The sequence below is a fragment of the Cucurbita maxima genome, unplaced genomic scaffold (genome assembly GCF_002738345.1).
Source record: "Cucurbita maxima cultivar Rimu unplaced genomic scaffold, Cmax_1.0 Cma_Scf00002, whole genome shotgun sequence".
In the NCBI taxonomy this organism is placed as follows: Eukaryota; Viridiplantae; Streptophyta; class Magnoliopsida; order Cucurbitales; family Cucurbitaceae; genus Cucurbita; species Cucurbita maxima.
This window is the reverse complement of record NW_019272018.1, coordinates 298577-402956: the sequence shown is the minus strand read 5'-3', so window position 1 is coordinate 402956 and position 104380 is coordinate 298577. Positions and strand designations below refer to the sequence as shown.

Genomic DNA, 104380 nt, shown 5'->3' with positions numbered 1-104380 from the left:
CTAGTGTTGGCCATACATACCCCATTACATAAGTCAAAGAGATCAAAATGTAGTCGGGTTTTAGGTTTAGAGAATTAGTTCATCTATATGAAGGTTGACTTAGGTTTCATTTCCCTTCTTCCGAATTGGTTTAGGAAATGGTTGAACCAACCATTTTTCGAGATTCATTAGTTCGTGGGTGTGTGAGGTTTTTGGCCACATGTGCTCGACATGTCTTGTCTTGACTCACTCGACTCAACTAGGCTCGAGGTGGCTTTTAGGCTTTTAGCTCTGTAATTTTTATTCAGGCTCAACTTTATCACGAATCATGTTTAACCTCATTTGCCCCTCGTAGTTCTCTGCCAGTTGAGTTTAATTCTACTGTCAAAATTTATACACAACACCGTTAAACTTTTTTAAGATTAAGGCAATCAATTGTTAAGGCTCTAAAGGGCATAGCCTTCCTATATGAAAAGACTTATCGATAGATTCATTCTTAGACTCCTCTGCTATTCGACAGGGACATTCTGATAAAATGAAAAACGAGGGAGTTCCTCTCTTTGGTCCAAATCTAAAACATATTATATCGTGGCTTAAGTTGCATGTTTCTTAGAAATATTTAAGTTAGATTGGTCATCAAACTCGTGGAGTATTTCAACTTTGGATTGAAAACGAGTTTTTTCATCTAAAGGTTTGACTATCAAGATTAATTCTTTGACGTTTCATGGATAGTCCTCATATAATACGCATGAGCATAAATCCCATCTCTTTCGAGCCACACGAGCTGGCTCCATAAACTAATAATCTCCTGTCAAATGCACATTTTTACTGCATAATCACTCAAAATTTTCACCCAAAACTTCCCCCAATTTCACTGGATGGAACAATTTCAATACATTAGACAAAATGAATGGTATTATTGATTTCTTTTTGGTATATCACTATTGATGAAACAACATGGCGAGTATATTAGCACTTATATTATAGAATATCGAAGAAATTAATAAAGCCACATGAACCAGCTGATGAAAAACTTACAACTCCATCAATAATGGTTACACAGTTGAAGCAGACACTGTTGTTGAAGCTCGAAGTACTTGCTGCAGCAACCGTGCAGCAAGACGCTGCGTAATCCCGCTGAAAATGCGGCCTCCAAGGCTGCGAGCCTCGGGCTGTTGTAGGACCTGTTTGTGCAACATATATAGCAAATTTAGGGAAGTTTCCTATGATTTAATTGAACTTCATCTCACATGACATTCTCACAACATAATGCGAGCCTAGTTTCAGTAAAAGCACTAAAAGAAAAACATGCTAATCCGTACCTGCACTATGGGTTGCAAAAGGGCAGGATCAAAATTTTCAGAAGATTGAAGTAGTCTCCATATCCTCAGTACCTGATCTCGAAGCTCTATCATGCTTCCTTGTTCTTCATTGCTCATCCCGAGAGTTCGAGAAGTGCTATCCCTAAATATTATAAGTCTCATAAAATCAGGCATAGAATTATACGTATCGTTTACTGTCCCCAAAACAAAAGCTTCAGTCACACGAATAGCTTCCTTAACAGCTAAGGCTCGGAGACCCTCGCCATCCGGACCCAATAAAAGCTTCAGAACAGGCTGTAGAGCTTCTTTTACAGAGAAGTCTCTGTCTTTTCTTCCCTGAAGCAACAGGTTTTCAAGTCTACTCCATCTGTAATGAGCAGGCGAAGGGACAAAAAATGTCAAGTGAGCAATCAATAGGATAAATACATAATCAACATGTTAATGAAAAAGGCATCGGGTCTTGTGTAGATTGTGAAATGAAATGAGGTATAAATTGTGAAGTGGTACATGCCTAAACTTCCCATCCTTGAAAAGCAACTCGATAAGAGCATCTCTCAGATAAGGATTTGGATCTGTCAGAAGCCTTTTAGCAAAATATGGATATGAAGCAGCCAGAACTTTGAAATTTGGATCCGCATACAGTGCTAACCCTTCCAATACAGTAAGCGATCTCAAAATTAACGCGTAGTACGCTGGCACTGGATGATAATTAAGAAAGCAAACAATCAAGTTTAGTAATAGGATAGCGTTTCTATCAGGAAAACATGCAGACAATCTACAGCTTCCAATTGAAAATAAAGAATAAACTACCCATAGTTAGATATAGATTTTTTTTAATAGCAAAAAGACAACAATAAGAAATAAAAACTACATGATCAAGTCGATTTTGTGCGTTTCTAACTATTATACATCTGATAATTGTAAAAGAGAAATGTATGATGAACAATAGCACTTCAATTAATAAAAACTCTAATGACTTTGCCTAATTAAGATACTAGATTTCAGAAAATTGAAATATGTAGGAGGTGGACTAACTCACCATTGAATGGATATTGATAAAATACTGCACCCAAACCATCTACTATTGTTTTGAAGTTAAGTTCACTCACAGTTGCATTAAGAGTGTCGTCAAAGAAATTCCTAAGAACTGGCACAATTGGAGAAACATCAGTCTCAGGTGACAAGAAGTCTAAAGCGTAATAATCACGAGCCATAGCTTCATAATCTCGATTAACCATGTGAACAACATGCCCAATAATTGCGCATCTTGCTTCTTCTGGAGTCTCACTCATCATTCCAAAATCAAGAAAGGCAAGTTTTCCCTCTGGTGTCGCCAACAGATTACCGGGATGAGGATCTGCATGAAAGTATCCATATTCGAGTAGCTGTCTGAGGCTGCACTGTATGCCGGTATTCACCAGATCCAAAACCTTCAGCCCCTGTCTCTCAATAGCTTCCTGCTCATTTAATTTCACACCATCAACCCACTCCATCGTCAAAACCTTACTACTTGTATAATCCCAAAATATGTCTGGGACAAGGACATCTTCCTTGTCAGCATATAATTTCTTAAACCTCCTAGCATTCTGTCCTTCCTGCATGGCTCCAGAAAATTAAAGTCAAGAACCTCAAAAGATATCAACATACTAATGATAGACTATCAGAAATAAAAACATGTATCATAAGAAAACCTAACCTGTACATAGTTAAGCTCTTGATAAACTCTGCGAGCAAATTCATCTATAAGAGCAACGACATCACTTGAGATGAAGTCGACATACTTATTAATGAGAAAGCCTAAGCTCCTTATCAGGTAGAAATCTAGTCCTATAGCTTCTTCAATGTTCGGGCGTTGGACCTTTACGGCAACCACTTTGCCAGATTGCTTGAGTCTGGCTTTGTAAACTTGACCCAAGCTGGCAGCTGCAATGGGAGATGGGGATATTGACGAGAAAATGGAATCAAGCGATAGTCCCAGCTCCTTCTCAATGCACAAAAATGCTTCTGCATCTGGGAAGGTTGGTAGACCATCCTGTTCAGAGACAGTAGTAGCAGTTAAAGATGACATAACCATCTAAGCTCCATATATAGTTGGATAATACATAAAAACATCCAGTGAATTATATGCCTTGTCAAGAATGGGCTTGAACCACTTAAGTAACCTCAATTGTGCTTTTGGAAGTTTTCATCAGGATCAAAGTTCAAACTAATATCTTAGGCCAAGTTCCTAGAATTACGATTGAGCACTTTTCCCAGAATAGAGTTCTGAGATAAAAATGATCAAAGGTTGGTAAGGACATGTATGATTCTTGACAAGAAAAATTGTAAGTTACAACAAAATTTAACAATATTATGTTCCTTGTTTGGAGATTAGAAAAAGATCTATAGACATGAGTAATGAGATAAAGCTACCTAAAATAATTCATCCGAGTTCTCAGGCTAGAAGAAAAAAGATATTTGATCAATTAAGTAGGAATGCGATGGTGAAATGGAAGGAGAAAAAAAATGGGGATAACACACTTGGAGTTCAGAAAGCTCCTCAAGGTACTCGGGAGGGCAGATGTCTGGCCTGGTGGACAATCCCTGGCCTAATTTCACGAAAGTAGGACCTAATCGAGTAAAAATTCGTCGCAGCTCAGCAGCTCGCCGCCTTTTATTTTGATCGAGTTGGCCACTGTTTTTGTCCAACCACAATTTGATGCCAAAAGAACTAAGCGCAACCAAAATTTGCAGAGACCTCCGCAAAATCTGGAAATTTTGGTCAAGACATTCGATTAAACTCTTAAGGAGATAGAGGTAGAGGTAGAGCAATTTGGGCGAAGAAAACCTCAATTGGGCGAGAACCGTACGTATTGGCAAGAAGCTCCGGACTGTAGAAAGGAGCGTTAGCAGCACGCGCCATCGCCCTGGCCTCCGCCTGCAAATCATCAGTCCGATCGACAGTCAAAACCAGTTGAGTCGGCAGGGAGGTATCACCGTTAACCGCAGGCACAGCCCTAGGTCTGGCCTCAACTAGAGCCGCACGAGGGTGTTTTGAGCGAAGAAACTTGGGAATAACAAGTGAAGTTCCATGAGGAGAAGCGTTTAACCTTGAAATGGCGTCGCCGGAGCGCCATAACGAATATGGAGGAACAACGGTACTCATAGTGCGGAACCAAATGGATGGTTGATTGTAGAAGAAGATTTGCAGAAATTTTGGTTGGCTTCGTCTCCTCTCCTCTCTTTTCCCTCATGATTATTTCGTCCACGGAACAGCAATAAGTAGCAGCCACAACCACCGTCCTATGGCGTGTTTGCAAACTGCACTTGAGAAAATGGAAATTTGTCGTTTTCCTTTTTTTTTTTAATTTATTTATAACATATTTCCCTTCCGGATAAATTTCGGATTGGTTGGATTGATAACTCAGCTACTCGAAATTGCTTTATAACCTAACTCAACTCAACACGTTTGTAATCCAGCTACTCCGAGTTGTTTTACAACTCAACTCAACCCAAGTTTGTGTTGGGTTGTTCATATATGTTTTTTTTTTTAATTTTTTTTTAAAAAAACTTATGTTTATCCTCAATGCAACGTTCAAACTAGTCCAAATGTATGCATAAATTATAGACATTGAACCTAATATGATTCAAAATGGTCAAAATACATATACGATACAATCAACATAATTTAAATAAACCGTATTCACAAGAAATTTTTTTAAAGGAAGGTTTAGACATGTTACTCTGTTTGATTGGTTGATTGGTTGAGTGTGTGATAGAGAGTAGAAGGGAAAGTGTGTGATTCTGAGCGACGTCTAGTATCAAGCGACAAATGGAGTGAGCGAGCGATGAATGGCGTGCCGGAAAATAGTTTAAATTTTTAGTATTATTTCCATAAAATTTTATAAGTGGGAAATGATTCTATATTCAATAAAAAAAAAATAGAAAATATTATGATACAAATAATTGAAAGTTCTTGAAGAAGTTCAAGGACGTTATTATGCAATTTTTAACTTATCTAAGAACTTTGAATTTGCCAAAATCCAAAATTCATATCAAAATTTAAAAATATGTTTGAATTTAAAATTCTTTTCAGTAAATCAAATTTGTTCGGGATTAAAAACACCATGTTCCTTCACAGCCGAGTCAATAGCACATTACCATTTTTGGAGTAGACAATGACCCAACAATTCTAAGTTAATTTGCTTTCGTAGGAATTTATTGTTCATTCAAACCCTCCACTTATTGACAAATCTACCCTACGTTTCTTTCCCGTTCTAGAGAACATTAGAGTTGCTTGAACATACTTATTCTTCGTAATATCACGATACGCCTTCAGTGAACATGCTATGGACTTAAATAAGCATAAATATTTCGAACATAAATGAAGTAGTATTATACCATCATTTCAATGAAAACATAACCAAAATGAAGAAAAACTATCTATGACTTCGTTCTATGTCCTCTTCAACACACACCATTATTTGTACACCCTTTACCTTTCACTTGAAAAATGGTTAATAATAGGATGAGAATTTAAAAACGAACTCAATAAGTAATCTCATTGCTAGAGTCGGAAAATGAAGTAAATGAAACTATAGTTTCCTGCTAAATACGACTTAAATCGTGTCTATAGCCTCGAGAACTAATTTCATTTGTGAGTGGATTTAGATGCATAGTACTTTCCCACACTAGTCTATGCACGTGCACATAGACCCACTAGAGGAATACCAATTTTTTGTAAATGCTAAACTTGCATATGGCTTGTGTACTCTCACGAAACTGAACCACAAAAAGAAATAGAACTTAAAACCATATATAGGTATGGGCATGTACAATCATGCTTGGAGAAGTAGTCCATATTCCATGTACACTGCAACATGCATAAGTTTTCACATATAAATTCATGTTAATATATAATGAGGCATATAATACTTCTAAAAATCATGACATACATATTTTACGAGGCACCTATTCATATCATTTCAATCAATATTTATAATACATTTTCATTCATGGTGCCTCGTAAGTCATATACATGGCCACATGAGTCATGAGTGATCATATGTAGAAGAACATGCGTCACATAATACATAAATAATCATATCGACAATAATAACACGTAAATAAGGCATAGATGCATATCATTCCTACAACTTTAACTTTCATCCGATTAGCCATATGCATTCCAGTAGAAAAATCACTTGAACTTTGGTGCTCCTAAGTTATTTTCAGCTAATTGTGTCTAAGATTAGCTTAAACATGATCCAATTCTACTTGAGGTATTTCATCCATTATTAGCTTAGAGCTTATTCATATAGCTAAAATAATTGATTATCTAATTAAACCTTAAACAGTCCCAAGTAATCTTAATTGGCCGAAAAGTAGCTATACTAACCTTTACTCGACTCAATTTGGTCAAAAACGCTTCTAGAATGGTCTAAAACGATCAAAACAAGCCAACACTTCTTCACCTGACTTTCACACATCCTTAATGTGTTGGATGGCGCACCCGCCCTCCTTGATCGCATTATATAAAAAGTCTATCTTCGTAAGAAAGATCTAGATGAACCTCTCCATATATTTTCAATAATTGTTTTAGAATCTCATGTGATTGATGAATCTTTTATTAATACAGATCATCAACCATGTAGCTACCCATTCATCATTGAGAATGTTTATTTGAGCAAAGGAATATGCTTTATTTGAGCTCTTTGCAACCTGTTTCTCTATCATCTATAGCATCTCCTTGGGATAGAGCACTCTATACTTGAGCCGAAGAATGGAAAGGAAGTGCACGATACTACGTTTACAAATAGTAGTATATGTGACATTTAGTTTGTGGGCGAATGATCCTAACTCCTGTAAGCCCAATTTTCGAATACATCCAACTTTCCATTGTTGCAGTCTCCACCCTTCAGAACCATCATCAGAATACCATTTTACTTGAGGATTGATGGTCATCTGCAATCAACAGTTTTAACCTGAGCGTCCACTATGCAACCATAGGAAAATCTACAGTCACAGATTCATAGCAGCAGTGGTACACATTAATAAACATAGTTAAAATAAAATTTCAGAATGTGAAAGAAGCCAGCAGATGTCAACTTACAACTTCGTTTGTGGAACAGAGGGCCTTTTAGCTATATGTTATTTTGTGACATCTGTAAATTTTCGATAATGAACCTTCTCGAAAGCTACATTGTTATGAACTAAAAAATAGACAATATCCAGAGCAAGTCAAAGAAAGCAAAGACGAGATAGTCATACAAGGCCTACGGTTATAATTGAGGCAACAGGGGGGGGGGGGGGGGGGGGGGGGGGGGGGGGGGGGGGGGGGGGGGGGGGGGGGGGGGGGGGGGGGGGGGGGGGGGGGGGGGGGGGGGGGGGGGGGGGGGGGGGGGGGGGGGGGGGGGGGGGGGGGGGGGGGTCTACTGCTATCAGAGAAATGTCTGGGAATATCAACTATTTTCACCATGGCTACAACTCCTTGCATAGCATTCTTAGCCGAACAACCTTCTAATTAAGAATACATCAACATAATTTCGTTATGTATATAAATAATAAACACAACGGCTACATATCTTAATGTGGGGATGTTTGTACACAGTCAGACTATCAGTTCAAGTCATGTAGATGGCCCTGCAGAAAAAAAAAAAAGAAAAAAAAAAGATTAATCACATGTATAATCATACAGATCAGCAAAGGGCATTAACCTGGTACAGATATAATTCATGCAGCTAGTAATTATGATAAGATCTACTACATGCAGCTTGTACTTATGATAGCTATCAGTTGTAGTGTTAATCATATTTTCTCCAGGAAAAGGATTGACCAGAAATGAATCATTCATCTTCAAATGACACTGTTCAATCATCACAAGAAGCAAAAACGGTTGAGTACAACTTAAACCAAGCACCACATGAACCTTTGATGGCTTCGCTTGACTACAAATTTTATGCGAGAAAAAGAAAATATCCTTTATCAGAAACAACTTGTTCGATCCTTTCTACCATACAAGAATGTACACGGCAAGAGTGTTGTTGCATGAATTCATGCTACAATGATATATTTAAACGATAGATACTTCCAATATTTGTGTCAGGTGCCGTGAAAATAAAAATTTGTATGCAGAGGTGTAGTTTTTTTTAATAATATAATAAAATCAACCCGAGGATCCCACATCAAATGTCTCTAGGTGCTGAGCTAAGGCTCAATTCTTAACACTATAGAGTTGCTTGAAAACTATAATTTATGTAACTACTTTGAATTTCCAATACAACAAATGGACCCGTTAACTAAAATTCGGGAAGCAGACATGTTACCTTGTAGCTTTTCCCGTTGCAGTCCTGTTTCTTTCATCTCTTGAAATTCTCAGGGACCTTAATTTGGAGGATGACCTAATTGAATGGATGAGGGGCGCTTCTTCATCATCTTCCTCATCTCGCTTCTCTTCGTCATGAACATCTTCTTGGTCAGATGCACTAATTGATTCCTCTTCTTCACTTGTACTTTGTTCATCAAAAAGTCTTTTTCCCTGTATGGTATGTTTTTTACGTGGTCGACCCCTGCGTCTGGTAGAATTTCCTTCTTTCTCCTCTACAATTGCACAACAAACAAGCACAATTTAGAAAACTAAACCAAATATAAGCTAAACATAAAAATTAATTTTACATTTGAAAAAAGATATAGCGACCAGCTAAGGACTGTAAAGAAGTCATTGGAATCAATGCAACATAGACCCTTAAGCGCCATTTATTAAATAAAAATAGGAATGCCCCAGAAAAAACTGGCAGAACCAGACTGAAGTTGTCTGTTTATTCATCTTCTCTGAACTTCCTCTAAAATCTCAAATTCCAGAAGTTGGCGGAGTTGTCCCATAATATGGAGGTAGCCACAGGCATCTCATGTCATGAGAGATCCGATCGAGATTTGGAAAAGTGTTGCTAAAAGAAGATGGAATTTTGTTCACTATACTTCGAATTTTATTCCATTTAGTCTCTTGTACTTTCAAATAGTCAAGTATACCTTGTACTCTCAAATCATAAAATTAAGCTCTACAATAAGTTTATCGTTAAATTTTCTAAAAAATATTTTACCTCTATTAGTCTTTTGCCCAAGAATGAATTTGGACATGGAACACGGAAAAGAACTCTAGAACTTTTAAAGATAAGACCCTACACTTCAACTTTTTTTTTGTAACAATGTACAAAATACGACTTCTTTAGTGGATATCTCTACACACAAAGTGGGCATTAGCTATAAAATAAAAAACAGAGAAACCAAGAACCAGAAAAACCAAGAACCAAAACAGAAATCAAACAGGGCATTAGCTATATTTAGCAGAAAAAAAATCCAGACTTAAATAAGTAAATTCAGGAGCCAAAAAAATCCACAATATGGTCGAGAGATGCATCTAAATGTAATTAAAGATCATGCATATTCAAGCAAGAGAGATCGGGTGTGCCACTAAAGACTAAATTGAGAGAAACAAGTTACCTTGCAAACCATCACGTTTAGCATTCTTTTCACGCAAGTGGTCAACAAACATATGATATGGGCGCCATCCACTTGGGTCTTCATCTGTATTAACATTTTCTGTTCGACTCTGGACATCCTTGATACTATTTGAAAAATGGTTACGAATTAAATTGGGCCATTTCAAGCCATAATTAGTTTTAAATCAACCTAATTTAAAAAAGAAAAAAAACTTACATTTCCAGTATATCAGGTGTAGGTAGTTTGGATACAAAATGTAGAACGGCACATTCCAGGAAAGATAAATTCTTTGGTGCATCAGAGAAGGCATGCTCAATTCCATCCTTAACAATCTTTAAAATATCTGATCTATGCTTGTTCCTAGCTGAGCCTACATATGTTCCAGAAAGCCGAGCAGCCAACTCCTTACATTCTTGAAAGGATTTGCTTGTTGAAGGCTCAACACTACTCCCCGAGAGTTCTACTATATGTCGATGATACGCCTAACACAACCCCGAAAAGAAAAGAAAGTGAAATCATGTGGCATGATTCTTCACAAACTCACAAATTTAAAAACTAAAAAAATATCCCACCATAAATGTGCAAAAGTAAAAGGGTTTCTTCACATGGTCTCATCATTTGGTGTACTCTTGGTTTACACAGTAATGCATTGGAAACTTTCACTGATATATAAAATAACAGTGGCAAATAATAAATAGGAGGCTACCGCACAAGTATTTAGGAGATTGGAAACCCTTCCAAGCCTAAGCTTAACTCTACTCACTAGTCAGATAGTCAACCCCTCTGGTCTCCTACATACGAGATCTCTAAACTAACTTCCACATATCCCACTACGCACTATGTTACAACTTCCTCTCTTCCATATTTCTCCTAATTATCATTCCATGCTCAGGTTAGTCTACGTCTAATTCGACTTCACTCTCTTCATATATGTAAATCATATTGCAGGTCCACCATAATGCTCTTGTATATGATGACATCAAACTTCTTGCAAATATTATAAGTTTGCATAGCCCAAAACAAAATATGCTGGGTTCAGATTGTTTACCAGGAAATGCCTTCTAATCATATTCAAACCACACGTAAAGACATGCATGCATGCATGTAAATATATATGTGTGCATATATACATACGATGGGAGAGAGAGAGAGAGAGAGAGAACAAAGAAGTCCCCGGTATAGAGAAGTAAACCGTATACAAGCGATGATCCTTACTCTTTTCATGGCTTCCAGAAAGATAACTGGGATATTGGCATCCTTCTTTTTCAAAATGGTAATGAAATGCTTAACAATGTCCACCACACTTGTCCCATGTATCAGAAAATGAGAAATAATTTCCGGACCAAGAAACTCCTGCACTAACAATTGGATGCAATGAGTTTTGACCTGAGAAATATAACAGCATTATGCTATTCATATTCAGGAGGACACCATCATGAGCCAAAGAAGAAAAACAATATACGAACTACTCAAGGAAAAGAGTGTCTAGAGCTTTGATTAGGTCTTAACTCTTTCCTTTAAAGGTTCAATAATTCCTCTCAAGCAACATATTCCAACAAAGAGCTTTTACCGCACTGAACCAAAGGACTAAGAATGATAGAAACTTTAAATACACCAAAATGATTTCAAATTCAAAATAAGTTTTACCGTAGAAACTGTATCACTAGCAACCAACTTTGCAGCAGCAATCATGATTGCATCTTTATTTGTCTCCTCCACATATTCTTTACTTGTATCCTCATCTTCACTCTCATCTATACGGACAAATATAAAAGATGTGTTAAACATGGAAACAATAAGAATGATGAAAAGCAAGCAACCAAGCTTATTGATGATTTTAGACTATTCTTTTACTGTTAACAGTTACATATATAATTTGGGGAAAAATCGATTTATACTCGAAACTTTTGAGTTGTATCACTTAAAATCTCAAACTAATAAAGGTATCCATATAAACCATTAAATTTCATAAACAAATCAATTTACACCATATGTTAGAATTTGTTTTCAAACACCATTAATACACAATTTTTCACAGTGTAGAATACTTCTTTAAATGTAAGAATTAATGTAATATTAGAGAGAAATGCTAATATGAAATAAATAATAGTGACATTTCATTCATATGAGTAGTTATTCATCTTCATGTTTCCTCTATTTTTCTCTACCTATTGAGGAAGAAATATATGATAATTTTCCTTATCTTTGAACTAAAAGTCTTCGGTAGAGGATTTTGGGAGAAGAAAAAATTTCATTGTAAGTGATTTTAGTTGATTTTAAATGAAATCAAGTGAAAATAGTTATAAATCACCATGGAAGGCATAGATCACTTTAGGGTTTAAATTGATACAATCATTAGTTTGGAGTTGTGATTGATACAACCACCAAAGTTAAGAAGTATAAATTGATCTCATCATCTATTTATTCTTGTCTCTTAAAAGTAATTTCCACAAATGTCCAAATATATATGATTCTGGCAAATGGAATAACATAGAGTAAAGCTCCATCCCATATATCTTGATCAGGAAGAGAGGGGGGNGGGGGGGGGGGGGGGGGGGGGGGGGGGGGGGGGGGGGGGGGGGGGGGGGGGGGGGGGGGGGGGGGGGGGGGGGGGGGGGGGGGGGGGGGGGGGGGGGGGGGGGGGGGGGGGGGGGGGGGGGGGGGGGGGGGGGGGGGGGGGGGGGGAGGAGGGAGGCCCCTGCAAAAGCCCTGCCCACCCTTTTTGGATTATTTGATAACTTTCTACTAGTTTTACACAGAATCTTGAGGCTGTTAATTTTCCCTATCCAGGTGAGGCTCGAGTTGTCAAGTCATCACTTTGGAATGGTTGATTGCACACTGACCACCTCAGGAGAAGTACCAGCAAGAGATAAGTCAGCCAGTGTAAATGTGAAATGTCAATAGGCTTAGATGAACACATTATTGAATTTCCATATGGAACTTTCACTAGAGTTTGAAATGGTTAAACCCATATTCTCTTTGATTTGAAGATCTCATCCTTCAGGAAGAGTACTTCCCTCAGAGAACTTGCAACAAATTCCCATAATTGTTCAATCTAACTTTGACCTTGTAGAAGAAACATCATTAAGGCAACAGAGAGATGCGGTTAATTACTTCAAGAACTGATTTTAGTTTGTAGAAGAAACATCATAAAGGCATCAGAGAGAAGGGGTTGATTATCTCAAGAACTAATTTTGACACTCGAAGGCTAGATTGAAGATGGATTTTTGTCGCTACTACCATAATTTTTTTTCACAACTCCCATGATCCAAGATATATGAAGCACGATTGTATAAAAGTATTGAACAAGATTAGAGAACCTAATTTCTCATGTTGCATACTCTAATCTTTCTTAACTTCCACACATATCTTTTAGTTCAAAAGTTGTGTGTGGTAACGTTGGCTGATCAAACCTCGAATCATCATGGTTCTGGAAGAATCTAACCCAATAACAGAGTTCAATGAGAACTGAACTAGATCCTCGGTAGGTGGGTCATGCAAAGTAGGGTTGTACAGTTGTTGGGTAGGATAAGGATAGGGGCATTTTATGTACCAGTAATTTTTTTTGGATTGGGCTGTTCACCTACCTAAATGACTCAAATTCAACAGCCAATCCAACACTTCAATGATTGACAAATGACGAGAAAAGGAAGAAGGAAAAAAAAAGAATGAATTTGTTGGAAATGCACATAAATTTTTTAGTTCAAAGATTAAGGAAACTTCTTTAGATAGCTTCTTTAGTTCAAAAAGAGAGACAGGCTCTACCTAGGGAGATTAAAAGCCTTCTGACCTACACTCTAACTGGGCATCTTTTTTTTCAATGAAAAGAAAGTTTTTTAGATGCATCTCATTCAGACTTGCTTGTGGCGTCTCTTCAAAGATAGGGAAACTTCGTTTGTTAGCTTCTTTGAACAAATTATTTTCCTTGCAATGTCTTGGTGTAAATGCACATCCTTTATAGTTCTTACGATCTTTTCTGTCCTGTGACCAATTGGAGAAGTCTTCTTCGTTTGGTTTTTGTTTGCCTTTATGAGTTTTTTTTTTTTTTTTTTTTTTTTTTTTTTTTTTTTTTTTTTTTTTTTTTTTTTTTTTTTTTTTTTTGTTGTTGTTGGTAAATTTCATACATCTCTGTAGAAAGAGGTGATCTAAAGCAACATTAAATTATTTGAGGATGTAACTCCAAGCCTTTTTGCTAGTATTTGGGTAATCGGGGTGTTTAAAAAAAAAAAGAACAACCCATTGTGGCAAAGTGACAATGTAGAAAGAGGTGATCTAAAGACTCTTCTTCTCTATAGCATCGGCAGCTGACGGGAAGATAGAACATTGATCAATGATCACATTTCATCTGTTACTTTTTCATGGGTGTTTCGGCCTCTGTAAGCAAGGGTCCACAGGAAGATCTTCACCTTATAAGGAATGTTGTACCTCCAAATTAGATCCACCGAGGAGGTTCTATGCTCTGTGTTTCCATAATCTTTAAAAAAGCAGATTTAGAGGAAAATTTACCAGAAGGCTCCAAGGTTCAGCAAACATTGTCCAGCTCTTCTCCCACCTTAACAGCATCAAATCTTCTAAGCCGTCCGTGGGGAAAAATCCTTAACAGCATGAATTCTATTCACCAAGCCCAGCCAGCTTCATTTCTCTGTCAAACAGACGTCTCCTTAGGCCCAAATCCCAGTCCCTTTGATCATCATTCCAGCGATCAGCTACCGAAGATACTTGCATCATAGAGATTTTGAAGAGTTCTGAGAAATCTTGAGCTAAAGATTTCAAGTCTCAACCCAACCCAAGTGTCTTTCCAAAACCTCATCCCCTAACCTTGCTTAACCTAGAAAGCCATAAACCTAAGGAAGAAAGAACTATGCTTCACAATATGAATCCAAGGACTTCCCCTTCAATTTACCTTTTTCATTTGAAGGGAGCCAGTCATGGGGTCCGTCCCACAGATGCTAGAAATAACTCTACTCCATGAAGATCCTTCTTGAGTAAATCTCCACGAACATTTTAATCGTAAGACATCGTTCCTTTGTAGAAAAGTATCGATCCCCAGTCCTCCATAACAGAAAGGGAAGAAGACCCACCCCGATTATACAAGGTGCCAACAATGCTGAAAGTCCTCATTGTCCCAGAAAAAATTCCTCATAACTTTCCATCTACCGAGTAACATGACTAGGGGCTTTAGAAGGGAAAAATAACAGATGGGCAGGTTTTGCTATTTGTCTACTTTCACCTTGAGCTAGTCAACCCTTCCCAAGAATATAGATCCACAGTTTCCCCCTAAATCTAAATAATATGTTTAAAGAATAAGAAGGGTCTCTTTCAGAACAAGACATAGTAATTCGTGCTACTTCCAAAAGATATCCTTTTGAACTGTATTTGAAAGGGAAAAAAAATATGATTCGGAAATGTAAGTTGAAGTGGATAAAAGGAGATGAAAATACCAAATTTTTTCACAGGTATTTGGCAGAAAGGAAGAGACAACTACTGATCTCGAAAATATGTACATCAGAAGGAGCGTCGTTATTATCTTCTACAGAAAATGAAAACGAGAACCCAACCTTATTTTCTTCATTGTAAAGTTGAATTTCACGCATCCTTACTAACATCTATTGGCAGGTAGTTTCTGGTGCGCATGACTTGGCTTTTATTGCACCATTTACTAAAGTATTCGTAAAAGGGCCAGACAGTTTTACCTTAAAATTTTACCTAAATTTTGGTCCTTTTTAAAGGAAGTCAGAGTTTCTGAGGATATTCAAAGAATTTCATCTCAATGGTCACTTGACTCCAGCCCTCAAGGAGAACTTTATTTGCCTAATCCAAAAAAGGAGTTTGTTACAACTATTAAAGACTTTCAGCCGAACAGTTTGATATGTTCGGTCCCTCTTCTCAACTGACTGATATGTTCACAAAAAGCTTGTCTTCTTCAGCCCTGCAGCCCTTCCCGACCAAGGTAAGGTATTTTCAATCTACACAATCCATCTTGAGGGGGGTATCAGTAATATCAGTTGACCACAATATTACAACTGATATTTAATTACAGCCATATTAGTTGACCACAATATTAGTTACAACTCTTTCACGTAATTCTGTTATAACTGTTATCTGTATTTAATTACAGCTATTATATTAGTTAGTCTTTCTGTTGATTTTTCAATAGCTCGAGTATATATATGAGAGGAATATTCAATTCTTAATTAATAAGAGAAGTCGTTCATCTTTTCCTCTCGATTCATGATAGTTCATACCTGAGCTCTGCATTCTTTGGAGATTTGTATGAATACTAGGCTAGAGTGAGTGATCCTCTTCTTGTTTTTTACCATGGTGCTCCATCCAAAACTTAGACAATGAAGCTCAGTTTTTTTCTGGCTCCAAGGCCATCCATGTAAGTTCCTTTTTCCCCAAGGGAAGAATATGCAAATAAGGTTTAACAGTTCCCCAATTTTTCTTGTTTCTTTTAGCCCACCAATGTTTTTGGGTTGGTACAAGAACAATGAATATGTACATAGATAAACAGAAAGCCAGAAACACATGCATATAGTTATTAAAAAAATGTATACCACTCGTATCCATTTCATTTCACTTAATGGCGTTCCTATGTTCCTTGATTTACTAAATTTAAAATTGTCAAGGATAAATTATAAATATATTATATGTTCTTTTATTACAAGTCATTTCCACAGTTTACTTCAACCATCACTGCAGTGATTCAGTGAATGTGCAATTTGGTTTCCCTCTTCCAGTCAAAATAATACTCCCAAAGCAAATAAATTAATACCTGAAATACTTAGTTGCCGCTCACATAACCTCCAGAATTTTTTAACAACAGAAGCATCAGGACAATATCCTAATCTTTCCAGTTTTGTGGAAGAATAATTTTCCTTCCTAAATAAAAACCAAATCTCCGCAAGAATAGTACAAACCTACACATATCCAATGTTGTTAAATCAGTACGAAATTTCAAGAGACCACTGAGAGTTTCAATATGCTTATTGAACTTGGTAAATATGGGGCAAAAGTATACGTACTCGACAGGCCAGCTGATTACCACTCTTACCAACATCGGTAGGATCATTCAGATATTGACCCAGATGCTCAAGCAATGAATTCCGTTTATTCAATAAGGATGATAAAGATTCTGTAGACACTGCCTCACTATTTATGACAGAATGTAGAGACCATGCTAAATATAAGTAGAGGTTGAGAAGAAGAAAACATACAACCTGCATGGAAAAAAAAGGAAATGATAGGGCCTTTTGAGATATGTCAAACAATAAAAAAAAAGGTCTTTTAAATAATTAAATTAGCCACCCCTACCTCATCATCCATGCTTCTAAATTTCTGGAGAACCATCATAATATCACCATATAAGCTTTCCATAGGAATAGGTCTGGACAACTGAAACTCATACAGCCTTTTCAAATTTACAAGAAGAGAGTACTCATCATCGCCATCCTGCAGACATTAAGAATTTTGATAAAATATATTCACGGGGGAGGAAGGGGAGGGACTAAAGGAACAATATTGACCCTATATACCTCTAACTCTCTCATAGCATGTTTCAATTTTGCAAGAAGTTCATCCTCAAGTTCCTTTAATTTATTACGGGAGAAGTCTTGTAACTCCCCTCGACTCTCAGTGCAACATAAGTTAATTGCCTTCATGCAAGATCTTAATGCTTCCTTCTCACCATGTTTGAAAAATGCTTCTTTCATTAGTTGAAGAACATTTTTATAGTTCTGAGGGGAAAAAAGAAAAGGCGCCACAAATAATTATGCATTAGAACTAAGCTGAAAAAAACTTGAATATCACGCTGCAGCAAGAACTATGCAGCACCTGCTCTTGCCTCTTCAGGGAATAAAGTTCAAGATTCATGTGCACAATAATTTCAACTAAAGATGGTACTTTTGCTTTATCAGCCATGAACTTGCGTAGAAGTAGTGGATAATTCTTCATCATGGCAATAGTTATGTCCCGTTTGTTGCTTTCAAATATTTCCTGATAACCAAAAGAAATAATGATTTAGACTAAACTCTGGACAAAGTTAGCAAGAAAAAGACCAGAAAAAGATTTGTAAATGACAAAAGATGTCAAATGTCATAAAAAAAAATTGTGTAACATCACATCACATTATAACGGGCATCGACACCAGGACAATATAAAAATGGGGCTGCTGTTAAAGAGCTGAAATCTTAGCATGCTTAGTTTAATGCATTGGTACATATCAGATGTGATAAATGGAACGTAAAACAAGGAACATAATTAAGTAAACTAGAAATTAAATTTTGCTTTAAGTTTTTAAAGAGTTATTTTGCTCAAGTATTCATCCAACAGTAAACTGGGAATGTTGTGCATTTTAAGAACCAAAATAAGGGCAGAGTTACGTTAACTGCAGTCTAAACATTGAAGGAAGGTAAATCATTGCATATTACACCTTTTGGGCTTTATTGAAGTACTGCTTTCTATTATCTGTGGCAGGAACAATCCTCTCCCCAACTGCCTTTTTGATAGATGCAGAAAGGAGACGAACCAAATTTGTGGCATCCTCATCAGTAAGCTCAATTAAAGGATTTTCATCTAGGAGCATGGAAATAATGCACTTCCAGTCCTGCATGATAATTGCATATACACATGAGAAACTACTGGTATTCTTTACCATTAGCTTAAGCATCATCCAGATCCAAAGGATGAAATTGATAGTACACACTAACCACTTTTCCTTTCTACTAAATTTATTTCTTATAAACATATGTATTGAATACATATCCACAGCATGAGTAACGCATATGAACAGATAGTTTATAACTAATCAAAAGCAAGCTGAGTAGCTTGCTTCGTCTGCTGGCATAATAAATTGAACTACAGTTTAACTTTTTATAAACCTAAATGGTCTGTTTAATTATCAAAAATCCCAAAAACTGCCATTAAGAAGAATCCCAAAAACTAAACCCAACTGAACCTCTTTTTCCACTCCAGGCATTACACTAAAATCTTCATGCAGAGACGATTATAACACACCTTCATGGCCTTCATATATTCCCAAACATCATCGACAACATAGATACTTAATATTGGATCCGTTGAGAACTCTCTCAGGATTTGCAACATTCTTCCAAGATGCACCTCAGAAGAATTATTGCCATCACCTGAGACAATAATTAGCATCACAGTTACTTTCACAGCACAAACAATAGCAGCAAGAACGAGATGTATTTTTAAAATAGAGCAGAACCTCTCCAAGAAGATTTTGAGCTATTGAACTTCTGAGCAATCAAGTGATCATACACCAATGCTCCTATGGCATGCCTAATCTCTGGTGGATCATCAATCAGCAAATCATATAGGGGACCTAAATCGTCATCAGCTAAAAGTTGATGTCTGAAACACAGAAAATAAATAAATAAATAGATGTGTAAAATAAACAAGCTTTTGGAATAAATTCTACCATGTTACCTTAGTAGTTGTTTTACAAGCCCTATGGCACACACAGCCACAGAAACATCGATGTCATCTGCCAATTCAATCATCCGAATAGAAAACCTTTCTGTGAATAGACTGAGTGTTGGCACATTATCGTCAACCTCATAAAGATTCTGTAAAGCAAGAACGGAAACTTTTCTGACTCCTGCATTCTGCACCAACAAAATAAAAGAAAATATTGAAGATGTTTCCACATAGATAGCGACAGTTAGTGAATAGGAATAGTAAAGATAAGGTAAAAATTCCAAAACAAGTAACTTACTTTGTCATTCAATGTCCATCCAAGATATTTTAAGTACAAATCCTGCAAAAATAGTGATGGGTAGGACAAAATCCATACTCCTAAAGACTGTATGCACGACATTCTAATGTTTGGATCAATATCTCGATAACGATGCACAAATAACCTTCAAAAGAATGAACTAATCAGACTTAGGAAGCAAAGAAAAAGTATCCAAGGTTGCTAACAGAAGGTAATAATTAGAAGCACTATATCGGCCCACTTTGAAATTTTAAGAAAAAGATTGTACCCAGTAAAAATCTTGCGCATCATTTCCTCCAACACTGTAATATTTTCATGAGTCATAGAAAACCTTTTATTTAAAGACTCCACACGAGGTCCCTCAGCACGTTTCTTCTTTTCAGCATCTAATTGTCTACGAGTAGTTTCACGTTGAGCACCAAGCATTTTAGCAACACTTATGAAAGAAGTAACAAGTTGGAGACCCATCAACGAAGCTACTTGACGATAAACCCTTGGAGGAGTGCTGCTCCATATTAAAAACAATTAAAAATATATATTCAAGGGAAATATAGATTTATGTTTACAAAAATAATAGATCATATATTCAGACTTTGCAATTGTTTACTAACCATGATAATGCAATTATGTAGTCCACACATTTATCAAATAACACCTGATCAAATAAAGGGCCATGTTGACACTCATGGACCAAATGGTCCCAAAATGACTCAAGATTGTCTTTGAAGTTTTTGAACTCCTTCCTTTTAGAGCTTTGATAATCTTCAACTTCACCCTATGATACCAAAGTCCAGACAATGTTCAAAGGCAAATTTGAGAAAAAATTCAGAGAACTCAAATAAGAATTGAAAGTAGAAGATTAAAAGGTGACAACAAAATGGAGAACGTAAGAGAGGGTTTAATATAAAATATGTGAAAAGATTAAAAGGCAGATTTAGGATACTCTTTTGGCGAGATTGACAAGAGCAACAACAACGTCATCAACATCTGTCTCTTCCAGGAAGTCACCCTTGATATGGTATTTAGTTCCACATGCCTGTACGTTTGTAGATTTCGATAATCAATAATTTTCCTATCGTTACATACAGCTTCTAAAAGAATTGTCTCATTGTAAATGAACCACTAAAATAACGATCTGGAGTACAGGCAATCTAGACCAGCTTCCCAGCTACTTAAATTGTTCGAAGTTTAAAAAGAAAACTTGGAAAGAAAAGGTTACATTCTAAATGCACTCTCAAATCAGACCTGAGGAAGAAAAAACTTTCAATTACCTCAAATAGCATTGCCAGGAGCTCAACCATTGAAGCCTTTGGATCTTTTTCATACCTCTCCACCCATAGCTTAACAACTTGAGGAATAAGTTTACCATTTCCTTTTATAACTTCTGCAGAAAATGATAGGACATGATAGAGCTTAACAAGATTTACATCTCATTGTCTGAGAATAGTATAGCAAGTATTGCACTTAATGAGTGAGCACCCGGGAATAGTTGCATTTCGAATATTGACGTCCATATATTTCAGGCATTCAACAGGAAGAGTTTTATTGAAAATGTGAGCGCAGTTGCAAAAGGATGAAAATGACAGTAATTCATCGAGAAATATCACCATAATGACTAAAACCTAGAAACATTCAACCACGACCCCAGTTTGATCTTTCAATTATCAAAATTAAAAGAAACGCTATTGAACCCAATTCAGAAAATGAACATTCATCATGCTGGTAAATGATAAAAAATTAGTTACCAATCAGACTCTGATCGGAGACTTCATCCGCCGCACTCGAAGTGCTTTCCAAACGGCTCCGCTTAGTTTTAGGAGGTTGAGCCTCTTCATAGTTTTCAGGTGAGCTCTCTCGGTTAGCCTGGTCGCTAGCATCGCTGGTCCTGTCGTTGTCGGCACCACCACGATCTCCAGTGGTAGGTTGAGCTTCGGCGGCTACAGTCTGAGCTCTCGTCCTTTTCTGTTGACACGAAAACCATAAATTACCCCAAATAAATACATCACCGTTCAACCCAAAAAAGGGAAGAAAAAAAAAAAAAAAAAGTCCACGAGGACTGAGAATAATCATCACCGAGCGGCGAGTTGGCAGTCCAGAAGCAGTCGTAGGAGCAGCAGCACGCTCCATTGCAGTTAAAAGATGATTCCAACAGCAACCCAACACACACTACCAACGCAAGGTCCTCAAAGCTGCATCAAACCAACCAAAAGCAAAATGAAAGACAAATTAAAATCAGATTCCCTTACAAATCAAGCATAATTGAACAAAAAACAGGCCACGAATTGAACAGATTGACTGTAAATTTACCTAGAGGAAAATTGGATTTCTACAAAGTGAAAGAAGAACTGAGAGAGACATATTGATGGAAAGACGAAGAAGAAGAAGAAGAAGAAGAAGAAATGGGTGGAAAATACCCTATGTTATGGCAGCCCACCGTGGATCGAGCGAGTGGAAACTGATAATCTCCCGCCAAATGACGAGAAGGGCATCGCAGTCCAACTGCGAGAGCTGGTGTAAAGCGGACAGTGACACAATAATAATAAATAAATAAAATATTTATATATTAAATTTGGAGGACATTTCATTATATCATACACATAACTAAATATCAACTAAATCAAAATAATAATGTCTACTAATCATAAGAATTAAGATTATTGTTATTGTTGTTAAATATAAATAAATAAATAATAATGGTATTAATTTTAAAGTCTCTCGCGGTCGGACGTGAATCATAGTAGTTTATCAGAATTCACGCAATTTTCAACTGTTCAAGCTCTATTTTTTTTGTCTATTCTCTCTCCGAGTGGTTTCCCTCAATCAATTTGCACTTCAAGCTACATACCGAGAGCAATCGTCGCTCCAAAGATTCTCGATTCTTAATTCTCAGTTGTCGATAAGATTTTTTTTTACTTTACCTTAATTCTGTAAAATCCTATGGGTCTCGTGAATATCTACTTTTTAGGTGTATCACCTCCATTAATTCTCTAAACATTAATCATTGAGTCGAACTATTAGATACTCCTTAATCTATTAGAATTAAGTCTTTACACACAACTCGTTCAATTCGGATCCAACTATGTGCAGGCATGATAATAAAATTAAAAAAAAAAAAAATTAGGGTTCTTGAAGACTTCACACGGTAGCATGAACGTGCTGATCAATTTCTCTTCCAAGTATCGATATTCTTCTTTAGGTGTGACACTTGCCTTTAGAAACCTTCCAAAGTTAGTGTTGTCGATGGACTTTCAGCATTAATGCCAAGAGTAGAGGGAGATAATTGTTTCATTAATCGTTCCTATGATTCTCATTCAATATGTTCCTATAATTCTCGTTCAACTATGCGATTCCATCAAGTTATTTTTAACGTTCTTGCACACATTCATAAAAAATATATGAATTCTCTTCTCAATGGCCTCTTTTCACACTTATTAACGTCGTTATAAAATGTATAGCAAAGGAACATTTGGTATTATAATCAATTAGCTCGATTAATTACATTATTTCTTAAAAAAAATCTTATTTATCTTTTGTGTTCGCAAGTCTTCACCCGTTAGTAAAGATAGTATTCTTGATAGTAGTGTAAAACCGTTAGTGAGCTCATGTTCCACAACTAGTCTTTGAAATTAGTACAAAAATTCAAAATTGAGATATGATTGAAAAGCGTTAAGAATTCAACGAAACAATAATATAGATAATTAGGAAGGTCAACTACTTCTCTGATTACACAAACTGTCTCTTAACTAAACGATAGGAATTACACAAACATTCCTTTATAGGAATTACATAAACATTCCTGTATAATCAACATCGAGGTAAGCTTCCAATGCAAGAGAATTGTCCCATTTGAAAAAAAAAAATATGAAGTTCCTTTCCGACAACGAAACACTTTATATGATAATAGGCTTCCACAAATCATGCATGTATTAACTAATTACACTTGTGAGTATGTTACGTCTAGCCGAGTGTGAGCTAGATATATAAGTAAAAATGCCCTGCCTGAACTAAATACACTACTAATACAATATCGAGAAAGTACTTTAGCCTTCTAGGTTTTGTGATCTCAAATTCTTTTTATCAATTTTCGTCTGAGTTCAACCTTCTTCTTCATTATCTCTAATGATTATGATGTCATTTACATACACTAGAATCACTTAAACACCCCTAAATTTTAAGTGTTTGGTAAAGATTGTTATCTTGATTTGCTTATACCCGTAGTCTTTCATTACCTTTGTGTAGTCTTTCATTATCTTTGTATATCTTCCGTATCATGGGACTAGGTCTTTCTCAATTTAATGATATGAAAACGCTACCTAGTTGGATCTAAGAACTCTTATAGATATGCAAACCCAACCTATAGAAATGTCCATATTTAAGTTAATTCAGTTGAATCACTTTTTTATAAATTATTAGTGTCCATCAAAACATTTATCCTACCTAGTAAACAAAATATAAAATTAATCTCTGTCTCCGTTATAAAAACAAATACATAATTTTCATATCAAAGAAAAATAGCATTAAAAAATAGTAATGGATTTTTTTTTAACTAATAAATTAGTAATTGAATCAATAGACAAAAATGCAACAAAAACAAAAAAAATACCTCAAATTACATAAAATAAATTAGTCCAAAAACAATTGAATGCTGGACATTAAACCCATTGGAATTTCATAAAACTCATCCAAACTTCATGACATAAAACTCACTAGAATGCATATTGTACTTTAGAAAGTTTGGAACTTGAAAGTGAAATTCAGAAAATTTCTCTTTAAAAATATATTTATATTTACATTAAGCAAGATAGGTCCGAATCCATCGGCATCTTCGTTGGCACTAGTTCAAATTCAAAAAGTGAAGGCACATAATTACCCTACAAACAGTCTCAATTCATCTAGTAAAGCTACCCAGACCTTTCAAAACATACCATGACCCTCACGCTACTTCATTCAGCCCCCACAACTACAGCCTAATTAGCTATTGGAGGAGAGCTTCCATTTCTGCCCTTTCTAGTATGTGTTGATATAAGTGTCTCACAGACTCCCAACAACAACATAAACATTAACAAAACAAAACAAAATTTAGGTCAAAAGAGTAACGTACCAAAGAATATATGTTAAGTAGACCAGGAAATTTACAGCTTCTCTCGTGCCGAACCATCCACAGTCGTCTCAGATAAGATCAGAGCAGGTGTTTTATGCTGTGGAGAAACTCCCAATAATAATTAAGCATGTGATCTTTAGGTAATACTTCGGTCCAATATCCAGTGCAAAATATTGCATGTGCATCAGCTCCATACCTGTCTCAAATCAAATTCATTTTAATACACGTCCCAAGCTCAATAAGCATGGAAGAGATAGAACTATAAATCAACGAGGTTAAAAGGACGATCTAAATTACTTGCCAACACCAGGAAGCTGAGTGACATGACTCCAACTTTCTTTTAAATACATCTCAGATAAACGCTGAATTGTAAGTGATCTTTTTCTTTGTAAACCAAGAGGTCGAATAATATCTTCTATCTGCTCTTGTGATACCTCCAAAGCAGACTTTGGATCGGGACACAAAGTGAAGAGTTTAGGTATCACTTCTTTTGCCTGCAATTTTCAAAATGAAGACGCAGGCTGAGTCAAACTGAATTTTTTTGGCAAAAACGAAACCTACAGGACTAAGGGTGCATAATCAGAAAACAGAGAGTCAATCATGAGTAACAAGTTGACACAGAAACACAAAATGAAAGAAGGTTTTGGTTGCGATAATATATAGTATCATGGAGTTTATTTCCCCAACCATTCATAAATATGTGCACGACCAACTAAATGATCACTCCAATAGACTGGCACAACTAAGAACCAGAGGTTAGGTATAAGAACTTCATATATATATATGTGTGTGAGCATGTGTATCATTCATCTAATACTTTCTAGCCCTCAAAGATACAGGACCACAAATTTTTAGATTTTCTTTAAGAGTTCAAAAGAAAACTAGAGAACAAAGTTCAGTAAATCATACTCGAAGAATGATACCAAAATTCACTAGAAATGGCACCACAAAGTAGCTCTTTGATGCCTAAATAGTTTCAGCTATCATCCACTTCAATTAATTTGGTTCCTATCTTTCCAAATACCCCAAAACAATGCTTTGTAAACTAATAGACACCAATTCTCAGGGTGTATTCACTTAACAAAGTAAGGGGTGGGTCTACAACTTGGTATTGTGGATATCGTATTACCGTGGTACACAGGGAATGTGAGTTAGTAAGGCAGCTGACGGTAAGTGCTGATTTGGGAAAGGAAGTGAGTATTGGAGAATACTATAGTATAATTCATTAGGTAAAGAATACTCTAGATAACTAACAGAATATCTTCAAAGGACATAGTGAATATGGTAATTGACAAGGTTGAATGAGACGACATTTATCCACTTTTCTTGTTTACTTGATTCAAGGATATTGTTGAAGTTCATTTATGAAAACCCAGTCCGCGGCAAAGTCGTGGAGTGGCAAAACTGTAATGAAAGCAAATCAAGTTTATGTGCCATGGGGAAAGATATAGCACAGTATGAAACTGGAAATTGCATTCAAGATCAAGTAAATACCTGCTGCCCAGTCGTCCGGTTAAGGAGCATACATATGACAAGAACCCTCCAAGGGTCGTAAGCATGATCCTGTTGGAGAAGGCGAATTCCAGAGGGAGGAGGCTTCCATGTATCATCTGACGATTTTCTTCTATAAGCTTCCAGAAACAACTCGTCAGCTGAAAGAGTGGTTCTAGGCTTAGCAGAAACTTTATCCCTCACTTTTCTTTCCTTGGCTGGTTTACGGATTCTTTTAACAGATTTTGCACACTGACTTGGAAGCTGTATAACCTCTTGTTGATTGTTCACTACTTCGTGTTCTTCTGATTTTTGAAAGAAACGTGAGACTACCCGCTCTTCTTGTTGATTTGTTTTTGAATTTTGTAATGAAGGTGAAACTTCAATCTCCACTTCAGGATTCTTTTCTGAATTTTGGAAATAGCGCGAAACAATCCGCACTCGTTTATCCGTTCCCGATTTTTTAATAGAACGTGAGGATTTTCTGATTGAACGTTGATATGCTTTTGAATTATCGGAGCTAGAAGCTACGTCTTTCCTCCTCCTTTTTCTGTATTGTCCGACCCTTGATCTTTTAAAAGGTTGATCTGTGACATTGACATCATCATCCTCATCCTCATTATGGGCTGCTCGTTCTATTTCCGAGTGTTGAAAATAGCGTGATACAATTCGTTCTCCTTGTTGGTTTGATTTTGATTCCTGGAAATGACGCGAAACAACACGTTCATCTCGTTGAACTGGCATGGAATTTCGGACAGAAGGTGGGGTTTTTTGCACTATTTGTTCATCAAACCCAAACTGCCGGCAAAACCGTAAAACCCTACGAGCCAATGGAGGCTTTATCGCCGGTTGATGGTCCGATTTTGCATTTTGAAGATCCTCTAGAGTTAATATAGGAGGCTCATGCGCTAAAACCCTTTCCCTTTCAGAAGTTGGGGTTTTGGGTGAAACTTCTTGGACATCCTCTACGGTTAATGTGGAAATCTCACGCTTCGGGTCATCCTGAAGATACTCAATACACAAAATCGGAATCTCGTGCCCTGCGGCTGTCTTCTGATGATTCGCTTCAGAGGTTTGGAGAACCTCAAGAGTCGAAATCGGAGAGTTAAGCGCCATGAGAGTGGTCCTCTTTTGGGTAAAATCCTCCGGCGTCGAGTTTTGATGATTCGACTTGGAGGGGCATTTGGAAGGAGGAAAGCGAAATCAGGAAGGGGAACAACCTTGACAGGCGAATTGGGAAAACAAGAAATCGGGAAATGAAGATGAGGAGGGAAGAGAGAGATTAGGGTTCATGATTGTAGTTGCAGTCATGAAGGAAGAGCATTGAATCGACTGATGGCTTCACGAACTTGGCGCGCTTCTCTTTTGCGTTATAAACTGGTTCTACGATTTTAGCGCTTTTTTTTATTTTATTTTATTTTATTTTTAAACATTAATATTATTACTATTTTTTTAAAAAAATTATTGGGAGCATTGTTTTTTCTTTCAAACAAATAAATTACAAAATTAATGATAAAATCAAGTGAGAATTTTATTAAAATTTCTTACAATATAGTTATTTTTGTATGTCGAATAATTAAGTTTCTAAATAGACTAAATTGATTACTCGTTTGCCGCTAATATGGGTTGGATTGAGGTTTGAAGTTGCATGTACCAAAAAATGAAGATCTATGACAATAGATTGTTGTGGACGAATTCTACTTTGATAGAACGATTCCTCTCTTTGATATACACAAAAATCTGACTTAGTTTTAATTGCATGGATGTCCGAGACGAAATGAGAAGACTAAGACTTACGCATAGCTCTACGAGCCAGCCAAGTGGAAGACACCAATAGGACACATAGCAACCTTATTCATTGTTTAAGTGGCCATAAACCAGAGCAATGGGATCTCAGTCTTGCCCCATCCAAGTTTGCTTAGAATCATATGCAGAATCATTTGTCAAGAGACGTCACCATTCGAGTTTTGATATGCTAATGAATTCATTGATCAAACACGATGATTTTGATTCTAAATCACTTTAAATCATGTTCGGGCGAAAGAAAATCAATGTTTTCAACACTATCTACAGTTCAAGCGGGTTCCTAGAACTAGTTGAAATGATATTACACAAACACATTAAGAAAATGAGTTTTACAGGCCACCAGATTTTCAAGTTGCAGCAATTCCAGGTCTCTTTCTTCATTAAGCATTCGTAAAGTGAACAATAATGCTGCGTTGCAGTCATTCATGTCAACGTGTTTAGTTTTGCCCTTTGTTCTTCTAGAAGCGTTAGTTCAGAATGCCACTCTTCGAGTTTGGATAACTTGTTCAACTGCTCGGGCTTCATATCTTGCTGTGGCGTTTTCTGCAACTGAGCTTCTGCAATTCGAATCTGCAAACCGAAACAATAGAACAAAACAAGGAAAACGATCAAAGATAGAGAAAAATGCAGATCTTCAGCTGTCCATAAAGCAACCAATAATTCATTAAAAGATGTTCGCAAACAGAAAATATAAGTTATGGCACCGAGTGCAAGTAATACTGTAAGAACAAAAGAATTTCTTGAACAAGTAGCATTTGCATCAAGAATACTATGAGATCCCACGTCGATTGGGGAGGAGAACAAAGCATTTTTTATAAGGGTGCGGAAATCTCTCCCTAGCCGACGCATTTTAAAAACTTTGAGAGGAAGCTTGAAAGGAAAAACCCAAAGAAAACAACATCTACTAGCAGTAGACTTGGGCCGTTACAAATAGTATCAGAGCCAAACACCAGATAATGTGCTAGGAAGGACACTTGGCCTCGAAGGGGGTGAGAATGAGGGGTCCCACATTGATTGGAGAAAGGAACGAGTGCCAGCGAAGACGCTGGCCCCAAAGAGGAGTGAATTGTGAGATCCCATATCGGTTGAGGAGGAGAATGAAACATTCATTATAAGTGCGTGGAAAACAAACCACAAACACCACCAGCATCATCTACAACAACTACCCCTAGTATGAGGCTGTAACTAGCTAGGCTGTTATATACTTACTATACAGTTTTCTCTGTAATATTAGAGCTAATACAGCTCAGGAGAGACGACAAAGGGTACGAGGGTCTAGAGTAGAGGAGAGTAAAATTCTAAAACTCCTCAACCATTCTGGATTTTGGAAACGTAATCACTTATAACAGACTATATGCTTCCCATTCTTCAATTCTTTGGGTCTATCAACTTTGGTAACAAGGCCTTGAACCTGGGCGCAGAAGCCTAAATTGTTGAGGGGGAGGCCTAACTTGTCTGTGGCTAATACTAACCTCGCCCTTGCCCCCATGAAAGCCTTTGGTTTTGCCTCATAATTCAGCCTTTGTGAGGAGTCTACTGAAGCTGTCCATCACTAAGAGGAAAGAGCACAATGGATCTCCTTACAACGTTTATCCTCCCCAAGGTAACCAACCAAGCAAAAATATTGATCTTCTCCAACATTTTAGCCTCCCAAAGTAAGGTGAAGAAATCAGAATCAAGGTAATTAAGGATGACAGCACATGAGATTCTTAACTAATGTAGTTTACAAACAACTAATTGGGCCTTAAAAACAATAATCATTCTATAACTCATATTTTTTTTTAATTCATAACTTAACTAACTAGATCAGGTAGATCTACACCGGCCAATATGCCATACCAACAAGGAGTACCCACAGGAAGAAAGTTGTTCAAAGAGTATGATACAACAAGTATCTAATTGTTTCCCTTTAGTTCTTGAATTTGTATTGTATGATGAAAACTATTTTAGAATGCGTAGATAAAATAGAATTTTTATGCAATGGGATTGACAAATTTCATGAAAGACTTGGAATCTAATATGATTTGTAATATTCTACCAACGCAAATTTGTATTCACCTTTTTTTTTATTGCTCTAATTCTCTTGTCGATGTCATTGGAAGGAAGCCGCTGATCATCCATTGGCTCAGAAGAAGGGTTTTCAATTTTTTGATTCGTAGAAACAGCAAGTTCATTCATCTGGGTACTTAATGACTGGACAGGTTCCGACACATTATCAACATATGATTCCTTTGCTTCAATGATCTCTCCAGCATCAACTTGTTCCAAAATTTTGTCATTTTCATGAGCTGCCTGCAGAAAAATGACAATGAAGAAAATACCATGTCCTCATACTTCATTGGATGGGGGAAAAGAACAGAAAGTAGAGATGAAAATCGTTTTCTGCCCTCCGGACATATAAATTTTAGTTACTTTCATCGCCAGTTAGGGATCACAAATAAATTTGTTTTGATGACAGGCATTATGCTTTTCAAATATTTTGTCTCACAATATTTAAGATGCCATCAGAAACATAACGTAACATTCTCAATTGAGGGGAAAACAAACCTGTACTCGCTTGTCTTTCTTTCTCTCATTCCGCTTGGCAGACTTGCTCTTTGATTTTACATCTGATGGTGGATCATAACCAGGAGGCCCGTCATGGGATGCCATCTTTTTCCACTGTATCCCACAGAGAAAATAATCCCCATGAATGACAGAAAGATGACTATTAGGGTGCTGTAAACTAAAGGAATCAAACTTCAACCAGAAAAACAATAGAACTCAGTGACTGCTTTTCACTCAAATTATAATTTTCAAGAACATAAAATAACTTCTCCTTTGATTCCTTACTCATGCGAGTTATGGTAAGAATTGTATTATCTAATCTTTATCATTTTAAAGAAGAAAATTTTCCACGCACGAAGATGTTGGTTTGGTTTTTTGTTTTTGTTTTTGTTTTTGTTTTTTTGGGTATAAGAAACAATTTCCTTGATGTATGAAATTACAAAAGAGGGGAAAGAAATCCCAAGCCAAAAGGGCTGCCAAAGGCTTCTCCAATTGGTCATAAGAGAGTCAAAAGAGTAAGAACTAAAAAGAGGTAACAATTTACGACAAGATATAGTAAGTGAAGTGATACTATCCAAAAGCTTTGACGAGGTTTCCCAAAGATTTTTCTTCTATTTTCTGTATGGATGCTCTGATAACATGAATGAAAGGAGATGGTGTGCTAATAGGCCTAAAATCTCCCACTAACATGGCTTCCACCTTTTTGGGTATAAGGCAACTGTAATTCTCGTTAAGGTTTCCATTGATGATACCATTCTTTAAAAAAAGAAAAATCTTGGAACAGCCTTAACATGTCGGGTTTTAGGACATTCCAAGATTTTTTATAAGATTCCATAGTGTAGCTGTCCCAACTAGGGGATTTGTTGGTACCTAGATCACAAACAGCTCACGGTATCTCATACTTTGTGAAGGAAAATTCCAAGTTATTAGCATTAGTTTTCTTTATGGAATCCCAAGAAATGATATGAAACCCTTAGCCAATTGGTACTAAGAACTCTTAGGGATATGCAAACCCCTAGATCACTAATGCTAAAACTCCCAAATCAAGATGATTTCACCTCAATGAAGAAGATAGAAGTAGCTTACCTTGATGATCAATATCAAAAGAAAAAAAAACTTGTTTCTAAACTCAATATTCGAATCAATTCACAAGAAAGCTTGATCAAGACTACTTAAATGACTCTATCATGCAAATCTAAACACATGAAACGCAAAGGAACAAGCTCATGGTTTATGAAGCATAATATGCAACTATCCTTCTAGTATCCAAAATCTCCAAAATCATAATGGTAAAGCAAAAACATAAATGACTATTTATAGGCTTGAAAATAAACTCTAGAGTAACCTATGGTCAACTGAAAGGTGGTAACTCTCTACCCATCAATACCACAATGGCTATCATGCCCACTAGTTACATTGTAACATAAAACTCTAACAATAATACTCCAAAACTAAAAAAAATACAGTGAAACTTCCCTGAGAACTAATATTCTAATAAGTCAACCGAAAGTTTGTAAGAGATCATACATTCAAATATCCAATCCAATCTGACATAATTTAAAGAAACATATTTCTTTAACTTCCATTATCTCATTACTTTCGCAATACTATTCCATCATTTACATACTTTTTCTTTTCTTTCTATTGTGTGCTCCACCGGATGAAATGATCGCTTGAAGTCACGGGCTACAGTATTTCACAGTGCTTCGTCTTATACATCACAGAGAAGGAAAATATAGTGATTTAGAGAGCAGCCTTGACATATCACATTAACGCAACACATAAACGGCAGCAGCTTAAAGGATGATTTGGTTATCCCAGTATGAGTTTCACAAGCGAGTTAAACGAGCAACAGAAACATAATAAAGGTGCAAGCAGACTATAGCTCAAAGGAAAAGAAGAAAGGGAAAAGGCAGAAAGAAGCGCAACAAAGCGTGGGAAAAGGGAAGGCTGCTGTTCATACCAAAGACCCTTTGGACTGATAAACGGCGACTTCTTCCTGCGGAACATAGCCAGCCCTAATCCGAATGGGTTTTCGAAGAGTACCATCGGGACGCCTTGTCGGCGCCAGAATCCTTTCCCCCTCTTTTAGGGCTTTGTTCAGCCCCGCCATTTGCTTCAGTTGATCTCCTCCGCCTCCATCGCTGCTACCCATCGTCAGCAAGAGGGCAAGTAACTAAGACACTGCCAAAATTCAGGTTGTTGAAACCAGAGGAAGTCGTGGTCCGACGCAGATTATTATGCCTCAAATCCAAATTACAGGTTCCAGTTGAGCCGTCCATATATTGTATAAATACATATCATTTGCTTTATAACGATGGTATCATATTAGAATACGGCCCAAGCATCTATACTTTTTTCTTAAAAATATGAATGTTGAATTTTAATCATTTGGCTGATTATGGGTCGATTTCCCTCTCATTCCTTTGCAATGTGTCCATGGTATGTTATAAGTATTACGGGATATTATACATGTTATATGTCTTATGATCACTAAGTACACCAAAATATTAAGTGTTCCTTTCCTTTCTGTTAGTTCTTTGTGGCATGAGTATGCATCATCCGTGGTCTAGTAGACCCACGTGCATATGTGGTGATTATGTATAGAAAAATGCTACACGTCCAATCCAACCTTATCTAAAAAATAAAGTCAATCCCATGTAGCAATGACATTTTCATCCTAAGTTAATTTTATGACTATTTAACATTTTTTAAAAAACTTGATAAGTTTTAAAAGAATTTTCATTGGAATCAATTCTATTCCAAGCATCATAGTATACGTACGTATAGTAACGGGCTTATACTTATGAGAATGAGTAAATAAGATCGTTACGATTACAAGTTGTTTACCCTGTATGTATCAGAATATATCATCATGTGCATAAATGATATATATGATTGAAAAAACAAAAGGCCTTTATACTTAAAAGTTACAAGTTTATGAATAATAAATAGAGAGGCAAGCAGGACTCTGAAGAGATGGAGAGTAAAGGCAGTGAAAGATTCATCAGAGCAGTTATAATATGTGAACAAATGGGTGTTGTGAACAAATGGGTGTCATTAGTCTAATGACTTTGTTGTAGAAGGAAGCAATGTCCAGAAGATCCATTAATTTCAGATGGTTACAAGTAAATTTCAAGCAAATCCAAGCATATATCATCAAGAGGAGGATAAGGCAATCAGGAAATTATACAAATTCACAATAAATTACATCACAGGCTTCTTAACCTGCCAAAGCTTTTCATCTCCCCTATCAGATGGACGGACGGGGGCGCAAATAAATGTCGTCATAAATTTTGCTCAAAATTCCACAACTCTGTATTCCTTTATTATCAAGATTTCTACTTCTTTTTCTTATGCTATGTACCTGAGAGATGTTTCCTATTCCTACTCCCCTCCTTTCTCTCTGCCCATTTTCATCATTCATTCATCTACTACTACTCTCTCTATGCCTACGTCTCCTACCTGACCGTCCCAACAGCACCCTTCCGTGGCGGCGGAGGCGGCTAACCAATGACATGCTGCCCCCGTTGTCATTGCCACCACTTCCGCCATTGTCACTGTCTAGATTAATGGAATCAAAACTATTGAGAGGAGTGGTGTTGGGAATAATACCTGTAGCGCCTTCATTTGGTCCGGGAGGGAAACTCCTCTCTGGCTGCTGCTGCTGCTGCCTTAGCCGTCTATTGAGGTCGCTACTTGACGGACCAAAGGCATGTAGCAGAAGAAACACATTCACCAGATTACTATCAAAGCCCACTTCAAAGCCCCCATCCCTCTCAGCCGCATTCGCATTCGAATTCGCATTCAACCCTGCTTCCTCTTCCTCAGAATCAAACCCAAAGCTATTTCCTTCTATCACATAATCCCCAAAGACCACAGCTCTGGGCATTGTCGACCTGATTGTGCTCATCACGTCGTTCCTTTCACATTCCCGTTCCAGTCTTCTCCATTTTTGTTCAAGCACGGGATCTACCTCCCGTGGCCTTGTGGATGGGTGCTCCTGTCTCACATGCTTCCTCAGTTCCTTGTAGTTTCCTAAAAACGTGCAGCTGTCCTGCATGCAGGTCCTCTTTTTTGCATTCAGATATTCTCTGGCAGGCTCAACCACGGTCCATCCTTTCACCTGTCCGCGACAGAGGGGGCATGCAAGCTCAGTCACTTCATGATTTTCACCAAGAAAACTTGCATCCTCTACAACAGCTGAATAATCAATTGAGGCGTGTACTGGTTGTGCACTGTTGGACGAAATAACTTTGGTGTAAGCCTTTTTGTACTGGTCAAGGCAGTTGGAATAACGAAGGCTTGTGCCACACATATAGGGACGACAACCCTTATCATGAGATGAACAGAGTAAAAGAACAGCATTGTGAGGGTATTCCATGCATACAGAGCATGTTGCATCTTCCCAATACTTCTTATCCAGAGCGCTGACACAATTCTTTGGGCACAAATCCTCTGTGAAATCCCGCTTATAAGGGAGTGGATATGGGTTTGATCTGAATTGTCGGGAAGCCATCCTGCGACGTCCCCTTCTCCCTTTTGCCATTCGAGTTTCAATCTGTGATATATAGCCAAACATTTGCAGGTAATATGAACATCAGCAAAACCAAGTGGATTGTAAGAAATACATAATGAACATCGCACTGCAAATTATGTATGCTCCTACAACAATGTACCAAGTCCTCATTCATATAATGACCTCAAGAGCTTCAATTGATGAACAAATAACAATAAATTTCGTTAAGGAATTCAAGTTCACAAACAGTGTAAACCACACATCTTGAACCTGAAAGAGTTTTCAGCACACAACCACCTAAAACAAAAGAAACAAAAGGACAAAGGAACACAAAGATAGAAATGTAAACAAGCTGACACCGAGTAGTAAATACATAATTTAGCACCTCTCCTCAGGGATTGGTAAACAACACCTGCTTAGTGGCTAACTCTGAGCTTTCATAGACTACACGATATTAAAGAAGCAAGCACACAACATAAAGAGTTGTTCTTTATGGCCCTTTGGTCGTTCATTAATGAGAGTTTCTCCAATGCTCCCTCTAATAAGATAATAGCATGATCCTGCATCAGTAATGGAGGTAAGGTGTTTGATGCTCTGAAAATTCTTCCATTTCTTTCCATCCAAAATTCTCAAACAAGAGATAGAACAATTATAGCCTTGATCCACATTTTTGCTATCTCCTGGATGGGTTACTACTCCAAGACGAGCCAAAAGAAGTAAGGGTGTAGCAGAAAGAAATGGGCAACATCTTCTCCTTGCCTTTTGCAAAGAATACACCAGGCTGAAGAGAGAGAGCTATGTGGGGTTTTCTAACATCCTAGAAAACAAAATACACTGTCGTTGTCCAAAATTCACCACTTATTGTCCTTCCCTCGGTTGGACATATGGGCCTTGTTTGGAAGCTGTCCTTAGAAATATGTGAATAATGATTTCAACGTGCATAATAAATTCAGTCTTTGCAAGTGTCATCCAATCAAAGTTCTTATTAATAGCTTTAAAATGGTGCTAACAAAAACTGCAAAGAGAGAATAAGGGTTGTCTGAAAATATTGTTTAAAAAGTACCTTATTTTTTCAGTAGACACACTTTTTGTTGCAGAAAACTCGTTAAGGCAGGGAACACAGAAAATTGAATATGTAGATGCATGTGTGTGTATAGTTTGACATACTATGCAATATCTAACTTCCTTATTCTAAGATTATGACTTGCACATGGTCATACTGTTTTGGCGAGAAGAAAATTCTATCTTATAATTATTATTGAGGTAAAGAGACTACCAAGATATGGATAAAAGAAAAAGAATAACCTTGCTGTTGGTGGTTTACTTCCACCTCAGCTTTCCTTCAGTATGTGGCAATGGAGCTATCAACCCAAAATAAATTCAGTCCTCTCTCACATGCAATTAACAAATAAAATCAGCCCTCTCCCACATACAATAACAATAGTTCTTCAAGAGCAAGGACAATATTTCTTTGACTCTCACATAAGGATGCAACTAATCTCTCTCTCTCTCAACTATAGCTACAACGGCAGGTGAAAGAAGTGAATGTATGGCGAGGGGATTCCATCTTTCTAAACTAGTGCTTCATCTCCTCATTCTTCAATGATCTTTTAGTGTTCTTTCTTATATCAGTATCATTTAGGGTTTTAATAATTAGGGTTGGACTCTTTTTCAGTATCATCTTTCTAAACTAGTGCTTTATCTCCTTATTTTCGTTCTCTTTTTCTACTTCATTTGATCTAATTTTGTGTCTTTATTTGTTTAGCCCCAAAGCTTAGACGATTTATATTCTTTTTCTTTTTTCTTTTCCTTTACTTTAGTATCTTCATTTTCTGTGTTCTAAATGTGTCCCAAATATATCTAAAACTTTAAAATAATAATGATCAATTGAAATGTTAAATCATGTCCAGGATCTGAGCAAAATAGCTTTTATACAAACGCACGTCATCAAATATCATTTGACTTAATTTAATCTCATGCAGTCCCATGAAGGAGACAATCATGCTTTCAAATCTACATAAAGAAATATGATTAAGCCTCTTAAAAAAAATTCATTCTAGGATTTATATCTCTGTAAAGCAATTTCCAATAACTGGGGCATAGATCAGTCTTAAATCATAAAAGAGAACCATTAATAAATACTCTCTTTATGAAGAGAAATATTGGATGCATTCTACACAAGATCACACCTTATTTTGTCATGTTGTTTACCTTCTTCCATGGGTTCAATAAGCGTCACGTTATCGTGCATAGAACCACATTTTTAACACATAGGATCATAATTGGATATTTTTAAAGTTTAGGTATTAAATAGACTAAGTTTGTAATTTAATCCAAGAAAAGTTAAGGTTTGTTCAAGAACTATTACCAGAATAATTTAAAGTTTTGAAGGACAAGAATTCAGTAAAAAAAAAAATGGTTGCCAGTTGTCATATAAAATTTCTTTCTATCATTTTCCATACTTTAACCTCATATGTGATTTATTATTTTGAGAACAAATGAAGTTATTCTTTCTTTCCAAATCACGAATCCAACAGGTAAATTCAATGTTCACAACAATTTTAAACATTACACCTTTTCTTAATGAAAACATATACACCAATCGGTTGTGGAAAACAGGTAAAATCAAACTATGAAGCTAATTAGCCAAGTAATTTGCACAAAACCAACTATAATTAACGGAAAATTGGAAGGGAATTCAGATCAAATATCCTCTGCCTAGCGTTTAACACTAGAAACTAACTTCTATTCAACAAAGAAATTGCAGGAAAGATCAACAACAAATGAACAAAACCATTATCTATGATAGAAGGTTAGCATCTTTAAGAGATCCTAGAATCACATTCAGTTTACCAAACGTCAAAACATACAAGGAATGGCAAACAGATAGACCAAAAGTAAGAATAAAAAATCTACTAGATCAACAAAATTCTGGGATAAATTCCAACAAACTCCAAAACACATCTACATTAGAAAGCCGATACTCACCAGCTTCAAAGTTCAAGGAAATCTAGATCCAAGAGAAGTCAGAAGGGAGAGATCAAACTGCACCTGAAATCGCATTAGCACAAATAAAAACACAAAATCATTTAAAGGATGCGTGTAAATAGCAGAGAGCTAACAACAAGAACGTGCTTAGCAGAACAAACGGGATGGAATTGATTAAAAAAAAAAAACCGAACACGCACATGGGCTTGACTTTAATCCATGTGAGAAAAAAACAACAATTCAGAGAAATATAAGTTCAAAAGCAGACAATGGCCTCTTAAAAAAGGGAAAATCCAAATCAACGGAGATCCTCACAAGAAAAATTGACAAGAATTAGAAGAAACATGAAACATCTAGCATTTAAACCGCGATTATTACAAGATGAAGAGAACCGAAACGGAAACGATAAAAACCCCAGAGTGAAAACGATACCGAAAAACGCAGAGGGTGAAGAACTGTATGTAAATCTGTCCAAAATTCAGGGAAACACAGTAGAACACGAATCAAAGATTTAAAAACGGAAGTGAGAAGAGAGTAAGGGTTTTAGAGGAGAAAACGGGAGAAGGAGGCGAAGAAATCGAGGGAGTTACAGGCAGAAGAGAGATAGGTTACCCATTCCATTACCTAACAGCGGAGAGAGAGAGAAAGGCGAATAGTTTGTCATTTCCACGCCACTTTCTCTTTCAGTTTGGTTCGTACATTCATCGTATGGAAGAAGATTGCGTGAGCATTAGGAGAGGAGAGAAGGAAAGGAGCGTGAAGACACGCGCTTGAGAAGCGAGTGGGAGGTGAAGTTATGATGTGGCTTGGCTACGCCGTCGCGAGAAGCCCGTTTTCTTGCATTGAAAAGGCGGAGACTTGGGTCGGATTCTCATCGCACGGCAGATCTGATCGGATTTGATCGGACGGTCGTGGTGAGGTTGCTTCGATGGCTGTTTAGATGACACGCAATCGTTAATTTTATCTTTCTTCCTTCTCAGCTTTTGAACCAAAACCACCAAACTTACTCCATCTATATTCCTAAATAGTTTGTTTTTGGAAATAAATAAATAATAATAATAATAATAATAATAATAATAATAATAATATAGGAAACGGTCTTGCAAATATTGTCTGCTTTAACTCATCACATGTCATTATCAATCTCGATTTAGTTTGAGGCTTTTTTGGTTAACTTTGTGGGTTTTATGGGCTTTTGTAAACACTGATTTATGAGTCTTATTCAATACATGGGAACTATGCGTTTGCTACCATATCTTATGGTATTTAGAGTGAGTTTTAAGTCAATAAAAGCTTAGTATGTGTCACTTTTGTAAACAATGGGTTAAGTTTTGGTGTTTAGCGTACAACTATAAAAACGGACCAATACGTAGATTTTATCGAATACCTCATTGTACAAGGCTGGAGAACATCGCTTTCAGACACACGCGGGCTCGAGAAAAGTGTCTTCTCCCTCGCCTAGAGGTTTAAGAACAAGAGAAGAGACGGTTGAGGGAGAGAAAATCTTCTAAGCAACTCTGACATTATGAAAATTGGACTTTCGATCCCACTCTTATTTGTCATTCTTAACTTGATATTAGAGTTTTTCATTCTTAACACGTGCAAAACCGTATGTTAACCATACGAGAACACAAATAAGACTTTCGTGTTCGTTATGTTGGGACATGGACATATAAAAAAGAATTAGTAAATGCAGGATAGTACTAAGAAGAATTAGTAACTCCAACCTAAATCAACTAAATACGTTGCCTTACTATCGACTTGGTTGTAAGACTTGTCTTATGTAGGATGACACATGCCTAGTAGCCCTTGTAATGTCATGTATGTTTATGTGATATTATAATGATGTGATTCAATGTGATATTATGAGGTGTTATGATGATGTGAGTTGATATGACATTATGATGTATTATGATGATGTTGTGATACGATGTACTATGATATTATAATTCGCTAAGATGTCAACATATTACAACATGATGACATAAGATATATGATGATGTCTCATACTACAATGATGTGCATGTATAAGATGTCATGTTGCATTATGATAATGAATTTTCTGATATACAATCCCTGTAATGTTATAAATGATGAATGTATAAAGGCTTATGCATACATGTTATCTATAACAGTAACGTGGGAAAGATGTGTGGAGTTGTTTCGCGTGAGTGATTTAAAATGAAAATTACCTCATGCATAATGTAGATTCACTTTCATCAGATTATTGACAAGTACAAACACGTACACTATGATGATGATAATGATAATCATGTCTTACACAATAGTATATTGATAGGTTGAATGTTTCTCGTAGATCATATCAATTAATTTTTTTTTTCGTAAATAATTACTCAAATAACCCAATAAAAAAACTTCCTTAATGTTGAAGAAAACAACATTACCAAAAAAAAAAAAAAAAGAAAAAGAAATCCCCAAATCTTGTTTTATTCTTTTTAAAGCAAATCTTTTAAAAAGTTATAAAGTCCCAAAATCACATCAATTTTCGCTCTGAGTAATGTCTCTCGTTTAATCGGTAATATTCTCGTAAAAAAATGTTCATAATATTACATTTTCTTCGGCTAAATCTCTCTCTCGAGTAATCACTCTCTCTACAAATCGTTTCCCGAGTAGCTATCCTCTCGTTAATTTTGTCCTTCCAAAAAATCTTCATCATTTCAATTCAGTCCCTAATTCCACAACCGTTTCTCTTGACTCGTGGTTGTGGATGGGAACTGAATTGATAAATCGTATAGGGACTAAAATGAAATAATTGAAACACGAACCGACCAGAGTCAGACACTTAAGCCATCAAAACCACATTGCTTGTACGTAAGAGACTGCTTCCTTGGACTGATCACAATTGCACAATCCACTGAAACCTGAACAATAAGAAGAAGAAAAGGAAAGCATTGTAAAAATAATCGAAAGTGAAAGAATAATATTATAAACAAAAGAATAGGAAATGGGAAGAGATGCATCCAAAAGTCACATGGGGCAGGGAATGATCCAAAGGTTCCTTTCATCTCCTAAATAATGCAACCTTTTGATATCAATATTAGCTGTCACCATTCCTTCTCGTCTAGAGAGATGAGATCCAATTGTCCACTCGACTATGAATCTTTTTATCGAAGGATCAGAAAAAAAAGGGTACAGAGAATATCGAAACAAAACATAGTGGTATTTGTTAGCAACAGCGTAACGGAGGCAAACCCTGACTCGAAACCAATATAGCACTTGTGGGTATAACTTCAAAGGTATGGTTCGAACCTCCGTTTCACTTAAAAACACCGCTACCACCAAAAGTCTTCTCGAATTCATCCGAGATCTAATTGATGCATAGCTATGTTCGGATTGACGAAGGTATCGGAGTATCTAATTGGTTCTATCATTGGATAAAGCTATGCTTTGCTGATCTAATAACGTTAAGGAGTTGCAGCAACAGCTATGGCCAAAGCTATTGGGAAGATTACAAAATGGGCGTGAAAGTAAAGCAAATATGAAGGAAAACGATGCTACTTTCTCTTGTCGCTTTCCCTCTTTCTTTTTAGACTCCACAGCTCAATTTCTTGACTAAAATATTACATGAAAACAATTATGAACAAACAATTAAAGCTACAAAATGGGGGGTTCAGTTCAGATCCTTTCTAATCCAGTTAAGAACATAAAAGAGTTCTTGGCAAATTCTTTGTTCTTCAATCTCTTCTTCTACTAATCTTATTGTTTGATTTCCAAAAACAAAGCAGAAAAGTTTTCTACCATTTTCTGTGTTCATGTGTATCAAAACTATTACGAATTCAAAGCTTTTTCTACTTATGCACAATGTGTTCTTCAGAATTAAGGAAAAGAAACATTAAAAAGTCCGAAAAACATTGAACATTTCTGATCCAAACTCACCCAATTTATAACACGAGAAATAAATTCAAGAGGAACAGAGGGGGCAGATGGCAGGGAATGGCAGGGCGTGGCAGAGCATTAAAATGCGGAAGACCAGAAGGGTATACCAGAAATCAGCTAATTACATCCATGTCCCTAAATCTGAATCTCCTAGAAAGAAAAAGGTAAGTATAGTATGGTATAGTATAGTACCTGAACGCCGGGGGAATTGAAGGATAGGAGGCGGATCTTAGCGGCGACATCGCCGAGTATTCTGAGCTCAACACGGTCGTTCAAGGAGGCGTCACGGATCAAATCAGCAGCGTCGGCTTGAAGGAGATTGACGCGATCGACGGCGACAGTGGTATCGACCTGGCGCTGGCTATGTGGTTCTTGAACAAATCCAGGAACAGAAGCTCGACCGAGCGGGATTCCTCGGTACATAACAGTGAAACGGGACTCGCTATACTTGATCCCGACCTTGTTAGGGTTAACGGCAGTGAAAACCATTCGAATGTTGAGGGAAAGGGAAGCCATAGGACTAGTGGGAGTGTTGGGAGTGGTAATGCCCATGTACTGGACGCCGACCTGCTGGAGATCAAACTGCGGCTTCTTGGGCTTGAGGGCGAGGACGACGACGAGGACGACGGCGAGGACGAGGAGGGCGAGGAAGGAGAGGAGGAGGAAGAGGCAGCAGCAGCAGCCCTTGAAGGAGGCAGAGGAGAAGGAGGAGGATCGGGGGCTGTAGGGCGGGTGGTGGCGGTGGGTGGAGCTTGAGAGAGTGCCGTTCGGGAGGGGCCTAGAAGTGGAAGAGGACGATGACATTTCGGTTCGGTTTTCAAACCTTAGTCTCGGAGTTTGTATGGTTTATGTGGAAAATTCAAAAGGATTCAAAATATTTAGTGCTTTTTTCATCCGTTGATTTCTACGAATAAAGAGATGATATGTACACACGTGTAAAACACATTACTTTATTACAATATATTAACTAAATAAATAAACTTTCATAAATTGGATTCTAATTCCTTTTTTAAGAAAAATTTTAAATGTGCAAATTGTAAAATAATAATAATAAAATAAAAGCTTTAACCCGCGACCAAGTCCACCGCTACCAGATATTGTCCTCTTCAGACTTTCCCTTTCAAGCTTCCCCTCAAGGCTTTAAAAACGTGTCTGCTAAGGAAAAGTTTCCATACCCTTGTGAATGATTTTGTTCTCCTCCCCGAACATCACATTTGTTGAGGTTATTCAAATGGTTTATTCAATTTTTTGTGTTTTAATAAAAAATGAAATGTTTACCTCCTAAAATATTTATTTTAATATATATTTTGAAAAATTGCCTAAATTAAAAATTATTTTTAAGAGCGGTAAAAATAAATAAATAGTAAAAGAAATCATAAAGTTTTCAATTATTTGAACTCAACCCAACTCAAATTGTACAGAGTAGAGGTTGAGTTGATCGATGTTTTCAGGTTATGGGGTTCTTTTGATACCGCTAAATAAAAGTATTCTAAATATCAAATCTAAAGAGGACAAATGTTACACAATTAAAAAGACAGTCGTCACTAATTCTCTCAAAGGAAAACGTTGGTAATCAATACAAACAAAATAGTGAAAGATTAAAAAAATAGTCAAAGTTAACCTTAGAGGGGTATTTTAGTCATTTGACCTCATGGGGACGTGTGTCGGGCAGAGGAGGAGCATCGTGTCAACACTAGAAAGTTCAAAGGAAAATTGCAGGCCTTCAAACTTGAGAGCACACGATCTAAGTTGAAGGAGCCAGTTGGTGATCGCTACGAGTCATAATACGAGTGGTAGTACCCTTCCTTATGCATGTGGAAGCATATGAGAGCGCGTGAGATTACTATCGGGCTTGTTTTGACTCCAAATTTCAATACTAACCTTATTATGACTTGAATTATGACCTACCACGTGGAAAATCTAGCTCATGATGGCATGCACCATTCACATAAATAGTCATTCAAATTTTCTTCAAAAAATATTTGTATGCATCGGGTAGAAAGTACTAGCATGCGAGCATATCTTACCATAGGTGATTAGAATATGTATGATTAGAACTCTAGATGACAATTTGGATAGAAATGCAATATATGTTATGGAAAATTATGAAATTGCCCCTAAGATGAGAATTTGAAATGTAGGTCGATTTTAATGCTTTCTAATATGGTGGAATGAAGGATGAGATATTGTTGTAACGACCCAAAATTTTCTACTAATTTAAAGTCGCTACGATATCCATATCAAAAATTGAATACGGAAATACTTCATATAAACTTTCATAAAACATAACCTGAAAATAATACGACTTCATAAAACATAACACTTCAGCCTAAAACACTACCATGGACTTGCGTGTTTGAAGACACTTTTAAAAATGACACAATAAAAGATTAAATAAAATAAATAAACGTTTAAATAAAAAACATCCTATTCTAGCCTAAGTCTAAGAAAATAATACGACTATCCTATGCATGTGACATGGTCTCGAGTTGCGATGCCGTCGTCAGCCGTACAGGAATATCTTGCCTTAACCTAAAATAGAGGTAGCACGTGACTTGAGTATTTTAAGAAATACTTGTAAGTGACCCACTATTGGGGGTTAAATAAAATGATGGAACCTATCACATCAGTCCATTTTTCTACGACACTATTCTAATGGGAAGCTTGAATGTGTACCATCTACACACAACCCATACGTGTGAGTATGCGCTCATCAGACAGTTTGCACACCGTTGGGCCTCTTTTCTTGTAGGGCGAGCCTTCTCTGGTAGCTCAACTTTTGCCGGACACAATTAGAATTAGTAACCGTCACAACAACATTATGTAAAACATAACGATACTTCGCTTGCTTAATGAATGTACGTGTCCATACCTTATGATGGAATAAGGGTATCCCCCAATGCATGAGCACACATAATGCATGTGTAATGACCCTAAATTTTCTACTTAATTTAAGGTCGCTACCGTATACGTACCATAAACATTCAATGCGGAAGATTTCATTAAAATTTCATAAAACATAACCTTTATTTTAAAACACAGTCATAGACTTACATGTTTCAAAAACATTTTTAAAATGACACCACAAAATACTAAAAAAAATGAATAAGAGTTTAAGTTAAAAACAACCTAGTCTAGCCTAAGTCTAAGAAAACAAATATCACTACCCTATGCATGTGTCATGGTCCGTCGTTAGCCGTACAGGAATGCCTTGCCTTAACCTAAAAAATGTAGTAGCACATGACTTGAGTATTTAAAGAAATACTCAGTAAGTGACCCCACTATTGAGGTTAATGCAACAATCACATGCAATGAAATGATGGGACCTATCTTTCGTTTCGTTTTCCCTATAGTGTTGTCCTAACAGATAATTTTGGACGTGTGTCATATACTCTACACACAGCCCATACGTGCAAGTATGGGCTCACCAGCTAGTTCTCACACCGTTGGGCCACTTTTCTTATTCGGTGGGCATACTTTGGGAGCCCCTTATGTCGAAACCCGTTAGAATTAGTAACCGTCACGGCAGCGCTATGCAAAGCATAACGATCGTTGTCCTACCATTAGATGTACGCGTCTGTACCCTCGTGATGGGATAGGGGTATCCCCCAAATGCATGAGCACACATAATGCATGAAGTCCCAAAACTTTTCCATTTTCATTATCCTTTAATACAACCCCACTAGTATTATGTACATATCATATCATTTTTCATATCGTTTCAGATATCATTCATCATTCATATCATATCGTTTCTCATTCTTAAGTTCTCAAATCATACAGAATTCTAACATGGTTATATTTCATGCCATTTATCGTAATTTCATGTTATTCATATCATGTTGTATACACACAATTTAAGAGACCTAACATAACGTTCAATACTTTTAACATAACATTTCATCATGTACACATCATACCATGACATAATGCATCACAATGTATCATATCATAAACAAGTCATAACGTAAACACTTCGTAGTCATATCGTTCTCTAACTTATCATAGCCTTAACGTTCTTATACATATCACAGACATATCGTTACGTGAAGGTACTTTAGTTATATCATCACAAGAACGTATCCTAACTCTATCGTTCTATCAATCTATCACAAACCTATCCCTTTCTACCCGTAACCTAACCGTATTCTTTCATCAATTTCTCTTATCCATATCACTCTAGTATGTAACCTAACTTTAACGTTTCATGAACGTATTTTACTCCTATCGTTACATTTCGTTTTGTGCATCCTTCTCGTATCCTATCTCAAACATATCTTTGAACACATTGTACCGTAATTATTATCATACAATTCACATATTATAACATATACATAACATATAAGAAACATATCGATCCACAGACAATTCACACATATCAATACATATGACACGTGCCGAACCACGGGGCACGTGTCAATATCAAATATAACCATGCCGATAGTAAGGTCACTTACCTGGCTATCTTAAGTTGTTGTCACGAATATATCTTTAATAAAAGTTCGATTTCGTTCTTTGAAAACCGAGTCAACCTGTATGAGCCCATGACATTAGTTTCAGGTTTGAACTCTACAACATTATTTCTCTAATTTACATTAGTCCATTCTTAAAAGTCTTGAAATGTTATATATCTATAATTATATTTTTATTAAAAATCAATCTTAACTGGGCTATTTGGACCGTTATTGTTTTTTTTTTTTTTTTTTTTTCATTTTTGTAGTAATGGTTACTTTTTAGCCTAAGTATGGTTGGGGAGAGATAATTGGGAAGGGATGAGAGGTTAGTGGAGAGGAGTAGGGAAATGTTGTTTTTTTGTTTATTTATTTATTTATTATTATTATTATGCTAACTATTTTTTTTTTATAATTATTTTTATTTGTTTATTTATTTATTTATTTATTTTTGGGCTATTATATCAGCACACATCATGCATGAGATCCCAACATTTTTCCATTTTCATTATCATTTAATACAATCCCACTAGGATTCTGTAGATATCATATCGGTTTTCATATCAAATCACATATGGTTCATCATTCATATCATATCGTTTCTCATTCTTCAGTTCTCATATCATACATAATACTAACGGGGTTATATTTCATGTCATTTTTTCGTGATTTTGTGTCATTCATATCATGTTGTATACACACAATTTAGGAGACATAACATAACGACCCATGCTTTTAACTTAACATTTTATCATATACATATCATAGCATAACATATTGCATCACAATATATCATATCATAAACATGTCAATTTATCACATATCTCGTACTATAACATAACTCATATCATATGACAACATATATATATATATATATATATATATATATATATATATATCCATCATTCGCATCTCGTATCCTATTCATATCATATCGTAAACACTTCGTAGTCATGTCGTTCCCTAACTTATCATAGCCTTAACATTTTTCTACTTATCACAGTCATGTCGTTACATGAACGTACCCATATCATCACAGAAACGTATTCTAACGCTATCGTTCTATCAATTTATCATACACTTATCCCTTTCTACCCATAACCTAACCGTATTCTTTTATCAATCTCTCATATCCATAGCACTTCGGTATGTAACCTAACCTTAATGTTTCATGAACGTATCTTACTCCTATCGTTGCATTTCGTTTTGTGCATCTTTCTCATATCCTATATCAAACATAACATTGAGCAGGCCAAAGGACATTACCACAAACTCATAATAGTCATACTGGTTCGAAAGGATGTTTTCGGTATATCTTCATTTTTAATCTTAATTTGATGGTATCTTGATTGAAGGTCTATTTTGGAAAACACTGTTGCCTCTCGAAGTTAGTCAAATAGGTCCTCGATGCGGGATAATGAGTATTTGTTCTTTACCGTCCTCTTGTTTAATTCTCTATAGTCAATGCATAGATGCATAGAGCCATCTTTCTTTTTGACAAACAACACTGGCGCACCCCAAGGGGATACGCTAAGTCGAATGAAACCTTTATCTAATAGGTCTTGTAGTTGTGATTTAAGTTCTGATGGGGCCATGCAGTATGAGGCTTTAGAGATTGATCCCGTTCCTAGTTCCATTTTTATTCTAAAGTCTACCGCTCGCAATGGAGGGATTCTTGGGAGGTCCTCCAGGAAGACATCTGTGAATTCGTTTACTATGGGTACCGTATCTATTGGTTTCTCCTTTCCTTTTGTGTTTACTGCACAGGCTAAAATCAACCACCCAAAAATAATAATAGGTACAATTTAACTATACACTTTTAAACTTTTATGGTCCCAACTCAATTTTTTTTCTTACTGATACTTTAATTTCATCTTTACATACTTCAAAGTTATAAATTTTTCTTTCAAACATTACCACCCTTAATGTCTATAGCATACTAGATATTGTCATTTATCAAGCTTCCTGGGTAATTTTCATTTCATTTTAAATTACTTAATTATGTTCGAGACGTCTAATTGAAGCATATGACATTCCTTAGCAAAATCATCTTCACGCATGCACTAACATTTAGTAGATCACTAAAACTATAGCTACTCATTCCCAATAACAACCTCAATAAATCAAAACATCATCAATAAAACAATTTACATTCACATCCCATGCAAGGTAAAATATAAAAACATATTCTACATTATAATAAATATAGAATTAAGCTAACAATAATGCAGTCAATTATGATACAATCATTGGTGTAAAAATTCAATTATGAGTTATATTTTATAATGACCAAGCAATAGCAACATACTCAATCAACATTTTATTTTCTTATCTTATGCAAGTCATACCTGACGGAGATGAGGCATCGACGGTGGGACCATGGAACATTCCAAGCCTACATCATAGGCTAGTCTACAAGATATGTAACCTAGAGCTCTGATACCAACAGTAAGAACCCTAAATTTTACCCATTTAATCTAAGGTCATTACTATACCTTGAAATGCGAAATTTACATGAAATGAGTTTTTGTCATAAAAGCGACTTACGCTGACCTTTTATTACCTCGTGAAAAACGAATACAACGGAAAGAAAGCGAAAAGAACAACACTGAAACAACTTTCTTATACTACCCTATGATTTATTATACGATTATAATTTAACATATTCTAACCTATACTAATGATGCAAACGAGAATTCAACCTAAACTAACATATGCTTTGAATGCAGACGAAATTCAACCTATACTACGAAATGGAAAACAACTATCCTATGCATGTGCCACTGTCTTGGGATGTGCGATGCCGCCGTCGATGTCATATGGGTGCCTTGCCTTTATCTGAAAAATATAGTAGCATGAGGCTTGAGTATTTCTAGAATACTCGGTAAGTGACACCCTGTCGGGGTTATGCAACAATTACATACAATGAGATATTGGGACCTATCTTTCAATCTGTCTTCTTATGATGCTGATTGTGATGTCCCACATTGGTTGTGGAGGAGAACAAACCACCATTTATAAGGGTGTGGAAACCTTCACCCAGTAGACGCGTTTTAAAGCCTTGGGGGAAGCCCGAAAGGGAAAGCCCAAAGAGGACAATATCTGTTAGCGGTGGATCTGAGGCGTTACAAATGGTATCAGAGTCAGACACCAGACGATGTGCCAGTAAGGACGCTGGCCCCGAAGGAGGTGGATTGTGATGTCCCACATTGGTTGGGAAGGAGAACAAACCACCATTTATAAGGGTTTTAAACCCTTGAGCGGAAGCCCGAACCCGAAGGAGGTGGATTGTGATGTCCCACATTGGTTGGGAAGGAGAACAAACCACCATTTATAAGGGTTTTAAACCCTTGAGCGGAAGCCCGAAAGGGAAGCTCAAAAGGACAAAAGACTGCCAGCGAGGACGCTGGCCCCGAAGAAGGTGGATTGTGATGTCCCACATTGGTTGGGGAGGAGAACAAACCACAATTTATAAGGGTTTTAAACCCTTGAGCAGAAGCCCGAAAGGGAAGCCTAAAAGGACAATATCTGCTAGTGGATCTAGTATTTACATCAAGTCCATTTTTAATCTATTGATTTGGCTACGATATAAATTTAAATTTAATCTAATATTACTAATCTGACTTGATTTATATAAATGATTGACATTTAATTTCTAACTCAAAGCTAAAACATTGTAATGATTTAATGAAGTTCTTGTTAGTTTGTTTAATCTTGTATTATATTTGAGTATTTTGTGGATAATAGCAAGGTAAGTTATTGAGTATTTTGTGGATAATAGCAAGGTAAGTTGGTAAGTTAGTAAGTTAGTTGTTGCTGGGAAGTTAGTATAGGTTATTAGCAGTTAGTTGTTGATAGCATAATAGCAAGGTAAGTTAGTTATTGCTGGGAAGTTAGTGTAGGTGATTAGCAGTTAGTTGTTGATAGCAAGGGAAGTTAGTTGTTGCTGGGAAGTTAGTATAGGTTATTAGCAGTTATTTAGTTTTTTTTCTTCTACATGTTAGTTGTTGCTGGGAAGTTAGTATAGGTTATTAGCATTTGGTATCAGAGCGTGGTTACATGCCAAAGATCAATAACAACACTGGAGAGAGAGGAGAGTCGTCGAAGTGTGCAACAAAGGAAGATCTGGTATCACTCCAATACCCGATGTTATCGAGAACCAACTACTCAGCATTGGCTATGAAGATGAAGGTGTATTTGTGTGCTCAAGGGGTGTGGGACGCAATCGAATCAACTGAGTCTCTAGATAGTCTTGATGAAAGGAAGGATCAAATAGCCTTAGTAGCTATCTATCAAGCAATCCCTAAGGAGATGTTTTTGTTAGTAGAGAAAGAGACAACAAAAGAAGCATGGTAGACGTTAAAAACTATTCATGTCGATGCTGAACGTGTAAAGGAGGCAAAGATCCAAACTCTGAAGATTGAGTTTGAAATTATGAATATGAAGGAGTCCGAGACTCTGATTATGCCGTAAGGTTGACAGAAGTTGTTAATAAAGTACGTACTTTTGGAGACAAGTTTGAAGAGGCATACTTGGTGAAAAAATTTCTCCGCTCAGTATCTTTTAAGTTTCTTCATATCGCATCGGCAATAGAGCAATTTTCCGATTTAAAGGTGATGACCATAGAGGAAGTCATCGGTCGTCTTAAAGCATACGAGGAACGGATCAGTGGCAACAAAGAGAATGCTGAGCATGTCTTATTGACTCAAGGAGAATGGAAAGAGAAAAATGTAGCGACAATGGAGGCCATAGTCGAGGGCGAGGTTGCAGTGGTCGCTGGAGAGGGAGAGGTCATGGATGTGGAAAAGACTCGTTTCATCAAGAGAAGAAGGCTGACAAGAGCAAGGTAAGATGCTACAATTGTCAAGGCCTATGCCACTATGCCTCAGAATGTCGGAAGGGGAAGTGTTATAATTGTCATAAAATTGACCTTTATGCATCCGATTGTAGATCGAAGAAAAGGGAGGATCATTATGCATCCCACTGTAGATCGAAGAAAAGGGAGAATCAGGCGCCTTAACTGAGACGCAAAGTGATGAGGATGAGCCAGCCTTACTTACAGCACAAGTTTGTGAAGTTCTAACTCTTGGTTCACCAGAGTTGACGGAGATGGCTCTTTATGAAGAGAAGGTTGTCCCGGAAGAATTTGAGAAGAAAAACAACACTTGGTTTCTAGATACGTGAGCCAGCAATCATATGACTGGGTGTCGAAGTTGGTTCTCGGAATTGAACAAGTCAGTAACCGGCACGGTGAAGTTCGGAGATGGATCACTTATAGAGATAGAAGGACGTGGAGATGTGATGCTGCAAAGTGAAAATAGAGAACACTGTATCCTCTCCAATGTATATTTCATTCATAAACTTAAAATAACATTATAAGTTTAGGATAATTGGATGAACAGGGCTGTAAAGTTGAGATCGAACATGGTTTACTTGATATTTTCACGAAGGCAAAGGAGTTCTTGGCAAAAGTGAGGCGATCAAGAAATAGGCTATATACAATTAGCGTAAACAACGAAACCAACATGTCTACTTGGTAAGTTGTTTGAAGATTCTTGGTTGTGGCATGCTAGATATGAGCATTTGAATTTTGAGGCTTTAAGAAACCTGTCTACGAAACAAATGGTGAATGGAATTCCGCGTGTTGAAAGGATCAAACAAGTTTGTGATAGTTGTGTAATCACTAAACAACGAAGAACACCATTCCCACAATAAGCGAATTTTCGAGCCGTTAGTGTTCTACAATTGGTGCATGGTGATTTGTGTGGTCCAATTACTCCAACAACTCATGGAGGTAATAATTTTTTTTTGTTGTTGGTAGTTGATTTCAGTAGATATATGTGGATTGAATTGCTTAAAAATAAATCTGATGCATTCTTGGGATTCAAACGTGTAAAGAGTAAAGTTGAAACTAAATCCGGAAAGAAATTGCAAGCGCTTAGAACTGATAGAGGTGGAGAATTTACAAGTATTGAGTTCAAAGAATATTGTGAGAGTAGTGGGATTAAAAGATATCTAATAGCACCATATTCTCCGCAACAAAATGGTGTGTTTGAATGACGAAACCAAACTGTTATTGCAATGGTGCGAAGCATGTTGAAGTGCAAAAATTTGCCGATGTATTTCTGGGCAGAAGCGGTGAAGACAGCTGTCTATATCCTTAATAAATCCCCAACGAAGAGTGTAATTGATGCTAACTCCTTATGAGAAGTGGAGAGGAAGAAAGCCTAATGTTGTGCATTTTAGAGTGTTCGGAAGCTTGGCGTATGCAAGAAATACAACACCAAATTTAACCCAATTACAAGATCGAAGTGTGCCAATGATTTTCGTGGTATATGAAGCAGGTTCAAAAGCTTATCGTTTGTATGATCCTAAAGCGAAAAGACTTCTTATCAGCTGAGACGTCAAATTTCTTGAAGAAGAAGAATATAAATGGGATGTGCAACAATTGGAAGAAAATAAGAAGGAAGGTGGCAAATTTGCTGTTCATTATGATCCATAGGTCTATGTGAATAACAATGACATTTTAGAAGAGCGGGGAGAATCATCAGGGACTCTATTGGGAGACGATTCATCACCAGCAAATTATTTATCACCAAGAGACAATTTATCACCAAGAGACAATTCATCACCAAGGTACGATTCATACATCTCATCAAGTCCAAGAAAATTTCGACAGTTAAGAGAAATTTACTCTAATTCTATTGAGTTGGATGAAGAAGCTGGGATGTGTTTTCTTTCACTTGAGGAGCCAAATTCGTATATGGAAGCAAGAGATAATGAGAAATGGCAGCAAGCAATGCTAGAAGAATTGTCTGTTATTGAAAAAAATGGCACGTGGGAGTTCGCAAAACTACCAAATGGACATCGAACAATCGGGTTGAAATGGGTATATAAGTTGAAGAGAAATCCGGATGGGGAGATCGTGAGATATAAAGCCCGTTTAGTCGCAAAGAGTTTTGTCCAGAAATATGGAGTGGATTTTGATAAGGTATTTGCACCTGTTGCAAGGCTTGAAACCGTGCGAGTCTTGATTGTTATAGCAGCGGAGGAGAGTTGGGAGATTCATCATATGGAAGCCAAGTCAGCATTTCTTAATGGTAAGTTGAAGGAAGAGGTTTATGTAGAATTACCCGAAGGATTTGCTGTGGAAGGTCGAGAAGGGAATGTTTTACGACTCAGGAAAGCATTGTATGTCTTACGTCAAGCACCTCGTGCCTAGAATGCAAAACTGGATAATTGTTTAAAGTCTCTTGGACTTCAAAAGTGTTCTTTAGAGCATGCTATGTATACACGTTGGAGGAAAATAAAATTCAGATAGTTGGAATTTATGTTGATGATTTAATTATTGTCAGGTCAAGCAAGGATGATATTTTAACCTTCAAGCAACAAATGAATAAGTTGTTTGAAATGAGTGACTTAGGATTGCTGTCTTATTATTTGGGAAGAGAAGTTAAACAAGATACGGATGGAATCAGGTTATCTCAGTCGAGTTATGCGGTAAAAGATTTTGGCAAAACTTGGAATGATGGATTGTAATCCGTGTCATGTTCTTATGGAGCCGAAAACAAAATTAAGCAAATTGAGTAATTGTACCTCTGTTGATTCCACTCTTTATAAGAGTATTATCGGAAGTCTTCGTTATTTAGTGAACACACGACCTGACTTATCATATTCCGTTGGAGTTATGAGTCGTTATATGGAAGCTCCGACTATGGTTCATATGGCACTGTGAAGCAGATACTCAGGTACGTGAAAGGAACTATTGATATTGGATGTCATTATGTGAAGGCAGAGCAAGTAGAAAATAACTTAATCGGATATAGTGATAGTGATCTTGCTGGAGATATAGATGATCAAAAGAGCACTACGGAGACATTGTTTTTCTTATATGGCAATCCAATTACATGGACTTCAAAGAAACAAAAAATGGAATATATTACGGCGACGTCAGCTGCTTGTCAAAGAATATGGTTAGGACGTTTACTGAAGGAATTGCATGGGAAGGAAGTAAATCCAGTTCGTTTAAATATTGATAACAAGTTTGCTATAGCATTAACGAAAAATCCAGTTCATCATGATCGCAGCAAACATATAGACATGAGGTTCCATTTCATTCGTGAATGTGTGCAAAAAGGAGAGATTGAAGTGAATCATGTAAAACCTGAGAATCAATTGGCTTATTTTTTCTAAGTCTCTTTCTTGTTTGAGTGTGTCTAACCGATCTAACTCTAATTGGCTGTACTTTCTAAAAAGAAGAAATATAATAAAAGAAGATGAGGATTTAATATATACATTACTGATCAGATCTATCTTCTAAATCTCGTTTATAAATGAATCTCAAATGGGTAAAGGTCATTTTCATTTTGTTAAGAATATTTAGTAATAAATTATAGTTTACAATATATATTATATTTGATATTTTATTATAAGGCAAATATCTAATATTTGTCTTATTATCATAGGTATCTTTCCATTTATTGTTATTTCCATTTATTACTATTTCCATATCCTTGTAATTCATTTGATTATAAATAAGATAACTTTCACACCATTTAGATGTGGTGGATTAATCAAACATTCACACATTTCCTCCCAAAGTAAATCAAACCATGGTTTAATTGTTTTTCAGTTTCATTTTTATGTGGCTTTTTAAGGGATGGGTCGGAAGAGATAATTGGGGGAAGGGACGAGAGGTTAGTGGAGATAGGTGGAGAGGGTTGTTTCTCTTTTTTTTTTGTTTATTTATTTATTATTTTTTAACCTAATTTTTTTTTATAATTATTTATAATTAATTAATTATTTATGATTTTTTCTTTTTGGGCTATTACAATTTCATACTTGGATTATCTCCTTGAGGAGCATGCATGAGAGTACCAAGTTAAAATTTGGATGCTTAAGCTAGAACAATTTTATAATGACCTAGGTTAGTACGTTTCTACTAGACCGAGCACCTAGGATCATGAGAGACAATCAGAAGTCTAGACCCTAGTGCTCCTAGAATTGGATTGTCCTGCATAATGTCAAAGTCGTATTTTTTCAACCATGTGCCGTCGTGATCTTGACACGTTCACGACTAACCTTAAGGAGAACTCAAGTCCCATATTCATTTTTTGCATGGTTTTGTGGTTTCATCAGACCTTATGTGAGGTTTGTTTTCACCAACCGAACATCACTAGTGTAGAATCCAAACTTGTTCACCCGTACATGCCACCTACACATGCATATTCAATCATCTGCGAGACAACCAACTTGCCTCTACACTAGGAAAGTCATTCAACTCAACCTTGCCTTTAGTCGGGCCAAGGTATCCCATGTACAACGTCGTATCCAATATTATCTTGGTTCTATATTAACATGACTCATATGTCTTGATGTCATCCCACATCACAGGGTGTCATCGGCCATCGCAACTCATTTAATCATGTTATCGAGAATAGGCCCATTTATCGCATAACATCAGAACTTCTCGAACATCCATTCATTCGGATTCTATCAAAGTATTGACCCTTCTGTGTCCAAGCCATGTCATTTATGGACTTCGTATCTAATAGCGAGTGCATAATCCAACCTCTAACACATGGGTTGAGGTGCAATACTAGGACACCCATGTCACTCATCTCAGAATGCTTGCCCTTACTGTGACACACACATGTGCCACATGGTAGCTCGTTTAGGCCATAGGGCCCGGAGGTAGTGGAAAGTTGACATCATGCCTCCCTATAACATTTTGAGACATTTTCAATCATTCTCAAGTATAAGTCATTTTGGTGAGCGAACATACGGTCCCGTGCATAGTACGTCGAGTATACGATTGACACCAAATTTGGTGAGCGTTCAACTTTCATATGATGGACTTAATTCCAAAGTCACATGTCAAAATTCATATCAAAACCCCTACTTTTGAGGTTATAGGGGTCCCTACCCAGCTCTCTTCAAGCTTGTCTTCGACACTCATGTCACCTCATTCTCTCAAATCTTTTGTACGCCTCGACTTAGCTTGAATGCACACTCTTGGTATGTTGGATGATGCACCGTCCTCTTCTGTAGCATCATGAAACTTCTCCATCTTGACTCTCACATAGTTGAATGAGCGCCACTTGAAGACCGCCCCTTGTCTATCTTGCGTGTGAGAGTCATAGCCTACATTTTCTAAGTGAGGTGTGACACAGCTCACCATTTGTGTTCGCTAGAAAAGGTGTTGTCTGCCAATTTGTTTCTTGGTAAAGGTGACACGGAGTTCTAATTATACCCCAATTAAAGGCTAACTTTTCAATTAATAGGTCCGATATCTTCTTTCAATCTCGGAGTTTAATTAGGAGTATTCATATGAATCCATAATTCATCCAATCGGAATTATCAATAAAGGTTGAGTTGGATTAGATTTCTTTTCGATTTGGATTGGGTTAAATTTTTGTAAAATAAAAAATTAAGTTTGTGAGCTGACATATTTTTTATCTGAAAATGGGTTACAACATAACCTAACCCTATCCTACTTTTAAAAATGTTAAGAATTTTCAACGTTTGTATCAAATGTTAGTAATACATTGCTAATAATTGAAATTTTAGTTATTAATATAACATATATATGGCAACATAAATATGATTTTTTTAAATAATTAAGAAAAAAAAAACAACTAGACAACCTAACCCAACTAAATTCGAAAACAGAGGAGGTTGAGTTGGGTTGTAAACTCTATTCTAGTTGCTTGTGTCATCAACCCAAAACTTCAGGTTGGTCAAAAAGATTTTTTTCATCACACTTGTATCGACTTTACTTAAGGCAGATTTTGATTTTTTTTGAGTGACAGTGGAAAAGTTAACAGATAAGTCACCCTTAGTGCCACTCGACAGAGTCGTACATGAGATTTTCATCCCATACGGCTCCTCGTTCAATTCTTTCGAAGTCATTGGGTCCTTTTCCTTGTTTGAGAATCTCCTCCTCTCCTCCATTCCGAAAAGTGGATCAATTCAATCGGACAAAAAATTTAAATTGCACGAATTCAAATTATTCCATTCTTGGATATACGAACTTTAAGTTAAAATGTAGATTCTCGTGCATCTCCGTTCTATATAGTCACGTTATCTATTGATCTTAAAGTGCTTCTAAAAGTAAAGATTATCCATACAAATCAACACGAAATAAATATCCATTCTTTTAAGTAATTTTTTACTATCATATGTTTAAGATTACTTTTATTTAAATATAATCTCGGTTCATTTATATACCTATTATTCAAACCTAATGTATTTATACCCATACTGTAAATACTTGATCTCAATGACATTGTAGCACTGAATCGAACATAATGACAAACTCACTCAAAAGATATATACCTACAATATGCAAAATATCTAAATATGTCCATCGATAAAAAAAAACAAACACAAGTTGTCATTCGTTGCGTCACTGTTCGTCGAATCCTAAATTTCAAGGAAGCGTTGGAGGGAACCGGTCGAAATCATTGTACTAAGGTTACGAAAAATCTCCAATTTTTTTTATATAATTATTTCGAAATCATTGTACTAGGGAACCCAATGGTGTCAATGTATTTTGTTCGAATTCAAACTATCTAACCTAAAACATAAAGATTAGGTTGAGCTAGATTTTTTTCGATTTGGGTTAAGTTAAATTTTTTGAAAACCGAAAATTCAAGTTGGTTAATGAGTCACGTCTACTCAACAACTCAAAATTAGGGTTACAACCAAACCCAATCTCATTTCTATTTTTAATATTATTATGACTATTAAGAATATTTGACTTTTATAATATATGATAGCAATGCATTATAACTTCAGTGGATTCAGTAGCCCGGGCTGCAACAAGGGTTCGGTGTCATTATGTAAATAAAAAATGGCTCAGGGGGATGTTAACAAATTGGTCTACTACCAAAACGAGACTTCATAAATTCAGGGACTTGAGAACCAAACAAAAGACGGAGGGACTTAATCGTCTTCCAAAAAGAGATGCCACTATGTTGAAGAGATAATTATCTCACTTGTAAACATATCTGGGCAGGATTAAATATATGACTAGGTAACTCGATATTGTAATAATCGTTGATCAACAAGAAGAATACCGTGAATATTTCATATTTTAGTTTTATGAAATTTTAGTTATTAATATAACATGTATTATAGATAAATATGATTTTAAAAATAGGACAAGAATCGGACCCATCTTAATGGGTTGAGTTGTTGGGATCACCAACCTAACTGACCCGAAATTTACTCAACTGGTCTCTCACAAATCTAATTAAAAAATTAATAATTGAATTTATTGGGTGAAAATGAATAGAAAAATGGATCAACGATGCCAATTTATTAGGAGGTGGCATCTCCTAAAAAGGCTCTTAATCATAAACATAATGGGTGTTATGAGTATTTAAAGCTTTGATTAGCTTCTAATCCTTTGCCCACCACACTAATTACAACCTTAATCTCTCATTTATTTCCTTCTTTGATCTTTCTCTCCTTACAAGAGGGAAAGATCTTCATTTCTTCTCATCTTTTTCTTCCTCGGTTGTTCTTCCTACCATGGGTGCCTGTGCCACCAAGCCTAAGGCCAAGGTCGATACGGCCGTCATCCCCGCACCCGAGCCTGTCGACGACATGGTGAAGAACACTGAGGAAGTTAAGGTCGTGGAAGACGAGAAGAGGGTCGATGGTGTAATTGATGAAAAGGACGACACCGAGAATGTTGTCGTTGAGGAAGCCAAGCCTCCATCTCTCGACTCCGCCAAGCCTCCGTCTCTCGACTCCGCCACGCCTCCGTCTCTCGACTCCGCCAAGCCTCCGTCTCTCGACTCCTTGCTCGTTGAGGTATAATCCTAATTCATATTCAAAGTCATATCTATTTATTTTCTAATATGCATTGCCTTTTATAGAAGCAAGCTGAAGTTCCGAGCGTGACGAAGGCGGAGGAGCAGCCACCGAAGGGGACGGCGGTGGTGGCGGGGGCGGAAGAAGTGAAGAAGAATGAGAGGAGCGCATGAAGAAATCAAAGAGAAGCGTTATGTTTTATTGATCTTAGCTTCTCAGCTATTCATTATTCAATTTGCGCAATGTTTTGTGTAAGGGTGTGGGGGTCTTGTCTGTGTTTCCTTTATCAATATATAGTAATTAAAAGTATATTGGATTCTATAAATTAATAGCATGATATTGTCCACTTTTTCCTTTTGTGTGATCTTCACACCTTTTCTCTTGTGTACCGCTTCTCAAGCCTTTGAATGTTGATACTCGGCTCCAAGGCTCTACCTTGACTTTTCATTGATTCCTTCTAACCTGCTTTTTTTTCTCATGCCCTTGTGCTTTGGAACTCATCGTTGTGAACCGTAGCAATCAACATTTGCACCTCACATGAAATTTCAAATCAACATAAATGGAAATCTGACCCCTTTCCCTATTCCCGTATATGGGATATTTGAAGAAGTGAACATCTTTCTATAATATATAGTTAAGGTTCGGGGAAAGAATTCACTTCTTAGATATTCACTTCTTAGTCGTAGGGTCTGGGGAAAAAATAGGATAGGTGATTTCACTATATTTCGGAATAGGAATGGGCCTTATCAATATTTTGCTCACCTTTTCTTTAATCTCGGGAGAAATAAAAATAAGACTATTTGTCCTTTGATTTGATTTATTTACTGAACTACCGAAATTAGATTGAGCCTTGGTATGGAAACCTACTAGATAGAAGGTAGGTGCAAATTTAGAGAAACCCTGAAATTAAAAATGAGCCATTTTGAGCCAAATCCTTTTTCCAAAAACAAAAAAAAAGTAGGTGCAAAGACTAATGGAAGCTATTTTAACAAATGGAGTTGACTACATATTACGTACTGAAATACTATATTGATTGACAACTCGTACATTCATGTTTACATCTTCTATTAACAAGCATTAGGTCATATGTCCATTTGTGCTTTGGTTCAATCCCAATCCAATTGATATAATATCTTTAAAAGTTTTGAAATATAGATTCAAGAACATCCTCTAACATCTATCTTTAAAGTTTTGAAATATAAATTCAAGAACATCCTCTAGCATCCCTTGGCATGAGGCATTTTGTCGGATCATGAGTTTATAATTAAGGAGTATGCCAATCAAGGAGTATTCCTTTGGCATGATGCATTTTGAGGAGTCCATAACATAGCCATGAGAACTTAAACGTAGACAATATATATGATACCATTGTGGAGAATCAATGTTCATGTAGCCCACTTGTTGGCGTCCACTATTTTAGGATTACAAGAGTAGCTGCTAAATTTTGTTCCCATCCCTATCAAAAGTTATAGCTACACACCTCGTAGCTACTCTTTTCTTTAATGCTCCAAACTAACACTCATGAGCTCCTCATTTCCTACCACAGATTTGCAATGCATTAACCACTTCTAACAGAGAATTCTTGGGATACTTGATTAACATTCATGATCAAGTTGATGAAATGCAACAAATATGATCCAGATATATGTATCAACAAGCTTCCTTCCATGCAAAACGATGCAAATTGGAAAACAAGACTAAATTTCTAATCGACATAGAGAGATTCATGAATTCAATTTTCAAATTTGGCAACTCAACTATCCTCTCCAATCAATCCAGGAGTTCTAAGAATTGGAAAAGCAAACCAATAAGATCTTACTTCACTATCCATTTAGTTAAGAAATATACAGGTTGCAGAGCAGAAACAAAATCATCATTCTTGAGAGGGCCTGCAACTTAAAACTAATAAATTGCAGTCACACAAGGCATGCCCGCAAGTACTCGAAGATATACTTCCTAAAATTGCACCAAGACCAATCATTCAAGAACATTAATATCATATAATGCAACTATTTCCTAAATTTGCAGCCACCTAAAGCTTATAAGTTACTTAAAATCAGCAAGTTCGTTGCACAAATTCAACAGTGGCGATGGAACCAACTCTTCCTACTTTCTTTTACCACCACTGGACTTCGATTTCTTAGTTATTGCTTGTTTGGTGGGCTTTTCTGATGTCTCCTGTTGGATTACAAATACAAAGTGAAACAGAGATAATATTGATCGTAAAAATAAAAATGATAACATAAAATAAAATAAAAGGTAAAGATTGCTGAAGTCAAGAATCCCAACTTTAATTAATGGGTCATAGTTGCAGAAAAATGTGGTGCCACAATGCAAATGAAAATGTAAAGAGCAAATGTACATTAATAAAAGCAACGATCATTAATCATAAATACTACACCACAACTAAAACTAAAAATCAAAGTCGGCAAAATGATTGATCAGTGTGTTGCCTATGATGTGTAATGTCTTATTTCTAGCAATCGCTTTTTTTCCCCAAAAAAACTCCAGAATCATGCGTCATAAACTGCTTCTACACAACACACCAACTTTTTTAATGTAATAGAGCTACAGGGTGGGTTTTAATTAATCAGGACTGTCAAATCCAGCACCTTGAGCTCCTTAATTATAGTTTCCATATGTATATATTTGAAGATGAACAATAAGGTTCAAGGAAATTGATGATGAGGATTTCAAGTACATCACTAAAAACCAAAGCAACTAGTTTCACCAGCGTTTTCAGCTTCATGTGCCGAAGCAAACAGCCATGACTAATGGCTTTGACCCTGAGTACTTGAAAGAATGGTCTACTATTGGCGTCCCTAGGCTGCCAATGACCTTTGTCCTTGACGGATAAAAAGCTTGTGGAGAGTATTTATGCTGGATTCCTGGTTTAGGAGACTTAAGTACACATTTGGTTACCTGTCATTCGGTATAGAAAGGTAGAGACAATTAGGTCTCTATATCCCACCAGTTCTTTAAGAACTTGAATTATTTTTCTCGTTTAATGGATTTTGTAGGTAATTTGAAATAAAAGAGAGAAATGGAGAGTCTGAAGTAAATTAGCAGAAAGAGGCAGAGAAGTACTTTTGGACAGATTATGCATGGTCGGACGAAAAATATAGTCAATACCAATGAACCGTAAAGCTTAAATCAATGTTGATGTTGAAGATCAACATAATTGAATTTCAGTTTCCAAAAAATGAAAAATCAACAAATTCAAGATTAAGGAAAATTTGCAGAGGGGTTGGATAGAACTGTCATAATGCCATTAAAATATTGTTGGCCTTAAAATTCGATGTTTAATAGGTTTATTAGAATGATAAAATGGAAGTTAAATTTCATCAATCCTAACATCAGATATCAGTAGATAGCTAACAATATACCTTTCTCTTAGTGGAAACTGAAGGATTGGTTACTGGCTTGAAAAATGACTCCATCCTGAAAAGGAGGAATGAACAGCACGCTCGGCCAAAGAGATGAAGAAATTTTATTTTTAAGAAATAAATGAAAGTATATAGTTAACACTTACCGGCCCTGTGATGACTTGTTCTTGGCTGCTTTAATTTTTTCTACTGCCTGGAGAAAGAACAAAAAATGATGTATGAGACGTAAACTTTCTTGAAGATTTAATTTAAATGACTTTCATGGAAAAAAAAAAAAAAAAAAAAAAAAAAAAAAAACTGTATGATATAAAATTTGAGATTATCAGGATGATAAACCTTTGTTACTCTATCGCTATTGAACCCATTCTCATTCACCAACAATGAGATTAAACCCTGTAATAGATATGAGAATACAACTTTAATATCATAACAAGCATGTGCATGCGGGAGGATTAAAACTTTAGTATCAAAATATGTTCGTGTGTGCTACATATATAAAATGAAGAAAGAAAACAGTCAGGAGATGACTTTTAAACCAGAAAAGTTAAATTACTTCTTCATCTGGAGTAGTCCACTTAATGTCAAGTTGCTCTTCGTCAGTACACACTAGTGGTTCTTTAAAAAGCTGTCGGGCCTCTTGAAATGGCCAGTCCTCTGGAATTTGGTACCTGTTTACAACATAATAATAATAATAATAATAATGATAATAATAAGGGAAACAAGAAGCATTCGGTATTTTGTTGCTCTTCTGTAATTTGACACATTATATACAAATTTGAAAATTTAGCAACCTGTCAATTGAAAGTTGGAAGTTTAGTGACTTGTTATAAACTTTTTAAAGCTAGGGACTTTAAATCACAATCATGAAAGTTTAGGACAAATTTTATAATTTAGTCAATTTATTATCAAAATCTACCAACTGATAGCAATATATCTGTATATCAATGTGGTCAGCATTATTTCTACAATAAATTATAAATTTAATCCTTGAATTTTAAAATTTTTTAAAATTCATAGATTTATTAGACATAAAATTGAACTTATAGGGTTCCACTAAACTATAATTCAAACTTATAGTTAATAGATTAATTAATTAAAAAATAATAGTCGGATTTGTCAAGAATCTATTAGAAACAAACTTGAAAGTTCAAGGATCTAAAACACTTTTGAAAGTTCAAAAACCAAACAGAAACAACTCAAAATCAAAGGACAAAACTTGTAATTAACTTTATTTCTATATAGCTCCCGACTTAAAGCTTTGGACCTGCCATGGGTTGTACCGTTATTCTTTCCTTCTCATCTAGATAGACTTTGTTTAATAAGAAATATTTTGAAGTTGCACAACTCAAGTTTACAGCTTTCCGGTCACTACGCTCTTATCAAAGCAATTTGAAAGATACTTCAACTGAGATAAATATAAGAGAAAGATAAGACTATCTACTTACTTTACAAGATAACAATGCCTTAAACAGGAACAGTATAATTTAGAAAACAGAATCATGAAGGGTAGTAAATTCTCCAACTGATTGCACTACATATGCTAAACAATATCTGACGAGATTGAAGAATTCTACACAAGATTATCTAAAACAGTCACTGGCTACTACTCAAAGGATTCAATGCAATACTGATACATAGAAGGCTTCTCATTCAACAAGATTCAAATTGGCTAGGACATCATCTCAGATTCATAATAACCAGACCATATCCAACAAATTAAGTAAAACCGTGCATTCATCAAATTATGTGAACAAGTTTGAGCATATTCAAGATAAAATTGCATTCAATTTTAGAAAAAGGTCACCTTTCTTTATTTATGTTCTCTAGTATATTTTCTATAGACCCATGTTGACGGATAAGCTTTAAAGCAGTCTGTCCCCCTATACCTGTGGAGTAAATGCATAAGGGCTCTACGTTCAGAACATATAAAACTGGAACAGCACAATAAAACTTGAGCATCAACATCAGTAGGAGGCAATGAAACATATAACTATATAGAACCCAAATACCTCGGATACTGTCACAATAATCACATCCAGAAAGAATGCACAAATCGACAAATTGATCCATGGTAAGGTTTAGCTCCTCCAAAATCTGAAATGAAACAAATTATTGGTAAATGATAACTGAAGCTATGTATGAAGGATAATATTTATATACTTGATTGAGTGGAGAAAAACCAGATTTATACAAAGAGAATCAAATAAGCAAACATTGCTACTAATCTAAACCTAAGGAAAAGAAAAATACAACTATAAACATCTACACGGAAACAATCCCAAACATAAAGCCCTGACTCACATCTTGATTTTCTACACTCCCCTCAAGTTGGATAGTACATGCTTGTCACGCCAAGCTTGGAAATTAAACCATCAAGATGAATTCATTGTAAAGCGTTAGTTAATAAATCTGCAACTTATTGGGAAGGTACATATCTCAGTGTAATAGTGTTTGTCTCAATTTCTCACTGACGAAGTGTCAATCTATCTCGACCTTCTTTATTCCGTCATGGTGTATTGAATTCATTGCAATAACTATGATTGATTGGTTATCACACGGTAATTCTGTGATGTCTTCTATTTTGACCTTTAGTTCAATGAGAAGGCCTTTTAACTAAATTCCTTCACAAATCCCATGAACTAGTGATCGAAACTCAACTTCTGTACTACTTCAAGCTACAACTAATTGTTCCTTACTATGCCAAGTGACTGTGGAACAATCTCTGATGTCGACTTATGGTCAATAGGAGAACCAATCAGGAAAGTACTTGACCTCCCTAATTTATCTGGTTGAATTTATTTAAATTTAGATTACCCAGTATCTAGAGACTTATTTAGATTATCTATTGATTTAGATTTAGTTAGTCTCTCTCTTATAAAAGTGACATGTAATTCTCTTATGAGAGAGGTATAAGTATAGGAAATAAAAATATTAGACCGTTTACACCAAGATATAGCTTGGTAAACAACATTGACGAAGAGTTTTGTATAAGTCTATGTCTTTTCCATGAATATTCTTTTATTTAATTTTTTCCACAGGTTCCAAAAAAAAGTCATGATGAAGTTTTTCCATAGTAGGGCTTTTGGATTCTTGAAGGGGTGGTACGTTAAGGTCATGTCTAATAGATTATTTCTCTCCCTAGGAAATGTGAGATACCTTATGTTTATATTGAGAATCATTGTCTACAAATTCTGAGCGTATGTGCATTGCATAAGTTAAGTGGCTTTGTGATTCGTTTCCTTTCTTGTATAATGGACCCCAATTTAGAAATAGGGTCATGTAGGACATTCTATTTTGAAGATTTTCACTTGTGCTAATGGGTTTATGCGCTATTTTCCAAAGGAAGAACTTCACCTTTTTAGGGTGATTTCCTTTCCAAATTGAATGGTTTCACAACTCTAATACCATAAAGCTATGTATGAACCATAATATTTTTTATATTTCATAGGGTAGAGAAGAATCAGATTCATACAAAGAGACGCCCAATTAGATAAGCAAAAAAAATGCAATCAAAACCTACAAGGAAAAGAGAAAATACAGCTATAAATATATACGAGCTATAATTTATAACTTGATTTCCTATAGATAAGTAAATAACCAAACTAAGATGGAGACATATCACCTTTGAAACTTCAAATTCCATAACTGGGATCTTCCTTGAGCTGGGATCCATTAAATGACGAAGAAATCTAGGAGATCCAAATGTTAGTGAATCCATGTCTTCTGATGCCACAGCATAAACCTGAAATATACAAACTTTGAGAACAAGCCCCTCTTATTAATTCAAAACGAATATAAGAATTAAAGCACCGAAGGACCCCAGGTAAAAAAGGAAAAAAATCCAGGTACACACTCATTTAGTGTGCAAAACTTACAAAATCAAATCCACCTAAATTCATAGATCCTACCACAAAAAAGCATGCATTTTACTAGGTCGGGAACCCGGCCTACCCTCAATGCCCCAACCCTAGCAGCCTCCAATCCCCATTGCATCCCCTGATCTAAACATGGAATGAGCCCTGATCTAAACATGGAATGAGGGCAATGGGGAAAGAGGGGGTCTCCTAGGTACTTGGTAAGACTAGAAGCAATGAAGGGAGTCATGAATCGATTGACATGGGTAAAAGGTCATATAGCCCTTGGGTGCAGATAATTGGAAAATGTCAAACAAGATTTTTAGCATGTAGCAGAAAAGGGGAAGAGTGGAAAAGAGTGTCCTAGATACTTGGTAGGAATAGTGTATCTCCAGTAGTTTGAAGAGTTTCTCCTAGCTTGCGTTTTGTTTTATAAGAAACTTTTGTTGATGTATGAAACTACAAACGAGGGAAGAGAGCATCAATGTAAAGGAGTTACAATAAACTTCTCCAATTGGACAAATGTGTTGCATAACTATAAGAATGAAAAATATCTGAACAATTACACCAAGACATAAAATGAAGAACAATATTGTCCGAAAAAAACCCTTTCAAATGACTGCTCCTTGATATTTTCAGTTTAACAAAATAACACCTAACCTCAAAAATACAAAGCAAGATGATTATAAAGGCAACAATCACAAAAGGTCGTACAACTGACTGCTAATTAATTAACATTAGAAGTATTTCCCTTACTACCTATCCTCATGTAAGTCTTAGTATGGAGGTCAAACACAAGGTAATGGTGTTGCAAAAATTTCTTCAAGCTAAGACTTCTAAAATAATCTCCCAAATCTCCAGTATTCCAAGAATTGATTTCATTGTCGAACAAGGCCAATCCCCTCTGATAGCAACGGTAGGTTTCACAAAAATGTTGACAGCTAGCTTCAATTATAGATGAAATGTTTCAAAGATGGAAGGAGATGTGGCGAATTAACCAATAAGTCATTCAGTATCATATCCAAATCTTCCTTGGTAGCTAAGACTTTCTTATTTAGAGTTTGAAACAGAGAATCAAGATTTAATGACGAAAGCTCTTCAGATAAAATCATCTAAAACTTGGGAATGTCGTTGTTGTTCAATCTCTACACTATTTAAGCTCACCATGACCTTTGAACCATTATAATGAATCGTCACCTAATTATCAATTGGTATCAAAATTGTTGATCAAGACTCTTCCAACGCATCTGAATTAATGTTAAAAGTTACTGGAAATTGGGAAGACAAAGGGGCCGAAGAACATTTTCTTGTATACAAATTGGAATTAATTTCAGTGAACTTCTCTTTAATTTCTTTGATATTTAGGGATACTGATGAGATTGGTTCATGAACAGATATCTTTGGGAGGCCATCGTTTAAATCAACGTCCTCAGCATGCAACTAGGTGTGCTTTATGTTGATAAGACCAAATTCGTGGGAGGAACATGGATACGTGTCTTAGCGTAATCACCCTCCATAATGACATTATTCTATTGGAACTTGGATAGGTGTTTTGAAAATCAAAAACTCCCTTCATTTCTCTTTTTCATCAAGATCTATTGGACACACGGACTGATAATACTACACTTGCGAGCCAATATACTCTCCATCAGACCATAGCTCCTTCAGTGGTCTCAACCTTTGAACTCTTCAGTGAAGAGAAAGAGAAAACAGATTGTGAAAGCAAAACTGCAGTTACGTTCCAAATCTGACATTCAAAATTCCAACGGTTCAATCCATACTAAAGTATGGAATCTTATTTCTATCAAAAAGGATTTTCCAGGGTGTCCAAAATAGTCTACAAGGCAAAAGAAATATGTTGGTGATGGTGACCGAATATCATGGATTCATAATAATAAAATGTTATAAAGAGAAGAACTAAATCTTCATCACCTAAATAAAAAGGGCGAGATCAAAAACTCAAGTAGCTTTTGCAGATGCTACAATTTATTTCATCAGAGAATATTGCATCCCTGGAGAAAGAACAATTTGTTTTATGACATTTAAATTTATTCTAAATTTAAAATTGGAATGAGAGAACAAACATGTATAGCTAGCTAAATCTTTACATTGCAGAATTCATTGTGCTTGGAAGCATTGAAATATATAGAGTACACAAATAAAGTTATCAAATCTGTATTTCATTCAATCTGTCCCTACATTTTAGTAACAGGAAGGTCAATATTTGCCCCTTGATTCTTAGTTTATCGGTTCACATTCAAAGACACATTATCATGCAGGAGAGGGATACTTGCCTTTCCTAACTTGCAAAGCGCAGCACATTGTGCCTCAGCTTCCGAGGGAGCCTGCAATATCCAAAAACAATTGCAATGTACTCAATCATGTTACAACTGAAGCAATGGACTACTTGAACGAACATCTGAAATATAGTGTATTGTCACCTCGATCACAGGCACTCCCATGAGTCTCAAAAGTCTTTTACAGTCATCATTGTGCTGCTTTGTAACCTACAAGTTTAACCCCAAATTATACAATATGCATGTGATTGATTGTCATATTATACAACTTCCAAAATATTTGCATGCTGCTCCAATCCATTTAGTGATCATTTGTGAGAGTATGTAAATCGATTTACAATGTAATATGTACGTACTTGGGGAAAAATGTTAAAGCAGTTAACTAACCTTGACCGTCCTTTTACTGAATTTCTCAATGTCCTCCTTGTTTCCAACCTAGAATAACAAAAGGGGCAGTTGCTGGAATTAGTTTTCTGTCTTACGTGCTTTACAAGGAAGAAAAAACAAAAGTACAAGAATGAAAGTACCTCAATTGCATCTGCCAGGTCTGCAGTAGCATCTGCTCTTTTTGAATAACTGCATACATAATTTACATAAGGCACAACCATCATGACTGCCCCTTTGAAAGGAATAAATGAGATAGCATAGTTACCGTTTTGCAAGTTCTTGCTTTTTCAAATCAGGAGGCTTTCCATCAAAGACATAGCTGAGCATATTTGTTCCCATGAAAAGAAAACCGTGTCAGACAAAATTTTCATGACAAAACTTGGAATTGAAATGCCAGGACACTAAGAAATTACACTGGCTTAACTCCAGCTTCGAGAAGCCTTATAGTCCGGTTAAACATCCCTTGCAAATGGCTAGAGTTTGACATTAAAAAACATGAAATTAACATGAAAAACTGGAATATATCAAGCAAAAACAAGTAGATAATTCACAAATTTTAAAATTCAAATAAAAATGTATAAATTTTTCTAAAGCCAACCTAGTGACTTCACCAGCTTCGTTGGTCAACATCTCAGTCCCACTTCTTCCCACGACAATCTGCATTAGTTCACGCAAATATATGAGATGCCCAGAGTAGTTTTTAACTGTAAAAAAAAAAAAAAAAAAGGAAAAATTGGAGAAAGAGGTACTGACAAGAAATTGATAGATACTCATGCTGGCATCAATTGCGATTTTTCGTCCAAAATAGCTTTCGAACTTCTGCTCCTTCATGCCTTTGGGGGCGTTGTCAGCTAAAAGCTTGGTTAAACCCTAAGAAAAGCAGGGATGTGAAAATGGAAAAGGGGAAAACCAGAGTGGGAGAGCAAAGGAGAGGAAAATGATGTAGAGAGTGAAGGCAGATACCTTAATGCCCATCGCAAGACGTCGCAGTAGCAGAGAAGGAACCGCTTTGGAAGACGAAGCAAGGAAGGCGGGAAGGAGTCGAGTTGTTGAAGGGTTTTATATAGTGTGAATGTAAATCTAATCCTTTTAACACGCTGGACACGTGCGCGCCTTAAGGTGATTTTATTTTCTCTAATTTTTAAGATATGATATTATGAAAATATCAAATATAGTAACAAAATTTTGTATTTGCAGATATATCTTGTTTTTTTAAATTTGATTTGTTATTAAATCTAGTTTAAAAATAATATTTTCCTTATATTTATCTTTCAATTTTATCCGACTATTTATATACGTTTTTATTAATGGTGGAGGAGTTCTATACTGTAAATTTGCATGTGGCTAGACCACGAAATATTTAAGTTTTGTTTATGAATATGTTAATTGAAAAAATTAATATTTTACAAGATGATCACAAGCAACTTGATCTTAATCATCAAAAGGTGTCATACCCAACATCGCTTGATAACTGTTATTATAAGCGAACTGTATAACATACAGGTCGGTAACATGTCCTCAAGAATTTGGTTTAGGCGTTCAGTTTGCTCATCCGTCTGTACTAAACTCTAGCAATGTACTCAATGCTTGTTGAAGGCTTTTCTAAAACATTGATGTGAAACGGGGATCCTTGTCTGACATAATGGATACTAGTACTCCATGCGGTCTTATTACTTCCTACAAGTACAACTAAGTCTATTTATCCATAGAATAGGTGGACTTCTCTAGTAGAAAGTGAACTAACTTTCTGAGCTTTATCAACCACAACCCATATGACTATGCACCCTTTGGCCATCCTAGGTAATCCCACGATAAAGTCCATGACGATGTTCTCCCACTTCCATTTAGGCATGCTAAGTGGTTGTAAAAGTCTTGTTGGTTTCTACCTTGGAGCTTTGACCTGTTGGCAAACCAGACACTTGCTCACAAACTCGACTACATCATGTTTCATATTCCAGCACCAATAATGTCGTTTCAAATTCTGATACATCTTGGTACTGTCGGGATGTAGGGTGAATGGTGATTAGAGCCTTAGTTAGGATCTCTACCTTCAGTTCTTCATCATTTGTAACACAACTGTTCGTGGTACAAGAGTCTCCCATAGGCTGTCAACGAAAACTCCTCTATCTGATTGGCGTCTATTAATTGTCTTTTTCCAACCAATTCTGGATCCACATGTTGTCTATCAATAAGACGTTGCCTCAATATCAGTTGTACCGTTAGCTGGGCCAATTGAGTTGCGATTTCCCCCATGGCCACAGCTACACCGATGTGTTCCAAATCTTGTTGGATAGCTATTTGTGTGGTGATTAGAGCAGACGCGTGTGTTGATTTCCAACTCAACGTATCAACTACCACATTCGCCTTCCCGGGTGATAGGGTATCTCCACAGCATATCTCCATAAAGGTAGTGTCTCCAAATCTTTATTGCAAATACCTAGCGAGTTATAGGTCTGGGTGGGATAGTTTCGCTCGTACTTTTTTAGTTGACGCGAGGCATAGGCAATAACCTTCCCATGCTGCATGAGGACACAACCTAACCCCTTTTTTGAAGCATCGTTGTATACTACAAAGCTTCCGTCTCCTAATGGCACAGAAAGTATCGGGGCTGTCACTAGCAACTGTTTGTTCTTGGAAACTGTCCTCGCATTGATCATTCCAGGTGAACGACTCTCCCTTCATGGTCAACATGGTGAGGGATGTGGTGGTCTTGGAGAAATCCTGCACAAACCGCTGATAATACCTTACTAGACCAAGAAAACTTTGTACCTTAGTCAGAGTGGTCGAGCAAGGCCAATTCATCACCGCTTCAGTCTTCGTTGGGTCTACGGTGATCCCCATTCGTGATATCACATGCCCAAGAAATTCTTTCTGGATTCTCACTCGAACCCCCTTCTCACATGTTCTAATCAAAACTCGCACTTGGAGAACTTTGTTCATCAACTCCATAAATGCTACTGAAGTGTTGGTCAAGCCATTACCCTAAACTCGTAATGTCCATACCTTGTGCGAAAGGCTATCTTCGAGATATCACTCTCTTTAATTCGCAACTAGTTGTAGCTTGAATGTAAGTCGATCTTTGAGAACATAAATACTCCTTGCAACTAATCGAATAAGTCATCAATCTGGGGTAAGGGTACTTGTTCTTCATTGTCACTTTATTAAGCTCCCAATGGTCCATACATAAGTGCATAGAGTCGTCCTTCTTTTTCACAAATATCACTCGGCCCCCCAATGAGACACACTTAGACATATAAATCCTATGTCTAGTAGCTCTTGGATCTGCAACTTTAGTTCTTTCAGTTCAGTAGGGGCCATTCTGTACGGGGCTCTTGAAATAGGGGTTGTTCCCGACTCAAGTAAATCTCAAATTCCACATCACACTCTGGGGATAGGTTGAGTAGGTCTTATGGGAATACGTCAGCGAATTCTCTCACTACTGATACTGAGTCAATGCTCGCCTTGGTTCACCCTATTTCCACCACATAGCTAAAATCCCCCAAGCACCATGGGCGAGTATCTTTCGTGTCTTTAATAGTGTGACCATCTTTGAGACTCTTTTTGCCCTGGTCCCCTTGAACTTGAAACTTGGCTGACTAGGGGGTCTGAACACAACTTCCTTATTGAAGCAATCAATGGAAGCATGGTTCTTAGCAAACCACTTCATCCCTTAAATGACGTCAAAATTAGACATATCTAAGACTATCAACGTCACATCTGTCGTGTGATTCGACGCATACAACTGACAGTCCTTTACCTTCTTGGAGGCTTCTATACACACCCTTGCTGGGGTATCCACAGACAACATATACCCTAGTGGTTCAACTTCTACTCCTGTGTGTTTTACAAGGTTATTAGAGATAGGAGTGAGTTGACCCAGAATCAAACAAGACTCATGCGTAGTGCCCAAGAATATATAGCGTATCTGTGACTTGTACCTGTGCCGAGTGGTAGCATATATTGAAAGAAAATAACATAAGGGGAGAAGAAGCAACACACAAATTAATTTTATCTTCTTTAGGGGTGTACATTCAACTCGGCAACCTGACAACCCGGACCAACCCAAACCGAACTATAAGGGTTGGATTAGGTTGGATTAGCATTTCGGGTAGGGTTGGGTTCATTTTTCTTAACCCGAACTGAATCGGTTCGGTTTCGGGTTCATGGGTAAAACCTTCGGGTTGACCCAAGCCAAATAAAAATATATAAAATATATTAAGAATACTTTTGTATTAATGGGTTTGCTAGAGTGGTATTGAGTTTAGTTTAAAGACATTTACGTTCGAGTTTGACTTGTGTTTTTATTTTTAATTTAAATTTTATACATATAATACAAATGTTTATTAATTATAATTTATACTATGTTTAAGAATTTTTTATATATATATAATTTTAAAACATATTTTAAATTATAATATATTTATTTTAAAACATATTTTAAATTATCATATATTTATTTTTTATTTTTGTTATATAAAATACTCTTAAACTAATCATTTTTATTGTTTACTTATATTTTTGTTATTTTATCTGATTCTTAAAAAATGTCACATATTTATTTTTTATTTTTGTTATATACAATGCTCTCAAGCTAATCATTTTTGTTACAATTAAAAAAAATTTGGCAACCCAACCCGAAAATAGAGGGTTGGGTTGGGTTGAGTCGTGAAAAGTTTCAGGTTGGGTTGGGTTACCAATCCAACGAACTCGAACTTTTGGGTTGGGTCGAAAAAATCTTCCAACCCAACCCAACCCGGACCATGTACACCCCTAATCTTCTTTTTGTGGTGTCATACTAACTTGACACCATTTTCCTTATATAAAAAGAAATTACAAATTTCTTCCTACAAATCAACAACCACTAATTCCACTATTTAAAAAAAACAAGTTTCACTCTTCCTCAGGATATCTCTAGCATTTTTTTATGGAGAAATAAACAACAAAAATAAAATAAATACTAACCGTTATTTTTAACCAAAAACTTATGAAGCAAAATAAATAAAAAAACAAGTTTATAACCAACAATCATTCCTCTCAACTTGTTTAACTATGCTTAATCGACTTTCTTCAAGTCAATCTTCTCTCTTAACTCTAATAACCTTTGTCTTGCTAATGGCTTTGTTAGAATATCCGCCAACTATTCATTTGTGTTCACATATTCCAGTTCAATAGCTTCAGTTTGCACACATTGGCGAATAAAATGGAACCCAGTATCAATGTGCTTACTTCAATCATGGTAAACAGGATTTGTCGCCAATGCTATAGGTTATATGTTGTCAACATTAAGCTTGGGTTTTACTTGCAATTGACTGATGTTACTCAAAATCCTGCCCAACCATACTCCTTGACACGTTCCAGCAGTTGTGGCTATATACTTAGCCTTGCATGACAACAAAGCCACCACCTTTTGCTTCTGCAATATCCTGGTTATTGGATTTACTCTCAAATAGTACAACACTCCAGTTTTACTCTTCCTATGATCAATATCCCCAGTCATATCACTGTTGCTAATCCTACCAGCTCCACATTCGACAGCTTCTTATAAACACAACCAAAACTTAGAGTACCTTTCACATATCTCAATATTTATTTTACTGCTGTGAGATGTGAAGTTGTCGGTGCCTCCATGTACCTACTCATCACACTAACTGAGTAGGCTATGTCGGGCCGGGTATTAACCAGATAGCGTAAGTTTCCAATAACACTTCTATAAAGTGTGTTATCAACCGCAGGTTCTCCATTCCCATGTTTGCTCATCTTCATTCTTGTTTCCATGGGAATCGAACAAGGATTGCACTCCTCAATTCCTAGCTTCTCTAAGATTTTTCTTGCATATCCAGCCTGACATAAAGTGATTGATTCATTGCTTTGTCGTACCTCAATACCTGAGTAATAGCTCAAAAGTCCAAGATCGCTCATCTCAAATTTCTGTTACATCTCTTCCTTGAATTGAGCTAGAACTTGTTTGTTTGAACTGGCTATAATTAAGTCATCCACATATGTGACGATTATCATTGCTTCAACTCCATTAATTTTCTTATAGGTAGCATATTCCTGTGGACATCTAACAAAACCAAGTGACTGCAAACATTGATCAAGTTTAAAATCCCAGGCCCTCGGAGCCTGTTTTAATCCATACAAGGCTTTACGTAGTTTTAATACCATGTTTGGATTTTCCTTGTTAACGAACCTTTCTAGTTGAACAACATACACCTCCTCTTCTAACTCGCCATTCAGAACAGCTGTCGTCACAACCATGTGATGTACTTCCCAGTTCTTAATGGCTGCATATGCAAGAATTAATCTCACTGTTTCTAACCTGGCCACTGGTGCGAAAACTTCACTGTAATCTACACCAAACTACTCGGCATATCCCTTTTCCACGAGTCTCGCTTTATGTTTCATGATTTCACCATCTGGATTTTTTTTTTTTTAATTTGAAAATCCATTTGATGTCGATTGCTTTATGATTCTTCGACAAATCTGTGAGTTCCCATGTTCTGTTCTTCTCAATGGAGAGAATTTCAGACTTCATGGCATTCCTCTAGTTTTCATTCTTAGCAGCTTCCTCATATGAGGTTGGCTCCTCAATAGAAAGAAAGCAAAGACTTACTACTTCCTCCTCAATATCTTTTAGAGACCTGAACTTTTTTGTGTCGACGAGCTTGATGATGATGCATTTGAGATACTGTCTAGCGTTAATAAAGTTGAGGACGAATTTTTCCTTTGCCTTTCATCTCGATTAACTTCGATTTGTTCAATATTCCTCTTCTCTATTCTACTACGTTTTTGCTCAAATTTGAATGGTGAAAGTTCCTCTTTGCTCATCATCACCGTTTGTGATTTTTGTTAGATAAATCCCTACGTTTGTTTCCGTAAGAGTGATCCATAATTTAGTTAACTATTTTTTAGATAATTTTAAACCCACGCAATTAAATAAAGTGGGTGGGAAGTATACGTAGAGTGGAAGGCTTGAATTAAGTTTCCCACATCTTTCCATCTTGAGATGTAATTTGTTATTTAAAGAGAAATTTTTCCATCTTTAGATGTAATTTGTTATTTAAACATCTCAACCAATGATAAATGAAATCGATCCGGACTTTAGGGCAAAATTCTCTCTCCCTTTGTTTTCCATTATTTTCTTCCAGTTGTTTACTCCGTCGACGTTTTCCTCTCAATTGCCAGAAGTCAACAAGTGGTATCAGGGCCAACTTTATCAAAAGTCAAATTGAGCTCCAAGCTAACCTTGTGAGCCTGGGTCAAAATGGATGGCAACATCACCACTCTCGGAGGGAGCATCAGCGAGACAGAAATCTTGAAGAAGATGTTACAGGTCGCTCCTAATCACCTCGAGCAAGTCGCAATTTCAATCAACACATTCCTGACGTGAACGACCTAATGGTGGAGCGTCGAGCAGCGGAAGAAGAATGCCCTGCTTCAACTGTCGACAAGGAGGTTCGTCTACTCCTCACTGAGGAGGAATGACTTGCACGCCTAAAGCTCCGTGGCCCAATCCGAGGAGGACGAGATGGTTCTTTTCATGTTGAGTGCATTAGTCCTACCCAACGTCCCCAATTCCGGGTCCACGGAGGTAATTGGCGACGACGTGGCCTGCTCTTGTGAGCCTCGAATCCAAGGAAGAGCTCCAGTTGGGCTTAACAAAGCCATCGACTGAGGAGCCAATTCAACTAAAGGAGGAGCGAGTGTTCGCTCAAATCGGTGAAAGAAGCGAGCAACAAGAGCACCGACGATGGGTCCTCGACACAGTGGCGACAAACCATATGACCGGGGCCAAGTCTGCATTCTTCGAGCTTGACTCGAGGATTCGCGAGACAGTTAAGTTCGGCGATGGCTCTATCATCGAGATCAAAGGGTGCGACACCATCCCGAGGCTCAAGGCTAACATTGTAAGCCTAGGTCAACTCGACGAGGTTGGTTGCCACATTTCCATCTAGCGCGAGCTACTCAAGATCCACGATGATCGACGACGGCTGCTCACACAAGTTCGGTGCACGACAAACCGCCTTTACATTCTAGAGTTGGAGAGAGAGCAACTAGTTAACCTCTCGGCTAGGACCGAAGAGGGTACGGGCACCTAAACTTTCCTACTCTACAAAAATTACACAAGTAGGAGATGGTGCATGGTTTGCCGGCAATCAAAGGCATGAACAGACTATGTGACAGGTGTCTCATTGGCAAGAAGAGGCGCACCCCCTTTCCATCTCAGGTAGCCTACTGCGCCAGTGAGCCGTTAGAGCTCGTGCACGGCGATATCTGCGGGCCCATCAAGCCAGCGACCCTAGCCGGCAAGACCCTCTTCCTCCTGCTGGAAGATGACAAAAGTTGCTTCATGTGGTTGATCCTGTTGCAAGCGAAAATTGAGGTGGTAAAGGCGATTTAGCGCATTCGAGCGCGAGCAGAGGCCGAATGTAAGAAGAAAATGCGAGTGTTGTGCACGGACTGAGGCAGAGTATTCACCTGAGCGAGCTTCGGTAAGTACTACGATAAGCTTGGCATAGTGCAGCACCTAACGGCGCCCTACTCCCCCAGCAGAACGGGGTGGTAGAGCGCCAAAATCAGACTATCGTTGGGATAGCAAGATCATTACTGATGACGGTCGGGATGTCCAGAAGGTTTTGGGGAGAGGCGATAATGACAGCTGTCTACCTCCTCAATTGGTCGCCAATGCGAAGCCTCGACGAAAAGACACCACACGATGCCTGGTACAACAAGAAGCCAATGATACATCACCTTCGAGTGTTCGGCTGCGTCGCATACATGAAGGACGCGCGTCCCCACCTCGCCAAGCTCTATCCTAGAGGGCTGAAGGTCATCTTTATCGGCTATGAACCCGGAAGCAAGGCGTATAGGTTCTATGATCCTGTGGAGAGACGAACTCATGTGTCGCGCGATGTCATCTTTGACGAGACCACCTTCTAGCAGTGGAACGACGTAACCGAGGTAGACCAAAATCGAAATCAATTCACGGGGGAGTACCTAGTCACCAAGCCGGGAGAAGGAGGAGTGCAGCATCAAGAACCGTCACCGCCGCCAGCAGCTACACCGGGCACACCTACACCAACCCCAACCACAACTCCGGCTGCATCCAATGGAGTTCGCCTTGTACTGCGGATTTGACACTAGATGCCGATCACGATGATGTTCTAGTGGCCTGGTACCTCGGCCTGGTACCGGAGGATGGAAGACCTACTGGGAGGAGGTGAGCCACCTGGACTAGTGGCACACAAGCTCAAATCGAAGTTCAAACAATAAGGTAGATAAACGATAGGGCTTTAGAAGTAGATTGTTAGATAAATATGTATGTTTCAGCCAAGAGTGATCTCTAATTTAGTTGTAGATAAACGATAGGGCTTTAGAAGTAGATTGTTAGATAAATATGTATGTTTTAAATATGTATGTTTCAGCCAAGAGTGATCTCTAATTTAGTTAACTATTTTTTATGTAATTTTAAACCCACACAATTAACTCCTTTTGTTAGTGATCTGTTCAGAATATTGTCAAACCAAGTTTAGTTGTTCGTCTTTTGTGGAACACTCTAATGCGAAGTTTGTGACTCTCCTTCATCTCCTCGATGCCAGTCACTTCTCCCACGGCCTCTCCATCTTCCACGACCCCGTCCCTTGCCTCCTCTGAAACTGCCTTGATCCTTCCCTTCTTTCTTTGAGGATTTTGCTGTAATGACCCAAATCCACCGCTAGCAGATATTGTCATCTTTGGGCTTTCCCTTTCGGGCTTCCCCTTAAGGCTTTAAAACGCATCTGTTGGGGGAATGTTTCCACACTCTTATAAATGGTGATTTGTTCTCCTCCCCAACCAATGTGGGACATCACAATCTACCCCCCTTTGGGGCCTAACGTTCTCGCTGACACTCTTTCCTTCCTCTAATCGATGTGGGACCACCCCCCCAAATCCACCCCCCTTTGGGGGCCCAATGTTCTTACTGGAACATCGCCTCGTGTCTACCCCCTTTGGGGAACAGCGAGAAGGCTGACACATCGTTTGGTGTCTGGCTCTGATACCAACTGTAACGACCCTAAATTTTACCTATTTAATCTAAGGTCATTACTATACCTTGAAATGCGGAATATAAATTAAATGGGCCCTATTCATAAATGCGACTTACACTTGCCTTATATTACCTCGTGAAAGAGAAAATGATTACAAGGGAAAGAAAGGAAAAAAACATTATTGAAATAAAGGAAAAGGAACAAAACTGAAATGAATGTTTTATTCTACCCTATGGTTTATTATGCAAATACAACTCAACCTATACTAACCTATACTAGTGATGCAAACCGAATTCAACGTAGACTATGAAATGGAAAAACAACTACCCTATGCAAGTGCCACGGTCCTGAGGTGTATAATGCCGCTGTTGTTGGTACATGGGTGCCTTGCCCTTATCTACAAATGTAAAGTAACATGAGGCTTGATTATATCTAGAATAATCAGTAAGTGACCACCTATCGGGGTTATGCAACAATCACATGCAATGAAATGATGGGATCTATCGTTTCGTTTCGTTTCTTTTCGTTTTCCCTATGGTGTAGTCCTAACGGGTAATCGTGGACATGTACCATATACTCTACACAGCTCATACGTGCGAGTATGGGCTCACCAGCTAGTTCGCACACCGCTGGGCCATTGTCCTTATCTTGTGGGCATACTCTAGGAGCCCCTTATGCCAGGACCCGTTAAAACTAGAACCGTCACGGCAGCGCTATGCAATGCTTAACAATCGTTGTTCTGCCATTGGATGTATGCGTCCGTACCCTCGTGATGGGATGGGGGTATCCCCCCAAATGCATGAACACACATAATGCATGAGGTCCCCCTATTTCTACATTTATCTTTAATGACCATAACCCCCCTGTCACGTTTCATGCTTCATGTCATTCTCATTTTCAATTCACATTTCATACACATTTCTTTTGGGGTTATGATTTTAGGCAGTTTACCGTGTTTCATGTCATACAATTCATGCGGTTCACATTCACATATTCCATACAAACATGACATAATCATTCAAGGACGACATATCGTCACATGCATAACATATCACATCAAACTAAGCAGCATACATAGCATACATTCACGTTCACATGATTTCATACTTAAGCACATTAAACTAGCATACAATTTAATGACACGTGCAAATCCACGAGCATGTGCCAACATACAACAAATAACGTGTAACCTACGACGGGTGAGCCACTTACTTGGTAGGCCTTAGCCGAAGTACTCCCTAGAATATAACGTAAGCTCCTAGCTCCTCGTGAACGTACTACGCTTCCGTTGGTGGTTGGTTCCTATTGGTTCATTCGTCACTTTCGTTAGTATTTCACAAATATAATTAATTCCCAACATGAATTTGTGAAATACGACCTTAGAATGTTCTATTTTACCTTAAACAGGGCAGAAACTAAGTCCGGGAGGGTCGGAACGGTGACAAACGGACTGAAAATAGGTTTCTAGAGCCGAATAAGTCGCCGGAGCGTAGGGGAGCTGCGCTGCTGATGTGCCACGTGGCACAATCAGACAGCGACACGCATGCAGGGGTCTTGGGTCGAGGCACGGGTTTTCAGATCGCTCGCGGGTCTCGGGCAGTACGGGGGTGACGGGTTGTTCGCGGGTGTTGGAAAAATGCAAGCGGGCTGACCTAAGGGGACTAGGTTCGATTCGGGTTATGGGATCCGGGCCTCGGGCCGGACTTCGTCCTCTTCGCCCGATTGCCTGCACGTTTTTTCGGCGACCCTTCTCTCTCCTCGATAATGTCATCTCGACGTCCTTTTTCCCTCCTTTTTTCTCCTTTCTCGAGTCTCTTCTTCGCCCTAACCCCATTTTTGGTACAAATTTCGTTTGTAAGGGCCTCACACAACCAGATCTGGAGAAGTTCGAAAGTCCAATATTCCGTCTTCCTTGTCGAGGTGTTCAATGTAAAGGATTCGTCTAAATCTACTCCTAATGGGTGTAAAAGGTTCTGGGGTTACTTTTGTGGGGTAAAATGGAGGTTTTGACATCGATCGATTAAACAAAGGAAAGAAACAAAGGAAAGGATAGCAGATTTTAGGAGAAAAAAATTGAAGATGACCTTCACTTCAAGAAGATTTGATAGGAAGGGAAAGAGTTAGAAAAGTTATCCGTAAGTTAGATCTCCTTTTCTTTTATTGTTTGCAAGGGGTAGAAAAGTTATCTTAGATCTCTTTTTCAATTATTTAGATTTTTGGATATCTCACAGAAAATTAAAATTGATTGAAAATGGCTTCTATTAATTGGATACTCATATTAGGAAAAAGAGGAGAATAGAAACAAAGTGGTACAACATAGAGAAGAAGATGGAAGAGGTGAGAAATTATTATTATTTGTACCTAGAGAATATAATATTATAACAATGTTGTATTGAATGATTCAAGCACATGAAATAATATTGACATATTTTCAATTTAAGTTTTACTACTCAACAAAAATTTAGAAACAATGAAAACGTGAAATTTGATTTTTACTAAGACCGTTTTAGAGTCGTATTTCACATTGTTAGTTGGATTATTAATTAAAATGTGAAATACTAACGAAAGGTGATGAGCAGTGGGATATGAAGCGAACTCCAACAACCTTTGGAAAGCTCTCGAGGAACGAGAGCTTACGTTAATTAAATTAGAGAATACTTCGGCTAAGGCCACCAGGTAAGTGACCTTACTATAGGATAGGCTAAAGATTGTTTGAATTATGATGATGTGTGTGTATGACGTTGTGTTGTGATGTCTGTTAAATGTACGCTATTTATGTTTCGATTCATGATGTACATGTTATATTTGATGCACTTAATGGCTTCTATGATGAATATGATATATGCATGACGATGTTATTAACATGATGATATTTTCCATGTTGAACATTCCTTATGATGTTGTTTTCCATATTGCATCATGTCGTTAGATCGACATAGAACACAACCCTAAGAGTATGAAAATGATATTAATGTAAATATCCACGAGCACGTGTTAATAGTGTAACCAAGAGATCGAGACTAGAGTGTTGTGTCAGAAGAGATGTATACTTGGATTTAGAGGGACCTCATGCATATTGTATGTTCATAAGCATAGGGCTACTTCCCCTAGAGATGAAGAGTGCGGGCGCTGACCATATGATGAGTGCATATGCGCACAGGTGCAAATGCACACAGATGAGGGTGTTCATGAGGTGCATAACACTATGGGGTTCCACTGACCTCCGGACGTCGCTACAGATTAGCTTGACCAGAGGGTCCATGGGGTGTGCGAGCGCCCTAGGGATTCACACTCGTACATGTGAGTCGTGTGTAGGAAAGTACTACACATCCAATTTGTCCGAGACTAGATGCCACCCTTAAGATATTAGAGATAGGTTCTTAATTCATGATTGCATGTGTTTGCATTAGCTTGGCCCCTATAGTGGGGTCACTTGCTGAGTGTTTCTTGAAATACTCAGGCCGTGTGCTATATTATTTTTCACGTAAAGGCAAGGCTCCCATGTACGGTTGACGGTGGCATCATGATCAGAGACTATGGTGCGTGCATAGGATAGTTGCATATTTAAAATTCCTAGACTTTGTTAGGATAGGGTGCTTGCATTTCATTTATTTAAATTATTTAATTTGTAATTGTTTTTATCTTATTTTGAACTCCAGTATGATGTTTGAAACACGTAAGTCCGGCTGTGTTTTCTAATGTTTTAACGTATTCTAAAGGTTTAAATTTTTTCACTAATAAAGATGAGCATTTCTTACAATTATATTATGCATTAGAGATGAGCATGAGACGTTAGTTGTGACTCTAGATATGTGCAAATTTAGGGTCGTTTGATATCAAAGCTCTAGGTTTTAGATTCTATAGACTAGCCTACAATATAGGCTTGGCACGCTCCATATTCTCAACGTCGATGCCCCGTCACCGTCAGGTACGCCTTGCATAAGATAAGAAAATAGAAACGTTTTAAAACTCGCATGCATTTTTTATGTTAATATTACTGAAATTGTTGTGATATTTCACGTATTTATTTAAGAGTATGATGTGATGTGCTGCATGCTGAGTGATTTTGTTTGCAATATGATGTGAACTTAGTATATGTGTTGTATAGCATAAGTTCATAAGTAATGAGCCTTAGCCTTAAGAGATGCTATCTTGGTGTCTAGAACCATGCTGCCTAGATCACGCAAAAGAGTAAGACGAGGAAGGGGACGACCTCCTATTAGAGGTAGAGGACGAGGTGAGGCTGAAGAGAGCCCTTCTCGAGAAGGATTACAGACAGAGTTTGAATTAAAACCGTTATTGCATGTATGGTTGGCAAGCACCCCTGCAAGGGTAGACCTAGTAACTAAGGATAGAGTAAAGAATGACCAAGTAATAGCAGCCGACCAAACTCTAAGCATAGACCTAATAGTAGTAAAGATGACCAACTTCGATGTAATACTAGGCAATGATTGACTAGCTGCAAACTGTGCTAGTATAGACTGTCACAACAAAAAAAAAAAAAAAGCGATATTCTCACCATCGGTGAGACCTAGCTTTAAATTTAAATGCACAAGTACCAAGACTACCCCAAAGGTAGTCTCGATGATGAAAGCAAAGAGATTAGTCCAACAAGGCGGTTGGACTATATTAGTAGGTGTCGTAGACGCAAGAGGAAAAGAAAAGACCCTTGAAAACATGCCAATAGTAAAGGAGTTCCCAAATGTATTTTCGGACGACCTACCTGGAATACCCCCTTCCCGAGCATTCAACTTTGTCATCAAAATCGAGCCAGAAACTAGGCCGATTTTCAAAGCACCCTAACGTATGGTGCCTGTGGAGTTGAAGGAACTCAAAGCGCAGTTACAAGACTTGCTAGATAAAGGGTTCATTCGACCTAGCGTATCCCCATGGGGTGCACCGGTGTTGTTTGTTAAGAAAAAAAGATGGATGATGCGTCTATGCATCGATTATAAAGAGCTAAACAAGAGAACCATAAAGAACAAATACCCTTGCCTAGACTAGAAGACTTATTCGATCAACTAAGAGAGGCAACGATATTTTCTAAGATAGATATGCGGTCAGGTTACTATTAAATAAAGAGTAAAGAAAAAGACGTATCAAAGACAACATTTAGGACAAGGTACGATCACTACGAGTTCGTAATGATGTCATTTGACCTCACCAATGCCCCCACTGTGTTAATGGAGTTAATGAACCCAGTGTTCAAGGACTGTCTAGACACTTTTGTGATCATGCTCATTAATGACATTCTAGTGCACTCGAAAACTGACATGGAATACCAGGAACATCTCTGAAAAGGCCTAGCCACCCTAAGAGAGAACAAGTTGTACGCCAAGTTCTCAAAGTGCGAATTTTGGTTACGACAAGTCTCTTTCCTAGGACACGTGGTGTCAAAGGACGAAATATCTGTAGATCCCACCAAGGTTGAAGCGGTCACAAAGTGGGAATGTCCAACTATGGTAATGAAAGTTAGGAGTTTCCTAGGATTGGAGGGATACTATCGAAGGTTCGTGCAGGACTTCACTATAATATCCTCGCCTTTAACAAAGCTAACAAAAAAAAGGGGTACCATTTAGATAGGATGATGCTTGTGAGACAAGCTTCTAAAACCTAAAAGAGAGATTGGTAACCGCACTGGTACTCACAGTACTCGAGAGCTCAGAAAGGTATGTGATTTATAGTGTTGCCTCCTTGAAAGGACTGGGACGTGTATTTGTAATGACCCGGAAAGAAAAAGAAAAAAAGAAGAAGAAAAAAAAAACTCCGTCCCAGGAAAACTCGCGAGTTTTTCGGCGACCGCCGAGTTTCGCTGACCCCACGCTAAACGACAGCCACACCACTTCCAACCTTTAGCCCACGACTCCAGCACCTATTAGAATACCTGCAAAGGGAGAAAAGAAAGAAAATACGAGAGAAAAAAATTTCAGATAAATGTCGACGAGTTTCCAGTTTTACCGACGAGCCCCCAAACCACCCGAAAACTGACACCAAATGATCAGTTACCACCACGAGAAGGATCCCTAACCAAAGCACAATAACTCAAGGTGCGTGTTGTGCTTTTTCGTAAGCGCCATCGTCGGTAACCGATGTCAGAAAATTGGATTTTCCTAATCATTCTTAGATATGTGGTTTTAGGAACTTTTAGGCTGCAAAACTCATAGAAAAGAAAGAAGGACGACAAATAAAGAGAAAAAGTGTTGTTTTTCACAGAATTTCGGTGAGAGGAAATTGGTTGTTGGAAGAAAATGCGTAACAAAAAGGAGAGAGAAAATTAACTGAATTCTGACTGCGTTCAGATTGATATTATTTTTGGCAAAATTTCAGTCTAAAATTCTGGTGGCCAACTAAATCTGTGCCACTCTCTACAAAATTTCAGTCTAAAATTCTGGTGATCCATTCGACGTGTTTTGTCAAATGGTCAAACTGGCGATTTTCTGAAATCGTGTGAATAAGAAAAAACGGTAAAACTCAGGTTTTATCTAAAAATCTCCTCCTAAAACCTGTAGTATATCTACCTTACTATTTGAACTTCGATCTTTGAGCGTAGTTCTTCAAATTTCACCCGCGCCAGGGACTTGGTGAAGATGTCTCCAAGTTGTTCCTCTGTTCGGATGTAATCAATTTTGATGAGCCCTCGATCTGCACATTCTCGAATGTAGTGGAATCTGATTTCTATGTGCTTGCTTCGTTCATGTAAAACTGGATTTTTGATCAGGGAGATCATAGCTTTGTTGTCTACATATAGCATTGGTGGATCACTTTCTCTCCCGATGAGTTCTTCCATTAGTCGCGCAAGCCAGATCCCTTGTGTTGCTGCCATCGAAGCGGCGATGTATTCTGCTTCACAAGAAGACAAAGCAACTACCTTCTGTTTTGTTGATTGCCAGCAGATTGCGCCGCCTGAGAGAAAGTAGATCATTCCGCTAGTGCTCTTACGATCATCAACGTCACCGGCCATGTCACTATCACTGTAGCCAACTAGCTTGAGTTTCTCCTTTCCGCTCCCTGCGCAGTATCTTACACCCCAGCCTCTGGTTCCGGCTACATAGCGCAGGATACGCTTGACAGCCACTAAATGCTCCTCCCTACGTGCTTCCATAAACCGACTCACATATCCAACAGAATAAGCAAGATCAGGACGAGAGTTTACCAGATAGCGCAGACTCTCGACAATGTTGCGGTAATTGGTGGAGTCGGCTGTCGTCCTCCATATCCTTGTAGGATTACTGTCCACAAGTCCAGTTGTGTCTAGCAGCTTCTTTGCGTATGCACTTTGGCAGATGGAGATGTCGGTAGAATTCTGTTGCACTTCGATGCCGAGATAGTAGCTGAGCACGCCGAGATCGCTCATCTCGAAGTTTTTCGACATCTCCTTCTTGAACCTTCCGAGGACTTCCATGTCACCTCCAGTGATTATGAGGTCGTCGACGTACACTCCCACGATTAGTCGCTTCTTGTCATGGCCGTGCGTGTACATGCCATGCTCAGAGGCGCAACGTTTGAATTTCAGTGACAGTAAGGTACTGTCGAGCTTCGCGTTCCAGGCTCGTGGAGCTTGTCGAAGCCCGTAGAGTGCCTTATGCAGGCGCAATACTTTATTGGGGTTGTTGTTATCCAGGAAGCCAGGTGGTTGTCGGACATAGACAGTCTCCTTCAGCTCTCCGTTAAGGAAAGCAGACTTTACGTCCATATGGTGAACCTCCCAAGAGTAATGTGCTGCAATTGCAAGTAAGAAACGAACGGATTCTAACCTTGCCACTGGCGCAAATACCTCTTCGAAGTCCACTCCTTGCTTCTGGACGTAGCCCTTCGCCACCAGACGGGCCTTGTGCTTCACAACTTCTCCTTTTTCGTTGCGCTTCAGTTTGAAGACCCATTTGAGCCCTATGGCTTGGTGTCCCGGCGGCATAACCTCCAAACTTCACGTCTGATTTTCGGTGATGGATGTCATCTCCTCCTGCATTGCCTTCAGCCAGCACTGGTTCTTTTCTGCTTCGGCGAAGGTGTTCGGTTCATCTGCACTGATGGCATGTAGTTCGGCCACTTCTTCGAGCTCGCGCACTGCCAGTCCAGGTGGTTCACCTCCTCCTACTAGGTCGTCCATCCTCCGGTACCTGGCCTCCAGATCAGTATCGTGATCGGCATCCAGCGTCGAATCCGCAGTCCGTGGTGTTGCGAATTCCACTAGTTCAGGGGTTGCACCTGCTGGCGGCGGTGACGGCTGCTGATGCTGGGCTCCTCCTTCTTTCGGCTCGGTGACGAGGTACTTCACCGTAAATTGATTTGGATTATGGTCTGCCTCGATCACGTCATTCCACTGCCAGAAGGTGCTTTCGTCGAAGACGACGTCGCGAAACACGTGAGCTCGCCCCCCTACAGGATCATATAGTCTGTACGCCTTGCTCCCGGGTTCATAGCCGATAAAAACGACCTTCAACCCCCTAGGATCGAGCTTGGCGAGGGTACCGCTGGTTTTTTGTTGTACCAGGCCTCATATGGTGTCTTCCCGTCAAGGCTTCGGGTTGGTGACCGATTGAGGAGATAGACGGCCGTCATTACTGCCTCTCCCTAGAATCTCCCAGGCATCCCGACCGTCACCAACAATGACCTTGCTGTCCCGACGATGGTCTGATTCCGGCGCTCCACCACTCCGTTCTGTTGGGGGGAGTAGGGCGCCGTTAGGTGCCGTTGTATGCCGATTTCGTCACAGTACATACCGAAACTTGTCGAGGTGAATTCTCCGCCTCAGTCTGTGCGCAGCACTCGCATCTTCTTCTCACATTCGGCCTCCGCTCGCGCTTTAATGCACTTAACCGCCTCCACCACTCCGTTCTGTTGGGGGGAGTAGGGCGCCGTTAGGTGCCGTTGTATGCCGATTTCGTCACAGTACTTACCGAAACTTGTCGAGGTGAATTCTCCGCCTCAGTCTGTGCGCAGCACTCGCATCTTCTTCTCACATTCGGCCTCCGCTCGCGCTTTAATGCACTTAACCGCCTCTGCCGCCTCACTTTTCGCTTGCAGCAGGGTCAGCCACATGAAGCGGTTGAAAAGGGTGTGCGCCTTTGATTGCTGGCAAACCGTGCACTAATCGAGACGAGTTCAGAGAATGCAGATCTAGCCTCAGTCATATGGTTTTTTGCCCCTATGTCTAGGATCCATTGCCGGTCCTTGTGTTGCTCGTCCCGCTCGCTGATCTGAGTGAACACTCGCTCCTCCTCCAGTTGAATTGGCTCCCTAGCTGGTGCCACCTTTGCTACGCCCAGCTGGAGCTCTTTCTCGAGTTCAACACCGTTGTTGATTACCTCCATTTCCGTGGATTTGGAATCGACAATGGGGACACATGCACTTCCATGAAGAGAGCTGGCTCGTCCTCCTCGGATTGAGCCACATCGGCCTTCTCCTTGTTCCTAAGCTTGCTCCAGCAATTCCTGCTTAGGTGTCCTCTCTTCCCACAGTTCGAGCAGATTGGCCTGCCATTGGTCGACTCCTTCTTTTGATTCCCATCTTTCCCGCGCATGCGCCCGCAGGCTTTCCCGCACATGCGCCCCCCGCGGGTCACCTCTTCTACCGTTAGGTCGCTCAATCGTTTCTCCTTCCTCTGGCTGGCTCGACAGCATGCCATAACCCTTGCGCCTGTAGGTTGACTCGCATCAACAAGAATCCATTCGTTATAATTGGACTTTGTCAATATTGGATACTGAACGACGGCAGTCGTTGTCTCCCTGATCACTCGCCAACGATAACTTGACACCCGTCATCACGGTGACGGCGTGGAGGAGTGAGTGAGCCTGCCCGAGATGGGCCCCACGATGTGTGTGTTTTTACACTTCGCATTTTCTTCTACACGAACCTGAGACCATCGGTCAAAGCTCTAACCACTTGAGCTATTCAACTTGTTTGTTGATAGGTTGGCTCCTCTACAATGATATACACTGATCTTCATTAACTGAATTCTGAACAAATCTCCTATTTAAAATAAAAATCATTCTAAAAATGGCTGGAGAGTGGCCAACTAAATGTGTGCCACCCCTACAAAATTTCAGTCTAAAATTGTGGTGATGCTCGACGTGTTTTGTCAAATGGTCAAACTGGCGATTTTCTGAAATCGTGTGAATAAGAAAAAACGGTAAAACTCAGGTTTTATCTAACAAAAAGGAAGAAAGAGGACCGAAATCGGCAACGAAAACGCCGCGGGAAGAAGAGAGAAAACTCACCAGAAAATCGGCCGAAGTCGGGTAAGGAAGACGAGATCCATGGATCTGGGTCAACCAGAACCCAAAACCCGAGAGAGCCAGCCCATTCTTTCCCTCTACCTCTGCCTTCGGCCCAACCCAACTACAACAGCCCAAATCTCAAACTAGCCAAGAAGCTATGGTTCAGTTGAACCAACCCGAGCCAGACCCACGGTTCAATCGAGTCGGCCTGCAACCCAAACACTTACGGCCCAGACCAGTAAGCCGAGGCCCAACGATTAGTCTTGGCCCAGTAGCCTTCCGCAGCCCGCGACTCAGACCATGACCCGAACCGGACTGCAACCTGCGCTTCGACCCGACGCTACCCAACGACGTGGCTCGCTTTTCTGCTGCCACATGTCACATAGTGGCGTAGGCGGTCCCTCGACTCGTCTCAGCGCAAATGGCTCGGGCTCCCTCCGGTGACGCTCCGGCGGCTGTTCGACTCGGCTCACCTATTTTCAACCCAATTTCCACTGTTTTGACCCTTCCGGATCTGTTTTCGGCCCCGATTAAGGTATCCGAGGCCGTTTTAGAGTCGTATTTCACATTTATTGAATTATAGGTAAATTAATTGTGAAATACTAATGGAAAGTGGTGAACGGTGTGATATGAAACAAACCCCGGTAACGTAGGAAGCAGCTCTCATGGAACGGGAGCTTACGTTTTGCTATTTAGGGAGTACTTCGGCCAAGGCCTACCAAGTAAGTGGTCTTACTATAGGATATGCTAAAAAAATTGTATGAGTTATTATGATGTATGAACTATGTCGTACGATGTTGTACATGAGTTATGATAATGTGTGGGTTACGATACTTGATGACGTGTGCAGTATATATATATTTTGATGAATGACGTAATTGATATGTTTGATGCACTTTGTGGCAATATGATGAGTATGGTGATTGCATGACGTTTACCTTAATATGATGATGTTTACCGTATTGAGCATGCTATATGATGATGAGTGTCATATTGCATCATGTCGTTAGATCGACATAGGACACAACCCTAAATGCGTGAAAATGATATTAATAAATATCCACAAGTATGTGTTACCTAGAATAACAAAGAGATGAGACTAAAGGGTTGTGTCAGGAGAGATATTATGATGGATTTAAAGGGACCTCATGCATATTGTATGTTCATAAGCATAGGGTACTTCCCCTAGAGATGATGAGTGCGGACTCGCACCATATGATGAGCGCGAATGCGCAAAGGTGCGAATGCACACAGATGAGGGTGTTTATGAGGCGTATGACACTATGGGGTTCCGCTGACCTCCGGACGTCGCTATAGATTAGCTTGACCAGAGGGTCCAAAGGGTGCTCGAGCGCCCTGGGGATTCACACTTGCACGTGTGAGTCGTGTGCAGGGAAGTACTACACATCCAATTTATCTGAGACTGGAGGCCGCCCTTAAGATGATTAAAGATAGGTCCCTAATTCGTGATTGCATGTGTTTGCATTAGCATGCCCCTATAGTGGGGTCACTTACTGAGTATTACTTCGAAATACTCAGGCCGTGTGCCATATTATTTTTCAGGTAAAGGCAAGGCTCCCATGTACGGTTGACGGTGGCATTGTGATCAAAGACTGTGGCCCATGCATAGGATAGTTGCATATTTAAAATTCTAGTCTTGGTTAGGATAGGGCGTTTGCATTTCATTCATTTAATATATTTAATATGTAATTTTTTTTTTATCTTTTTTGAACTCCAGCATGATGTTTGAAACATTTAAGTCCGACAGTGTTTTCTAATGTTTGAACGTATTCTGAAGTTTTAAATTTTTCTGCTAATAAAGATGAGCATCCTTAGATTTATATTATGCATTAGAGATGAGCATGAGACGTTAGTGGCGACTCTAGATATGTGGAAATTTAGGGTCATTACAGTATTAATGCAACGCGACAAGGTTGTCGCATACGCATCTCATCAACTTAAGGAATATGAAAAGAACTACCCTACCCACGACCTAGAGTTGGCTGCTGTAGTATTCGCGTTGAAAATCTGGCGACACTACCTGTATGGTAAGAAAACTCAAATTTTTACTGACCACAAAAGTTTTCTTCACCCAGAAAGATTTAAACATGAGGCAGAGAAGGTGGTTAGAATTGGTGAAGAATTATGATGTAGATATCCAGTACCACCCTGGAAAGGCAAACGTGGTCGCAGATGCCTTGAGTAGGAAGACGGTCCACTCGTTGGCCCTCATTTCGAGGGAAGTAAGGGTACAAAGAGAATTCGAGCAAGCCAACATAGCGGTAGCGACCGAGGGAGTCATAGCACAGCTGGTCCGTCTCGGTACAACCTACGCTTAGGCAGAGAATTATTACCTCCCAACGAGAGGATCCTAACCTACAAAAAGTCCTAGGACAACTAGACGAAAGTCCGGAAGATGGATTCTCGAAGTCCTTAGATGAAGGACTATTGTATCAGGAACGCTAATGTGTTCCGAAAATAGAAGATTTAAGGAAAAAGATACTGACGGAAGCTCACAACTCACCATTTGCCTTGCATCCAGGAGGTACTAAGATGTACCAAGATTTAAAACAACACTTTTGGTGGAAGAGCATGAAAATGGATGTGGCCGAGTGTGTGAGAAAGTGCTTAGTTTGTCAACAAGTGAAAGCTCCATGACAAAAGGCAGCGGACTTGTTGCAGCCCCTAAGCATACCAAAGTGGAAATGGGAAAACGTGCGATGGACTTCATTGTAGAATTAACCAAAACACCTAAAGGCTAGACAGCGATTTGGATAGTTGTCGATAGGTTGACCAAGTCGACACACTTCCTGCCTGGGAAAGCTACGTATACAGTTGACAATTAAGCACAACTGTATATGAGAGAAATAGTAAGACTACATGGAGTCCCAGTGTCTATAGTGTCGGATCGGGATCCACGCTTTACGTCAGCGTTCTGGTGCGGACTTCAAAAGGCACTGGGTACCCGCCTCGACTTTAGTACCGCCTTCCACCCCCAAACTGATGGACAAATAGAGCATTTAAACCAAATTCTAGAGGACATGTTACGCACTTGCGTGCTAGATTTTAAGGGAAGTTGGGATTCCAAACTCCATCAGATGGAACTCTCGTATAATAATAGCTTCCAAGCAACTATTGGAATGGCACCGTCCTGTACAGAAAACGGTGTAGGTCCCCACTATGCTGGGACAAAGTAGGCGAGAGAGAGTTAGTAGGACTCGAGCTGGTTTGACTCACCAATGAGGCTGTCCAGAAAATTCAAGCGAGGATGTGTACCGCTCAAAGTAGAAAGAAAAGCTACGCCGATGTAAGGCGTAGAAGTCTGAAGTTTGAGATAGGGGACCTAGTATTCCTCAAGGTGGCACCTATGAAAGGTGTCTTGAGGTTCGAACGTAAGGGCAAGTTAGGTCCTAAATTCATGAGATCCTAGAGCGAGTTGGTCCAGTAGCGTATAAGTGAGCCCTACCTCCAGCCCACTCAGGAGTACACGATGCATTTCATGTGTCGATGCTAAGGAGTACATTACGGACCCTATCTATGTAGTAGACTACGAACCACTCCAACTCAATGAGCATTTGAGCTACGAGGAAAAATCAGTAAAAATCTTAGTTAGAGAAGTAAAAACCTTACACAACATGAACATTATGTTCGTTAAGGTAGTGTGGCAGAATCACCACAGCGAGGAAGCCATGTGGGAGCGTGAGGACAAAATAAGAGAAAAATACCCCGAGCTAGTACAAGAGTTTGAGACTTTCGAGGACGAAAGTTCTTTTTAGGGGTAGATAATGTAACGACCGGTAAAAAAAAGAGAAAAAGAAAAAAAAAAAGATAATAATAATAATAAGTAAATAATAATAATAATAAAAAAAAGTAAATTATCGACCCTCTCTCCACCTTCCCCAAATATCTCCCCACACCTCTTACAACTGCAAAATGATCTGCATAACAAAGAAACAAAACACAAACAAAAAATGGCAGATTTTGGGAAGGGAAAACTCGGAGAAAGAAACAAAGGAAAGATCCCAAATTTTGGGAGAGAAAAATTAAAGATGGCCTTCACTTCAAGTAGATTTGATAGGAAGGGAAAGAGATAGAAAAGTTATCAGTAAGTTAGATCTCCTTTTCTTTTATCTTTTGCAAGACATAGAAAAGTTATCTTAGATCTCTTCAAGCGTTTCCTCGGTAGTGTTGGGTCGTCTGTCTGGCATTTTGCACTAAGGTCGGGATCAATTGTGTCATTTGCCCAGCTGTCTGTGCCAAGGATTGCATCATTCCCTTCATCGAGGCCATATTAGGTACTCTCGGAGCATCAAGATTTGCTCCATGATTGCTCTTGAGGTGGGACTTCTAAAGATACTTCAAGCACGTGCCCCCCTTTCTTTCCTATCGAGTCATCATTTTCCTTGTTTCGTTCCTAATCAACAATTAATCACTCCTTAAAATTCCATTTTACAGTCGGGTTTCATGCAACACGTATTATCCACTATATTTGACTTAAAAACATATGTAAAATCACATATGATAGTCAATCTAAATATCAATATTCAACAATACATATTCATACAGTCTATGGCCAAGCGTACCTGGAAGTGACAAGGGTCTACTGTTCAATCATGGGCAACTCTATAGCTTACGATGTATGCCGTCTACAGAATCTCAAAATTGGACTTTGATACCAACTGTAACGACCCAACTTATCTTACTCATACTGATCAGAGCCGTTACAAAGAAAAAACGGTTGTTTTTTGAAACAAATGAAAAATATGCAAAACCATGTGCTGAGTACTCTTTTAAAAAGGTTAAAAGACATGCAACCTAAAAAATTATTCAATTAACATAAAAACTCAAAACCAAAAGTTAAGTCGATGCTGACTCCTAATCCCCATAAACTAGATGTCCACAAACACAATTTAAATCAATTAACAACTAAGTGCGGAAACGTCTATCAATGAAAAAATAAATTTCAATAAAAACATAAAATTCTCAAGTCGCCCCATGACTGATTTCTTCACCTTGCTCGTCACCTCCATGTCATAACTGATGGTGTTAATATAACACATGCGGAAGTAATTTGGATCTTAGACACTTTTATAACATCAATTATAGTAACTAACTAGCATGTTCATAAGTATTAAAACTTAATAAGTTTGAATACTAACCTTTTGTAGTTCAAATTCCTTTTTCCTCATGAACCGGTTTCGAACCATCATTAGTGTCTTCTCCACTATCCTTCGGCCTTAGAATGGGATTGTGGAATCCGGTGAGTGACTAAACTTGGGAGGGATTTTGTATATATGAATAGATTGTTTGTGAGAGGTTTTTCTCAAGATTTTTCACCAAAAACAAACTTTTCATGTTTTATGATCACTCTATTTATAGAGTCAAGTTTGCATGTTCATGCAAATTTGAGATCACCAAATTTTGACACTCAAAATTCCACTCAAATTTATGGGGTTTATTTGGCAATAATGCAAGTTTGATTAAACCAAATGTTGACACCTCAAAATTCCACTCGATTTTTCCATATGAAGTGACTTTTTTCATTTTGATTGGACAATCAATTTGAATTATTAATTTCAAATTAAAGTAATATTAAATGATTAATTAATCTATTTAATTAATATTTAATATTAATTCAAATGACAATCCTAATTAATTACGACACATATTTGATTAAGATATTTAAATTTTATTTAAATATCTCAGATTTTCTCTTTTTATTTAATTCGTAAATAAAACAAAAATGTTGTTAAATATATCGTATATATGTAGTGCATTTTCCCTAATTTGAATTCGAACACTTCAAATTCACTCATCACACTGTTCTATGGTTTAGTCCGATATGAGCTAGCAGAGGGACCTAATGGACCTATAGATCATGGGCTCCAACGATCCAAGATTAACCGGTTAAACTCATTAACCAACATTCGTTAACTACTAGGACATTCCACTATAGCCTATTAGTTGCACTCCCCTCACTATAGATATATTTCTATCCATTTGATATAACCATGATTAGTAAGTCGATCCTTTACAGGTTGTTCGTAACTAGAGCTGGGTCAATTTATCGTTTTACCCCTGAAGTTACTTCTTGTTTCTTATGTCTCATTGATCCTCTAATGAACAATTGGTTTGTGGTCCAACCAGTAAACCGAATCCCTCTCAAGTCAATGAGAGGGTGGGGCCTCTTATTCAAGACATGGAGTCAGTACTTAAGGGAACTACCTCTCTTCTATCCCTAAAAGTGGGTAGGAGTGAATTCCATCTTGCACCCCACGTCCCCCGCCATTTACCAAGTCTTACCCTTGAAATGGGAGGCCTATTATGTCGGCGAACTTGAGCCACTCTCACCCATGCAAATCTAAGGATAATTCCGAATGAACAGGAGTTCATGGTTAGCTCAGGATTAAGATCGAGTTACCTAGGTCATCAAATGAAAAGAAAATCAGTCTCAATAGTAAACGACATTATAAAGTGAGAGTGATTTTCTTCATGGTCCGATCTTATGCAATACTCATTGCATAGGACGCCCCCACTCACATGTCTCCACATGTACAATTTTAGTGATCACATTGTTTATATCATATACAAAAGTGAGCCGCATCCATAGCGTCCCCACAATAGGTACTCAGCCTTATTCTTATACTATAGATCATTTTGACTATATACTTGAACTTGACCAACTCTTATGTCTCTACATATAGTTCAAGTAATCATACTATAGCCAGAGTGTTCTTAGTTTATTGGATTTAGATTAATGATCGTAAAGTTCACTCTATTCAATAACAATCTTTACTGAATAAACAACAATAATAACTTTATTGAAAATAGAATATGTTTTTGTTTACAAACTATGAGTTTCAGGACATAAAACCCAACAATATCCTCGCCAATTTAAAAATACGGTGAGTATTAAAATACTCAGTAAGGAAGTCCCCTATTGGGTCAAATACATAAATCATCACATGGCATCATATGATGATCAAACAAAATCGAGGGACCTTAGTGGTTAATTACCCGAAACATACCGCGTGTAATTTTTACTACATGAAAATCAACATCCACCTTTACCACTTAAAATGATTATCAATGGCTGGTTACTCGAAGCACACAGTGTGTAACCCTAACCTTGATAACCATTTTCTACAATCACCCGAAGGATGACTATTAGTGGCTAGTTACTCAAAACACACTGCATGTAACCATTACCACAAGAAAAATTAGCATCTCTCCTCGTACCCATTAACACAAGAAAATTGACATCTCTCCTTACTCCTTAAAATGATTACTCCTTCAAATGGTGGTTTTGGCGAGAACAGTGGTGCTGACTCGCTACGACGACGTGGGTGTGATGGGCAATGGTTGTCTGATGTGAGGCGGCGACTGTGGTGGTCGTCCAACGTGCAAAAGGGCACGGGACAATGTGAGCGATGGATAGTGGTGGCGAGGGCCGTTAGATAAATCCCTAGGTTGAAAATGATTCCTAGTTTTTAGTTACTATCTTTCATGTTAAACCCACTCAATTAAAATGAGTGGGGAGTCCATCGAGTGGAAGCTCTTTAATTAAGTCATCACTTCTTTCTATTTTTAGGATTAAATTTGTTATTTAAATATTCAACTGAATCAAATAAAATCACTCGTCTTCAACGTAAATATTATCTCTCAACTTATTTTTCCGTTATTTTGTTCTCCCAACAATTTCGTTGGTTTTTTCCTCCGTAACGATTTCCTCACGTTCTCTCGGTCAAAGATAACAAGGGCTTAAAGAAGGAGATGATAAAGAGAAAAAGGAAGGGCGACGGCTTAGGGTTTGTGAGTGGCTAGCTTGTCTCTGGCTTTGTGCAAAATGAGGTTGGTGGCTCGCTAAGGGTTTGGCTATATGTAGCTAAACCCTAGGGTTTATTTATTTTTGTATTGGGCCTTAGGGCCCTTAACTTGGGTCTTATTGTATGAGCTGTATAGTGCTTTGAATACTAAAAATGAAGAAATACTCTTGTCTACAATGTTTGTAGTAAGTGAATTTCCAGACTTGTTCCCTGAGGATCTGCTAGGACTTCTCCCTTCTCCAGATGTAGACTACAAAAATTATTGGAATTCATCTGCATCAGCGTATCTTCATGGGGTGCACCAATGTTGTTGGTAAAGAAAAATGATGGTTTAATGCGCTTTTGCATTGACTATAAGAAGTATCATCTTCCACGCATAAAAGACTTATTTGATCAGCTCAAGGAAGCAACAATGTTCTATAAGATAGACCTACGATTAGGTTACCACCAGATCAAAATAAAAAGGGAAGATGTATCGAAGATAGCCTTTAGAACAAGGTATGGTCACTATGAGTTCGTGGTTTGATCATTCACGAATGTATAAAGTAAAATGGTGTAAAATTCACAAGAATAAGTGCAAGTATACACAATTACAGTAGAAGTAATAAGTAAATTATTGATTCCACGTAAAACTTTTTTTATTTTTTTGTTACTTTTGTAGCTGAAAATTGAGTGAGTTTTTGGTATCATTCCAAAGGGGGTTGACGAGTTTAAACTGTTTAATCAAAAAAATAAAGAGTAACAAGAAAATCAACAATAATAAGAAATGAGAGATTAAATAGATAAGTTGTGGAACTTTGTGATGAATTTTAACCTTTTAACACGTTTCCAAGCCTACTTTCGATGGTCATGCAAGGCGATTACTTCCATAACCGTTTTGTAATTTCTAATACCAAAGCTCTGGAAGAACAGTTATTTCTAACCCTTCAATTACCTTCAAATATACTTGTAATGGAACTATAGTATAAAAGAGAATTTCGTGGATAAGAGAACAACAACTAAACAAACATGTAAATCATTAATAACAACTTTTTAATAAAATAAGTCACATCATCAACGTGCTTATACTACATAAAACTCTCTGACCTCACTTACAAGGTTTAACTCTCCATACAAACTAATTTAAACATAGGAATCAACATCTTAATCATGTAAAATTGATAGAAGTTACCCTCCTAATCTATCCTTCTTGGTTTCTTTTCCTTTAGCTATCAACATCTGCTGAATTAGGGTTCTTCTTCCTCCGCTCAACAGCTAAATTAGGGTTTTTCTTCCTCCTGCCCTCTGATTTTTTAGCAGCAGAAGCCTTTGGTGTGTCTTTTCCATTTCTGCCTTCCCTGGCTCCTTCTTTTTTATTTAACCTTCCTTTTTAATGGTTTGTTTCTTCCTAAAGGATAAGTCGTCCACCGAGGACTTTTCCTAATTGGGTACTTAATGACCCGTGTTACTTGTTGATTTGGATTATAATTTCATGTCATCACAAAAAATTTGCTTTCCGAATTGCTTCAGCATCAGGGTCAACAATTTGTATAAACAAGTCATCGTCAGCAAGATTGTTTTTAGATTTGCTACAACATCATAGTTTAGCATAAATGTTCTAAAATTTTACCAAATAACTACATTAAGTGTACAATTAGGCTCGATTTATGCAAATTGATCTTCTTTTCATGTTGAATCACAATGAACGATTTCCTGCATACTAATTAGAATAAATGAAGTAATCAATGAGAAAATGGTAAATTTGAGTGCAAAATTTATTACAAAGACTTGGTATAACTCTACTTTTGGAGAATTATCATGGTTATGTCATTTGGACTTACTAATACCAGTGCAGTGTTCATGGAGTTGAGGAATCGAGTATTCAAGCAAATTATGCAGTATTCATGTCTACTTTTAGATTGCATGGAGTTCCCATGTGAATTGTCTAGATTGAGACTCATGCTTTACGTCTGCATTTTGGCGTGGTCTTCAAAAGGCGTAAGGTACTCACCTCAATTTTATTACGACTTTTCATCCACAAAAGGACGATCAAATGAAACGTTTAAACAAGATCCTAGTAGATATGTTATGTGCCTGTGTATTAGACTTCACATGTAGTTGAGAGACTTGAAGTTACATTTAATGGAATTCACCTACAACTTTTAGGCAACTACTGGCATGACACCATATGGAACTTGTGAAGGTTTTCATTGTGTTGGAACGAAGTAGGGGAACAAGAATTGGTAGGTCCTGAATCAGTCCAAGTTACCAATGAGGCGTGCAAAAGATTAGGGTGAGAATGTCCACTGTATAGAGTAGACAGGAAAATTATACGGATGTAAGACATAGGAACTTAGAATTTGAGGTGGGCGACATGCTGTTCTTGAAGGTGGCTTCGATGAAAGACGTTCTAAAATTTGGTCTTAGAGGCAAGTTGAGTCATCACTTCATCAGACCCTTTGAGATCTTAGATCGGATTGGACCCGTGGGGTACAAATTAGCCTTATTACCATTCCTCTCAGTGACGCATAACATATATCATGTGTCCGACGCACGTGATAGACTATGCGCCCTTGGATGTAGCAGAAGACTTAAGTTACGAAGAAAGACGAGTGAGGATCTTGACACGTTAGGTAAGAACTCTACACAATAGGGAAATCACTCTTGTCAAAGTGACGTGGGGAAATTAGCAAGTAGAGGAAGTCGCATGGGAATGAGAGGAGGAAATGAGGGAGAAACACTTAAGCTCTTTCAAGATTTAGACATTTTGGAGTACGAAAGTCTTTTTTAGGGGTATATATTTTGATGAAAAAACTTTGAAACCTTTCCGAAAATCACTCGATTTCTGACAAGGCTCTATTTTTGCAGAGTCAACTGCCCCACATACGTATGTGAGGGAGAGAAAGACAAAGAGAGACTGATAGAGAAAGGGTACTTATCGGCGAATCTCAGTCAACGACATAAACTCAGCACAAGGAAGAGGAGCATCAAGTCCAACCAGCGTTGCTGTCGCCATTGGTAGTAGGGGAAACCACAAAGGCGACCCAACCCGCATACATTTCAAACCACGCGTCGTCCATGACCTGACCGCTCGACTTCACGCGACTCGCATGTGCTCTCTGCCCAACTTTATTTGTCTGGCTAGGCTCGGCGCCTTGAAAACAGCACACTCGACTTCGTATACAAATTTGATATCATTCCCTATGCTTTCGACCCTCTTGAAGCTGTTTTTGATCTTATTAAAAGCATTTGGTTTCCTGTTTACTCAATTATAAATAATTTTATGAGTAATATTGAGAGTAATTACTATGTTTGGTTAGATCAAATTTACATTCCATGACATAACATACCTTTCGTTTCCTTTCTCTTTTCTTTCATGACATAATTCATGTATGCATGACAAACATCTCACGTTCCATTACAAAACTTCAAGGGTAAAACATAACATTTCATTCGTAAAAATAATGTAATGAATATAACATGCATACGTGACATACATCTCATGACAAAACAAAGAATATATAAATATCACAAAACATAAGCTTACACATATAATGTGGTACATGCAAAAGCCACCGGGCATGCACATCATACATCAAATAATAAGTAACTTTAACAGCAAGGCCACTTACTTGGTTGGTATTGGCCGAAGTCACTAATAATTTGGTAGTCGCCTTGAAACTATATTCCAATGCCTAATTCTCGCCTATAACAAATCATATAACTTATTTAGGGCTTAATAATAACTTAACCTAGTTAAACATGATAGATTAATTCCAAAATAAGACTTAAAACTAATTAAACTTGCGTAAATAGGATTCTTACTAACTTCAAATGCCTTAAATAAGATCAAAAATGGCTTCAGGAGGGTTGAAAACCTAAGAAACGGTTTATTATTTTTATATCGAGCTACCTAAGCCGAGTTGAGGACGCATTGAAGCCAAGTTGGGAATCGCCGAGCCGAGATGAGCCGAGAGGAACCACAGCTGAGAGATGATAATGTGATGACCACATTCGGTGCTGAAGAAGGATCTGGTTGTAGTTGGGTTGAAGCACGGGTCTTTGTGTCAGTTTGTTGGGGCGGTAGGTCGTGTTTCAACTGGGTTGACGTATTCGCTTGACTCGTGATTGGGTGTTTGGGTCATAAGTTTCTGGGCATGCCGTACTAGTTGAGCTGAGGCGTGACTTCATGGATACCCGACTCAATCCAACGCTTCGTCTTCAAGGGGTGTACACTCAACTCGGAAACCCGAGAATCCAACTCAAAATAATAAGGGTTAAGTTGGGTTGTGTTGGATTTTGGATATGAGTTGGGTCCATTTTTTTGAACCCGATCTAATTTGGGTTGGGTTTGAGTTCCAAAAAAAAATGATTGGGTCAACCCGACCCCACCCGAAAAAGAAATTGAAGCTCAAGGGATCAAAGCCCAATAATCCATTACAAAGCCCAACCCTGACATTTTTTTTTAGCAAAGTCTAATCATTACTTAATTGGTGTAAAGAAATTTAAAATAACAATAAAGCTTCAATTACTAAAAAGCCTCTGAGCCAAATTTCTCTCCCTCATAACCATATCTCTCCTTCTCTCTATCTTTGTTATAATTATCTATTCTCTCTTTCCTTCTTCTATCAGCCATACGAACTTTTGTCTTACTCTCTACTCTTTCATAGCCCCTTTTTCTCTCTCACAGCCTCGGGCCAAAATACAAAATCTCTCTCGACACTTAGTCTCTCACAAGAAATTTGATCTCAATAACATTCTTTCGCGTTCTTTGTCTTGTTTCTCTCTCGTGCGCAGTCTTTCTCTCTTTAGTCTCTTAGAACGTCATAATGGGTAAGCTTTTTCTCTTTTTGTTATATCCGTTGCAAAGATTGATTGTATATTTTAACTTTGATGCATCATACGGTAATTTTTCATATTGGGTTGAATGTTTGAATCATAATAGTTTTATTTTACTTTTTATAGTTGGAAAACAATAGTGCAACTGGATGTGCAAGTAGCTATAGTAATTATAATGCATTGAAACTACCATTGGCCGCACAATTTGAATTTAAGTAGAAGAAACCTAGTAAATCAATCGCGTGGGATCACCTTGCAAGATTAGAGAACAATAATTAGAGGTGCAAGTGCAACTATTGTTCTAAGGAGTATGCTTGTGATACTCATTCTTGTGGAACTAGCACGTTATGCAAGCACTTAAAAAATCAGGGTAGAAAGTACACATATAAGGTGGAGGACAAAGGACAAATCACTCTAAATTTTCAACGTCCAATAGATAGAAAGGGTAATAGCAATATTGTTTCTTCATTATAAATGTCAAACAAGATGTAGAATGTGCTAAGATGATAATTATGGATGAGTTGTCATTTAAATTTGTAGAGAATGGGGGTTTCAAATTGTTTTGTAGTATTGCATGTCCTAAGTTTGACTGTCTGTCAAGAGTAACCATTGCTAGAGATATATTTCAACTCTATCGAAAAGAAAAAAAAGGAGTTCAGCTTTTGTAAGTTGCTGACCATAAGGGAGAGACTATTAGCAAGATTATTAAGAGTTGTTTATTGGAATGGAGAATCGATAAGGTTTTCTCTATCACAGTTGATAATGCAAGTTCGAATGATATAGCTATTTCATATATTATGAGAAGGCTTAGAAGTTGGAATTCACTTGTGTTAGATGGAGAAATATTACACATGAGTGTTGTGCTCACATAATTAACTTGATTATGAATGAAGGGCTTAAAGAAATGCAGGACTCCATTTCTAGTGTTCGCAATGCCGTGAGGTATGTTAGATCATCTCCCAAGAGATTGACAAAATTTAAAGATCGTGTTGAACAAGAAAAAATTAAATGTAAAGCGGATGTGGCGACTCGATGGAATTTCACTTATTTGATACTTGGTCATGTTTTTCCAATCATCAATGGTTAGATTAGGTTGATTACTGTAAAGAGGAGGATCATGTAAACAAAAGAATAGCCACCAACCATTGATGATTGGAAAAACATTGCAGTGTTTGTAAAGTTTTTGAAGGTTTTCTATGATGTCACTACGAAGATAAGTGGTTCTTTATATGTGACTTCTAATTCTTATTTTCATGAACTTTTGGGTATTCGAGAATTTTTAATTAAGTGGAGTACAAATGTGAACTCTGTATTAAGTAACATGAGTTCAAATATGAAAGTAAAGTAGGACAAATATTGTGGCTTAGTGGAAAGAATTAATAAGTTGATATTCATAGCATAGATACTTGATTCTCGTTACAAATTGGATTTATTATCATTTTGCTTTTCGAATATTTATGAAGATGCTATGGCTAAAGTGATGGAGGATGACATAAAGAATTATTTAACTCGTTTGTATATTTACTACAAGTTTTATGATAATGCTCAAGACTATCATCAATCTTTATCAAGACTCCATTTTAAGTCCATAAGTATGGAGATGGACACAATTGATGAAGTGAATTTGAATAGTTCAATATTAGTATTATCAAGATACAAATGAAGAAGAGAAGAGCAAATTCACTCAAGTTAAGGAATGAAGTGGATCGATATTTATCTGTGAAGAACTTGATGATAATTTTGATGTTTTGGGATGGTGGAAAGCAAATGAGTTTAAATATAGAGTTTTATCGAAAATTGTCCAAGATGTTTTGGCCGTTCCCGTGTTTGACTATATCTTCTGAATCAGTACCGTGGGAGGATTCTTGATTCTTTTAGGACACCTATAGTGGAAGGTTTGATATGTACACATTAGGAAAACGTTAGATCTTCCTCAACAACTTGAAGATTTGGACCAACCTGAACTCAACCCGAAAATAGAGGGTTGAGTTGGGTTGGGTTGGGAAATTTTTTGGGTTGAGTTAGGTTACCAATCCAACCAACTTGAACTTTTGGGTTGGGTAAAAAAAAAAAAAATCCTTTAATCCAACCCAACCCGAACCATATACACCACTATCGTCTTCCTTACTTGAGAATAGAGACTGAACCCTTGTGACTTCCTTTTTCTTTTTCGACGAAAACCAACCATTTTGACGCTGTTTTCTCACACTTCTACTCGGTTTGTCTTCTGGAGGTTGGTATGATAACTCCACGGTACTCTCACATTCCTAAACCCTCAAAATCATTTCTTCACAAAAACACTCTTGGTTCTCTCTCGATTTCGGGTTTAATCTCACAAAAAAAAAAAAAAAAAAAAAAAAAAAAAAAAAAAAAAAAAAAAAAAAAAAAAAAAAAAAAAAAAAAAAAAAAAAAAAAAAAAACAAATAT

General features: G+C 37.7%; 8 protein-coding genes and 2 long non-coding RNA genes across 17 annotated transcripts; 1 reads left to right on the top strand and 9 right to left on the bottom strand.

The window, feature by feature from the left end:
- Window positions 1–854: 854 nt before the first annotated feature.
- On the bottom strand, window positions 855–4558 carry LOC111468423 (protein ACTIVITY OF BC1 COMPLEX KINASE 3, chloroplastic). The gene is made up of 7 exons (XM_023113639.1): window positions 4129–4558; window positions 3822–4049; window positions 2998–3333; window positions 2341–2896; window positions 1813–1999; window positions 1302–1668; window positions 855–1163 (listed from the first exon to the last, which is right to left on the bottom strand). Exons 1-7 carry the CDS (start codon window positions 4444–4446, stop codon window positions 1035–1037), a joined length of 2121 nt encoding a protein of 706 aa, XP_022969407.1. The 5' UTR covers window positions 4447–4558; the 3' UTR covers window positions 855–1034.
- Window positions 4559–6993: 2435 nt separating this feature from the next.
- Window positions 6994–7596, bottom strand: LOC111469263. The gene is made up of 2 exons (XR_002714843.1): window positions 7393–7596; window positions 6994–7295 (listed from the first exon to the last, which is right to left on the bottom strand). It is a non-coding gene; the product is annotated as an uncharacterized LOC111469263 (long non-coding RNA).
- A 133-nt stretch (window positions 7597–7729) lies between these two features.
- On the bottom strand, window positions 7730–22044 carry LOC111468288 (sister-chromatid cohesion protein 3). 3 transcript variants are annotated; one of them, XM_023113457.1, is made up of 23 exons: window positions 21933–22044; window positions 21592–21707; window positions 21264–21480; window positions 20790–20902; window positions 20462–20554; window positions 20130–20293; window positions 19787–20023; window positions 19519–19663; window positions 19230–19408; window positions 19009–19154; window positions 18795–18922; window positions 18211–18384; window positions 17613–17774; window positions 17315–17515; window positions 17094–17231; window positions 16805–16999; window positions 16555–16699; window positions 11427–11533; window positions 10995–11132; window positions 9996–10261; window positions 9780–9904; window positions 8606–8879; window positions 7730–7922 (listed from the first exon to the last, which is right to left on the bottom strand). In XM_023113457.1, the coding sequence occupies exons 2-23, from the start codon at window positions 21643–21645 to the stop codon at window positions 7904–7906; spliced, it is 3420 nt and encodes a 1139-aa protein (XP_022969225.1). In that variant the 5' UTR covers window positions 21646–21707; window positions 21933–22044; the 3' UTR covers window positions 7730–7903. The 3 variants fall into 3 exon arrangements, with proteins under 3 accessions (XP_022969225.1, XP_022969242.1, XP_022969234.1); XM_023113474.1 differs by having other exon boundaries at window positions 7730–7925; window positions 8610–8879; XM_023113466.1 differs by having other exon boundaries at window positions 21826–22034.
- A 2222-nt stretch (window positions 22045–24266) lies between these two features.
- On the bottom strand, window positions 24267–27466 carry LOC111468538 (methyl-CpG-binding domain protein 4-like protein). 2 transcript variants are annotated; one of them, XM_023113789.1, is made up of 3 exons: window positions 26114–27466; window positions 24917–25113; window positions 24267–24815 (listed from the first exon to the last, which is right to left on the bottom strand). In XM_023113789.1, the coding sequence occupies exons 1-3, from the start codon at window positions 27224–27226 to the stop codon at window positions 24698–24700; spliced, it is 1428 nt and encodes a 475-aa protein (XP_022969557.1). In that variant the 5' UTR covers window positions 27227–27466; the 3' UTR covers window positions 24267–24697. The 2 variants fall into 2 exon arrangements, with proteins under 2 accessions (XP_022969557.1, XP_022969561.1); XM_023113793.1 differs by lacking the exons at window positions 24267–24815; window positions 24917–25113 and adding an exon at window positions 25870–26023.
- Window positions 27467–28085: 619 nt separating this feature from the next.
- Window positions 28086–32742, bottom strand: LOC111469007 (partner of Y14 and mago-like). The gene is made up of 4 exons (XM_023114200.1): window positions 32427–32742; window positions 30464–30577; window positions 29975–30208; window positions 28086–28486 (listed from the first exon to the last, which is right to left on the bottom strand). The coding sequence occupies exons 1-4, from the start codon at window positions 32616–32618 to the stop codon at window positions 28340–28342; spliced, it is 687 nt and encodes a 228-aa protein (XP_022969968.1). The 5' UTR covers window positions 32619–32742; the 3' UTR covers window positions 28086–28339.
- Window positions 32743–33503: 761 nt separating this feature from the next.
- On the bottom strand, window positions 33504–38745 carry LOC111468804. 4 transcript variants are annotated; one of them, XM_023113947.1, is made up of 4 exons: window positions 38595–38745; window positions 38403–38437; window positions 37971–38033; window positions 33504–35024 (listed from the first exon to the last, which is right to left on the bottom strand). In XM_023113947.1, exon 4 carries the CDS (start codon window positions 35010–35012, stop codon window positions 33891–33893), a length of 1122 nt encoding a protein of 373 aa, XP_022969715.1. In that variant the 5' UTR covers window positions 35013–35024; window positions 37971–38033; window positions 38403–38437; window positions 38595–38745; the 3' UTR covers window positions 33504–33890. The 4 variants fall into 4 exon arrangements, with proteins under 4 accessions (XP_022969715.1, XP_022969713.1, XP_022969714.1 ...); XM_023113945.1 differs by lacking the exon at window positions 38403–38437 and having other exon boundaries at window positions 38595–38744; XM_023113946.1 differs by lacking the exon at window positions 38595–38745 and having other exon boundaries at window positions 38403–38588.
- Window positions 38746–40443: 1698 nt separating this feature from the next.
- Window positions 40444–42770, bottom strand: LOC111468981. Its single transcript, XM_023114164.1, has 2 exons — window positions 42060–42770; window positions 40444–40852 (listed from the first exon to the last, which is right to left on the bottom strand). The coding sequence occupies exons 1-2, from the start codon at window positions 42669–42671 to the stop codon at window positions 40766–40768; spliced, it is 699 nt and encodes a 232-aa protein (XP_022969932.1). The 5' UTR covers window positions 42672–42770; the 3' UTR covers window positions 40444–40765.
- A 15968-nt stretch (window positions 42771–58738) lies between these two features.
- Window positions 58739–59486, top strand: LOC111469128. Its single transcript, XM_023114375.1, has 2 exons — window positions 58739–59140; window positions 59206–59486. Exons 1-2 carry the CDS (start codon window positions 58856–58858, stop codon window positions 59311–59313), a joined length of 393 nt encoding a protein of 130 aa, XP_022970143.1. The 5' UTR covers window positions 58739–58855; the 3' UTR covers window positions 59314–59486.
- A 1377-nt stretch (window positions 59487–60863) lies between these two features.
- On the bottom strand, window positions 60864–70107 carry LOC111468704 (flap endonuclease 1). Of its 2 annotated transcripts, XM_023113937.1 has the most exons (18): window positions 70028–70107; window positions 69818–69934; window positions 69663–69721; window positions 69478–69537; window positions 69330–69383; window positions 69205–69253; window positions 69065–69112; window positions 68822–68887; window positions 68675–68725; window positions 66149–66268; window positions 64536–64620; window positions 64331–64412; window positions 63080–63194; window positions 62863–62919; window positions 62673–62719; window positions 62527–62581; window positions 61872–62062; window positions 60864–61318 (listed from the first exon to the last, which is right to left on the bottom strand). In XM_023113937.1, exons 1-17 carry the CDS (start codon window positions 70037–70039, stop codon window positions 61886–61888), a joined length of 1254 nt encoding a protein of 417 aa, XP_022969705.1. In that variant the 5' UTR covers window positions 70040–70107; the 3' UTR covers window positions 60864–61318; window positions 61872–61885. The 2 variants fall into 2 exon arrangements, with proteins under 2 accessions (XP_022969705.1, XP_022969706.1); XM_023113938.1 differs by lacking the exon at window positions 61872–62062 and having other exon boundaries at window positions 60925–61318.
- Window positions 70108–79468: 9361 nt separating this feature from the next.
- LOC111469268 lies at window positions 79469–80579 on the bottom strand. The gene is made up of 3 exons (XR_002714844.1): window positions 80491–80579; window positions 80305–80394; window positions 79469–79489 (listed from the first exon to the last, which is right to left on the bottom strand). It is a non-coding gene; the product is annotated as an uncharacterized LOC111469268 (long non-coding RNA).
- Window positions 80580–104380: the final 23801 nt, after the last annotated feature.

What these genes read in the sequence shown, in the direction of transcription:
- LOC111468423 (XM_023113639.1), bottom strand. Translation starts at nt 4,446, where the DNA reads ATGAGTACCGTTGTTCCTCCATATTCGTTATGGCGCTCCGGCGACGCC. An exon ending in ACGGTTCTCGCCCAATTGAG is followed by an intron (nt 4,050 to 4,128) that starts GTTTTCTTCGCC and finishes CAAAATTTCCAG; the next exon opens with ATTTTGCGGAGGTCTCTGCA. An exon ending in TTTTGCAACCCATAGTGCAG is followed by an intron (nt 1,164 to 1,301) that starts GTACGGATTAGC and finishes TTGCACAAACAG; the next exon opens with GTCCTACAACAGCCCGAGGC.
- LOC111468288 (XM_023113457.1), bottom strand. Translation starts at nt 21,645, where the DNA reads ATGGAGCGTGCTGCTGCTCCTACGACTGCTTCTGGACTGCCAACTCGC. An exon ending in GACTGCCAACTCGCCGCTCG is followed by an intron (nt 21,481 to 21,591) that starts GTGATGATTATT and finishes TCGTGTCAACAG; the next exon opens with AAAAGGACGAGAGCTCAGAC. An exon ending in ACACCTGATATACTGGAAAT is followed by an intron (nt 9,905 to 9,995) that starts GTAAGTTTTTTT and finishes TTTTTCAAATAG; the next exon opens with TATCAAGGATGTCCAGAGTC.
- LOC111468538 (XM_023113789.1), bottom strand. Translation starts at nt 27,226, where the DNA reads ATGGCGCTTAACTCTCCGATTTCGACTCTTGAGGTTCTCCAAACCTCT. An exon ending in ACCGGACGACTGGGCAGCAG is followed by an intron (nt 25,114 to 26,113) that starts GTATTTACTTGA and finishes TGAAAATTGCAG; the next exon opens with GCAAAAGAAGTGATACCTAA. An exon ending in CAGCTTCCTGGTGTTGGCAA is followed by an intron (nt 24,816 to 24,916) that starts GTAATTTAGATC and finishes GATTTGAGACAG; the next exon opens with GTATGGAGCTGATGCACATG.
- LOC111469007 (XM_023114200.1), bottom strand. Translation starts at nt 32,618, where the DNA reads ATGGGTAGCAGCGATGGAGGCGGAGGAGATCAACTGAAGCAAATGGCG. An exon ending in ATCAGTCCAAAGGGTCTTTG is followed by an intron (nt 30,578 to 32,426) that starts GTATGAACAGCA and finishes TGTGGGATACAG; the next exon opens with TGGAAAAAGATGGCATCCCA. An exon ending in TTAGAGCAATAAAAAAAAAG is followed by an intron (nt 28,487 to 29,974) that starts GTGAATACAAAT and finishes TTCGGTTTGCAG; the next exon opens with ATTCGAATTGCAGAAGCTCA.
- LOC111468804 (XM_023113947.1), bottom strand. Translation starts at nt 35,012, where the DNA reads ATGGCAAAAGGGAGAAGGGGACGTCGCAGGATGGCTTCCCGACAATTC.
- LOC111468981 (XM_023114164.1), bottom strand. Translation starts at nt 42,671, where the DNA reads ATGTCATCGTCCTCTTCCACTTCTAGGCCCCTCCCGAACGGCACTCTC. An exon ending in TCAATTCCCCCGGCGTTCAG is followed by an intron (nt 40,853 to 42,059) that starts GTACTATACTAT and finishes CTTATTGTTCAG; the next exon opens with GTTTCAGTGGATTGTGCAAT.
- LOC111469128 (XM_023114375.1), top strand. Translation starts at nt 58,856, where the DNA reads ATGGGTGCCTGTGCCACCAAGCCTAAGGCCAAGGTCGATACGGCCGTC. An exon ending in TCGACTCCTTGCTCGTTGAG is followed by an intron (nt 59,141 to 59,205) that starts GTATAATCCTAA and finishes TGCCTTTTATAG; the next exon opens with AAGCAAGCTGAAGTTCCGAG.
- LOC111468704 (XM_023113937.1), bottom strand. An exon ending in GAAGCTGGTGAAGTCACTAG is followed by an intron (nt 69,538 to 69,662) that starts GTTGGCTTTAGA and finishes GTCAAACTCTAG; the next exon opens with CCATTTGCAAGGGATGTTTA. An exon ending in CAGTTTCCACTAAGAGAAAG is followed by an intron (nt 62,063 to 62,526) that starts GTATATTGTTAG and finishes ACCGAATGACAG; the next exon opens with GTAACCAAATGTGTACTTAA.